General features: G+C 55.4%; 3 protein-coding genes, 1 non-coding gene and 1 pseudogene across 9 annotated transcripts; 1 reads left to right on the top strand and 4 right to left on the bottom strand.

Moving 5' to 3' along the window:
- The first annotated feature begins 1,037 nt into the window (after positions 1 to 1,037).
- Positions 1,038 to 2,104, top strand: LOC112614589 (annotated as a pseudogene). Its single transcript, XR_003117099.1, has 2 exons — positions 1,038 to 1,165; positions 1,480 to 2,104. The product of XR_003117099.1 is annotated as a 60S ribosomal protein L10-like (transcript).
- A 10,664-nt stretch (positions 2,105 to 12,768) lies between these two features.
- On the bottom strand, positions 12,769 to 31,798 carry CPNE7 (copine 7). 2 transcript variants are annotated; one of them, XM_025371266.1, is made up of 15 exons: positions 31,500 to 31,798; positions 29,840 to 30,022; positions 24,391 to 24,465; positions 24,080 to 24,154; positions 23,419 to 23,502; positions 22,779 to 22,868; positions 22,544 to 22,642; positions 21,754 to 21,840; positions 21,423 to 21,482; positions 19,900 to 20,033; positions 18,810 to 18,864; positions 17,837 to 17,888; positions 17,636 to 17,769; positions 14,531 to 14,767; positions 12,769 to 13,486 (listed from the first exon to the last, which is right to left on the bottom strand). In XM_025371266.1, the coding sequence occupies exons 1-15, from the start codon at positions 31,671 to 31,673 to the stop codon at positions 13,349 to 13,351; spliced, it is 1,677 nt and encodes a 558-aa protein (XP_025227051.1). In that variant the 5' UTR covers positions 31,674 to 31,798; the 3' UTR covers positions 12,769 to 13,348. The 2 variants fall into 2 exon arrangements, with proteins under 2 accessions (XP_025227051.1, XP_025227050.1); XM_025371265.1 differs by having other exon boundaries at positions 21,754 to 21,834; positions 22,517 to 22,642; positions 31,500 to 31,793.
- Positions 31,799 to 44,704: 12,906 nt separating this feature from the next.
- Positions 44,705 to 48,373, bottom strand: RPL13 (ribosomal protein L13). 4 transcript variants are annotated; one of them, XM_025371272.1, is made up of 7 exons: positions 48,306 to 48,373; positions 47,957 to 48,080; positions 47,653 to 47,794; positions 47,425 to 47,445; positions 47,272 to 47,283; positions 46,598 to 46,654; positions 44,705 to 46,145 (listed from the first exon to the last, which is right to left on the bottom strand). In XM_025371272.1, exons 2-7 carry the CDS (start codon positions 48,058 to 48,060, stop codon positions 45,987 to 45,989), a joined length of 495 nt encoding a protein of 164 aa, XP_025227057.1. In that variant the 5' UTR covers positions 48,061 to 48,080; positions 48,306 to 48,373; the 3' UTR covers positions 44,705 to 45,986. The 4 variants fall into 4 exon arrangements, with proteins under 4 accessions (XP_025227057.1, XP_025227055.1, XP_025227054.1 ...); XM_025371270.1 differs by having other exon boundaries at positions 45,740 to 46,145; positions 47,272 to 47,445; positions 47,957 to 48,074; positions 48,306 to 48,335; XM_025371268.1 differs by having other exon boundaries at positions 45,762 to 46,145; positions 47,272 to 47,445.
- On the bottom strand, positions 47,506 to 47,588 carry LOC112614868. The gene has a single exon (XR_003117174.1). It is a non-coding gene; the product is annotated as a small nucleolar RNA MBII-202 (small nucleolar RNA).
- A 2,757-nt stretch (positions 48,374 to 51,130) lies between the features above and the next one.
- SPG7 (SPG7, paraplegin matrix AAA peptidase subunit) lies at positions 51,131 to 101,723 on the bottom strand. The gene is made up of 17 exons (XM_025370341.1): positions 101,520 to 101,723; positions 99,201 to 99,303; positions 96,471 to 96,560; positions 83,530 to 83,771; positions 80,669 to 80,808; positions 78,317 to 78,419; positions 74,610 to 74,735; positions 73,408 to 73,570; positions 72,837 to 73,010; positions 65,449 to 65,573; positions 63,767 to 63,869; positions 62,475 to 62,585; positions 58,486 to 58,601; positions 55,911 to 56,067; positions 55,104 to 55,270; positions 54,522 to 54,599; positions 51,131 to 51,995 (listed from the first exon to the last, which is right to left on the bottom strand). The coding sequence occupies exons 1-17, from the start codon at positions 101,697 to 101,699 to the stop codon at positions 51,789 to 51,791; spliced, it is 2,385 nt and encodes a 794-aa protein (XP_025226126.1). The 5' UTR covers positions 101,700 to 101,723; the 3' UTR covers positions 51,131 to 51,788.
- Between the last annotated feature and the right edge of the window lie 10,814 nt (positions 101,724 to 112,537).

Here is a 112,537-nt window from a genome sequence, read left to right as displayed (position 1 = left end):
TTTTTTTTTTTTTTTTTTTTTTTTTTGGGGGCTTTTTTTTTTTTTTTTTTCTCTTTTTTTTTTTTTTTTTTTTTGAGATGGAGTCTTCCTCCATCATCCAGGCTGGAGTGCAGTGGTGCAATCTCGGCTCACTGCAACCTCCGCCTCCCGGCTTCAAGCACTTCTCTACCTCGGCCTCCCAAGCAGCTGGGATTACAGGCGCCGGCCACCATGCCTGGCTAATTTTTGTATTTTTGGTAGAGATGGGGTTTTACCATCTTGGTCAGGCTGGTCTTGAACTCCCGACCTCAGGTGATCCACCTGCCTTTGCCTCCCAAAGTGCTGAGATTCCAGGCGTGAGCCACTGTGCCCAGCCCCGTCTCTGATTTTCTTTGCGGTTCCATGAGACTAGAGCTGTTCGTGTTGGGTGCTGAGCTACAGTCCATGGTCCGGACATTCTTGTGCTGTCTGGTCTCTGATGCTGGACCTTCGGGTGAGCGAGGGTGACCACAGCCACATCACCCGTCCCAGCCGTGCACCTGTAGGGAACCTTGACACGCCTCCATGGGGGAGAGAGTCTGTGTCCCTCTGTGTGGGTTTGCGACTTGCCTGTAGCCTGTAGGATGTGGAAGGATTGACTCCCAGTATCAAGGCAGAGCCTGTGCTATGGATGGAATGCTCGTGCTTCTCCAAAATCCATGCATGGACGCTCAGGTCCTCAGCTTTATGGCGTCTGGAGATGAGGCCTTCGGGAGGTGATCAGGTTATGAGGGTGGAGTCTCACACTAGAATTAATATCCTTATATCCTGAGGTCAGGAGTTCAAGACCAGCCTGGCCAACATGGTGAAACCCAGTGTCTATTCAAAATACAAAAAATTAGCCGGGCGTGGTGACAGATGCCTCTAATCCCAGCTACTCAGGAGGCTGAGGCAGGAGAATCGCTTGAACCTGGAAGGTGGAGGTTGCAGTGAGCCGAGATTGCGCCACTGCACTCCAGCCTGTGCGACAAGAGCAAAACTCCATCCCCCCCTCCCCAAAAAAATAAAAAATAGCTCTTTCCCTTCGGCGCAGTGACCACTGAAGATCCTGGTGTCGCCATGGGCCGCCGCCCCGCCCGTTGTTACCGGTATTGTAAGAACAAGCCGTACCCAAAGTCTCGCTTCTGCCGAGGTGTCCCTGATGCCAAGATTCGCATCTTTTTTTTTTTTTTTTTTTGAGACGGAGTCTTGCTCTGTCGCCCAGGCTGGGGTGCAGTGGCCGGATCTCAGCTCACTGCAAGCTCCACCTCCCAGGTTTACGCCATTCTCCTGCCTCAGCCTCCCGAGTAGCTGGGACTACAGGCGCCTGCCAACCCGCCCGGCTAGTTTTTTTGCATTTTTTAGTAGAGACGGGGTTTCACCGTGTTAGCCAGGATGGTCTCGATCTCCTGACCTTGTGATCCGTCCGTCTCGGCCTCCCAAAGTGCTGGGATTACAGGCTTGAGCCACCGCGCCCGGCCTAGATTCGCATCTTTGACCTGGGGCGGAAGAAGGCAAAAGTGGATGAGTTTCCGCTCTGTGGCCACATGGTGTCAGATGAATATGAGCAGCTGTCCTCTGAAGCCCTGGAGGCTGCCCGAATTTGTGCCAATAAGTACATGGTAAAAAGTTGTGGCAAGGATGGCTTCCATATCCGGGTGCGGCTCCACCCCTTCCACGTCATCCGCATCAACAAGATGTTGTCCTGTGCTGGGGCTGACAGGCTCCAAACAGGCATGGAGGTGCTTTTGGAGAGCCCCAGGGCACTGTGGCCAGGGTTCACATTGGCCAAGTTATCATGTCCATCCGCACCAGGCTGCAGAACAAGGAGCATGTGATTGAGGCCCTGCGCAGGGCCAAGTTCAAGTTTCCTGGCCGCCAGAAGATCCACATCTGAAAGAAGTGGGGCTTCACCAAGTTCAGTGCTGATGAATTTGAAGACATGGTGGCTGAAAAGCGGCTCATCCCAGATGGCTGTGGGGTCAAGTACATCCCCAATCGTGGTCCTCTGGACAAATGGCGGGCCCTGCACTCATGAGGGCTTCCAATATGCTGCCCCCACTTAATACTCACCAATAAATTCTACTTCCTGTCCAAAAAAAATAAATAAATAAAAAATAAAAAATAAATGATGGTTTAGGGGTATTCTGGCCAGTAGCCCTGCTCCGCAAGGAGCAGTATTAAAAAACAAAAAAATAAAAAAGAGGCTGGGTGCAGTGGCTCACGCCTGTAATGCCAGCACTTTGGGAGGCCGAGGTGAGCAGATCACTTGAAGTCAGGAATTTGAAACCAGCCTGGGCAACATGGTGAAACCCCATCTCTACTAAAAATGCAAAATTTAGCCAGATGTGGTGACAGACACCTGTAGTCCCATCTACTCAGGAAGCTGAGGCAGGAGAATTGTTTGAACCCAGGAAGTGTAGGTTGCAGTGAGCTGAAATCGTGCCACTGTACTCCAGCCTGGGCAACAGAGTAAGTCTCTGTCTCAAAATAAACAAATACATAAAAATAAAAAAAAGAAATTATGGGCCAGGTGTGGTGACTCACGCTTGTAATCCCAGCACTTTGAGAGGCCAAGGCAGGTGGATCACCTAAGGTCAGGAGTTCAAGACCAGCCTGGCTAGCACAGTGAAACCCCATATCTACTAAAAATACAAAAATTAGCATGGTGGCGGGCACCTGTAGTCCCAGCTACTCGGGAGCCTGAGGCAGGAGAATGGCGTAAACCCAGGAGGCGGAGCTTGCAGTGAGCTGAGATCCGGCCACTGCACTCCAGCCTGGGTGACAGAGCGAGACTCCGTCTCAAAAAAAAAAAAAAACAAAACAAGCAAACCTGAAAATAATGAAAGATCTGATGAGAGTTCATTATAAAAACAACACACAACAAATTCTGGTGGTTTTTGTGACATACGATGTTTTAAATAACAACTGAAATCACGAACAGTAACATAGAACAGATCAGATAACAAGGGCATTGACAAATGTTTAGGAAATTTATATAATTTCTGAAAGAGCAACATTTTAACTATATAAATACAATATAGGGAAGGTGAAGTGGTTCTTCTTTCACAATGTTCTACCAAATAAACCGAATTAGTTTAACATCTCTCTTTTAACAAGGTGGTAAAACAAATCCTTTGAAATGGTCAAAGATTTGAGGTTTGAGATTTTCCAGGGACCCTCTAGAAAACTTCAAAGTCAGTTTGAGGCCAGAAGATTTAATTTAGAATTTGATTTTGATTTTGGGAAGTGGTCAAAGATATCAAAAGATGTGAAAACTCAATAGGATCATATGTCATTGTGAAACAATATTTCGTTATCTGTTTAACCAAAGTGACAATAAAGATTTCAAAGGCAAATAAAGGAGATAACATAAAAAAGATAATAAACTAACACATGTATAAGAGGAAAAGAGTGTGAACCACCAAGGTCCATCTGGAGGATAATTGCTAAAAAAAAAAAAAACCCCATGGGTTGGATCCACTGGCTCACGTTTCTAAGCCCTGCCCCCACCTTTCTTTTTTTTTTTTTTTGAAACAGAGTCTCACTCTGTCACCCAGGTTGGACTGCGGTGGCGTGATCTCGGCTCACTGAAACCTCCACCTCCCGGGTTCAAGCAATTCTCCTGCCTCCACCTCCCAAGTAGCTGGAAAAACAGGCATGAGCCACCAAACCTGGCTAGTTTTTGTATTTTTAGTAGACATGGGGTTTCACCATATTGGCCAGGCTGGTTTTATTTATTTATTTATTTATTTATTTATTTTTATTTTTATTTTTTTTGAGACGGAGTCTCACTGTGTCTCCCAGGCTGGAGTGCAGTGGCGTGATCTCGGCTCACTGCAAGCTCCGCCTCCCGGGTTCACGCCATTCTCCCGCCTCAGCCTCCCAAGTAGCTGGGACTACAGGCGCCCGCCACCGTGCCCGGCTAATTTTTTGTATTTTTAGTAGAGACGGGGTTTCACCATGTTAGCCAGGATAGTCTCGATCTCCTGACCTCGTGATCCACCCGCCTCGGCCTCCCAAAGTGCTGGGATTACAGGCTTGAGCCACCGCGCCCGGCCTTATTTATTTATTTATTTATTTATGAGACGGAGTCTCGCTCTGTCGCCCAGGCTGGAGTGCGGTGGCTCGATCTTGGCTCACTGCAAGCTCCGCCTCCCGGGTTCACGCCATTCTCCTGCCTCAGCCTCCCGAGTAGCTGGGACTATAGGTACTTGCCACCATGCCCGGCTAATTTTTTTTTTTTTTTTTTTTTGTATTTTTAGTAGAGACGGGGTTTCACCATGTTAGCCAGGATGGTCTCGAACTCCTGACCTCGTGATCTGCCCGTCTCGGCCTCCCAGAGTGCTGGGATTACAGGCATGAGTCACTGCGCTCGGCCGCATCTCTGTTTTAAATAAATGTATAAATTAATAATAAAATAAACGTGACCAGGCACGGTAGCTCACGCTTGTAATCCCAGCACTTTGGGAGGCCGAGGCGGGTGGATCACGTGAGGTCAGGAGTTTGAGACCACCCTGGCCAACGTGGAGAAACCCCGTCTCTACTAAAAACATAAAAACTAGCCGGGCGAGGTGGCGGTGCCTGTAGTCCCAGCTACTCAGGAGGCTGAGGCAGGAGAATGGCGTGAACCCGGGAGGCGGAGCTTGCAGTGAACTGAGATCGAGCCACTGCACTCCAGCCTGGGCGGCAGAGCGAGACTCTGTTCCCCTAGCAAGAAAACAACAACGAGGCCACTCCCGGTACCCTGACGGGCAAGTCTTCAGGACGCTGACTGCAGGCAGCACCGTGCGGAATACGGAGCTTCGTGTCCGCAGTGTCGCCTAACAAGGCATGGCTGGGAACACACACAAGGCACGACCCGGGTGTTAGTGAGGGACGGACCGAGAAGACCGGTGTGCCCCGTGCTCCAACCTTCACGTCGCTGTACCCCACGTGAGGCTCTTAGTGGAATCACCACTTGGAACACATACATTTAAAAATTACATAAAAATCATGGTTCTAGGATGGCAGAGGCAAACCTGCGTCTGTCCTGAGGACACCGAGGAGGTGGACCCACCTCTGACGCCCACGCCACCCTGAGTCAGCAGCATTTTCCTAACAGGAAACCAGTGTTATCTTTTAGAAATCAAAGACACTCAAGCGTTGCTAACACAACACCTGCACTTTGGCCTGGCTCTGGGTGTCCCGGGCTCTGGGTTGCTCTGCTTAATTGTCCTAGGAGGGGTCACATTGTGTTAATGAGTAAACTGAGGCACAATAACTTTTTTTTTTTTGAGATGGAGTCTCGCTGTGTTGCCCAGGCTGGAGTGCAGTGGTGCGATCTCGGCTCACTGCAAGCTCCGTCTCCCGGGTTCACGTCATTCTCCCGCCTCAGCCTCCTGAGTAGCTGGGACTATAGGCGCCACCACCTCGCCCGGCTAGTTTTTTGTATTGTTAGTAGAGACGGGGTTTCACCGTGTTAGCCAGGATGGTCTCGATCTCCTGACCTTGTGATCCACCCGCCTCGGCCTCCCAAAGTGCTGGGATTACAGGCGTGAGCCACCGCGCCCGGCTTTTTTTTTTTTTTTAGAGACAGGGTTTCACCATGTTGGCCAGGCTGGTCTCAAACTCCTGATCTCAGGTGATCCGTCCGCCTCGGCCTCCCAAAGTGCTGGGATTACAGGCATGAGCCACTGCACCCGGCCCACAATAATTTTTAAAGTGTTTGTTTAGCAAACAGCAATTAATGACCCAGGCAGCTCCAAACCAGCAGTGGTCCCGGATGTCACTGAGCGACTGCAGAGGGAGCCAGGATGGACAGGGCAGAGCTAAGACAACACTTGGCTGGCAAAGGTGGCAGTGGCTGCGTTGCTTGGTTCCCTTGGAGGCCACGCGGTTCCAATTGACCCTCTGAGTTTGAGGGTTCCCCATGTGTGGAGTCAACCAACAGATTGAAACTTTTGGGAAAAAATTCCAGAAAGTGTCAAAAAGCAAAATTTGAATTTGCTGCATATCCGTCCGAAAGTGCCGTGCGGGTGTCCCGCTGGCCATGAGCACCTCCGATCTGAAGATGACGGGACACACAGAGACAGTTACGTGCAAAAATGGCACAGTTTCTGTCAGGGACTTGAGCAGCCACGGATTGTATGATCCACTGGGGTCCTGGAACCCGTCCCCACAAACACCAAGGGCCCCCTGTGCCGAGACCAGCTCTGTCGCGGAGACCCTAACCCAGCGGCACTAGAGGAATTAAGACAAAGACACAGGAATATCGTATAAAGTGGGGATCAGGGGGCCAGCAGCCTTCAGAGCTGAGAGCCCTGAACAGAGCTTGACCCACACATTTACTGACAGAAAGCCACTGATAAACATTGCTTCTATAGATTATAGATTAGCTAAAAGCATTCCTTATGGGACACAAAGCATTCTCAGCGAGGAACAGAGAAACAGGCTCTGGCCGATTATCTGCAGCAAAAACATGTTGTTAAGCCCAGGCCACGCCTGCTGTCGTTTGTGGTTTGAGCAGTTTTCTGCTCCGGGTGAGGCCCGGTGTTCCTTGACCTGCTCAAGTAAACCAACAACTTTCATCAGTGTGCATGACCGTCACCACGAGCATGTCACATTGCTGCAGAAATCCTGTTTATGGCCATGTCTTTAAGGCCTGTTTATGATAGGCTTAGGGTCTCTGTTCCCAACACCACTGTATACACATACTGGCTGCTTCTGATGCGTTAAGCCTAAGTCCTATTCTTCTAGCTCAAGTAAAGTTTCAATTATGTTTACAAATCAAACAACATTGAGGTTACTTATGAGGCCTAATTGGTTCTCTCGGTGCAGGATTCTTCAGGCCTGGTGTCCCTTGTGATTTAATAATTTTCACCTTCGGCCGGGTGGCGTGGCTCCCGCCTGTAATCCCAGCACTTTGGGAGGCCAAGGCGGGTGGATCACCTGAGGTCAGGAGTTCGAGACCAGCCTGGACAACACGGTGAAACCCCGTCTCTACTGAAAATGCAAAAAAATTAGCCGGGTGTGGTGGTGTGTGCCCATAATCCCAGCTACTTTTTTTTTTTTTTTTTGAGACAGAGTCCCACTCTTGTCACCCAGGCTGGAGTGCAGTGGTGCGATCTCAGCTCACAGTTCAAGGATTGTCCTGCCTCAGCCTCCCAAGTAGCTGGGATTACAGGCGCCCACCACCACGCCCAGCTAATTTTTGTATTTTTAGTAGAGACGGGGTTTCACCATGTTGGCCAGGATGCTGTCAAACTCCTGACCTTGTGATGCACCCACCTCGGCCTCCTAAAGTGCTGGGATTACAGGCGTGAGCCACCGTGTCCAGCCAATCCCAGCTGCTTTGGCTGAGACAAGAGAATCGTTTAAGCCCAGGAGGTGGACGTTGACATGAGCCGAGTTCACGCCACTGCACTGCAGCCTGTGTGACAGAGTGAGACTCTGTCTCTAAATAAATAAATAATAAATAATTCTTACCTCATCCTGGCAGGCGGGTCTGTTTTTTGCCCCTCCTGGAGCAGAGCTGACACCCAGGGCTAGGGGATCGGCCCCGGAGGCATCACAGATCCTCCCCCCGCGCCCCGCCACCGAGCCTTCTGACCCAGGTCAGCCCAATCCCATCCCTCCCCACTCTGGCCCTGCCCCTGCCTCGGCCACCACCTGCTCTAGGGCTTTGTGGCACAGACGGTTCCAGAGACGAGCTTTCTTGGCACAGCTGGTGGAGGTGACCTGGTGGTGAGTGTGGGGACCCGACCTCAGGCACCCGGGCTGTTTTGCTCTCCTCCCTGGAGGCAGGGGAAGGGGAAGGCAAAACAGGATGAGGCCTGATGGTAGGGGCTGCCTGGGGCTCCAGATCCACCACTGGCTGCAGGACCCCCTCACGCCAGCCCAGGCCGGGCAGCGGCTACGCGAAGATGGAATGGAGCTTTCTGCCTGGGAGGTGAGGACTGTGGTAGAATGTACGACGGCCGCCCCACCGCGGCTTTGAGGTTTCTGGGAGGGAGACAGGCACTCCCAAGGGCCCTTCCCACAGCAGGCCCACACATCCCAGCCACTCCCATTGGCCACTGAAGAGCAGCCTACAGGGGCCGTGGGTGGTGCCAGCAGCGGAATCCCACAGCCCTGGGGCCTAGCAGGCACTCGCCCAGAGCACCGTCTCTCCTGCTGAGGTGAGGTCTGCCCTGGCCAAGGTGGCAGGCAAGGCTGACGAGGGCCTGAGGCTGGTCCTGGGAGGGCACCTGAATGTGGGCCTCTGCCTGTATTTAACGGTGGCGATGGCGGAGCTGGTGTCCACCTGCTAGAACCTGCCTGGGCCTCTGGTAGGGCGGGTGTGGATAACAGACCCCCCACAGAGCCCTCCGGCTGCACTCCCAGCCTGTACCGCCCAGCAGGAACCGACCCCCGGCAGAGGATGCAGCAGACAGGGACGTGGTCCAGGCCCTCACCCACACCTGCTTGCCAGAGAACGTGCGCACCCAGGAGTCCTGGGAGGACGCACGTAACTTCTGATCCAGCACACCAACATCCACCTGCTGACATTGCTCAAGTCGGGTGAGGCGCAGCGGCTGGGGTGGGGCCTGGGCAGGACGGCTCACACTACTCCACCATCCACACCGCCCCAGCAGGCCTCAGTCCCCCCAGACACTGGGGAGTGAACCCCACCACCCAAACCCCCTCATAGGCGTCTGTGCAGCCAACGGGAGCCCAAGGGCTGCCTCTCCAGCCTTATAACAGAAGGGCGTTCTACGTAAGGCAGGACGTCTGCCGTGGTCAATGTCAGGCACCGGTCAGCACCCAGGGCCTCCAGAGCCTTCGTGGTCTCCCTGGCAGCACGTCCCCACCAACCTGGCCGCCGAGGCCCGACTCTACGGCCGCAATATCCTCACCCCGGGCCACCAGCAGCCCCTGCTCCCCACCCGACCCGCTCCTGTGTGTCTGTTGGCCCATAAGTCTGTCTGGACTTTTGCGTGGACATGGACGTGTATCTGTGTGTCTGCAGGAAGGACGTGAACTGGGTGTGTGCCCAGAATCGGGGGTCCCAGCGGGCATGGGGTTCCACCTGTGGCTGTGAAATGGAAACTTTTTGGGCTGTGGCTGTCCGAGGAAGGCTCTGTGTGCCCAACCTGAGGCCCTGGCTTTCACCCACGGGATGAGAGAACAGTCCCTTCCAGCCTTGGCCTCCAGCCCCCAGGGCTTCCCTCCCACCCCCAGTGCTTCCCAGCATCCCCCAGGGCTTCCCAGCATCCCCCAGGGCTTCCCTCCCACCCCCAGTGCCCCCCAGAATCCCCCAGGGCTTCCCAGCATCCCCCAGGGCTTCCCTCCCACCCCCAGTGCTTCCCAGAATCCCCCAGGGCTTCCCTCCCGCCCCCACTGCTTCCTAGAATCCCCCAGGGCTTCCCTGCACAGTGGGATGGTAACATACTGTCCCCGTGCAGTAAGGGAGCACCCAGACCTTGCACGTCACATGCTCTATGTGGGGTCTGGATGCTGACTGCCTGGGATGGGGAGGGCTGGCAGTGCAGCCAAGTCCCAGTGCAGCGGGGGCTCCTAAAGAGGTTTCAGTAAAGCAGTGAGGACAAAAACCCCCACTCCAGCCTCTCCCACATGCACAGAGCAGCACATCTACACCTGTGCACACGTATGCACCATACACCCATGCACATGCATGCACACACACACCTATATGCACACACAGAGCAACATGTGTACACCTGTGCACACGTATGCACCATACACCCATGCACATGCATGCACACACACACGCACACGCCTATGCACACACAGAGCAACACATGTACACCTGTGCGCACGTATGCACCCATGCATCCAGGCACACATACATGCCTATGCACACACACACACGTCTAACAAACACACGTACATGTGCTCAGCCAGGACCTGGGGGCTCCAGGCTGAGTCCTGGGAACCCAGGGACCAGGCCCAGCTCGCCACCCTGCCCTGCCTCCCCACAGTGCACCTAGGGTTTCTCTGAGGTCGGCTGTCCCTTCAGAGAGATGCAGTCACCAGTCAGCCAGGTGGGGCTGTTGTGGGAACTTAGCTCAGTGAGTACTGGAATACTCAGTACTCCTGGGCTGTGGTGGGTCTTGGTGGGGTGGGGGCAGGGAGGCACCTGCTGGACAGGGGTCCTGGGTGGGCTCCGATGGGGGTGGGGCCCCAGTGCAGGGACAGGTGAGGCGTGAGGTGGCAAGGAAGACAGCTTTCGCCCACGGCCCTGCTGTGCCAGGGGCTGGCGGTGCTCCTGTCTGACAGCCCTGCCACAGCCCCCGCACCAATTACAAGCACTTAGTCACAACTTCCTGCCTGTGCTCGCCTTGGCAGCGGGAGAAAGAACAGCCTAGACGAAGAGCTGCTGCTCTTCCCACTCCCTCCAGCTGCCCCCCCCCCCAGTCAGAGCCCCGGTCCCACTCTGCAAATGGGTGGGCAGGGATTGGCCCTGAGTCCTCAGCCTGTGAGGCCCGGGCAGCCGGTGTCCAGCAGGACAGGGTGGGGGAGTTCAGCATAAAAGGATGCAGCTGTGACTGGCAGTCCCTGAGAATGAGGAGACGTCGACTCTGCTTGTGAAATTGACACCTATCTGTCAAGCCGGGCTCTGCATCCCTCATTCAGTCCTTACAGGATCCCTGGGAAAGAAGATGTGTCTGTTACTCCTGCTCTACGCCTCAGCACCCCCAAACTGAGTGGCTTCAGACAGCAACCACGGGTTAGCCCGGGCCACGACCTGGGCCAGGAATCCGCACGAGGACTTGCTGTGTGGCTCGGGCTTTGGCTCAGGCCTCTCATGAGGGTGCAGGAAGGGCTGCGGCCCCCAGAAGGCAGGAGCTGCTCGAGGTGGTGCACGCACATGGTGGCCCTGGCACTGGCTGCCAGCCGGGAGCTCAGCTGGGGTGGGGGGTGCTTGGACTTGCCGGCAGCACAGTGAGGTTCCCGGGAGCCCCGTCTCCTGAGCATGGGAGCAGCGCCCAGCATCCTTACCGCAGAGCGTCAGAATCCACGTTGGGGCCGGGCGCAGGGGCTCACGCCTGTAATCCCAGCACTTTGGCAGGCCGAGGAGAGTGGATTGCTTGAGGTCAGGACCCGCCTGGCCAATACAGTGAAACCCTGTCTCTACTAAAAATACAAAGGTTAGCCAGGTGTGGTGGGCGCCTATAATCCCAACTGCTTGGGAGGCTGAGGCAGGAGAATCACTTGAACCCGGGAGGCGGAGGTTGCAGTGAGCTGAGATCCCACCACTGCACTCCAGCCAGGGTGACAGAGCAAGACTCTGTCTCAAAAAAAAAAAAAAAAAAAAGAATGCTGGGCGCGGGTGGCTCATGCCTGTAATCCCAACACTTTGGGAGGCCGAGGCAGGTGGATCACCTGAGGTCAGGAGTGCGACACCAGCCTGGCCAACATTGTGAAACCCCGTCTCTACTAAAAATGCAAAAATTAGCTGGGCATGGTGGTGTGTGCCTGTAATTCCAGCTACTTGGGAGGCAGAGACAGGAGAATTGCTTGAAACCGGGAGGCGGAGGTTGCAGTGAGCCAAGATCACACCACTGCACTTCAGCTTGGGCAACAGAGCTGGCAGATGCCATCCTGTCCCTGCTGCCCCTCGATAGTCTCACACACACCCCAGACACCCAGCAGCACGGAGACCAGGGCGGCCCAGCCTGCCCACTGGCCTGACCCCAGGGCTGCTGCCTTCCACCGTGGGAGGACGGCAGGAGAAGAGAGGGTGGGAGGCGGGCTGGGCGTGCCCACATCCCTGTAAGGCAACGGCTCCGGGACAGGACGCTCCCTTCAGGGCGCCAGCTCACCAAGTGACCTGCCCATCCCTGTCCAAGGGCAGCTCCCTGGGGCCCCACTGGGGCTGCCCCAACCCTGTTCTGAGGTAACTCCTCGGCACCACCTGCTTCCTGCTAGGATCTCAACTGACCAACACCCCTCGGCTTTGAGTCAGCCCAGAAACTGTCTGACACTTTCTGGCACAAAAACCACACGCAGGTGGCACAGGGCACCAACACTCACCCTCTGCCCAGCCCCTGAGACCCCCCGACCCGCTCAGGGCCCGAAGCCTTCAGATGTGGATGGAGGGGTGACCTCTGGGCCTCTCCATCCCCAAAGAGACCAACATTGATCCTTCCGAAATTCAGACTGGCCAGGTTACCATGGTGATATCCATGCTGAACCAAGAGCTAAAAATAGGCCCCAGAGAGGATGGACGGAGGGATGGAGGGATGGACGGAGGGATGGACGGATGGGTGGACAGATGGATGGAGGGATGGACGGATGGGTGGGTGGATGGATACATAGGGGGATGGGTGGGCCTGGATTCAGGATTGGGACAATTTGTTTTTCTCTGACAAGATAATTCAGGGGAAATCTCAAATTCAGGGCGAGGAGGTTTCAGCAGGTGGGAGATGTCCTGGCTTCATAAGCATCTCACAGAGGCCTCACTCAGTGCCCCCAGCCCAGGTCCCTGCGGCGCAGGCCATGTGGGAGGCTCCTGGCACCCCTGCATCATGTCCACAGTCCTCACCGAGTGGGTTTCAGGCCTGGGGAGTCCCAGGAAGCCGAGCGGAACTCCTTCAGGGGTGGAGGCAGCCATGGTGTGGTCCCCGCTCCCTGCCCCTGGCAGCCTGTGCGTCCCTCCTCCCTCCCTGGACCCATTCAGTCCTGGTGGGCTGGGTCTGGGAGAGCCCCTGCCTCAGACGTGGGCACTCCGGGGGCCGGGCCCAGCCCTCTGGGGGGTTGGGGGAGGGACTGAAGGCACAAGAGAACTACAAGGGTAGGGTGACACTTTATTACTCCTGACGCCCCCCCCGGCAGAACCCACAGGCCAGCCAGACCCCACAGACCCCACGGACCTGGGTGCAGAGGCTGGACGGCAAAAAACACAAGGTGGGTGGGGGTGGGGGCACGAGCAGGGACAGAAGGAGGCTAACTGTGGGGACAGGGTGTCTGGGCACCCTGGACTTTCTCGGGGGCTGGGGTGCTGCCTTGCTGGCCCTCCCCCACAAAGATTAGATGCAAAGCAGAGCCCCCAGTCCGTGCCCCTTCTCGTCGGGGCAGGGTCTCCCCTGGATGAGCTCCCAGGCCCCTCCAAGTCCTTCACAATCTCCCTCCAGCCACCTGGCTCAGGCAGGGCCAGGCATGGAGGCCTGTATTTTATCACCCTTCGGCCTCGGGGGCCCCAGACCCGGGCCCAAGCCAGCAGGATCCCAGGAGGACTGGGAGTGGGGCCTGGCGGGGACTGGAGGCTTCTGGGAGGTCGGAGGGAGCTTAAGAGACCCCAAAGGTGCTGGAGACCGAGGCTCCATGGACCCACTGCTCACTGCCCCTCCCCATGCCCTCCACGTCTTCACGGGGTGCAGCCTGGGCTGGCCTCTCCGGCAGGGACGTCCAGGCCTCTTGGGGCCAGGCCTCTGTGGCTGTAGTACTCCACCACCTGCTTCGGGACCTCGGCCAGCACGCACTTGGCCAGCGCTGCAGGGGATGCCTGGAGGCAGGACAGCTCGGTTACATCTGGGACCTTCGAGATGGAGATCGTCCGTCTCCGCACTTGGGTTACATCCTCCAGAACCAGGTGGTGACACCCCCACCAGAGGCTCACCTGGGGCCAGGCAAGCCTTGCTGAGGATGCTGGCCACACGAGGCTGCACGTGGGTCATTCCAGCCCCCCAAGCACGGACACAAAAAGTGCTGACGTGGCAGGCGAGGCCACCTCCGGCCCAGGCCCTACCCACACTTCCCCAGCAAAGCCCAAGCGTGTCTGTGCGACGTGACTCACCGCAGAGCTTCACGTGTCTGTAACATGCATGTTTCACTGCGTAGAATGTCATGTGTGTCTGTCTTCACGCAAGTCTGATGTCTTGCTGTGTAGAACTTCACATCTGTGTTGTGTGCATGTCTTGCTGTAGGGCACCACGTGTGTGACATACGTGTCTCACCGGGCAGAACCTCGCGTGTGTGCTGTGTGTGTCTCACCGGGGAGAACCTCGCGTGTGTGCTGTGTGTCTCTTGCCAGGTAGAACCTCGCGTGTGCACTGTGCGTGTCTCACCAGGCACAACCTCGCGTGTGTGCTGTGTGTGTCTCACCAGGGAGAACCTCCCGTGTGTGCTGTGTGTGTCTTGCCGGGTAGAACCTCGTGTGACATACACGTCTCACCAGGCACAACCTCGCGCGTGTGCTGTGCGTGTCTCGCCGGGGAGAACCTCACGTGTGCTCTGTGCGTCTCACTGGGTCGCAGAGGTTGGCAGCGATGGGGGAAACTGCATGGCGGACCCCAGGAGCCCCTTGTGCTGTTCTCTGCTTGTGTGTAGATCTGACGTTTCATAATGGGGGCCGGGGGGTGGTTCAGGTGCTCAAAGTCCCGGCTTCAGATACTGCTGTCGATTTCGGGGACAACAGCCCGGGACCCCCCAGACCGAAGACGGGACCTGCCACGTCCTCTGGCATGAGCCCGGCCTGGGGGGGTCTTGGGCAGTGGCATGAACAGGGACCCCCAAGTCGGCCTTGACTGAGCCCCTCCAGGACACTCACGTTTTTCAGCTCCCGGAAGGGCACAAACTGGACGATGTCCCGGAGCGCGGGCTCACCCCGTGGGGAGCGCAGGACGCCGTCATCGCCGTCCAGGACCTGCATGTCGGTGAAGTCGGCGTTGCCCACGCCCACGATGATGATGGACATGGGCAGGCGTGAGGCGCGCACAATGGCCTCCCGCGTGTCGGCCATGTCGGTCACCACGCCATCCGTCAGGATCAGCAGGATGTAGTATTGCTGGGGGCACAGGGAAGGCGTCAGCAGCACCACCCCTGCCGTGACCCACGCGCGCCCCGCAGCCCACGGGCCCCCAGACAGCCCAGAGCGCCTCCAGGCGTCAGTTTCCTAGAACCGCCTTCGGAGCGCGGTGCCTGCGTCACAAACATCACGAACAACAGTGGGTCAGAAGCCCCTCCGTGGTGGGCACTCTGTTCTGGGCCTTCTGTGCCCCAGCTCAGGAAATCTCCGTGAGTCTCAGGGACGGCTCTGGAGCGGGTCTACGAAGTCCACATTTTACTGATGAGGTCACAGTGCCCGGCTTGGAGGTCTGAGGCCAGAGGAGAAAACTGCAATCCCAGGAGCCAGACCTGGAGCCTGTACACCCTGCTCCAGTCTCTCCAGGGTGTCCACTGTGCCGCACGAGACAGAGTAGAGGCCGGGCGTGGCGGCTCACGCCTGTAATCCCAGCACTTTGGGAGGCTGAGGTGGGCGGATCACCTGAGGTCAGGAGTTTGAGACCAGCCTGGCCAACATGGCGAAACCCCATCTCTACTAAAAATACAAAAATTAACCAGGCGTGGTGGTGAGCGCCTGTAATCCCAGCTACTTGGGAGGCTGAGGCAGGAGAATTGCTCGAACCTGGGAGGCGGAGGTTGCAGTGAATCGAGACTGCACCACCGTACCCCAGCCTGGTGACAGAGTGAGACTGTCTCAAAAAAAAAAAAAAAAAAAAAGAATGAAACTCAAATAAAATCCATTTCCATTGTTTAAAAAAAAAAACCCACTCAATAATCTTGCCCAAACTGTGGACAGTGGGAAACAAAGAGAAGGAGGGCTGGCCTGAGCAGCTGCCCCAGGGGGCTGGAACGGCCCTGTCCCCAGGAGAGTGGGAGCCCACAGCAGCCTCCCCAGGGCTGGCCCTGACTGAGCCCGTCCCACTGAGGGCAGATGTGTCCTGGAAACGAACAGGGGCCCCAGGACCCTGCTCAGAGTCACTTTCTCTGAGAGGCTCTCCTTTTGTGCCCTCCCCATCTCCCCTCTGAGCCCCACACCTGTGGGAAGAATTACCTGTTTGCAAGGCGGTCTCCAGTCCAGGCCCACAAGCACCCATGGCTGTGCCCAGCCTGGCTCTCAGCCTTCAGATAAACAGCCCATCCTCAGAAAGCCCGCCACCCCCTCCCAACCCCAGATGACGCCCCCACCCCCGCTGCCAACTGTGTGAGCACCAGGCCCCAAAACCCACTGAGGGGCCCTGCGAGGCCCAGGGCTTCGTGTCCAGGAGAGGGACCGAGGGCTCAGCCGATCATGTTTGGGTCCTGGTTTCAACCCAGTTCTAACCACAGAAAACCATGTCACGGAAACATAAACACCACAGGGACGTGCAACGCCAGGGGTGGCGGTTTAGGCGCGGTCAGGTGTCGTGGCAGCTTAAAAAGAGGCCTTATCTTTATTAGCGGCTGACACTGATATTTACAGATGAAACCGTCTGAGACTCGCTTCCAGACAACACAGGAACATGACGACTGAACACAATCCCGACTCCAGGCTGGGTCCCGTGCCAGGAATAATACTGCTTTGAAAGTTACGATTGTGCCAATTAATGAAATTGGAATATAGTCTACGTATTAGATAAAAGTATTGTATCTAAATTCAATTTCCTGAAATCTGTATTTGTGCTATGGTTATATAAAAGAGTATCTTTGATCTTAGGAAATATACATTGAAATATTAAGAGGTAGGCCGGGCGCGGTGGCTCACGCCTGTAATCCCAGCACTTTGGGAGGCCGAGGCACGCAGATCACGAGGTCAGGAGATCGAGACCATCCTGGTTAACACGGTGAAACCCCGTCTCTACTAACAATACAAAAACAAAATTAGCCAGGCTCGGGAGGCCGAGGCAGGAGAATGGTGTGAACCTGGGAGGCGGAGCTTGCAGTGAGCCGCACTCCACCTGGGCGACACAGCGAGACTCCGTCAAAAATAAAAAAATAAAAAAAATTGAAAAATTGAAAAAGAAAACATACAACAACTACACAGACACGAAGCAGAAGTGCAACATGTGAGCCGTTGGTGGTCTCACGGGCTGCAGGACCTCCGCGCTCTTGTAACTTTTTGGTGAGTTTAAAATTATTTCAGGCCGGGTGCGGTGGCTCACGCCTGTAATCCCAGCACTTTGGGAGGCTGAGGCCGGTGGATCACTCGGGGGTCAGGAGTTTGAGACCAGTCTGGGCAACACGGCGAAACCCCGTCTCTACTAAAAATACAAAAATTAGCTGGGCGAGATGGCGGGCAGCTGTAATCCCAGCTACTCGAGAGGCTGAGGCAGGAGAATCGGGGAGGCGGAGGTGCAGTGAACTGAGATCGCACCATTGCACTCCAGCCTGGGTGACAGAGCGAGACTCTGTCTCAAAAAAAAAGAAGAAAAAAAGAAAAAGAAAAAAAGCAACAGGCTGGTTGTGGCCCCAGCAACACATACAGGGCCACAGAACACGGTGGCAGAGTAGAGCCCAGCACAGTTCTCGGCACCCTATCATTCATGCAAAGTAAAGACACACGTAAACAAAATGACAATGCACGTACAGCCAAACAGTAGACACGTGTGCGGCCCTGCGGTGCCCAGAGGAAGAGGAGGGGGCAGCCTCGCTGGACCTGTGGCTGTGACCCTGTGAGGCGATGGACAGCCCTGTGCCCGAGACACCTGCAGCTTTGATGCAGACGCAGTCAACCAGCTGGGCCCCCGCCCTCCTGAGTTGTCCTGCCTCGGGGCCTCTGTGCTGGCTGTTCCCTCTGCCTGGCTGCCTCCCTAATGTCCAGGCGTTGGTGCACACATAGCCGACCCCACACCACGCATGCACCACGCATGCACCACGCCCCCCGGGCACCTACAGAGGCTTCCCCAGTGCGTTCCTCGGCCGCCGCCACGCGTGCCACCTTGGAGATGATGGGCGCCACGTTGGTGGGGCCGTAGAGCTGGACCCTGGGCAGACAGTTCTGGTAGGCCTCCACCACGCCCTGGATGCCTGTAGGGGGCAGGGGGTGAGCCCGGCCCCCTTGCACCCCCTCCCCAGGCCTGCCTCGAGCTCCTACCTTCACACTCATCATCCTCAGGGTTGAAATTGATGGCAAAGTCATGGGACACCTGGGTGGGAGCAACAGGGCTCGGTCATCTGCTCGTTGCAACCCCTCCCTACCGGCCCCACGTCTCTCGGTCAGCTGCTCCCCCCCAGCCCCCATGTCCCCCACCTACTGAAGAGGGCTCCGTCGGCTGCTCCCCCACCCGGCCCCCATGTCCCTAAGTCGAGAGGTAGGCTTCGACTTTCTAGGGGAAGCCAGACCTGTGGGTGGCCATGTTCTGCAGAGTCATGAGACAGAGGGGGAGGCAGACCCCCTGGCTTCAGCAGTGCCTGATGCTTACATTAGCCAATAAATCCCCACACTCCATGTTTTCTGTTGAAGCCAGTTGAATTTTTTTGTTTTGTTTCTTTCTTTTTTTTTTTGAGCAGAGTCTTGCTCTATAGGCCAGGCTGGAGTGCAGTGGCGCAATCTCGGCTCACCGCAACCTCTGCCTCCTGGCCTCAAGCAGTTCTCTTGCCTCAGCCTCCCAAGTAGCTGGGATTACAAGCGTGTGCCACCACACCCAGCTCATTTTTGTATTTTTAGTAGAGATGGGGTTTCACCATGTTGGCCAGGCTGGTCTGGAACTCCTGGCCTCAGGTGATCTGCCCGTCTTGGCCTCCCAAAGTGCTGGGATTACGGGTGTGAGCCACCATGCCTGGCCAGCTAAATTATGTGCATTAGAGGATTCCAGACTAATGTCCTTCCCCGTCTCCTGAAAGAACACGGAGCTGGCCTCCAGACACCCCTCAAGCTAACAAGTCCTAGGAGGTTAAAGGTCAGCCTCTCTGGCTGGAAGCCTGGAGTTCCCGCTTCGCACCCCAATCCCATCCTACAGTCGCCAGTTCCCAGCAGGCAGCCAGGGCTCCCCGGGCCAGGCCGCCCTCTGCCTGGGAGGGCATGGGAAGGGCACAGCTCGGAGGTCCCGGGCTCTGGGTTCTCCTACCTCATACTTGGGCGGGATCCGGGCTCCAAACCCCAACGCGGAAAACCTCTTGTCGCTGTAAGAGAGGCAGGCGGTCACCGGGGCCCGACCGCTCCTGGCTGCAGCAGGGGCCGCTTCTGAGGAAGCACGACTAGCGCCCAAAAGACTAGGGTGGGCCCAGGCCTGGGACCGTGGCAGTAAGCACCTGCCACAGGCGGGGAACTGAGGCCCGGGGCGGCAGAGGCACAGGCCAGTGTGCAGGGCGGGCACGGTCCTGCTGCCGGTGAAGCTGCCTCCCAACTCCATGCCTGTGCACACGCCATCTCCCTGCAGACGCCTCCTCAGGGGGCTCCCAGACCCCGGGAGGGGTCCTGTGGGGCCAAGGCACCCACTATGGCCCTCATCAATCCAGAAGGGTCTGTGGGGCAGGGAGCTCAGGGCATCCTCTCAAGCCCCAGGCCAGGGGTCTGTGTTGTGGTGAGAAGCTCAGAGCACAGCGTTTTGTGCCAGGCCCTCCCTGGTAGAGCATCCACGGGTGAGCCCCATGCCCCTGTGACCTCAGTTTGCTTCTCTGGCAAAGCAGGACACAGACGTCCCCCCAGGACCACGTGCAGTCTGTGTGGCAGCCTCCAGTAGGGCTACCCAGCCCTTCCTCACAGAATCTTTTCTTTCTTTTTTTTTTGAGACAGAGTCTCGCTCTGTCACCCAGGCTGGAGTGCAAAGGCATGATCTCAGCTCACTGCAACCTCTGCCTCCCGGGTTCCAGCGATTCTCCTGCCTCAGCCTCTTGAGTAGCTGGGATTACAGGCACCTGCCACCACGCCCGGCTAATTTTTGTATTTTCAGTACAGACAGGGTTTCACCATGTTAGCCAGGCTGGTCTCAAACTCCTGACCTCAGGTGATTGACCCGCCTCCGCCTCCTAAAGTGCTGGGATTACAGGCGTGAACCACCGTGCCCGGCCCCTCGCAGTCTGACAAAGTCACAGTGCCCACCTCATGGGGCCCCCAGGCCTGACCTGGAGCCCAGGGGGATGAGGGGAAGGCAGCGGGGCACACCTGCCATAGCTGACCTGGAGCCCAGGGGGTGAGGGGAAGCCGGCCACACGCACCTGTCATAGTCCTGGCAGATCTCGCCCACGGACACCAGCGCCTTCAGGTACTCATTGGGCTGGTAAGGGTTGATGTAATGCAGGGAACAGCTGTTCCGCGGGTCTCCGTTGGAGGCAGTGAAGTCAATGGCCACCTGCAGCGGGCCGGGAGCCAGGAGCTGTGCTGGGCCGGGGCTCCCCGAACCCGCTCCTGACAGGTAGAGAAACCGCACCCAGAGCGGCCAGGACTCAGGGTCAGGGGCGGCGTGCGTGGGTGGGGCTGGGGGGCTGCTGCTGGGGCTACCTCACCCGCTACACAGGCCAGGAGGGGTCTCCTCGAAACCTGCCAACCCCTAGGCTCCCTGGATCCCTGGGAGGACGCGCCACCGGGATCACCCTGGCCTTGTGGGGTCCCCGCCCATCCTTCTTTTTTTTTTTTTTTTTTTTTGAGACAGAGTCTCGCTCTGCTGCCCAGGCTGGAGTGCAGTGGCGTGATCTTGGCTCACTGCAAGCTCCGCCTCCCGGGTTCACGCCATTCTCCTGCCTCAGCCTCCTGAGTAGCTGGGACTACAGGCGCCGCCATCTCGCCCGGCTAGTTTTTTGTATTTTTTAGTAGAGACGGGGTTTCACCGTGTCAGCCAGGATGGTCTCGATCTCCTGACCTCGTGATCCGCCCATCTCGGCCTCCCAAAGTGCTGGGATTACAGGCTTGAGCCACCACGCCCGGCCCCCGCCCATCCTTCTTAGCGGCCACCCAACCCCTCTACCACCCTCCCCGGCAGGGCCTGAGAGGACCAAGCCTGGGTTGGGTCTCCTCCACATTTCCCACTTGCTGGCTTCTCCCAAAGCCATTCTGGAGCTCATTCAACAAAAACATGAACCAGCGCATCTGCAAATGACACAAGGGTGACACGGGGTGACACAGGGGTGACACGGGGGCCATGTATCTGTGGGTGACACGGGGGTGACATGGGGGTGACACGGGGGGCCGTGTATCTGTGGGTGACACGGGGGTGACCCGGGGGGCCGTGTATCTGTGGGTGACATGGGGGTGACCCGGGGGGCCGTGTATCTGTGGGTGACAGGGGGGTGACCCGGGGGGCCGTGTATCTGTGGGTGACATGGGGGTGACCCGGGGTTGTGCCGGGCTCCTTGGATGACACGTAGCACCTGTGGCTGGTTCACACCCAAACGCTCACTCCGACTTCTCCTCCTCCACGTTTTGTCTGTTGTTAAATGTGTTTGTGGAAGGTAAGCCCCGGTGATGTCACCTCCCAAGGGGGATTGGGGCTGCTTCCTGAACCCCAAGCCTGTTTCCTCGCCTGCACAAAAGGGGGGACCCCCAGGAGCCGCACATGGAGACACCGGCTCACGAGAACCGCCAGTGCCCTTTCACCCCCAGGCTGGGGACCCTCAGGAGCTGGGGGACTCCAGGTATCTGGCCTGGTTCCTTCTCAGGGTGGTCGGCGGGGGTGGGGGTGGGGGTGGGGAGGGCGGGGGCGGGGGCGGGGACGGGCGGGGGACAGGCGGGGCCGTGGACTCACGGTGAAGTGGATCTGGCAGCCGCCCATGATGTAGTCCAGGAAGGAGTACACCCTGTGGAACTTCCGGCCAGCAGTGTCGGCGGCCACCCCGGCCAGGGACACCGAGGCCAGCGGTGTTGGCACCACCCCCACCAAAGATGCAGCCTCCCTCCCCCAGGCAGCCCAGTCCCTCTCCCTCCTCTCCTCTCCCGCATTCTCTCTCCCCAACCTGCCCCTCCCCAGACGTGCTGGGGCCCACCAGGCCTCTGGTTGAGGGTCCATCCAACAATCAGAGGGGGCAGTGGAAGCTCCTCCTGCGGGTTGGGAGGCTTCGGGCACGGCCGCCTCTCACCTTCAGGTCAGCCAGGACGACGGCCCCCGAGTTCTTGTAACTGCGTCTCTTCTGCTTGTATTTGGGATTCACACAGTCCCACTGGGCCTGGGGCAGGAACAAGCAGAGGCCCCCCAGAGTGGTAGCTCTGAACACCCACCAGGGAGATCTCACCCAAGACCGTCCTCCGTAGCGATGGCGAACCCCTGTGTGGGGAAGGGCAGGGCTGCTGCAGGGCAGCCGAAAGGGGCAGTGTGGGTCAGACACGAATGAAGAGGGACAGGAGTTGGACCCCCCACCCGGCATGGCCCCGTCATTAAGCCCAAGGACGCTGAGGCCCAGGGAGGGGGGCAGGAAGCAGGGCCCGGGGTGGCCTCCCCACTGCACCCTCATCCGGCTGCTGCGGGCTGGGCAGGCAGACACAGGGGAGGGCACCCCTTGACCCCACCTCCCACCACCCCCGTGCCCAGCTCCGCCGCTAGACGGTTTCACAGACACAAGCCCCACGAGGGCCGGCCCAGCCCTGGATGGTGCCTGAAAATTTCCAGCTGAACCTGATGGCGGCCACCCCTGCTATGACCCCTCGGGAACCAGCATCAAAGTCCACCATCCCAGCCTTCTCTGGTTATAACAAGTCATTGTCACCGCTCCCCACAACCCCGTCAGGACAGTGGGACAGGGTTTCACAGCCTCTGTGGTGGGGCCAACACAGGCGCAGCCCAGATGTGACCCCGCTCACCTGCCCCTCCCCAGAAGCCCCTCCCCAGAGGCCCCTCCCCTCCACCTGCCCCTCCCTGAAGGGCCCCCTCACCTGCCCCTCCCTGAAGACCTTCTGCATCTCCTCGAAGGTGGTAGTAAATTCTCCGATGAAGTCGTGTTTTCCTCGAGAGTCGTAATCCCAGACCAGGCACTGGGGAGCCCAGTCCCCCTCAGCACTGCCCCTTGGGGGCCCCAGGACCCTCCCACCCCTGAGCCCGGGTGTCTCCATCCCTGGCCCACATCCAGGCCACCCACTCATTGCCCCCGTGGTCTGTCCCGTCCCCCACCTTCAGAGGCCTTGTCTCCTCGCAGCTGCAGAGGGAGCTCAGCGAGACTTTGAAGGGCTCCCATACGGGGTTCAGGTTGTTCTTCACCACCTGTGGGCCGGGAGGGGCTGGCTCAGGGGAGGCCCAGGGCCCTGGGATCCTTGGGGCGGACAGAGACCTGGGTGGAAGAGCAGTGTGAGGCGGGCACCGCTGGCCCTGCCCCTGCGTCACCCCAGACGGCGCCGGGGCCCTGAGCTGGGGCTGGCACCCCCTCCCCGCACGAAGCCGTGTGGGGACCCGGGAGCCGCATTTCCGAGCCCCGTGCCTCCGCCTTCGTAACTTCTGCCACCTCTGAGCCACCTGCACTGCTCTCCTCCTTAAACAGATTCATTTCCACTCAAGTTAATTTCTCTCAAAACAAAGCGCTCTCTCACTGCAGTCGCTGAAATCCCGTTTCACCTGCAGAAGTGGAAGGGAGGCCTAAAGATAATCACAGCCACAACTACACAAGCCTGTTGCATTCTGGCTACAGCCACGGCCACCAAGGGCCTGCGCCGGCGGCTCCCTGTTGGAGGCTGGGAGCTCCTCCCGCGTGGCCAGAGATGCGGGAGGGCTGGGGACAGCCCCTTCCCCTCCCTGGTTGCCATCCCCGGCCGCTCACCTCCGTCCTGTACACCAGCTGCAAGCCCTGGTCGTCGTTGACCCGGAAGAGCTCCAGGAAGGGGTCGGACTTGCTGAAGAGGTCCTGGGGAGAGGCACAAGGGCTGCTGGGCCAGGCACTGTGAGCTCGGGCTTTGGATGGGAGCTGGCTTTGTCATTTCCCAGGGCTCACTTCACGCCACCAGCTGCTAATTCCTCAGGCACCAAACGAGGCAGCAAGTCTGCGCGGACAGCATCTCCTCCCTCCCTCCCACCCCCGGGGATCTGACCACAGCGCGCGACTCCCCTCCAGGGAGACACCCTACACAGCAGGGTGGGACCCTGTTCCGAGCTGCTCCAGCTCCTCCCCTTTCAGGACGGTGGCCTGGGGGTGCTGGGCCTCTTTCCCCATCACTGAGCAGGGTCATGAGTGGTCGCCACAGTGGGGAGCTGCCCTGGTCCCATCCTGGCTGCCAGGAGGGGAGGGAGAGTTAATGGCGGTGACAGTGACGATGGTGACCATGACGGCAGCACGCCCAGCCCCTGCCACGCACACTCCGCACGCTGCACACACATCTCATACGGGACACGGCCACGCGAGGTCAGCGCTGGGCAGGGACCGGGTTTTTGAACTGGTTCCCAGATCTCAGCCTGAGCCAGGCATGCCCGGCGCCCGCACTCACCTTGTCATCCAGCTTCCTGGCCCGGAAGGAGAGCTCCACGTAGCCGTTGTTCCCCGAGATGTCCTCAGCGATCACCTGGCAGGGGTACGCCAGGGCTCCAGGCTTGGCCAGGCGGGGCCTGACCCCACCGTGGGGGACCCGAGGCCCCAGGCCAGCCGACCCCACCCAGCCGGGCCTGAGAGGAGGCGTCTGGGTGCCCCCAGGGCTGTGCAGCTGCCGGCTCCTGCAGACCCTCCCTGGACCGCACGCTGCCCATCTTCCACTCGGAACAGCAGGGCCTGCAGGCTGCGGCGGGTGCACCCGGGCCTCACCGTGATGGTGGACTTGCCGGCGTTCCTGCCAAACTTGAGCAGCAGCGGGCGGGTCACTTTCTTCTGGGCCACAATCTGTAAGTCAGAAGCATCAGGCAGGGAGGGACAAGCAGGGACGGCTCCTGACCCTGGGGACCCCACCGCGCCCTCACCCGGACTCTCAGGCCTGTCCTGTCTCCCCACCCCCCACCATGGGCTTCCCTGCCCAGGGCCCGGCGCCCCCTTTGCTGCTGCTCTCAAGCACCTGCCATCCCTGTGTGTGGCCACCCCTGCACGGCCACCACCTCACGGGGCCAGCAGTCGCCCAGGGGAGGCAGAGGTCATCCCACCTATTTACCAGGGAGAAAACAGGCCCAGGTGGAAGCCAGGTAGCAGCTCACAGCCAGCCGGCGTGCACCTCACAGGTGTGGTGGGAGCCCTCCACAGGTAAGCACGTCTGCCCTGACCCTCTCCAGGCCCAGGTGAGAACCCGCAGAGGCAGAGGCAAGGCAGGTCAAATGGCCCCGGACCCTCAGCCCAGCATGGCCAAGTGGGCCCAGGTGGCAGAAAGGGTGAGTGAGGTGCCTGCCCGGGACCCCCCCGCCCACTCCTCTGAGAAGGTGCTGAGGAGCAGAGTCGATTGTCCGAGGTGGACTGGAGCTTAGACCCTGGGGCCTCCTCACGCAGCCGGGACCTCCTCCTCCTCACCAGGCCCTGCTGGCCGTCCGCCCCATCGGCTCTGAGCCCCTAACTGGGGTGGGTGGCGGACGACAGGCCCAGGCCCCTGCAGCCACGTCACCTCCTCAGTGGGGAGCAGGGCGGGGGGGGGGCACATGGCCCTCCCAGGCTCCGTGTCCTAAAGGAGGCAGTGATGACCCCGGCAAGCGGGCACCGCCATCTCCCCACACGGCAGTGTTCTCACAACCACCGAGTCACCCACTGGGTAGCAGGTGTGCGCTTCCCACCTGCCCCTCACACCTGCTACTGCCTGGCGGATGCTGGGGGTCCCAGTGAGGTGCGTGGAATACAAAGCAGAGGGGGGCAGTCCCTCCACCCCCACCAGGGCCGGCCCGACCAGCAGCTTCAGAGCCCGCGGCACTTTCCACACAGAAGAGAAAACAGATCCCAGGTCAGGGGTGGGGAAGTCAAATCAGGCTAAGGGGTGGGAAGGCTCTCTTAGGGGTGCAAAGAAGGGGTCCTGGGTGCTGGGAGGGGGAGCCTCGGGCCAGGCCCCCCAAGATTCCCCGATTCACAGGTTTCCTTCTGGGGTTCCAGAGCCAGGGCCTCTGCCTCACACCTGGGACTCGCCTGCGGCCTGGTTTGCTTCCAGGGAGTGCGCAGAAAAGAAGGAGCGGCCGCCCCGCTTCCGACAGAGCAGGTCCTCAGAAGAGAAACGGGCTTCGGCTAACATAACAGACTCCCCTGCCAGGAAGCGTGAGATCACTGGTTTGTGCTAACAGCGTTTAATAAGCGCCTCCCGTGCGCCTGGCTCTGGGCTGAGTTACTGTTTACTGCGATCACGTGAGAAACAGCTGAGGCAGAAGCCAGGCGTCAGAGGTCGGGTCAGGCTCAAGCCACAGCACAGGACTGGGTGCCAGGAGCTTCTCCCTTGACCATGGTGCCCTGCAGGTCAGCAGAAGCCCACCAGGGGCCCTCCTCATTGCTTGAAGTTGGCACAGATACACAGCACACATGCTCATACACACATTCATGTCTGCACGCAGGTGTCCACACAGGCCCCGTGCGTGTGCTTATGTGGACAGGCGTAGGATGTCCTGTATGGATTATGATATACGAGTGCACCTGTGGGTACATAAAAAGGTGTCCAGGCCAGACACAGTGGCTCATGCCTATAATCCCAACATTTTGGGAGCCCAGGGTGGGTGGATCGGTGAGCCCCAGAGTTCAAGACTAGCTGGGGCAACATGGTGAGACCCCTGTCTCTTTAAAAAATGCAAAACTTGGCCAGGTCTGGTGGCGTACACCTGTAGTCCTAGCTACTCAGGAGGCTGAGGTGAGAGGATTGCTTGAGCCCAGCATGTTGAGGCTGCAGTGAGCCGTGACTGTGCCACTGCACTCCAGCCTGGGCGACACAGTGAGACCCCGACTCAAAAAAAAGCATGTCCATATTTCTGTGTCCATGCCATCCTCTTCTGTCTGTGCCCTCCCTAACTCCCGGTTTCCTTATCTAAAAAACGGGGAGGACAACAGGATCGATGGCAGGCCAGCTCCGACCGAGGCTGCAGTGGGATGAGTCACGCAGACATTATGTTGGGTAAAAGAATCCCACAGCAGGGAGAACACGCACTGTGATTCATGGACGTGGAATTCCAGAACAGACGAACCAGGTGGGGAGCTGGCGGCAAAGGGGTGGAGGGAGCTGGGGGTGATGGGATGTTCCGTGTGACAGGTGAGATGTTCCATGTGACAGATGACGGGATGTTGTGGGTGACGGGTGACGGGATTTCCATGTGAACAGGTGACAGGATGTTCCGTGTGACAGGTGATGCGATGTTCCGTGTGATGGGTGTTCCGTGTGATGGGATGTTCCGTGTGATGGGTGTTCCGTGTGATGGGGTGTTCCGTGTGATGGGGTGTTCCGTGTGATGGGTGATGGGATGTTCTGTGTGATGGGTGTTCTGTGTGATGGGTGATGGGGTGTTCCGTGTGATGGGTGTTCCGTGTGATGGGTGATCCGTGTGATGGGTGTTCCGTGTGATGGGGGTTCCGTGTGATGGGTGATCCGGGTGATGGGATGTTCTGTGTGATGGGTGTTCTGTGTGATGGGTGATGGGGTGTTCCGTGTGATGGGTGTTCCGTGTGATGGGTGATCCGTGTGATGGGTGTTCCGTGTGATGGGTGTTCCGTGTGATGGGTGATCCGTGTGATGGGATGTTCTGTGTGATGGGTGTTCTGTGTGATGGGTGATGGGGTGTTCCGTGTGATGGGTGATCCGTGTGATGGGTGTTCCGTGTGATGGGGTGTTCCGTGTGATGGGGTGTTCCGTGTGATGGGTGATGGGATGTTCTGTGTGATGGGTGTTCTGTGTGATGGGTGATGGGGTGTTCCATGTGATGGGTGTTCCATGTGATGGGTGATGGGGTGTTCCGTGTGATGGGTGACGGGATGTTCCGTGTGATGGGATATTCCGTGTGATGGGATGTTCCGTGTGATGGGTGATGGGGTGTTCCATGTGATGAGTGATGGGATGTTCCATGTGACGAGTGATGGGATGTTCCGTGTGACGGGTGATGGGATGTTCCGTGTGACGGGTGAAATGTTCCGTGTGACGGGATGTTCCGTGTGACGGGTGCGATGTTCCATGTGACAGATGACGGGATGTTGTGGGTGACGGGTGACGGGATTTCCATGTGAACAGGTGACAGGATGTTCCGTGTGATGGGTGATGGGATGTTCTGTGTGACGGGATGTTCTGTGTGATGGGATATTCCGTGTGACAGGTGATGGGATGTTCCGTGTGATGGGTGTTCCGTGTGATGGGTGATGGGATGTTCTGTGTGATGGGTGTTCTGTGTGATGGGTGATGGGGTGTTCCGTGTGATGGGTGTTCCGTGTGATGGGTGTTCTGTGTGATGGGTGATGGGGTGTTCCATGTGATGGGTGTTCCGTGTGATGGGTGACGGGATGTTCCGTGTGATGGGATATTCCGTGTGATGGGATGTTCCGTGTGATGGGTGATGGGGTGTTCCATGTGAGCAGGTGATAAGGATGTTCCATGTGATGGGATGTTCCATGTGATGGGATGTTCCGTGTGATGGGATGTTCCGTGTGATGGGTGACAGGATGTTCCGTGTGAGCAGGTGACAGAATATTCCGTGTGACGAGTGATGGTCAGGTGTGTACAGTCACCTAAACTTGTCAGTCTCAACCCTTAAGATTTATGCATTTTGTCGTAAATTTTTTTTTTTTTTTTGAGACAAAGTCTCACACTGTTGCCTGGGCTGTTGTGCAGTGGTGCGATCTCGCTCCCTGCAACCTCTGCCTCCCGGGTTCAAGCAATTGTCCTGCCTCAACCTCCCAAGTAGCTGGGGCTACAGGCACGCACCACCACACCTGGCTAATTTCTTTTGTGTTTTTAGTAAAGATGGGGTTTCGCCATGTCGGCCAGGTTGGTCTTGAACTCCTGACCTCGTGATCTCCTCGCCTCGGCCTCCCAAAGTGCTGGGATTACAGGCGTGAGCCACACCAGTCTCGGCAAGGTGTGAGGATTCAACGTGCAGCACGGGACGTGTTTAGCGCAGTATCCGGCAATGCCCTGCACATCAGCAGATACTCTGGTCATGACTTGCAGAAGCCACTTTTGGGCTGGCTGTGGAGGCCGTAACCCAGAGGGCATCACCAAGGGCAGTGGCCACCATAGGACCTGCTGCTCACAAGGAGGCTTTTTTTTTCTTTTCTTTTCTTTTTTTTTTTTTTTTTGAGACAGAGTCTCAATCTGTCACTCAGGCTGGAGTGCAGTGGTGAGATCTCCACTCACTGCAACCTCTGCCTCCCGGGTTCAACTGATTCTCCTGCCTCAGCCTCCAGAGTAGCTGGGATTACAGGTGTGCGCCACCACACCCGGCTAATTATTGTACTTTTTGTAGAGATGAGATTTCAGCATGTTGGCCAGGCTGATCTCGAACTCCTGACCTCAGGTGATCTGCCTGCCTCGGTCTCCCACAGTGCTGGGATCACAGGTGTGAACCACCACGGCCAGCCACCAGGAGACTTTGAGGTGCTGCTATGGAGCGACTGCTGCATGTCATGGAAGTGAAAACACAAGATGCAGAACAGGGAACATAATTTGTGTTTTTTTGAAAAAAGAGGAAAAGTAGGCCGGGCGCCGTGGCTCACGCCAGTAATCCCAGCACTTTGGGAGGACAAGGCGGGCGGATCACGAGGTCAGGATTTCAAGACCAGCCTGACCCACATGGTGAAACCCCATCTCTACTAAAAATACAAAAATTAGCCAGGCATGATGGCGGGCGCCTGTAATTCCAGCTACTCGGGAGGCTGAGGCAGGAGAATTGCATGAACCCAGGAGGTGGAGCTTGCAGTGAGCCGAGATCGTGCCACTGCACTCCAGCCTGGGCAACAGAGCTAGACTCTATCTCAAAACAAAAACAAAGAAAAGGAAGAAAAAAGAGGATAAGTGATAGGCTTGTTTGCTTCTGTGAGAATCTCTCTCTGGACAGTGTCCAAGGACCTGACAGCAGCTGGACGGGGCAGGAGGGAGGCACTCCACAGCCTTTTATACCTTCAGGCTTTGAAACATACGAATGCATTGCCCAGTTCAAAATTACATGTATATTTTAATCTAATAAGGACTGTTCAGGAGAAGCTGTGGAGGGGCAGAGCCAGGCTGGCCACCCCAGCAGGGTCCCTGCGGTGCTGGTACATCAGCCTTGAATCGGCTGTGGCCCCCACACCAACCGCCCTCCTCCCTCCGAGGGGACGGGGCACCCACCTGCCCCAGGGTGCATTCCATGCCCCCCAGGAAGTCGTCCTCCTGACAGCTGAAGCCGCTGGGCCCATGCGTGTCGTATACCTCAAAGCGCAGCCTCTGCACCTCCTCGAAATAGTAGTCCACGGTGAAGACTTTGGAGAACACGGGATGCAGGCTGCTCCGGACCACCTCAGTTCTGCCCACCTGCAGGTGCACCCTGTGAGCTGACCCCACTCTAGGGGCTTCCACCCCAGGCTCCAGCCCTGTCTTCCCTCTGCCGCTTACCCACACCCACACACCCCAGGAGGACTCACACCCTGGGACGACCTCCTCCTGCCTGCTCTCTGTCCATGGAACTGTACTCCCGAGGGCCACCCTGGGGGTCACCCCTGGCCAGCTGTGGGCTGCAGCTTCTCAGCTCACACCCACCACTGTCTGCTCCACCCTCAGATCACAGATGGGGAAACTGAGGCTCAGAGAGGATGAGAAGGTCATGCTGAGTTGGGGGCGAGATCAGATTCACACCCTGGGCTGGGCAACCCTAAAGTGCAGGACGCTGCCCAGCACCAGCTGAGTGGGGAGGGGGCGTAGGGTACAGGGGAGCCCTCCCTCCTGGCTGGGGTACCATGGGCTCACCAGCCTCTCCCATCCGGCGCAGTTCCCTGGTCAAAATGCTCCCTAACGACAAGACCCAGCTGGGCCCGTGGGCTACTCATCTCAGAATCCCGAAAAATCCTGCACCTCAAACCAAGGGCAAGCATGGGCCACCCGTACAGCTCAGGCTCTGAGGGGCGGGCACGGGGCCTCCTGGGGGAGCCGGAGCCGGAGCCGCGGGGACAGGCGGTGGGGGCGGGGCAGGCCCTTCGCCCTCAAGGCCGATGACCGGAGACGCCACCGGGTGACAGCGACCCAGGCCCTCGCGACGCGTCCCCTCCACCGCCGGAGCAGCCGCTGGGGTCCCCCGGCCCACCCCGCCCGGGCCCGCGCTCTGGAGTCCGGAGAGACCCCTGCGCCGGGGAAAAGCGCTGGCGCGCCGCGTGGACTGGGGTTCGAGCTCCAGCTCCTCCACCCGCCGCGGCTTCGCGCCCCGCGTTTCTCACCCTTTCGAGGTGAAGCCACGCGTTTCACGCGAGATGGTGACCGAGGAAGCGCCCATGTGGCGCCGGTCCCGTGCCCCTTCCGACCCCAACCGCGGACACACCGGGGTCGCCTGAGACCCACGTTGGAGCGGGAGCCCCGGAGGCCCGGAGGTCGGCCCCGCAGCGCGCGCTCCCTCGGGCCTGCTCCCGCCCCGTGGTGAGGACCCGACCCCAGCCCGGCCTCCCCGCCTCGTCGGCCGGCGCCCCTCACCCCTCAATCTCCTCTGCGCCTCTCGGTCCAGCCCCCTGCCCGCGCCTCACGCCTGGACGCTTCACTCTGGCCCAGGGCCCCCTCCCCAAACCCTGGGCCGCACCCCTCGCCGCGGGGCACCCCCCTCTCTCCTCCGAACCCCGCTGGCCGCCGCCTCCTCCAGCCCAACCCCTCCCCTCCGCTCTGGACACCCCCCCAGACCTAGCAACCCCCAACCCTGACCCCGATCGGAGCCCCAGCTCCGGGGGGCCCCCGCCTTGCGCCCACTGGCCTCAGCGCGCCCGCTCCGGTCTCCGCATCCCCAGCTCGGCCTCCCGCGCCCCGGCCCTACCTGCACCCACTGGCCCTGCGCCTGCTGCAGCAACGCCACGCTGGGGTCGGACTTGGTGAGCGGGTCGCGGTCCAGCAGGTGCCGGCAGCTGAGCCGCAGTTCCACCTTCGAGGCGCAGGGCGCGGGCAACCCCCCGGGGGCCGCCGCCGCCCCGCGCTCCGAGCCCGCGCTCATGCTCCCGGCGTTCGGGGGCCAGGCTGGGCGCACGGAGGGGCCGCTGCCCGCGAGTCGGCGCCGCAGCGGCGCCCGGGAAATGGTGGCCGGCCCAGGCGTGGCCGCGCTTCCCTGAACGCCTGCCGGGCGCGGGCGCACGTGGCTTGGGCGGCCGCCGCGCGGGGACTGCAGGGGGTGGGGCGCGGCCGGGGGGCGGGGCCGGGGAGGGGCGCGGCGGGAAAGCGGGGCAGGGGGCAGAGGCAGGGGTGCCCCTTGGAGATCCCCGGGAGGAGACAGCTTCTAATTCCCCGGGGACCCCCCACCAACTGATAGCTTTGGGGTCAGGTCGGGCGCGCCCTCCCCGGCTGTGCGCATCCCCGGCCCAGGGACCCGCTCCAGGCTGGAGGCTCCGAGCTGCGCGGGGCCTGAGCCCGGGTTCGGACCCAGGCAGACCCTGGGAGGCGAGGGGGGGACCCCAGCTTGGCACCAGAGCCCCACACCCTTCCCGGATCTCTCGGATCCCATCTCCAGGTTCCGTTGGTTTCTGGTACTCGCCACCTCCAGCAACAAGCATTTAGTGGGCGCCTATTGTGTGCAGGCGCCGCGCACGTCTGGGGCTGGAAGGACCGTCCCGGGGGGCCGAGGGCTGAATCGGGGTCTGACTCGGAGGGGTCCGCGGGGCACGGTCCACACCAGTTCCCCGAGGCCGGGGCGGGGCAAGCCTGGGCTCCGTGGGGGGGCCCGCCCCGCCCTGAACTTCATCCCAACCCCACCTTCCCCATCACCGGCCCCGGTGGAGGGAGCTGCAGAAGAGGAGGCGCTGGCGAACGGAAACCACCTCCCAGCCCACTCCTTTTGCTAATTTCTGCCTAAAAATAGGGCACGGACCTCGCCAAAAGCACGGGGGTGGGGGGCGAGGGTAGTGAAGGGGCGGGAAGACCCGGCGCTCCGGCTCAGCCTCAGCAATCAGGACTCGAGAAGGAGACCCTGGGGTCAGAGGGGGCCGCCGCCGACAGGGCGAGGAGGCTCCGGGCCTGGGAGGAGGAACGCGGTCGGATGGCGGGATTGCACCGGGCGCGACTGCAAGGCAGGGAGGCCCGCACGGGGCTGGCAGGGCCGGGAGAGGCCATGGAGCCCAGCTCCTGCCTTCCTGGGAGGTCGGCTAAAGAGGCGAGGAACGGGTCAGGGCGCGGCGAGGCTTGCAGGGCCCCTGCTTCTGTCTCCCCGGCCTCTGGGCCTCCTCCCTAAAGCCGGGCAGTGGGCAGAGGCCAGTCCCGCTCTCTAGAGACCAGCCTGGGCCTTCCCGGACCTGTGTCCTCCTCAGCCCAGCCTCCCAGGCTGCCGCGAAGCCGCATCCTCAGTCCCCAACCACTTCCATGGGAAAAGGAGAAATTCAGGCAAAGGGTGTAGGCGCCCAGGCAGCTCCGGCAGGCACGTCCCCGCTGGGTTCCAGCAGCCCTGGGACAGCTTTCCCCAGACCAAGCTCAGCTTCCTGCTTTGACCTCACCCGAAAGCTCCTCACCACCGCCGTGAGGTTTGCTTGTCTGCAGTGTGGAGTGAGGCCTGAGGTCACCCAGGCTTTCTGGGGGGGGGGGTACAGGGCTTAAACCTGGAACACCCCAGTTCAGCCCTTGGCCGTCACATAGCGGCACCCTGGCAAAATAACAGATGGCTTCCGAGCAAAGGATGCAGGGAGCCAAGAAAGATCACAGTTTGGGAATTTGAGTCTCTGAAGCCCAGGGAGATTTTAATAGACCCACTGGGGTCTCCAGCCACAGCCCTGGGCCAGCTTGGTGTCTCCTGGCTGACAGCTGACCACAGCCTGCTCTAATGGAGAGAAACCCCAGAAGAAAAAGCCAATTTCCCTGTAGCACTGGTGTCTGCACGCTGCCTGCCCCTGCTCAGGGACCAGCCCGCAGTAGCCCCGGGAACAATGGAACACACCGCCCCCCCCCCCCGCACCCCTGCAGTGTGGAGCCGTCTTTCTGAGGCTCCCCCTCCCAGCTTTTCCTGCAGGGCCAGACGCAGGAAATGAGATCCCCCCATATACATTCAGCAATAATCACCGTGTTCCTTGTTGAAATATTAGGCAATGCAGATAGGGAGTAAAAACAAGCTTCCAGACCCCAATGCAGCACCATCACCTCCCCATAACTATCCCTCCAGCTTTTCTTTTTTAATGTGCAAATTTCTTTTTATTGTCAAAAAAAAGGTGCATAACTCTCAGAGCCCTTCCCACTCTTGAGAGGACTCTTCAGTGTCTGCACGCCAGGCTCGTCACGCGGGCCAGTCCCAGGACCCCATGCCAGGCTCGNGTGTCTGCACGCCAGGCTCGTCACGCGGGCCAGTCCCAGGACCCCATGCCAGGCTCGTCACGCGGGCCAGTCCCAGGACCCCATGCCAGGCTCGTCACGCGGGCCAGACCCAGGACCCCATGCCAGGCTCGTCACGCGGGCCAGACCCAGGACCCCACACCCGGGACCCCACACCTGGGACCCCACACCCGGGACCCTGCCTGGCACGGTCAGGGCACTGTAGATGTTGGAGCAGGTGGTTTGTGTTCTGTAACCTGATTTTTTCTTTCGTATTGACAATATTGCATTCAATGGGTAGCCTGGATCCCCTCATCACAGGGTCACCCACGAAACCCTCTGATTAGCGCCGACCCCCACGGCTATCCAGAGGCTTACACATGGTCAAAGCAGCAATGACACATTCATGCCCAAGTGCTCTGCCCGGCTCACCTGGCATCCGGGACTCAGATACTTTGCTTTTCAGGCTCAAGTGCCTCTGCCTCCTCCAGCCTCTCTCACCACCCGACTCCTACCTATCCTGCAAAGCCCGGCCCAGTCTGAACCACCACCGGACTCCTACCTATCCTGCAAAGCCCGGCCCAGTCAGAACCACCACCCGACTCCTACCTATCCTGCAATGCCCGGCTCAGTCTGAACCACCACCCGACATCCCTCCCTGGGCTCCTGGCCCACACATCCACAACATCAGTTCCACTGTCCAGGGCTGTGCTGCCCATGACCTTGTCCACCCTGGACCAGGAATCCACTGAGGCCTGAGTTAACACCAGGACAGGTCCCAACACAGAGTCTAAGACAACAAACTCCAGGTGGATCAGCGAATGAAACGCAGCTCTGACGGCTGCTCCCTGGTCCTGGATCCGCCTCGAGGGTGTCATCTCCATCTGGTCAGAGTCCCCATCTCCCATTTCAGTCACACTGACCTCGAGGCCAACTGGGAGCAGGGAACCCTGTCCAGGGCCTCCAGAGGTTCCTGGCAGACCCCAGCCCCACGGCCACTGCCTTGAGGGGCATCCCCTGGAGCCAGTGCTCTCCTCCATACTCGGATAGCCCCTTGTCCCTGAGCCAGGTCCAGAGCCCATGGCCTCCTCCCTGGCCGTCCTGAGCACACAGCTGGTGCAGCCCATGGCCAGGGCTCGGTCCCCACCCCTGAATGCAGGGTCCTCGAACCTGCCCTTCATATGGAGAGATTGTCCCGGAAACTGCCTCAAAACGAGAAATGCAGAGGGTGGGGGTTACTAACAGGATTGTTTAACAGGAAACAGCTCTGCACATGTCCGGATGGGTGCTGCTTTTTTTAACCTGGTTGCAAACCTACCCTCTTCTTTTCTTTCCTCCTAAAGAAAGGTTATTTTATCTTAGAACATCTGCAACCTGTCTGGATCAGACCGTCTTCCTGCAGGATCTGACGTTGATCTTATTTGAGAAATCGACTATGCCCAGAGGCGGCCACGCCGGCTGTTGGCTGAGACAACACACCTGGCCAGTCTCGGATCCCTGGTGACCTTGTTACAGCCTCAGAGACCTGGGGGCTGATGAGGGGTCCTTCCTCCTCCACCACACTCAGCACATGCAGGCAGGCATGAGTACACGCCACACACATGTGTGCCAAATACCGCAGACACGTGCACACACTCACGGAGAGACAGCCCACACGCAGACACGCCAGGCACCCAAGACACACAAGCGCAGGCACAGGCCACGTCCCCTTCCTCCACTTCCTTCTCCCAACACCATCTTCTGGGTGTGGACAAGACCCCCTTCTTCTCCATGCACGTTCTCACGTGCAGCCCCGGGCCGCCATCCCTCCTGCCCCTTGTCTGCACGAAGCCAGGAGCGGACCATCCTAGCCCCTAGCATCTCTGCCCAGCTGGAGACACCACGGCTGGCGGGAGACACGGCTCAGAGAGGGCATTCTGGTGCCTGAGGCCACACAGCAGGGGTGGAGCTGGAACGTAGAACCCAGCTCAGAACCCAGCGCTCACACCTTCCTCGGCCTGTCCAGGTCCCGGGGTGCCTCGATGGCTTTGCTGTCCCTGCCCAGAATGTTTCCAGAGATCCCGAGGAGAACTTTCTATGGAGGGGCCCAGTCCTCACAGCCGCTGTGCAGTGAGACCCAGGGGTCAGGGCCCCTGCCCAGGACTGCACGCTGGGGACACCATCCGGGACTGGTTCTTCCTCACCCACGTGGGCCCTCCTGAGCCAGGACCCCTTTGTCCTGCTCAGACCCAGGCACCAGCCATCCCAGAGTTCCCCAGGACTCGGGCTCCTGGTCCCACTGTCCCCACTCCTGGGTCCTCTCTTCTTCCCAACTACCAAGCCTGCTGACCAGCAGTGGCCCTGGGCCCCCCGACCACCTGTGCCCGCTCACCTCCCCCCGTGCCCACTCACGTCCCCCTGTGCCCACTCACCTCCCCCCGTGCCCGCTCACCTCCTCCCATCCCCGTTTATCGCTCATCTTCCGTCCCCGTTTACCTACTCCCGTCCCCACTCACCTCCCATGCCCTACTCACCTCCTTCCATCCCCGCTTACCTCCTCCTGTCCCCAGGGACCACCTCTCCAGCCTGTGGACCACCTGTGCCCACTTGCCTCCTCCATGCTGCCCTTTTGCAGACTTGCCCGGCCTCCCCACCACGCTAACCCTCTGGACCTCACTTCGTTCCAGTGTCCTGTTGACTCCCCAGAACCAACCCCTATAATCCCGAGGTGCTGCCGGGAGGCCTTCTGACACTGGGCGGCTGCTGTCCACGAGGTCTGTGCACTCAGATGAGCAGCTCAAGCCCGAGTTGAGCAGGGCCTCGGAAACCACCGGGCCTGTGAGTGCCAGCTGCTCATGACAAGCAGGCTCTGGCCTGGGAGAAGGCCCGGCCAGTGGTGCCACTGCTGCTGGGGGCTCTGTACCTGGCCTGGGCCAGCCCGTCAGACAGCAGCTGTGTGGCCGTGGCCATACTCTGAGGCTCTTCTGAGACCAACACTCTCTACCCCAGGGCAGCCCCTCTCACAGCGCTGGTGCCTCTGTGGCCACATGCCTTCCTGTTGCCCACCCGTCCCCTCGGCCAGCGTGCTCCAAGGTCAAAGGAGGCTTCCGGGAGAGCACAGTGTTGGGTCCGGCCCACGCTTGAGGGAGGGGCTCGCACAAGGGTAAGCGTCAGAAGGTGGGCACCAGAGGGGTGGCTGCTGACCACGGGGCCAGGGCAGGAGCAGAGAGGCCCGGAGGAGACTCTGGTCCTGTGGGAGGTGATGGCAGGCAAGAGCCGCGTCCCCGGGGCTGGTGTCCTCAGCCCCATTCCAACTGATGGACGTCCTGGTTTTAGTCTTGCTTGAGTCATTGGAGGCTTTTGATGCTATTCTTGGTAAAAAGCCGGCCTGGAATGTGCTGCTCGGACACTTCCTTCTGCTCTCCAGTCCCTTTCATCAATAGCCTAGTTCTTCCCCCGCCTCCCCAGGAGGCACCACCCTTTCTGGGGAGTTACTCAGAAGGGCAGGTGCTGCCAGGGACTGTGCCACATCGGAATTGTCCCCCAGCACCACAGCCTTGGCGGTGCCGCTGCAGACGTGAAGCCTGAGGGTAAGACAATGGGGAGGCTGGACAATGACCGGACCGGGTCTGATCCGCCCTCCACTGCCCTGCCCCTCTCGCCTGTGCAGGAGGCCCCTGAGACGGACTGTGACGTCCAGCCCCCAGGAAGGGGGTCTGGAGAAGGCTGTGGAATGTCAGCCCCTTTTCTTTGTGGGCCACCTGCAGAGAAAGCCCCCAGGCCCTCCACCACCACAGCCCTCCCCCTGCCCACTCTGAGGCTGTGGGAAAGGGAGGAGCTCCCGGGACCCCTTCTGGCACCAGGCTCTGCCAGTGTCCGGTCTTCCCCACGGATTCCCTAGCCGCAGCCCATGAGGCACCTGCCCAGGTACAGGTAAGGGAAGAGGCCAGACCGTGTTAGGAATGAAAACTCGGGGAAGGTCAACGGAAGAGATGCTTGATTATTTTTAGACAGAGTCTCGCTGTGTCACCCAGGCTGGAGTGTAATGGTGCAATCTCGGCTCACTACAACCTCCACCTCCCAGGTTCAAGCGATTCTCCTGCCTCAGCCTCCTGAGTAGCTGGGACTACAGGTGCCTACCACCACACCCGGCTAATTTTTGTATTTTTGTATTATTTTTATTTTTTGGAGACAGTCTCCCTCTGTTGCCCAGCCTAGAGTGCAATGGTACAATCTCAGCTCACTGCAACCTTCGCCTCCGGGTTCAAGCGATTCTCCTGTCTCAGCCTCCCGATTAGCTGGGGTTACAGGCGTGTGCCACCATGCCCAGCTAACTTTTGTATTTTTAGTAGAGATGGGTTTCACCGTATTGGCCAGGCTGGTTTCGATCTCTTGACCTTGTGATCCACCCGCCTTGGCTTCCCAAAGTGCTGGGATTACAGGCATGAGCCACTGCACCCAGCCAATTTTTAAAATTTTTGTAGAGACAGGGTTTCACTATGTTGCCCAGGCTGGTCTTGAATTCCTGGGCTCAAGTGATCCACCCACCACGGCCTCCCAAAGTCTGGGATTACAGGCGTGAGCCACCGCGCCCGGCTGGCTGAGATGAAGCTGAAAATTCGCAGAGACGCACTAAGGGGCAGGGGAGTAGTTTGGCACACTGTGGTCCCAGCCTAGGGCCGTGCCTGGGAGGCAGCAGGTGCCCTTAACTCGTAAACTTGCGGGCAGCAAGTCACCCAGGTGCCAAGGCAAGAGACCGAGGGCACGAGCTGTTGCAGTATAATAAAATATATAAAATAAGAATAGTCATACTAGATACAGATAATAGATATGATTATATATGAATATCATTAATCATTGGTTTGTAGCAATTACTCTTTACTCCAATATTATAATAGTCCTCACTCTTGGGAGGCCCAGGCAGGCGGATCACAAGGTCAGGAGATCGAGACCATCCTGGCCAACATGGTGAAACCCCGTCTCTGCTAAAAATACAAAAAAAATTAGCCGGGTATAGTGGCGGGCGCCTGTAGTCCCAGCTACTCGGGAGGCTGAGGCAGGAGAATGGCGTGAACCCGGGAGGCAGAGCTTGCAGTGAGCAGAGATCGCGCCACTGCACTCCAGCCCGGGCGACTGAGCTCAAAATAAATAAATAAATAAATAAATAATCCTCACTCTACAATCATAACCTAGGAGAAACCGGGCCATACAGAGTTAGGAGCTGAAGGGACATAGTGGGAAGTGACCAGAAGACAGGAGCGTGAGCCTCTGTGATGCCCGGGCAGGGCCACCAGAGGGCGCCTTGGTCTAGTGTCTGGGAAGATGCCCGTTGCCAAGTGGACCGTGGTCTAGCGGTAGCGTCAGTGTCAAGAAAAAGCACCCGCTGCTTAGCAGGCCGGGAAAGGGAGTCTCCCTCTCCCCAGGGGAGTTTAGAGAAGACTCTACTCCTCCACCTTTTGTGGGGGGCCTGACATCGGTCATCCGGAGCCTAACCTGACATCGGTCATCCGGAGCCTAACCTGACATCGGTCATCCGGAGCCTAACCTGACATCCGTCATCCGGAGCCTAACCTGACATCCGTCATCCGGAGCCTAACCTGACATCGGTCATCCGGAGCCTAACCATCTCCCTGTGGTGCTGTGCTTCAGTGGTCAGGCTCCTGGTCCACTTTCGTGTTCCACCCTGTACACCAGGCTCTGCCTTCTAGATAGCAGTAGCAAATTAGTGAAAGTACTAAAAGTCTCTGATACGCAGAAACAACAGCATAAGCTGTCTCTCTCTCTCTCTTCTCTTTCTCTCTGCCTCAGCTGCCAGGCAGGGAAGGGCCCCCTGTCCGGTGGACACGTGCCCCACATGACTTTACCTATCATTGGAGATGGCTGTCACTCCCTGCCCCTTTGTCTTGTATCCAATAAATATCAGCACAGCCTGGCATTTGGGGCCACTACTGGTCTCCACGTCTTGGTGGTAGTGGTCCCCGGGCCCAGCTGTCTTTTATCTCTTTGTCTTGTGTCTTTATTCCTACAATCTCTCGTCTCCGCACGCGGGGAGAAAAATCCACTGACCCTGTGGGGCTGGACCCGACATAAACTGCTCTTAAGTTGTCCTCCCTTCATCTCCCTGCCTTTAGGTGGCCCCTCTGCCTCCCCTGCGGCCGCCTGTCTGCCCAGCACCTGCTCTACATCAGCCCCTGCCTCTTTCCTTGTAGCCCAGTGCTCTCACGGCGCCTGGTGTGGTGGGCAGTGCGATACCTGCTGAGTGAGCCACACAGGGGCCCAGAGCCGGGGCTGGTCATGCCCTCAGCATCGGCAGGGGCTTCGAAGCAACTGAAAACTCTTCCAGCCGACGGAGGAAGAGAAAAGGCTACCAGGAAATTCCTCGAACTGCAGGGCGGTGCCCTGAAGCCCAGGGTGAGGACAGCGAGGGCGCCCGCCCCGTCTGGACTCCGTGCCCACCTGGGACACGTGATGTGACCTTTCTGCCCACAGACCTATGGCTTCACAGCCATCAACCAAGTGTGGGGCCAGCAGGGCCTGGGCTCAGCTCACCGCAAGGAGCCTGGGCAGTGCAGCAGCTTCTGCAGAGGGGCAGAGCCGGGGGCTCTGCCTCCCATTCCCCAAAAGTGGGTTCTGATGTTGGAAAGTCAAAAAGAATGACCGACATCCACTATCGATGCTGAGTTTGCGGTCCATCCCACCACACCATCTCCTGAAAGAACGCCTCATTTGCTCTCCGAGTCAAAAGGAAAAGAGCAAGCAGGAAAGAAATGTTGTCAACAGGTGATAGAAGGCAAAAGCTCCTTAACACATAAAGACCAGCTGCAGTTCAAGAAAATGATGAACATGGCAATGAAACACGAGAGGAAGCAGGTCACGGGGCCCCAGAGAGACAAGAAGGTCCAGTAACTGGAGATGCCCAACTCTGTGAGCAAATGAAGACAGCAGCCCTCCCGTTCTCCTGCCTGCAGGACCGCACAGACATAACGCTGTCTGCCCTTCACAGGCACAGAGAGAAGCCAGGTCCGTCTAGGTGCCTGGCACAACACAGGGCACACAGTGTGGCATCAGCTGGTTTCATAAGAAACAGAAGTGGCCGGGCATGGTGGCTCACGCCTGTAATCCCAGCACTTTGGGAGGCCGAGGCGGGTGGATCACGAGGTCAGGAGATCTAGACCATCCTGGCTAACACGGTGAAACCCCGTTTCTACTAAAAAATACAAAAAATTAGCCGGGCGTGGTGGCGGCGCCTGTGGTCCCAGCTACTCAGGAGGCTGAGGCAGGAGGATGGTGGGAACCTGGGAGGCGGAGCTTGTAGTGAGCCGAGATCGCGCCACTCACTCCAGCCTGGGGGACTGAGCGAGACTCGTCTCAAAAAAGAAAAGAAAAGAAAAGAAAAGAAAAAACAGAAGCCCAGATTCTTGCGCTGGAATATGCTCACACACCGTCTCTGGACAGACCCGGGCGCAGCTGGACGTGAAGCGGCTGTTTGCTTCATTCTCTTCACTTCTGTGTAGCGGGACTTTTTTTTTTTTGCCAATAGCATATATTTCTTCTATAACTTAAAAAAAAAATTTAAGATACAGAAACCATAAAAAATAAATGTGACTAATTATAAAGAAAAAACTAATACAGGGAGACACAGGAAAACAGAGAAGAGAATGCAGATACCCACTCTTCTCTGGCTTAAATGAAATGAAGAAAACGCCAAATAATCTAAAATGACTGTAATTTCCCTCTAAATTACAACAGTTCTAATTAGTATTATTTCTTCCTTTTTTTTTTTTTTTTTTTTTTTGAGACAGGGTCTCTCACTCTGTCACCCAAGACGGAGAGGGCAGTGGCACAGTCTCAGCTCACTGCAGCCTCGACCTCCCGGGCTCAAGCAATCCTCCCGCCTCAGCCTCCTGAGTAGCTGGGACTATAGGCGCGTGCCACCACGCCGGCTAGTATTTTTATTTTTTTGGTAGACATGGGTCTTTGCCATGTTGCCTGGGCTGGTCTCAAACTCCGGGGTTCAAAAGTGCCTGCCCCGGCCTCCTAAAGTGCTGGGATTACAGGCAGGAGCCACTGTACCTGGCCTGTTTTTTGCTTTTTAAATGATTGCAATTACATATATTTTTAACTAAGCAACTACAGGATAACCAGATTCCAAATAAAACTATGCCTGGATGGGAGAGGAACACATGTTAAAATTCAAAGATGCACACTACTCTTCCAGGGTTGAAACTACTGCATAATATATATTTTTTTGAGACAGGGTCTCGCTCTTCATCCAGGCTGGAGGGCAGTGGAGCGATCTCGGCTCACTGCAGCCTTAAACTCCTGGGCTCATGCCATCCTCCTACCTCAGCCTCCCAAAGTTTTCAGACTAGATAGGCGTGAGCGACCTCACCCAGCCCTGCATGATAATTTTAAAATAGAAAAGGAAAAATACAACCTGGGAAAACTGAAATTCCTAATGTCCAGCCAAAAGAAGCAGCAAAATAAACAACACATGGAGAAAAATTGTGTGCAGCTCCCGTCAGCACTAGTCTTCCCCTTTAGCTGGGGCCAGAGCAGCCGGCGTGAGAAACGGCGCATCACCAGGGCATTACCAGGGCATGCGATTAGCCCCTCCCGAGACTATCCCTGAGCAGTTCTGCAGGAGCTGGAGCGCACCTGGCCCCATGATCCCCATGGGCATTGCTGGCAAAGCCCCGCCCACCGTGGGAGATGCACCTGCCATAAAACCAACGCTTCTACAAGGCCAAGGGCGCCACAGAGCCAGTCCGTGCTCCCCGGGGGCGACAGGCTGAATGGGAAGTGCCTGCACACCGATGGAATCCTGCAAAACGGAATGAGGAACCTGGGTGCACTTCCTCCCCTGGGCAGCAGACCACAAGCTCGTGGCACACGGGTCCGTGTCTGAGTCTTCACAGCTTGGCTGCACTCCCTGGGAGGGCTCACATGGCTGAAATCAAGGTGTTCCCCAAAGCCGTTTTGCCTGAGGCTGGGTCGGGGCCCTTCCTCTCAGCTCCCAGTGACTCACGCCACGGCAGCTGCCCCTCAGGGCCGGCGGCACCTGTCTGCGGCCTGGCACAGAGGGCTGGTTCCAGCCCAGGTTCCACAGCGCCCCCTAGGTCAGGCCCACACATCACAACTGAGAGGCCCCGTCGTCAGCACGCCCACACTCAGGCACGTGTCCCCACCAGCCACGTGTCCCCACCAGCGGGGGAACCTGGGCCGCCAGGTGCTGAATCGGACGGTGCCCAGGGACTAAGTTAAACAAAGGGCCCCTTTGCATGTGGTGGCAGAGTCTTTTTTTTTTTTTGAAACGGAGTCTTGCTCTGTCGCCCAGGCTGGAGTGCAGTGGCTTGATCTCAGCTCACTGCAAGCTCCACCTCCCGGGTTTACGCCATTCTCCTGCCTCAGCCTCCCGAGTAGCTGGGACTACAGGCGCCCGCCACCTCGCCCGGCTAGTTTTTTTTTTTGTATTTTTTTTAGTAGAGACGGGGTTTCACCATGTTAGCCAGGATGGTCTCGATCTCCTGACCTCGTGATCCACCCGTCTCGGCCTCCCAAAGTGCTGGGATTACAGGCTTGAGCCACCGCGCCCGGCCCGCAGAGTCTGTCTTGGAGCAGACAGGCCCGTACCCGGATCAGGAGAGATCTTGCTCCAGCTACAAGGTCTGGGTGTCAGCAGGGAGCTGCCTCACCCACCTGCCCAGTCCCCAGCTATCCTGCAGGGAGCCTTCCGCAGTCCCAGGAAGGGCACAGCCGCACCTGCTGCATCTCAGGTAGTGGAGCAGCAGGCAGTAGGCAGCCTGGCCCAACCCACAGCCATGTCCGGCACCAGACTCACATTGTCCCAACGTAACCTAGAAAAATGACCTATTGCTAACGGTGCTGGCCAACAGCAGGGTCCGAGACACCAGAGAGAAAATCCACCCTCTCCCGTTAGGGGTCTTAATGGATTAAGCAAATGGAGAGAACATAAGGTTAGGAACATGGCCCTGGGGGTTTTCGTTCAGTGAAATGGGGAGGACACTCTGGCAGGTTCAGTGCAGGCTGCCCTGCCCCAGGTGCACGGACGATACCTGAACCCCCCGATTTCCCTGTGAAGTCAGCTGGTAGGAGAGCCCCCGGAACAAGCAGATCACAGTGCTTTGTGAAAGCAGCAAGGGGTGTGATGGGGTGCAGACCTCTACTCCACTTACCACATCACACTGCACACCTATTCCAGGTGCTCCCTGCAGACAGCAGGAAAGGCCCGTTCCCTAGTGTGGTGTGGTAGGGAGGAAGCAGGCTGGAGTGCCCAGTGCCAGTGACCCCCCAACCCCCCGCGACCAGCGTTCAGCCAGGTTGGAGTCCACCAGAGACCTTCATGCCCTTTCATGTGAGAAGGATTTGAGCCTAGGTTTAAGCTTCCAACCATCCACCTTGCACCACCTTTTTTTTTTTTTCTTTTGAGACGGAGTCTCGCGCTGTCACCCAGGCTGGAGTGCAGTGGCACATCTCGGCTCACTGCAATCTCTGACTTGCGAGTAGCTGGGATTACGTGTGTGCGCCACCACTCAGCTAATTACTGTATTTTTAGTAGAGATGAGGTTTCAGCATATTGGCCGGGCTGGTCTCGGTGATCCACCCACCTTGGCCTCCCAAAGTGTTAGGATTACAGGCATGAGCCGCTGCGCCTGGCCCACCTTAACTTTAGAGGACAAGATTCCCAAACATACAAACTGATCAAACTCAGCACGTACACCGTAGACATTAAACGGTAGCCAACAGCCTCCAAATCATCTACTAGATGGCTTAGGATCTGTTTCCAAACAAGCAAGGTGTCATCAGGTACCAAGTGTGACTGAGTGCAGCAGCAGAGGTACCAGCATCACCCATTTCACGCCAGTAACAGCCCACCGGGTGCCTCAATGCCTGCACCTGGCAAAGGCATGCAGAGAAAACAGAATCTGACTGGGTCCCTGAAGCTGCTTCTCTGGGGCTGTCATGGCCATAGCTGCCAAGGAGAGCAGGTGCTGTGTGAGCTGGTAGGATCAAGGCAGGCTGTGTCTGGTGTCTGAGCACTGCACAAGGAACCATGCTGCCCTCGGACACAGAAGACATGGGGATGCCCAGCTCAGACCACGGCACCATGGCACGCTCTCTGGCTGCCTCTCGTCCATGAAGCAAGAACAATGGCTTCAGAATGTTTTAACGGGAGAGGCCGACACTTGGCAGGGCCATCTAATACCTTGGTGTCGGGGTGAAGACGCCCAGCGAAGGGAAGGGTCAGTACCATGGTCACCAGGCACAACAGGCTCAAGAATGATGCCCCAAAGTCCAACATGCTACATTAACTAGAAAATACTTTGCTTAAAAAAGGCAACTCTAGGTTGGGTGCAGGGTCTCGTGCTTCTAAACCCCTCTACTAGAAAAGCTGAGGGAGGACTGCTTGAGGCCACGAGTTCAAGGCTGCAGTGAGCCATGACTGTGGCACTGTACTCCACCCGTGTGCCAAAGACCTTGTCTATTTTTTCAGACAGTCTCACTGTTGCCCAGGCTAGAATGCAGTGGTATGATCTGGGCTCGCTGCACCCTCTGCCACCTGGGTTCAAGTGATCCCCTCACCTCAGCCTCCCAGTAGCTGTGACTACGAGTGCATGGCACCATGCACAGCTGATTTTTTTTAGTAGAGACGGGATTTTGCCATGTTGGCCAGGCTGGTGTTGAACTCCTGAGCCAATCCCAAAGTGCTGGGATGACAGTGTGAGCACCAGCCCAACCTTATCTCTTTAAGAAGAAAAAAAAGTCCACTCTGCCGAAGTCAGCCTCTGTAACCTCTCCACAAGAAAACCATTTTACATCAGTCACTAACCAAACCACCCTGGGCTTTAACACAGAAAGGAAGGCATAATCCAGGGCTTGGACTGTCTTTCAAGAAAGCCCCAAATCCCCTGTAAGGAAGTCACAGCAGCGAAACCCCATCCCAGGCCCAGCGGCTCCCATGAAATACACCACGTGGAGACCCAGCGTGACTGCTGACTGATTACAAGTCCCCAGGAGGGCTTTATTTTTTCTTTTCAACATCCTGTTCTGCGGCTTCCTTGGCTCTTTTTGCCCGTATGCCGAAGAGTCGGGCGTTGGCACGGGCCATGCGGAGACTAGCGAAGGCTTTGAAATTCTTCTCCTCCTCAGTAATGACCCGAGCTTTCTCCTTCTTATAGACCTACAAGAGAAAGACGAGTTGTCGAACCCAGTGTGTCAATGGGCAAGGGCACAACCAGGCAACAGTAGAACCCAGAGGACCCCGGGGGGGGGCGGAAGGGCAGGTGTGCTGCCCAAGCACCGCGGAAAAGCGACCCTTGAGTCAGTCACCTTCCCTGGGATTGAAAAAAAAAACCCTCTTGCTTGAGCTCGACAGGGCGGCTCAGGTCTGTAAATCTCGAAATTCAAAACCAGTGTAAGCAACGTAGAAAAATTCTCTTTCCAAAAAAACTTCCCAATTTATGGCTTCGTGGTTGCAAGAAGTAAAAACTAAGAAATGTTCTTTTCCACAAACCTCCACACGCACCACAACTGCCACTGTTAACTTTCTTAGGCCTGATCCCCATCTCAGATATCCACGTGTTCACCCACTGATCTCGTCTACAGCCTGGATTTGAACAAGTGTTAACTTACATTCCGGATGGGCATGACCGGTCCCGTCAGCTGGGTGGCCAGTTTCAGTTCTTCAGCCTGTTGATGAATGAGAAGCGCCTTTAGCTGCGCTGCCCCAAGGACTCCACCCCCGCCTGGCCCCAAACTTCCGCCTGGGGATCCCGAGTTCAGCACCAGTGTCTGAGCCTTTCCTCCAACATACTTTGTGTCCCCAGTGTTGAGGACAGTCATTACTAGTTAGGTGACTACCTTAGTGAGTTGACACAACACGCATGAGACAGTTATATCTACCTGTGAACCAGGGACGGGGCAGAGAAAATCGTTCCCCAATTCAACTATCCGGAAACGTAGACAATGGACTCTTATCAACCTTATCCTACAAGGTTTTTCTAGAATATTTTGGAACACGAAACATTTTAGGGAGACAATGATTTCAACAGAAAAAGCTGGCTCCAAGTCACACAGCCTTTGCCATGACCATTAAGGTCATCCCTGCTGAAACCCACAGGTGAACCTCAGTAGTCCCGATTAGCTCATCATCCGCTCCTGCAAGACAGGCGTATCCTGCGGATCAGAACGGCCACGATGTTTTGGTTCTTCTCACCCCAGCAGGGCCCAGGGACGGGTGTCACCGATCAAGGAACCCAGCCTCACTTTCCCCGCGCGCCAGGACGGCCAGAGAGCCCTGTACTCACAGAACTGTCTCCCTTCTTGGGGGCCGAGGGCTTCCTGGGGAAGAGGATGAGTTTGGAGCGGTACTCCTTCAGCCGCTGCACGTTGGCCTGCAGGGACTCCGTGGACTTGTTCCGCCTCCTCGGATCCACAGAAATGCCGATGGTCCGGGCCACCTTCTTGTGAATGCCGGCCACCTGCCCCAGAAGCGGAGAGAGATGGAGGCGGGCCCGGGCTTTCTCCGCCCCGAGGCCCGCACGGAGAGGCTCAGCGATCAGATGGAAAAGGGTTCAAACGTGCTTTCATCAAGGCCGTCCAGCGATTCCGGAGACTGTCATCACGCGACTGAGGCCAGCACAGGGGACTCAGGGCCCTCCTGACACCGCGGCGCTGCCACTACTCACCCTGAGCTCCTCCAGGCTGAAGCCGCGGCCAGCGCGCACCTTCGTGTGGTACCGAACCGTGGGGCAGCGCACGATGGGCCGGATGGGCCCCGACGCGGGGCGCGGGGCGATGCGGCGCGCCTTGGCTTGCCGGGCCTTGCGTCTGGTGGAGAGAAGCCCAGCGGCGGTCACCCTCGCCTAAGGCCGCCAGGCAAGTGCTCCGCGGCGGCCGCAGACAGCGCCCCCCGCCCCGGCACCGGCCACCCCCAAACCAAGGCGCAGCCGCGGGCGCGAGCCCCAGGGGCGCCCCGAGCGCAGGGCTCACCTGCGGATCTTCCGGGCCGGCTGGTTGAACCACGTGGCCACGCGCCGCTGCCAGTCCTTGTGGAAGTGGGGCTTCAAGATCATGCCATTCCGGCTGGGCGCCATGGCTGCCTACGGCCCTGCGGCTGCGAACGCGAGGGAGCGAGTGAGAGGCCGCGCCCCGGGCGCGCGCACCCCCCGGGCCTCCGCCCTGAACCCTCCAGCCTGGGCCGTCCGGCCGCGCCTAGAGCCCGGGCCCCGGCCCAACGCTGTCTGCGAAAAAGAAGGGACCCATCCATGCCCGCGCTGGCAGCAACGCCAGGCCGATGGCGCCGGATGAAGCCCAAAGGCCGGGACCGAGTCTCGCTCACCTCCTGCGCAGGAAGACAACCGAGCGGAAAAGAAACGGCGCCGCAATGCACCCTGGGATGATAGCAGGGCCGGCCAACCAGAAGCGCCGGGCGCTCTGACCAATCAGAGCCCGGAAAGGAGGAATGACGTCACCGCGCTCTCTTAGGGCCGCCCTCGCAGACATGGCGTCGCTCAGAGTGCGGCGGCGCGGCCGTGATGCCCGGGCCCTGTGGATCCCGCGGCCGGACTTGCTTGACGTCCGCCGTTACTGCCCCGGCGCTTCAGCCGCTGCGCGGGCCGCGGTGGGCTCAGGCCGAGTCCCGCCTTGCGGACTAACGCGCGCGGGGCCAGCATCTGGGCGGACGGCGAACGGGCGACGCCCCGGCCATTCTAAGTTTGTTCGCGTTTGTGGGACACGTTCGTAGCGCAAAGGCAGGAAAACTGCAGTGAGATCCGAGTCTGCGCAACCTAAGGCCGTCGTCCTCCTTGTTCCAGCGTTTATTCTCCTCCCATCCATTTAGAACTTTTTTTATTTTGAGACAAGAGCCTCACTCCGTCGCCCAGGCTGGAGTGCAATGGCGTGATCTCGGCTCACTGCAAACTCTGCCTCCCGAGTAGCTGGGATTACAGGCGCCCGCCACCACACCAGGTTAATTTTTTGTATTTTAGTTTAGTAGTAGAGACGGGTTTTCACCGTGTTGCCCAAGCTGGTTTCGAACTCCTGAGCTCAGGCAATCTGCCCGCCTCGGCCTCCCAAAGTGTTGGGATTACAGGCGTGAGCCACCGCGCCTGGCCTATGCTGGTTTTTTAAAAGATAAAATTAACATTTCTTGAGTGTTTTTGTAAGCAGGGAGTTCAGTTCCGGATGTGCATTTTCACATCGAATCCACACAACCCCGTAAGGAGCAGTTACTGTTGGCCTCTGTCCCCGCTTTCCCTTGGCCCAGGATTAGGTGACTTCTCTAAGGTCAGGGGTACCTGACTGAAAATGTCACATTCTGACCTGCTGTGCCTACTGCCTCCCTTCACAAAGAAAAGCATCAACAAAAAGCCAGCTCTTACTCTCTAGTGCAAGTCTGTGAAGGCACCATCCATCTTACTGCTACCTGGAAACCTTTAACTCCTAATAACCCTCTTTCTTCCCTACCCTCACCCAATCACCACCCTTCCTCCTGGTAAAACTTAGTCCACATTTTAAGAATTTCACAGTCCCGGCCGGGCGCCATGGCTCACACCTGTAATCCCAGCAGTTTGGGAGGCCGAGGCGGGCGGATCACGAGGTCGGGAGATCGAGACCATCCTGGCAAACACGGTGAAACCCCGTCTCTACTAAAAATACAAAAAATGAGCTGGGCGTGGTGGCGGCGCCTGTAGTCCCAGCTACTCGGGAGGCTGAGGCAGGAGAATGGTGTGAACCGGGGAGGCAGAGCTTGCAGTGAGCCAAAATCGCGCCACTGTACTCTAGCCTGGGAAACAGAGCAAGACTCTGTCAAAAAAAAAAAAAAAAAAAAAATTTCACAGGCCAGGCATGGTGGCTCACGCCTGTAATTCCAGCACTTTGGGAGGCCAAGACGAGTGGATCACCTGAGATCAGGAGTTGGAGACCAGCCTAGCCAACATGGCGAAATCCTGTCTCTACTAAAAATACAAAAATTAGCTGTGCGTGGTAGTGTACGCGTGTAAACCTAGCTACTCTAGAGACTCAGACGGGAGAATCATTTGAACCCAGGAGGCGGAGGTTAGAGTCAAGACTGTGCCACTGCACTCCAGCCAGGGTGACAGAGTTAAGCCTCCGTCTCAAAAACAAAAAATTTAGGGCTGGGCGTGGTGGCTCACACCTGTAATCCCAGCACTTCGGGAGGCCGAAGCAGGCAGATCACGAGGTCAGGAGATGAGGACCATCTCTACTAAAAATAAAAAAAATTAGCTGGGCATGGTGGCACGCACCTGTGGCCCCAGCTACTTGGGAGGTTGAGGCAGGAGAATCGCTTGAACCCGGGAGGTGGAGGTTGCAGAGAGCCAAGATAGCGCCACTGGGCTACAGAGCATGATTCCATCTCCCCCCGCCAAAAAAAATTTAAAAATAGTAAAATAACTTCACAAAAGGCTCGGTACAATGGCTCACACCTGTAATCCCAACACAGTGGGAGGGCAAGGCAGGAGGATCACTTGAACTCAGAAATTCCAGTCTAGCCCTGTCTCTACAAAAAAATACAAAAATTAGGCATAGTGGTGCATACCTGTGGTCCCAGCTACTTGGGAGGCTGAGTCAGGAGAATCGCTTGAACCCAGGAGATCGAGGCTGCAGTGAGCCGAGATGGCGCCACTGCACTCTAGCCTGGGCGACAAAGCAAGACTGTCAAAAACCCACACAACAGGAAAAAAATGATTACCGAGGACACGACCCTTGGCTACACCAGCTAAAACCTTCCCAACTACGTGCTGCTCTTTGGATTTGGAGAACTTGGGCAGAGGTCAAGGCATCTCTCAGAGATGCCCCCACTTGGGTGTGTGACCGCACCTGTGGCTGCCTCCTTACTGCTCTGCCGGCATTTCTCAGGGCACTCAGTGTTGCAGCAACAACAGGACAATCCACTCACGTCACTGCACCACAGGGAGGGCAGATGCAAGGAGGCCAGAGTGGGAGCCGCATGCCCCGGAACACAGGGCCAGGGCGTCCTGGGTCATCCTCTATCCCTACAGGGTCCAGGCCCCCGATTCCTACAGGAGTTTTCCACTTAGTCCCTGCATTACTCAAATGACAAACTGAAACCACAAGACCTTGTGATCCAAGGTAAGCCCGCCAGCTCCCCTGCATTAGAGCTGGCCAGACAATGCAAATGTAATTTTCCAACCACAGAGTTTATTAGTAAAGTGTCTCAACAGTTCTCAGGGCAGAAAAAACCAAGGCATCCCCCAACACTGCATGTGTGACTAGACCAGCAAGAAGTCCTCAACTTGCACCGTCCACATGGCAGCAGGGGGCAGTGTTGAGTCCCCTGGAGCCCAGTGCCTGGGCCGGACTGTGTGGCCCCATTGACGAGTGAGCTGGAGGACGGGGCTGCTGGCTCAGAGGGTCCTTTCATGTCCGATCCCGTTAGCATTCTGAGGGAGCCACAGGAACTGGGAGGCCGTGCAAGCGTTGGCATGAACAGCGGTCTGTTCGGAGTCTGAATGCTCTGCTGCCTCTGGGTGGCCTCAGCCACGCTGGGAACGACTGTCTAGAACCTTGGGAACTCAGGTGTTCCATGCTCGCTCGGGAACGCACTGAGAACCTTCCCCACAGGGGAGACGACACACACACAAAAGGCTTGGCCAGTTGTTTCTGCAGAGAAACTTACAATCATGAAAAGGGTAATCAACAAACAGATCTCAGAAGTCGCTGCACAGGGACTACTGAGGGCCGCAAGAGGAAGTGCAAACCTCAGCTGAACAGCAACGCAGGGTGGCTGAGTGAGCCCTCAGTTCTCGGGTCACCCGCACGTGCGGTCAACACGTCCCAGCTACTTGGGCCAAGTCGGCTCTTCGCCTCCAAGTGGGGGCTGCTGGGTCTCTTCGGCCTCCTCCTCTCCCGAGTCCTGTTTCTCCCTCAGGGCGTCGACCCACCTCTGCGGTGCCATCATTTTCTTCGGCCCGTGGGGCGGCGGGCCAATGAGAGCCTCGATGTCCTCATAGTTTATCACTTCCTTTTCCAGAAGGGCGTTTGCCAGCTGGAAAGAACAGGCACAGCAGTGTGTGAGTCCCCAGGACAGACACAGAGCATCTCTGTCCCAGGGAGGTGACAAGAGGCATGCGGGCCTGTCTGTGTGCGGGACACCCGGGACAGGCCACTTTCCCAGGGAAGCGGAGGCGCGGAGGCAGCTCCCAAAGAAGAATCACCCCCATCTCAACCTCATAAATGATTTTCCAGTGGCCAGCCTCATTAATTTTCCTACTTCCCTTCAAAATCTTGGCTTATTTTTGGCAACTGCAATTTCTTTCACCAGACAAGATGTGCGTGTCTACAGGGAAGGAGACGGTAAAACGCTGCACCCTCCTGATTGACACAACACCGGGAGAAGGACTCTGAGAAGTTGTGTGAGCTGGGACCTCTCAATCTGGGGAAGGGAATTTCAGCCACTCTAGGTGGGGTCTTGGAAAACACTCGAGATGCCGACTGTCCAGTGCCGGTGGCCCTGCCTCTGGGGCGGCCTGGCCCGACCACAGAAAACACTGCCACAGCCACATTTCACTGGTTTCCGTGAAGGAGGAACTCTTCCGGATTTTCTTTCTCTCTTTTTTTTTTTTTTTGTTAACTGCCTGCTCCTTTCCTCACTCCTCCAGATTTTCTAAAGAAAATGGTAACCCCTAAAGCTAGGGTGATTTACCTGTGGCTTTATTGCAAGAGACAAACATTTCCTCTCTAGGGCTGGTCTGAGATTTTATTAAGTTCTGCAATCCACTGACACACAGGGCAGACACGCCACTCCACAGCCAGTGAGAAGCCTCGCCTGCAGCTTTGTCCCTGCCGGCTCTGGCTCCCACTGTAGTGAGCCCAAGTTCTGCAGAGCTGCTTTGTCAACCGTGATGAGCACATGTCCACAGGCAGGTGCTGCTTCAGCCAGGGACAGCACTACCCACACCTGCCCTGAGACTGCTGCTGCTGCTGGTTGGGGATGACACTCTAAGGGCCCTAAACACTATCCCCATGTGACACACAGTGCTCGCCTGAAAGACACGAGGGGAGGCCGAAGAAACAACTACCCATCCACTGCCTACCCATCTGTTCACAACATGGACACAGAGCCCTTCGCCTCTCCTGAGTTCTAAGCAGCAGCTACCAGAACCCAGGGACACGAAAGTTAACTCCAGCTCTGCCCACTTTGAGAAACACATCAGACAATCCCTACTGAGGAACGTAACACGAGGAACAAAACACGAGGCCAGTCCTCGAAGCTGCCAAACGAGGTCTGAGGAACTGTCACCCCAGAGGAGCCTCAGGAGACGGGCGATCAAACGCCACGTGGACTCCCAGAGCGGAAAGGACACTGGGAGACGGAGCACATCTGCATCACGTGTGCACCCATCACTGCGGGTCGGCGGGGGCGCCTCAGGTGGGAGGACTGCCCCGGGGGGGCCTCCACGGGGAGTGAGGCAGCGGGGCAGGGAGCTCTCTGCACTGCGCCTGCAACTTTTCTACATCTAACACTACGGTAGGCCCGGGGCTGTGGCTCACGCCTGTAATCCCAACACTTTGGGAGGCCGAGGCAGGCAGATCACCTGAGGTCAGGAGTTCAAGACCAGCTTGGCCAATATGGTGAAAGACTCTCTACTAAAAATACAAAAATTAGCCAGGCGTGGTGGTGGCGCCCGTAGTCCCAGCTACTCGGGAGGCTGAGGCAGGAGGATCGCTGGAACCCGGGAAGTGGAGGTTGCAGTAAGCCAAAATGGCGCCATTGCACTCCAGCCTGGGTGACAGAGTAAGACTTCGTCTCAAAAAAAACAAACAAACAAAAAAAAACAACAAAAAAACACACAAAAAAACAGAGAAAATCAAAATCCTCTCTAAAATTAAAACTTTATTTTAATAAAAATTTCAGCCGGGCACAGTGGCTCAAGCCTGTAATCCCAGCACTTTGGGAGGCCGAGACGGGTGGATCACAAGGTCAGCAGATCGAGACCATCCTGGCTAACATGGTGAAACCCCGTCTCTACTAAAAAATACAAAAAAAAAACTAGTCGGGCGAGGTGGCGGCGCCTGTAGTCCCACCTACTCGGGAGGCTGAGGCAGGAGAATGGCGTAAACCCGGGAGGTGGAGCTTGCAGTGAGCTGAGATCCGGCCACTGCACTCCAGCCCCTGCGACAGAGCGAGACTCTGTCTCAAAAAAAAAAATAAAATAAATAAAAATAAAAATAAAAAATAAAAAATTCAAGAAAAAAGTTTAAGAGTTGGAAAAAGATTAAACAAAGGTGACAAAACACCGGTAACTGCTAACGGCAGGAACAGGCACAGGAGACTCTGTGGCAGCTTCTTTCTACCTTGGGGGAACACACTGGGTGAATTCATGACGAAAAGTGTGGGACATGTAAGTTTCAGGTGAGGTGGAATTCACATTGGCCAGAGTGTTCTCTGTACTGTGTGCCTTGGAAATACTTCACAAGAGGGGTGGGGACCGTGGGTGCTGCGTGGGTGCTGCGTGGGTGCTGTGTGGGTGCTGTGTGATGCTGCAGTCTCCTCGCCTGGCCAGGGCCTCACCGCCTGCAGCTTGTCCAGGTTGTCCTGCAGCACCTTCTCGGTGTGTCTGTAGGCCTTGGCCACCAGCAGTCTTGCTTCCTGCGAATGGAGGGAACTGTGTCAGGGCAAGGCTGGCCGCCTGGCTCCGGCACCAAAGCACAGAAAAGAAGTGCCAGGCTGGGAACACGGCCTTTCCCCTCCCAGGAGGAATAGGACTCCTCAGCCAGCGGGCGGTCTCCTGCCCCTGTGACCACTGCCGGGGGAGCAGAGCTCCACATGCCGCCCGCCCACCCACAGCTGCCTCACAGGCCTTTCCTGGCCCAGTCTGAAGGCTATGTGGGCCCTGCGTCTATTGCTCAGTGAATTTATTTGATATTCTTCCCAGATTCACATCTATAATTTCATTAGGAGCATCTATGTCCTCATCTGAGAAAAAAAATACTCCACAGGTAGGAACTACAGCAGAGCCCAGAAGGAAGAAGCCCACGTGGGGCCTGCAGCTGAGCTCAGCTGTGGCGGCCGTGGCCGGCCCTTGTGTGGCAGACCCAGGGACTCCCTTCCCGGGGAGCACGGAGTGCAGCGGTGCGGCCAGAGCCGACTCACATGGTCCATTATCTGCTGCAGGCCTTGGCTGAAGGGGCGCCGCCCGATGCCCACGAGTCCCTCCTGTGCCTCAGGGAAGGAGATGGGGCCGATGCCAGGTGCCATCCCAAACTGCTTCACCATGGAGTAGGCAATGCGGGTGACCTTCCTCAGGTCATCCTGTGCCCCTGGAGGGTGGGGTCAAGACAGAGGGATCCTCAGCACTGCAGGTGCACAGCAGGCGTCCCGGTCAGCGTCCTGGGGCAGCACCGTGCCTCCGCATCCCCTTCCTCCCGAGGAGTCCCACCGTGAAGCTGGACAGTGAGGACGTTGGCACCTCGCCACTGTTCCTTAAGAGAGTCTTAAAACTTTCAGAAATGCTCTTTTATTTGGAAATCTAGAACCTGGGGGGCATACAGGAGCTCACTGCACGGCAGTTCTCAAGCACAAGCCCAGGCCTATGCGTGGCACACCCACGGACCTGGAGCCCTGGAACCCTCCTTCAGTCTCTGGATCTCCCAGTGAAGTGACAGCTTCAGAACAGTGAAGCTGCTTCCATTTCATTCCGTTTCCTGTAGCCATTACCAAGAATTAACCAATTAAATGCGTTTAGAGTTGGCATATAGGTTAAGTTTTTTGTCCAGTTAAATTATCTAAAAAGTCTTGCTTAGCTCCAAATCTCCTATGACCACAACTTATCCTTTAAAAAACACTTAAACTCAAAACTACGTCTACACCAGATTCACCCCATGGCATTCACTGGAACAGAAGGAATAATGCACGGAAAAGCACTCTGAAACCTCCGGGGCCCACGTAGCCGCTCCTCACCGGAAGTGACCTTGTTGAAGGACAGTGCTTCCGAGGCCCGGCCCCCCAGGGCCATGCACATCCGCTCAAACAGCTGCTCCTTGGTGAAGAGGTGCTGGTCTCTGGGAAGCATCTGAGCAAAGCCCAGGGCGGCGTTCGTCCGAGGGGCTATGGAGACCTGCACAGGGTCAAGATGGCCCACGTCAGTAGGCAGGATGTGGGCTTTGAGGAGGAAGGTGTGGGACTAAGAGGTCTCCATCATTAAAGCGTCTCAAAGCAGGAAAGCAAATCAGCATCTTTTACAAGAGAGGACCCTAACACCACAGACGGCCAGCCCAGAGACAGCAGGGTTCCCACCACAGACGGACGGCCAGCCCAGACAGCAGGGTTCCCACCACAGGTTGCTGTTCATACACTGTTGGGGAGTGTCTTCTCATACATGACTAGGGAGTCAAGAAGACAAGGTCCGTAGAAGACAGCTGAGAGGCGAAGGACAAGTTACACCCCCAGTGGCCGCTGAGCTGACCCCTGGCACTAGCGACTGCCACAGAGGGTTCAGAGCAATGGGAACCCCAGGATGCTGAGGGAACATGGACTGCCCTCACCTCTGCTGCTCCCCCACACCCCCACATCAGGTGTGCAAGGAGGGGGCACGGGGCAACATCCTAACCCAACAACATGGAACCGCGGAGTGGGAGACGGAGGGAGGCAGGGCAGGGGCAGGTCCTCTGCTGGCCCAGCTGCTGCTTCTGAGAACTGTGGCAGCAAGATGGCCACAACCAGGTGCTCTGAGAATCCTGAGAGGACGCTGAATTTAGAACCTAAAACTAGGCCAGGCGCGGTGGCTCCCATCTGTGATCTCAGCACTTTCGGAGTTAGAGGCGGACAGATTGCTTGAGCCCAGGAGTTCAAGACTAGCCAAGACCCCTTCTCTACAAAAAATACAAAAATTGCCCGAGCCAGCGGTGGTGTACGCCTGTAGTCTCAGCTACACAGGAGGCTGAGGTAGGAGGATCTTGTGAGCCTGGAAGGTCAAGGCTGCAGTGAGCTAGCTGTGACTGCGCCACTGGACTCCGGTCTGGGCGACAGAGAGACAGACCCTGTCTCAAAACCAAAAAAAGGCTCTAAATGACGGCTGCAGTGATGATTGGATTAATGACCAAAACCACAACAGTCAGTTCACAACCTTTCCCTGGCAGGACACCGAGCGTTGGGAAGGAGACTTACTTTTTCATTGTGACTATCTGACTTTTGCCTATCAAATAAAGTAAAAATTCTTTTTTTTCCCTTTGACAGTCTTGCTCTGTCACCCAGGCTGGAGTGCAATGGCACAGTCTTGGCTCACTGCAGACTCTGCCTCCCGGGTTCAAGGGATTCTTCTGCCTCTGCCTCTCAAGTAGCTGGGATTACAGGTGTGCACCACCACGCCCAGCTAATTTTTTGTATTTTTGGAAGACACGGGGTTTCACCATGTTGGCCAGGCTGGTCTCAAACTCCTGACCTCAGGTGATCTGCCCGCCTCGGCCTCCCAAAGCCCCTGCATTAATTTTGATTTGTTGACATACTGAGTTAAAACGTTGTGTTCATTGCTCAGTTTCTCAGTATCCCTTAAATGGGACCCCGAGCTCAGTGTCCACTCGCCCCACACTGGGCCGGCTCTGGTCCCATGACCGCGATGCACATCACCAAGGAGCAGCATGTACCTGGTCCCCAGACGCTGGCCTCAGCCCTGCTGGAAGCCTGGGATGGGCAGGATGCTCTCTGATTAACACCCAACTTTGCTACAGCTCACGCCTGAGAAACAGCAGCGGAGACCATGCTGGCAAGCCAAGCGGGCAACTGCTGCACTGTGTGCATTTTTTGCAGCGAACCCTGAGGTAGGAACACAGCACTGCTGCCGTCTCCAGTGAGCCTCAAACCGGCACTAGTTCCTGGGGCTCCACTGTAAAGATGGCACCTGCGTTCTGAATAGAGACCTCCTCTTGACAGCACTCGGGCTCCCAGTGGTGGAGCCACATGTCTGAGAGAAGCTGTAACATCACCATTTGGTAAGAATCAACTTCCATCGAGTTCACAGCTGCCTACAAGAGTAGTTTTTTGTTTGTTTGAAGGAGAGACGGTTTTGCCATGTTGGCCAGGCTGGCCTCGAACTCCTGACCTCAGGTGATCCACCGCGCCCGGCCTACAGTAGCATTTTTTAAATGTATGCTCAACTCATTTCTTTCCAATGTTCTTTCATTTGGGGTGGACAGGCTGAGAACAGGCACAGGCAGTGAAACCCCACTGCATGGTGTGACCTTCCAGGAGTCACCCCAGTAGCAGCACCCGGCTCCGATGTGACACAGTCCACTCCTGCCTCCCATGCCCGAGCTTCTGCCCATCATCCTGGGACAGTCGCCTCCCACCTTACTCCTTGGATCATGACACTGGCAGGCTTTCCTCTCACATGACCTACAGACACAGGCGGGACCCCCCGGTCAGCTACAGACACAGGCGGGACCCCCCGGTCAGCTACAGACACAGGCGGGACCCCCCGGTCAGCTACAGACACAGGCGGGACTTCCCAGTCAGCTTTGGCCAAAGCCTGTGGACCCACCTTCATCACAGCCTCCGTGTGCTCCAGCATCCAGCCCACCAAGGCGTGGCCCGACTCGTGAAATGCAACCACTTTCTGTTCTTCCTTGGACAGGATCTTGCTCTTTTTGGCAGTCCCTGAAAGAATGCCAGGGTGTGAGCCAGGCACGGTGCTCACGCCTGTAATCCCAGCACTTTGGGGGGCCGAGGCGGGCGGGTCACCTGAGGTCTGGAGTTTGAGACCAGCCTGACCAATATGATGAAACCCCATCTCTACTAAAAATACAAAAATTAGCCAGGCATGGTGGCAGGTGCCTGTAATCCCACCTACTCGGGAGGCTGAGGCAGGAGAATCACTTGAATCTGGGAGGCGGAGGTTACAGTGAGCCAAGATCGCACCACTGCACTCCAGCTGGGTGACGCAGCGAGACTCCGCTCAAAACACAAACCAACTGGCCGGGCGCGGTGGCTCAAGCCTGTAACCTCAGAACTTTGGGAGGCCGAGACGGGTGGATCACGAGGTCAGGAGATCGAGACCATCTTGGCCAACACGGTGAAACCCCGTCTCTACTAAAAAAATACAAAAAATTAGCCAGGCTTGGTGGCGGCGCCTGTAGTCCCAGCTACTTGGGAGGCTGAGGCAGGAGAATGGTGTGAACCCGGGAGGCAGAGCTTGCAGTGAGCCGATATCGCGCCACTGCAGTCCAGCTTGATCGACACAGCGAGACTCCGTCTCAAAAAAAAAAAAAAAAAAAACCAACAAAAAAGAATGCCACGGGGTGTGAGCTAGGCCCCGGGCTCTCCCTGGCTGGGCCCTCCTCCTGCCCCGTGTAGTCAAAGCAAGGCTCTCTCTGCACATCTGCCTCTAGCAGCTCTGTAGCCATGGCTCCGGACACCCAACTCAAAACTCTTCAGGTCAAAGAGCTGTTGAAGGAGATCGTGATTTCTTCTTTTATAAATGTTGCAAGTATCAAAATAGCTCCTGCTGCTTTTAGGAACAAGTACAACCCTCTGAGGAGTCTCTCCTCCTGCCCCAGGGTTGGGCGAGGTCCACAGGGTGGGGGCAGGGGTCACAGAACAGCAGCTTCTGACTTTCTGGCAGGATGGGCAGAGGCCTCCTCTGAGTATGGGCCTCCTGCTTACTCTCCCACTCCCCTCAGACCTGGCGGGGCAGCTCCCATCCCCATCACTTTCTGGATCCTCATGGCTTCCACTCATCCCTTCAGAGGCCTTTTGCCTCAGGGACAAGGCTTTTTTTGGTAAGAGACAGGGCCTCACTCTGTCGCCCAGGCTGGAGGGCAGTGGTGCCATCATGGCTCACTGTTGCTTCAACCTCCCGGGTTCTAGCAATCCTCCTACCCCAACCGCCTGAGTAGCTGGGACCAGAGGTGTGCTCTACCACCATGCCTGGCTAATACTCTTTCCTTTCTTTTTTTGGTTTTAAAACAGATGGGGTCTTGCTGTGTTGCCCAGGCTGGTCTCAAACTCCTGGCCTCAAGCAATCCTCCTGCCTCAGCCCCCAAAGTGCTAGTATTACAGGCATGAGCTACAGTGCCCAGCCAGGGACAAATGTTTGCATTAAATTTCCCCTGTTCAGCTTACTGGTGAGGCTTCATTTCCTGTCTCACATTTTCCACACATCTGTAAGTCTCCATTTTGTACAACTTGAATCAGCTCGTGGTCCTGAGCACTCAAGTACATCGTGCTACTGGAACCTTCCACCACCACTTTACTGCAAGGCTTTAAGTCCTAAGACACACTGGCTGTGGCCGATGAATTACTCTAACCAGAGCCGGCTACAGGACTATGTACAAAGGCACGAGACCACAAGGCGTACAAGACAGGCTTACCTGAAAACAAACGAGTGTGTTTCTAGTACGGACAAGTGCAGGCAGGCTGTCGACACCAGGAGTGACAAGCTCAGTTCAACAGGGATGGCACGGCCAAGCCTGCAGCCTGGGCACCAGGAGGACACCACGCTCAACCACCCATGCCAGTGGCCAGAGATGGGCACTTAGGGGCGTCTCTCCCACCCAGAAGCCTGAGCTCCCTGCACTCCCTTTAATCAGACCATTCAGGCATTTGACCGTGAACTGTACTGACCACTCCCCATTCCCTGTGCATACGGCTCGTTACCACACGCTCTCTCTTCTTTCTGCCTGAACCTTCACTTCTGCCTCATGGGATCTGGGGGTGGAGGATGGCCCTCCCCACTCCCAGCGCCCTCCCTGCCCAGGATCTGTGAGTAGTAAGTCTTTGAACGTGTTTCCTATCGTGGTGGGGACTTAATTTGCACCTTCCACAAGGAAGAACCAGGGGCTGCCCAGGCTGGGTTTTCTCAGGCATGTGGGGGACACAGGGCAGGCCCCAGCACCAGAGTGATGGTCAGGCAGGCATAACCTGGACGTGAATCAGACAGGAGCCATGGGACGTCTGCCAGTGTAAGCAAGTTTCCTGGAGGGACTCCTGGACTTCGGATGGACATTAAGCTGTCCACTGGGTCAAAGATGCATCCCTTGAAGGGTGCAGGATAACCTTCATCTCCCCTGAGTACAGGACTACCGGCCGCCAGGCACTGGACCCGTTTAGCTGGGGGCTCTCAAGACTCAGGCTGTCCACACTGAAGATGAACACAGAGGACCCACTCTGCATCACACACAGGAAATGGCGTCCTGTTAGTATTTTCCTTTCTTCTCCTGGAGTCAGGGGTCTCGCTCCGTTGTCCAGGCTGAACTGCAGTGGTGTGATCACAGCTTACTGTAGCCTCAACCTCCTGGGCTTAGGCCATCCTCCCGCCTTGGTCTCCCGGAGAGCTGGGCTTACAGGCATGAGCCACCACACCCTGCCCAGGCTGTATTTTCTTTCAAGTGGCCTGTAGTTCCCACTCAGTCCTTCCTGCTTTGCTACTATGATCAAAAGCTTATCAATTTCCACATAAAAGTAAACGGTTACCAAAAATACATTTTGGTGAGACACAGGCAGCGCCAGTCCTCTGGACCCGCGGGGCGGGCGGGGGGTAAGCCAGGCGTGTTTCACAGTGTCTGGCACAGCGGCTGGCCCCACTCCTCTGCAGGGATCCACCGCCTTCCCACGCTGAAGCCCCGGGGACCTGCCAGAGGCATGTCTGCTAGGAATTCACTCAGACTGAGGGTGAGGGAACTCGGTTCTCGCAGGGACAGCTCGCAAGGGAGGCTCGTGCTCCTCAAACACCTGGGGCAAGAACCACTTCCCTTTGCAAACGTTCCCTGTGTCTCAGACTGACACTGGGGGTCTGAACTCCATTTCATGAGATGACTGATCACGTCTGGTTGTTGCCATCATAGCTACGGAAACCTCCAGCAGCTCCGATTCCCGGTTTAGTCCTGCTCTCCTCACAGACGTCGCAGACCCCACACTGAACAGCCACAGAACGGCAGTCAGAGGCGGCCAGCCCACCCGTCACCAAAACTCATCTCCTGTTCCTACTGAGCGTCGGAGCCATGGGTTTCGCCAGAGGTCGCGCAGCAGATCCACACCTGTCCGCAGAGCCCCTCCTGCGCTGAAGGCACAGCTCTCCCTCCATGCCCGCGGGCGGCAGCAGCCCTCCGGCCCACAGTCAGCGGTTGGAGCTCAGCCCCCGTAGGGCCAGGCCTAGGCTGAGCCCACCACACCCAGGCCGGTAAGGCATGTTTAGTTTTTATTTCATTATTTCTATTTTTGGGGGGGAATTTTTTATTTTTTTTTTCATTTTCTTTGGCAAGGCATTTTTATATTTCTGTTGGACGAGTGTCTACTCTTAGGTCTAAGTCTGTGATACTTTAAGGAAAAGTACCTGACATCATAAAGACATGAGTTACACAGAACTGAAATGCAACGTGTGTTCCTTCCCGTGTGATGGCTCCCGGCCACTCAATCACAGGACACCCAGGCCTGGATCTGGCTCCATCCACCTCATCTCTAAATACCTGCCTGGATATTTCTGGGGTTCAAGCCCTGCTAAGAACGGCCTTCACCAGGGCGCGCCCCCTGTACCTGCAAGGACGCGCTCCACGGCGTACTCGAAGTTGAGCGTGTGCACCGAAGTGTGTCCCTCCCGCGCTGCGTGCAGGGCAGCCTCGTTGCAGATGTTGGCGATGTCAGCCCCTGCCAACACAAACGACAGCCAGGGCACGGTGGGGTGGGGTTCTGCTCTCTATCAGGGCTTAAGAGGAGGAAGGGGCCCTCAAGGAAAAACAAAGATGGCCGGGCACGGTGGCTCACGCCTGTAGTACCAGCACTTTGGGAGGCTGAGGCAGGCAGATCACCTGAGGTCAGGAGTTGGAGACCAGCCTGGCCAACACGGTGAAACCCCGTCTCTACTAAAAATACAAAAATTAGCCAGGTGTGGTGTCGGCGCCTGTAATCCCAGCTACTCCGGAGGTTGAGGCAGGAGAAATGGTTGAACCCAGGAGGCAGAGGATGCAGTGAGCCAAGATCATGCCACCGCACTCCAGTCTGGGCGACAGAGCAGGACTCTGTCTCAAAATAATTAATTAATTAAAAGGAAGAACAAAGAGAGAAAAGAGACCAAGAACCAAGAGTGCTGGTGAGAGCGTGTGGGAGAGAGGCAAGGGGAGCTGGCACCAGCAGTAGAGGTGGGGAGTGGCAGGCACTGTGACCATGTTCCACTGAGGCCATTTCACAGACGAGACACAGAACCGCCAAGCTCCGTCCGCCCTGACACCCGTCTCTCTCCTCCCAAGGGCAGTTCCACACCCCATCTTGTGACATTCCACCTAACAGCTCGTGGGCATTGATGGCAAAGAAATTAAAGGCTCTCAGTATCCACAAAATTCTAGTGAAAGATCTTAACAAACAATCAAAGGGGAAGTTGATCTCAATAAAAGGGAGTTTTGTTTACATTGTTTTAAAATGTAAGCCACGCAGAAAAAAGCGTCTTGATGTACGATTTCTATTTCTACAGCTTGACAGAGACTCTGAGGGTCAGAGGGAGGCGGCTTTGCCGGCACTGCGTCGTCTGACCCCGGGTCTGACGGGAAACGCCGGGATGACTGGTCACACTGTGTGGAGGCAAACGTACCGCCACTATCTCGAGTCAAGCACAGTCTGCTTTTCCACCCCTGGGGCAGAGGAAGGAGTGCGGGTGCCATCTTGACCTCCTGCCATCCCACATGCACATCAGCTCCCACCCAGGCCTGTACTGAGCAGGGGCCCACAGAGAAGGCAGCGCCCACCCTACACAGGAGGCCTCGATGTTGTGTGCACAGGTGAGACCACCGGCCCTCAGGATGTGACGCTGCTCAGGCTGCAGGTTGAGAACATACCGCTGAATCCTGGTGTCAGCTCTGCCAGACGTTGGGAGTAAAAGGTGCTGGACTGGGTCAGCTTCAGGCTCTTCAAGTGCTGCTCAAAAATCTCCCGCCTCTCCTGCCAGAACCAGGGGAGGAGGACAGACCGCTGCGTTCACGCCCAGTGACTGCCGCAGGCGCTGCATGTTTGTCTGTGGCGGGAGAGGGGGGTCCCCGACGCGCCTGCCCTGAGGACAAGCCTCAGCTTCCCAAGGAGCTGGGATTACAGGTGCGCCATCACGCCTGACTGAGTTTTGTATTTTTAGTAGAGACGGGGTTTTGCAAACTTGCCCAGGCTGATCTGGAACTCCTGGCTTCAAGTGATCCACCTGCCTCGGCCTCCCAATGTGCTGGGATTACAGGCGTGAGCCACCACGCCTGGCCATGAGCAGCATTTTAAACATGAACAGAACGCTCTTGGATGGCCGGGTCCGGTGGCTCACACCTGTAATCCCAGCACGTTAGGAGGCTGAAGCAGGCAGCCTGGCCAACATGGTGAAATCCTGTCCCTACTAAAATAGAAAATTAGCCAGGTGTGGTGGTGCATGCCTGTAATCCCAGCTACTCGGGAGGCTGAGGCTGGACAATCACTTAAAGCTAGGAGACAGAGGTGGCAGCGAGCCGAGACTGCGCCGCTGCACTCCAGCCTGGGGGATAGAGTGAGACTCTGTCTAAAAAAAAAAAAAAAAAAAAGAACATTCTTGGAAGCCGAGGTGGGGATCACTTGAGGCCGGGGTTTGACACCAGACTTGCCAACACAGTGAGACCCCGTTAAAAATTAGCCGCCACGGTGGTGCCTGCCCGTCGCAGTCCCAGCTCCTCAGCTTGAGCTCTGAAGGTGGAGGCTGCAGTAAGTGGCGATCGCAGCACTGCACTCCAGCCCGGGTGACAGCGCAACACCCTTTCTCTAAAAATTAAAAGAAAAAAATCAAAAAGAAAAAAGAGAGCCGCCCTCCCCTGGAGAAGCAGCCGCAGGAAGGGCTTCCGCTCTGCCCTTCACTCTCCATCTCAACAGAGGCCGAGCACCGGCTGAGGCATCAGGGCAGCTGCCTGTGTGAGCCCAGCCCTGCTCCCCAGGCTGCACTGACACACCACGAACCTACCAGCAAACCCCGAGGCCCTCTCTCCAAACCCTCCCCTCCATGAGCTGAACTCCTGCTCCCTCAGGGCGGCAACCAAGGCCCTTTGGCCAGGAGGTGTAATGTCTAACCAGAGCCCTGTGACAGAGGAGGGAATCAGGCAAGAGGCCTCAGAACTTCTACTCCCACCCCGATTTCAGGGCAGCTGCACAGTCCACATCTCCAGAACCCACGCTCTGGATGGAAGGAAATGATGCCGCACAAGAATAAAGTTTCCCATGATTTTTCCTCCTGGATTTTGTTTCAAAGGATTTGCTATAAAAACCAGACTGATACCCAGGATAAAAGGAAAACTAATAGCGGGTGAAAAGAACTGCAAAGCCCCCAGCAGTGAGTGCAGCAGGTGGCAGGTCTGCTGGGGGCCTGCGGCCCACATGGGGGCTGCGCTGGACAGTGCCAGCACCTGCGGGGCAGCGACAGGCTTCACACCAACAAGTGTCTTAGAGGAGAGGCCAGACCACCCAGGACGAGTGAGGGCGGCCCAGGTGGACTGGGAGAAGCTGGGGTCCTGGCACTGACCTGCAGTGTGGGCAGATCAATGAAGACGTGCCGGTCCAGTCGGCCTGGCCTCATCAGAGCACCGTCCAAAATGTCAGCTCGGTTCGTGGATGCCAGGACGATGACATGGTCTGTGGTGCCCATTCCTGAGGGGACAGACAGTGGCCCTGAGGGTGGGGGTCCTGACACAACAGATTTCCCCTGCAGGTTCCCCTTCAGGATACAGGAGGGAGAGGGACCCTCCCCGCCCCAAGGCCCAGAGAGAAAGGAACACCTGGTTCTTCCGTACTAGGGGCTGTGATCCTTCCCTCATCGCTCCCAGCCAACATCACCAGGAGCAGCAGGAATTTCCCTATTTTGACAAGTGGTAACAGCACACCATCCTGGGGCTGGCTTCTGAGGCAGAACTGTCCAAGGCCCTCCTGGAGCTCCCACGGCATCCTGGAACGTCCCCGTCTCATGGTGCCGCCTGGGAACCGTCCTCACAGCCGCTCCCCAACCCCATCATTATTAGTGTTACTTTGTTACATTTTAGCTAACACTCGGCTTTAAGCTGTGTCTTTGAAACATTTTATCTTCAACGCCTGGCCTTAAGCCCTGGGTTTCAGGCTTGAGGTTTGTCATCGGAGAATTTAAAAGTGAGCCCAGAAAGGATCACTCATTCCCAGTGTCTGTGAACCTTGACTGGCCCCTGATGTGAATAAATCAACTGCGAGATGATTATGAAGCTGCTGGGAACACCTGACTGGATGCTTGTAAGAACGTTCAGGTGTTATGATGCTGTGATATTTCTCTGAATTTAAACAAATGTACTCAGAGCATGTAAGATTCAAAACTTTGGGTCTGCTTTCAAAGAATCCACTTGCCTGGGCGCGGTGGCTGATACCTGTAATCCCAGCACTTTGGGAGGCTGAGGCGGGTGGATCACGAGGCCAGGAGTCCGATACCAGCCTGGCCAAGATGGTGAAACCCTATCTCTACTAAAGATACAAAAAATTAGCTGGCCGTGGTGGTGGGCGCCTGTAATCCCAGCTACTCGGGAGGCTAAGGCAGGAGAATCGCCTAAACCTGGAAGGCGGAGGTTGCAGTGAGCTGAGATGGCACCACTGCAATTACACTCCAGCCTGGGCTAGAGGGCAAGACTCCGCCTAAAAAAAAAAAAAAAAGAATCCACTGGTGGCCAGGCACGCACAGTGGCTCACGCCTGTAATCCCAGCACTTTGGGAGGTTTACACGGGTGGATCACCTGAGGTCAGGAGTTTCGAGACCATCCTGGCCAACATGGTGAAACCTCGTCTCTACTAAAAATACGAAAATTAGCTGGGTGTGGTGCACGCCTGTAATCCCAGCTACTCGGGAGTTTGAGGCAGGAGAATCACTTGAACCAGGAGGCGGAGGTTACAGTGAACCGAGATTGTGTCACTGCACTCCAGCCTGGGCGACAGGGCAAGACTCTCAAAAAAAAAAAAAAAAAAAAAAAAAAGGAAAAGGTCCACAATAAACAGTGTTGAAAGTAAAGATTCGACGAGACCTCCCGTGACTAATGTAAGAAACCCTAAATAGGCCGGGCGCGGTGGCTCAAGCCTGTAATCCCAGCACTTTGGGAGGCTGAGACGGGCGATCACGAGGTCAGGAGATCGAGACCATCCTGGCTAACACGGTGAAACCCCGTCTCTACTAAAAAATACAAAAAACTAGCCGGGCGAGGTGGCGGGCGCCTGTAGTCCCAGCTACTCGGGAGACTGAGGCAGGAGAATGGCATAAACCCGGGAGGCGGAGCTTGCAGTGAGCTGAGATCTGGCCACTGCACTCCAGCCTGGGCAACAGAGCGAGACTCCGTCTCAAAAAAAAAAAAAAAAAAGAAACCCTAAATATCCCAGCACGTTGGGAGGCCAAGGTGGGAGGCCAAGGTGGGAGGACTGTGAACCCAGGAGGTGGAGGCTGCAGTGAGCTATGATCATGCCCCTGAACTCCAGTCTGGGCAATGGAGTGAGACTCTGTCTCCAACAACCCTGTGTTCTTAGGACAGGACCCTGAACGCTCTGAGGGGGCTGAGGGGAGGGGCCTAACCAGCTTATCCAGGGCCACTGTCCTGAGTTTCACTAAGCAGTAGCCGCCAGGACAGCACAGCGGCTCAGTCCAAGCCACACCCCACTCCCAAGCAAATTAAATCACTCCTGAATTTCAAAGGAACTCTGAAAGACACAACCATTCTCCCTGGTTCCCCAAGTCAGAATGTGATAAGCTGGGACGCTGGGTCCCAGTTCCATTTCTAGAAGGGAGATGACAGAAGAGAACCACCTCGCCAAGGCAAAGGCGGTGCCTTAAAAAGACGATGACTCGGCCGGGCGTGGTGGCTCACGCCTGTAATCCCAGCACTTTGGGAGGCCGAGGCGGGCGGATCATGAGGTTAGGAGATCAAGACCAAAACCCCGTCTCTACTAAAAAATACAAAAAATTAGCCTGGCGTGCTGGCGGGCGCCTGTAGTCCCAGCTACTTGGGACGCTGAGGCAGGAGAATGGCGTGAACCCGAGAGGCGGAGCTTGCAGTGAGCTGAGATCGCGCCACTGCACTGCAGCCTGGGTGACAGAGCGAGACCCTGTCTCTGCAGAAAATAAAGTCGAAGCATAAAATGTTTACAGTAGCCTTTCCCGTGTGTGGCTGCATGTGAGGGGCCGTCACCTCAGCTTCCGCCACCAGGGGACGACTATGTCGAAGGGAGGCCTCTGTGAACTGCTAGGCGTCCGCGGCTCCCGCGTGTGGTCAGTGCTGACGCTCCCATCACTGCTTTCTAGCACAGGAGCCGGGACCTGGATGTCCACAGCCGGTGGAGCCTCCAGTGCTCTCTGACTTACGCCCTTCCCAGGGGGGTCTGGGGTCCACAGGACACCGCCATGGACCGGCTGACATAACCAACAAGGCTGGGGCTTTTCTCTTCCCCAGCGAGATTTTCCCACGACCGGCTCAGCATCTGCCCCATCCTGCGCACTGCCACGAACAGAAGCACCAAAGCCTGGCCGGGGGCCTCGGGGGGGCTGAGCGCACAGCTGTGGCTCTGCATAAAGAGACTTGTTCAGAGCTGGCACAACTCAACAAGAGGCCTTCAGTCAGCGGATGCCCGGCCTCAGCAAATCCGGGGCGGAAGCAGCTCTTCTCATGACAGCACAGAGAGGTTATGTGGAAAAGGTCGTTTGATAGATGCTTGCCTTTGGGCTCAAGTCACTCAAAAAGGTGTCTCTGTCTTCAGTGCGAAAGGCAACCCCAGCAGAGCGGGCGACATTGCCCTCTGCCCTGTGGGCTCTGTGAGGCAGGAGCGGGCGGCACTGCCCTCGGTGGTCCTGCGGGCTCCATGAAGCAGGAGCGGACGACACTGCCCTCGGCCCTGCGGGTTCCGTGAGGCAGGAGCGGGCAGGGGTCTCTCCTCTGAGCCTCCTCATGGTCCCCTGGGAGGGCACCTGGTCAACGCGGAGAAGGCCACAGACTCACAGGACGAAGACCTCGGTGTCCACGCCGTGCCCGCACGGCACAGCCACCCGCCTCACCCAAACTGTAGAGAGTCCTAAGACTCTGTGGCCAGAACCCAAGGTGTCCTGCAGATTTCTTCAAAACCCAAACCACCCACCCGTCCTTGAGCAGCCCCCAGAAGCAATGGTCAGAGCCACATCAAAGGCCACACAGCACCAAAGAGGCCACATAAAGATGCTCCACAGAGAAGCAGTGCAGCGAGCCTGGAGGCTCCAGAGGCCTCTAAAATGCATGGCGATCTCCACTTGAGGTGCAGGGCCAGCTGCCCCAGCAGAGGCGGTGGGGTCTCTGGACCTCCCAAGGACCCATCTCTGAGGTGTCTCTCCTTAGTGACACTTCAGACATCACAGAATCTGAACTGCTCACCCCACATCTCTGAAGACATTCTGTTCTCTGAAAACTCGACTCCCATGACCACTTGCTGTGTGTGCAGAAGGCGGCCGTTCAGGTCTCGGTTGCTCACGCATTAGTTCCTGAACAAGCATGCTGAGAGACGACTGCAGACACGGGGGACAAGCAGCAGGAGAGGGTGAAGCATTCTCCGCAAATGCCGCAGCAACGCCGCTGAGTCCTGGACACTGTTGGGAATCTCACTTTCATCCTCTGCCCTCGGAGCTTTCAGAGCCTACAGAGCACTTCTGTGGGCATCAGTCCATCTGACTTCACAGCAGCCCAGAGGCAGACGGGAACGCGGGGCACCCAGGAGAGATGGGCGCCAGCCCAGGGCACTTGGGGCACCCAGAAGAAATGGGCACCAGCAAGGGGAATGCGGGCACCCAGGAGAAACACGTGCCAGCACAGGGAACACAGGGCACGCAGGAGAGACGGGCACCAGCACAGGGCACGCGGGGCACCCAGAAGAGACAGGCGCCAGCGTACGGAACGCAGAGCACCCAGAAGAGATGCACGCCAGCCCAGGGCCAAAGCCCTCAGCAGAATCCACTGCCAGCGACAGGTGCAGTGACACTGTAAACCGCAAGGCACACAGCACTGCTGCACTGATCGGGCCAAATGCACTGCTCGACCTGACCCTGAGGACATGTCACAGCTCCAGAGACTGACATTCCTGAACGTCACTGGCCTATACAGAGTGTCACAGTCACCAAAGACAAACACCAAGAAACAGTGGAGTCCGCCTGTAATCCCAGCTACTCGGGAGGCTGAGGCAGGAGGATCACTTGAGTCAAGGAGTTCAAGACCAACCTGGGCAACACAGCAAGGCCCTGCCTCAAAAAACAAGACCAAGAAATGACACAGGACGGGAAGAGACCGAGGAGACCGAACATCCACGTCGGGGAGCGGAAGCACCCGTGGATGGGTCTGGGGGGCAGTCACAGACGCCGTGGCCTGGGGCTCGCAAGTACCCGTGGATGGGTCTGGGGGGCAGTCATGGACACCGTGGCCTGGTCCAAACCTGCAGACAATGTACGTAATGGTCAGCCTTTGGGGAGCTCGCAGGAAGGCATCAAAGAACACTCCGATTGGCCGGGCGCGGTGGCTCACGCCTGTAATCCCAGCACTTTGGGAGGCCGAGGTGGGTGGATCACGAGGTCAGGAGATGGAGACCATCCTGGCTAACACGGTGAAACCCCGCTCTACTGAAAATACAAAAATTAGCCGGGCGTGGTGGTGGGCGCCTGTAGCCCAGCTACTCGGGAGGCTGAGGCAGGCGAATGGCGGGAACCCGGGGGGCGGAGCTTGCAGTGAGTGGAGATCGCATCACTGCACTCCAGCCTGGGCGACTGAGCGAGACTCTGTCTCAAAAAAAAAAAAAAAAAGAACACTCCGACCACCGTGGCAACGCTTCTGTAAGTCTAAAGGGATTTCGCAATGAGAGGTAAAGCAAGTTCCCCCTTAGCTGAGTGGTCAGAACTGGGCTGTGCAGGCGCTAAGACACACGACTCCAAGCAGCCACAGGCAACAAAGAAAACAGCAAGTCAACAGTTCTCTTGGAGCCAGATCACTTGGGGAAAAAAAGTCTCCCTCATCTACGATACCTAAAATGTAACTAGAATTCTGATTAAAAATAAACCTTACAAAGCAGAGACTTCAAAAAGATGCTTGTACTTATGTAAACACAGCCCAATTCACAACAGCCCACGTGTCCACCGACGGGCGAATAAACAAGAGGCAGCTTCTACACACCAGGCAGCATTGTTCAGCCTCAAGGAGGAAGGAAATCGTGACACGTGCCCAGCACTGACGGCCCCTGGAGATGTTATGTGCGTGAAAGAAGGCGGAGAGCAAAGGACAGACACCGCAGGACTCCAGTTCTATGAGGTCCCTACGACAGTCACTCAGAGACAGACAGCGGGACACAGGCTGCAAGGGGCTGAGGATGGAGAATGGGGAGGGCTCAATGGGGCCAGGTTTTTGATTTTAAGAGAAAGTTCTGGAGACACACGGTGGTGGTGGTTGCTCAACAGGCGAATGTACTTAATGCCGATGAACTTCAGAATGATTAAAATGGGAAATTTATGTGAATGTATTTTTTAAATTGTTTTGTAGAGACAGGGTCTCGCTGTGTTATCCAGGCTGCAATGCAGAGGCTGTTCACAGGCAAGACCATCGCACAGTACACCACCGAGCTCGGGCTCCAGCACTCCTTCTGCCTCTGCCTCCCAAATAGCCGGGAACACAGGCACGCACCGCCAAGCTTGGCTATCTGTATATTTTACCACAACAATATCCACATTAAAAAAAAATAATAATAATCTTGCAAAAGTAGCTCAGGAGAAAAATAGTTCCAGGTCACCTTTACTGGGTCAGCTCCATTTAAAAAAAAAAAATTGTCAAAGCCAGACCAGAAGTCATCTTCAAGGGGTCACAACATGTGGGGTGCCTCCCTCGCCGCAGTGCAGCGCGCTGATGCTCTGCTCGGCCCTCTAACCAGAGTCTCACCTTCTCCGGGGGCACAGGGAGGCGTGGCGGCACAATCACACAGACCCATTACAGACCTAAAGACAGGAGCGGCACCAGCTCCTCCAGAACCTGTCTAGCGGTCTTTCTGGGTTTTGCTGGAAAGCCCCTAAAAAACAGTAATAATGCAAAAAAAGGCTGGGTGCCGAGGCTCATGCCTGTAATCTCAGCACTTTGGGAAGCTGCGGCAGGCCGACCACCTCAGGTCAAGAGTTGAAGACCAGCCTGGCCAACATGGTGAAACCTCGTCTCCACTAAAAATACAAAAATTAGCCGGGTGTGGTGGCACGTGCCTGTAATCCCAGCTACTTGGGAGACTGAGGCAGGAGAATCGCTCGAACCTGGGAGGCGGAGGTTGCAGTGAGCCGAGATCGTGACATGTACTTCACCCTGGGCAACAAGAGTGAGACTCCATCTCAAAAAAATAAAAAGATTACATCTGACATACCGCTTCTATTCCTACTTATCTTTTTTACTATTGCCTTGACGTTTTTTAAATTAAAAGTTGTGCTTTTTTTTTTTTTTTTTTTTTTGAGATGGAGTCTCCCTCTCTCACCCAGGCTGGAGTGCAATGGTGAAATCTCGGCTCACTGCAACCTCCACCTTCCGGGTTCAAGTGATGCTCCAGAGCAGCGGGGATTACAGGCACCCGCCATCATGCCCGGCTGATTTTTGTATTTTTGTAGAAATGGGGTTTCAGCATGTTGGCCAGGCTGTTCATAAAATCCGGACCTCCGTGGTCTGCCTGTCTTGGCCTCCCAAAGTGCTGGGATTATAGGCGTGAGCCACTGTGCTGGGTCTAAAAGCTGTATTTCTTTTTTTTTTTTTCTTGAGACGGAGTCTCACTCTGTCACCTAGGCCGGAGTGCAGTGGTGCGATCTTGGCTCGCCACAACCTGTTCTGAAAGACATCGGAAAACCTTCTCTGATGGTGCAATGGGGGTGTGGGGCGCACGAGCACTGACCGTCCATTTCTACCAGAAGCTGGTTGAGCGTCTGCTCCTCCTCCGTGTTGGAGAAGCCAGACATGGTGGTGGAGCGCTTCTTGCCCACCGCGTCAATCTCATCGATGTAGACGATGCAGGGGGCCCGGGCTCGGGCTTCCTTGAAGAGGCTTCGCACGCGGGCAGCGCCGAGGCCTGAGGGGACACAGAGAGAACCAGAAAATGGGCAGATAATAAAAAACAAAGTCTCCTCCCGTACCTGGGCCAGACAAAGTTCTACACAAAGGACAACTAAAGCTACCAGCCCCATCCCCTGCAAACAGACACACGGCAGCTGCTCACGGGGGCCCCTGGCCACCCCTCAGGGTTCACACGCACCGTGCTGGCCCCCCCAGGCCACAAGTGACAGCGGCTTTGAAGCCAACACCACATGCTCCGCAGACAAAACCCCTCCTCTAACCCAGACCTCGCTTTCCTTCGCTGCTCCCCGGCCCACCTGCTTCCCTTTCAGACCAGCCACCAGAGGAAGGACATGGGAAAGGAGCCAAGTGGTCAGCCAAGTCCACCCACAGCCCCCAACCACAGCACCTACCTCCAATGACCTCCACGAACTCTGGGCCGGCCATCGCCAGGAAGGGCACCTGAGCCTCCGTGGCCACCGCCTTGGCCAGCAGCGTCTTCCCACAGCCAGGGGGACCGAGCAGCAGTGCGCCCTTTGGGACCTTGGCGCCAAGCTGGAGGAAGCGCTCTGGGCTCTGGACGGCAGCAGATGATGTGACACTAACCACGTGGGGTTTCATTGTTTTGTTTTGTTTTTTTTTGAGGTAAGGTCTCTCTGGGTCATGCAGGCTGGAATGCAGTGGGTGCCATGAGAGCTCACTGCAGCCCTGCAGCCTCAATGTCCTAGGTTCAAGCCATCCTCTCACCTCAGCCTCTCAAGTAGCTGGGACTACACAGGCATGTGGCACCATGTCCAGCTACTTTTAAAGATTTTTTGCAGGCCGGGCGCAGCAGCTCACACCTGTAATCCCAGCATTTTGGGAGGCCGAGGCGGGCAGATAGCCTGAGATCAGGAGTTCGAGACCAGGGTGGCCAAAATGGAGAAACCCCGTCTCTACTAAAAATACAAAAATTAGCCATGCACGGTGGTGGGTGCCTATGATCCCAGCTACTCGGGAGGCTGAGGCAGGAGAATCACTTGAACTGGGGGAGTTGGAGGTTGCAGCGAGCCACGATTGTGCCACTGCACTCCAGCCTGAGTGACAAAGTGAGACTCTGTCTCAAAAAAAAAATTAATTAAATAAAAAAATTTTTTGCAGAGACAGGGTCTCCCTGTTGCCCAGGCTGTCCTACTCCTGGGCTCAAGCACTTCCCCTGCCTCAGCCCCTCAAAGTGCTAGGACTACGGGTGTGACCCACTGCACCAGGCCTGCAGAGGGAATGTTTAAGTAATGCACGTGAAAGGCAGCTCATGCGCCGCCACCAACTGGCTACGGGGTTTATGGGGTTCTGGAAAAAGCGCAGAACTCTGCAAAGGATGAAGGGCCCAGGATGGCTAATGGCACAGTAGGCATGGGCCTTGGCAGTCTCCGCTTGGCTGAACCATGTGCAAGGGGCTTGTGCTGCTGGTTGAACAGGCACCAGCACCTGCCTGGCGTTCCCATGGGACACGTAGAGGTCACCACCAACCCATGACACATAATCAATGGAATTCCAGGTCCCACAGGAGCCCTTCTGGGAGAGAAGGAAGGTTGGTGTCTGCCCACTCCTCCTTCCTGGTCTGTGCTGCTCTCACCTTCAGATAATCCACAAACTCGCGGACCTCCTGTTTGGCTTCGTGCATTCCTGCCACGTCTTTGAAGCTGACTCCTTTCCCCGTCTTCCCATCCACAATCGTGAAACGAGCCATTTTAAGCTGATTCTGTGCAGAAAGAACAAAGTGCAAGGAGCTGTGCAAAGTGAGGAAATCAGCAGCACAACGCAAGAGCTCACCCACACACCTCAGCCACACCAGCCCCACGTCTCCATCCCAGGATCCCAAGGCTCCACTTGTGTCAGACTGACAAGGCTCACAGGTCGGTCTTCAGGCACAGAAAGGAAATGTTTCATGTCATTAATTAGTAAGAAAATTGTCTAGCAAGTTGCCTTAAAAAAATTATTCCTGGCCGGGCGTGGTGGTTCACGCCTGTGATCCCAGCACTTTGGAAGGCCGAGACGGGCGGATCATGAGGTCAGAAAATTGAGACCATCCTGGCTAAGACGGTGAAACCCCGTCTCCACTAAAAATAAAAAAAAAATTAGCCAGGCCTGGTGGCGGACGCCTGTAGTCCCAGCTACTCAGGAGGCTGAGGCAGGACAATAGTGTGAACCTGGGACGCGGAGTTTGCAGTGAGCTGAGATCACACCACTGCACTCCAGCCTGGGCGACTGAGCGAGACTCCGTCTCAAAAAAAAAAAAAAAAAAAAAAATTATTCCTGGTCAGGTGCGGTGACTCACACCTGTAATCCCAGCACTTTGGGAGGCCGAGGCAGGTGGATCACCTGACGTCAGCAGTTGGAGACCATCCTGGCCGACATGGTGAAACCCTGTCTCTACTAAAAATATAAAAATTAGCTGGGTGCAGTGGTGGGAGCCTGTAATCCTAGCTACTAGGGAGGCTGAGGCAGGAGAATCGCTTGAACCCACAAGGCAGAGGTTGCAGTGAGCTGAGATTACGCCACTGCACTCCAGCCTGGGGGACAAAAGCAAAACTCCATCTCAAAAAATAGAAAATCAAATTATCCCCAAATTAGCCGGGTGTAGGGGTGCGCGCCTGTAATCCCAGCTACTCAGGAAGCTGAGGTAGGAGAATCACCTGAGCCTGGAAAGTTGACTCTCAAGTGAGCCAAGATCACACCACTGCACTCCAGCCTGGTGACAGTGAGACCATCTCAAAAAAACAGAAAAACAAAAAGAACAACCTTCCACACAAACTAATTTAACATCTTTTGCATAAACCGCCTTTTTTTTTCTTTTTGAGATAAGGTCTCCCTCTGTCACCCAAACTGGAGCACTGTGGCAGGATCTCAGCTCACTGCAACCTCGACCTCCTGGGTTCAAACGATCCTCCCACCTCAGCCTCCTGAGTGCCCGGGACCACAGGCGCCACCACCAGGCCTAAGTGGAAACACGGTGGGACAGTGTGGGCCCTGCCTCCTCCCGGCTGGTAACTCCCCAGGCCCAAAGCCGAAGGGAGGGGGTGCCACACAAGAAGCGTGCACTCCATGATAAACGCCGCAAGATAAGGTTTCTCAAGTGTATTAAGGTTGTTTTTTTTTTTTTTGAGACAGAGGCTTGCTCTGTCTCCCAGGCTGGAGGGCAGTGGTGTGATCTCGGCTCACTGCAAGCTCCGCCTCCCAGGTTCACGCCATTCTCCTGCCTCAACCTCCCCAGCAGCTGGGACTACAGGCGCCCGCCACTACTCCCGGCTAATTTTTATATTTTGTATTTTTAGTAGGGATGGGGTTTCACGATGTTGGCCAGGCTGGTGTCGAACTCCTGACCTCAGGTGATCCACCCGCCTTGGCCTCCCAAAGTGTTGGGATTACAGGCGTGAGCCACCCGTGCCCAGCATTCTTTTTTTTTTTTTTGAGATGGAGTCTCGCTCTGTTGCCCAGGCTGGAGTGCAGTGACGTGATCTCAGCTCACCACAACCTCCACCTCCCAGGTTCAAGAGATTCTCCTGCCTCAGCCTCCCGAGTAGCTGGGATTATAGGAGCCTGCCACCACACCCGGCTAATTTTTGGGTTTTTTTTAAGGAGAGACAGGGTTTCTTCATGTTGGTCAGGCTGGTCTCGAACACCTGACGTCAGGTGATCCACCCACTTTTGCCTCCCAAAGTGCTGAGATTTCAGGTGTGACCCACTGTACCTGGCCTAAGGTTGTTCTTTTAAAGACAACCTGGCCATGTGAGGTGGCTCAAGCCTATAATCCCAGCACTTTGGGAGGCCAAGGCAGGCAGATCACGAGGTCTGGAGATCGAGACCATCCTGGCTACGGTGAAATCCCGTCTCTACTAAAAATACAAAATATTAGCTGGGTGTGATGGTGGGCGCCTGTAGTCCCAGCTACTGGGGAGGCTGAGGCAGAAGAATGGCGAGAACCTGGGAGGCGGAGCTTGCAGTGAGCCGAGATCGCGCCACTACACTCCAGCCTGAAAGACAGAGCAAGACTGTCTCAAAATAAATAAATAAATTGGCCAGGTGTGACGGCTCACGCCTGTAATCCCAGCACTCTGGGAGGCCGAGGCGGGCGGATCATGAGGTCAGGAGATCGAGACCATCCTGGCTAACATGGTGAAACCCCATCTCTACTAAAAATACAAAAAATTAGCAGGGCGTAGTGGCAGGCGCCTGTAGTCCCAGCTACTCGGGAGGCTGAGGCAGGAGAATGGTGTGAACCCGGGAGGCGGAGCTTGCAGTGAGCCAAGATCGTGCCACTGCACTCCAGCCTGGGTGACAGAGCGAGACTCAGTCTCAGGAAAAATAAATAAATAAATAAATAAATAAATAAAAAATAAAGACAACCTTTAAAATTCCTCAGATTCTTCGCTAGTTGGAAATAAAGGGGAAAACAGTCTTTGGTGATCGTAAAAAAAAATGCCGATTTGGCCGGGTTGGTGGCTCCAGCACGTTGGGAGGCCGAGGCAGGCAGATCACCCAAGCTCAGTAGTTCAAGACCGGCCTGGCCAACATGGTGAAACCCTATCTCTATAAAAATACAAAAATTAGCCAGGCATGGTGGCCCACACCTGCAGTCCCAGCTACTCAGGAGGCTGAGTTAGGAGGATTGCATGAACCCAGGGGGTGGAGGTTTCAGTGAGCAGAGATCATGCCACTGCACTCCAGCCTAGGCAACAGAGCGAGACTCTGTCAAAAAAAAAAAAAAAAAGAAAGAAAGGAAGGCCGGGTGCAGTGGCTCACGCCTATAAACCCAGCACTTTGGGAGGCCGAGGTGCATCACCTGAGGTCGGGAGTTCGAGACCAGCCTGACCAACATGCTGAAACTCCGTCTCTACTAAAAATACAAAATTAGCCGGGCGTGGTGGCACATGCCTGTAATCCCAGCAACTCGGGAGGCTGAGGCAGGAGAACTGCCTGAACCCGGGAGGCAAAGGTTGTGGTGAGCTGAGATCACGCCAATGCACTCCAGCCTGGACAACAAAGGCGAAGCTCCGTCTCAAAAAAAAAAAAAGAAAAGAAAAATGCAGATTCAATTGCCCTGTCATCTCACATGGCTCAGGCACCCCAGAGTTAGGGTGAGAGGCCCTCAGGCAACACTGGTTACTACACGCCTTACAGCCAGCCTGTGGGAAGGGAAGGGGAGCTGCTGCCTGGCTGTGGCTTCAGGCTGCCCTCTGCCACGGGTGTTCCCTGCGTGTTTATCGTGCAGCTCACAGGAGACGTATTCAGCAAACACAAAGCAGAAAAAGAGTTCAGAGGGCTCTGACTGACAGAACTTACAAAAGCACTGAATCCACCTTCCCTGCCAGTCATTCCGGCCAGACGGAAAACACACCACAGGATGGCCAGGCCCACCGCTGTCATCCCCACGGAGTACAGGGCGCTGCCGGAAGAAAGAGAGGCAGGCACAGGCTCAGAGAGTGTCACGTGACACACACGTTTCCAAGTCAGAACCACCGCTGGCAACGCTTCCAAGATGAGACGAGGAGTCCCTACCTGTGGGACCGATGCACAGATTAAAACAGTTGTGGAAATGGGTTCTCTCGTCTCGTTCTCGCTGACTGTGCTCTGACATGAAAGTTTCCCAAATGGTCCGATTGAGTGTGCAAATGCTGGAGATACCCAGTGATCTAGCCAGCCCTGTGACAATAACAACATTCTGGTTTTTCTATTTTCAGTATATTTTGTTTTCAAAAGTAAGTGATCAGTTTCAATCAGGCAGGCAAGATCAGCCTAGCAGTATAAAGCAAATCTCAGGCCAGGCACGGTGGCTCACGCCTGTAATCCCAGCACTTTGGGAGGCTGCGGCGAGTGGATCACAAGGTCAGAAATTCGAGACCACTCTGGCCAACATGGTGAAACCCCATCTCTACTAAAAAAATACAAAAATTAGCCAGGCGTGGTGGCGTGCGCCTGTAATCCCAGCTACTCGGATGGCGAAGGCAGGAGAATCACCTGAACCCAGGAGGTGGAGGTTGCACTGAGTCAAGATCGTGCCACTGCACTCCAGCCTGGGCTACAGAGCAAGACTTCATCTCAAAAAGAAAAAAATAACAAACACACACTGTCTCGACTAAAAATACAGAAAAACTTAGCTGGATGTGGTGGCGTGCATCTGTAGTCCCAGCTACTCAGGAGGCTGAGGTGGGAGAATCACCTGACTGTGGGAGGTCAAGGCTGCAATGAGCTGAGACTGTGCCACTGCACTCCAGCCTCGGCAACAGAGATCCTGTCTCAAAAGGAAAAAAAAAAAAAAAGCAAATCCCAGGACTTTCGCCCTCATACTGAAGGAGGGGCTGCCCCGGGCCTGCCCCAACCCTCCATCTTCTGTACATCATCAGCCTACGAAGACGTGAGCAGCACAGCCTCAGAGCAGTGATCTTCCAGGAGTTGCTGAGTTACAGAATTAGAGGTGCATCTTTTTTCTTTTTTTTTCCCTGTAGAGATGGGGTTCTCCATGCTGCCCAGGCTGGTCTCAAACTCGTGGGCTCAAGAGATCCTCCCTGCCTCAGCCTTCCAAAGTGCTGGGATTACAGGCAGAGCCACCGCACCCGGCTAGAGGTGCATTTTGATCAAGGGAGTACTTGCCAGTCACTAGCATTCTACATCTTCAGAGATTACAAGTCAACAATAAACCTCTCTGGTTTCAGCACCCATTGGCCCCTCATTTGCTCCTATTACGGAACCTGTCGGGGTCCATGGTCCTTAACTGCCCATAGCTCCCGCCTGGTCTATTTCCCTCTCAACACTGAAATGAGAGTTTCATATTCCCGTGTCTACACCTTTCCCGTTCCATTTTCCTATATGGAGAAGACAGCAACCCCAAGACATTATCAAGGTACTCCTTGACTCTCTTTTTTATCGCGAGGCTGATCTTGCCTTGCTAACTGAAACTGATCGCTTACTTCTGAAAACAAAATGTACCGAAAACAGAAAAACCTGAGCACTGCTATTGTCACGAGGCTGGCTTGTCACCAGGCATCTCCGGCACCTGCACACTCCATCTGACCACTTGGGAAGCCTCCATCAAAGAGCACAGTCAGTGAACATTAAACAAGAATGTGAATTCAGAAGCGCCAGACAACTGAAGAAAGTGACTAAACAAACTCCAACAGACTTGCACACAGTTGGCCTCCACAGCCACGGGTTCCACCTCTATAGGATCAACCAAGCACAGAATGAAAATACGTGGGGAAAACGTGCATCTGTACTGAACATGTACAGACACATTTTTGTCATCATTGCCTGAACAATAAAGTGTAACAATGATTGAAATGGAATTTACAGGGCATTGGGTATTATTAGCAACCTACAGATGATTTGAAGTCCATCAGAGGATGTTCTCAGGCTACACGCAAGGACTCCGGCGTTTCACGTCAGGGGCTCAGGCATCCTGTGGTGTTGGTATCCTTGGGAGGTCCTAGAACCAGCCCCCATGGATACCCAGGGACGACTACATCTCCAAATTTCCTGGCAGTGCATCATTCACTTCTATATTTATTTAACCCTCCCACAAAAAAAGTCTAGTTAACTGTAGGCAAAGACAGTTGAGATTTTTGTTTGCAATCTGTTTCTCACACTACAAAGCCAAGTGAGGTTTAGTTCAAGCGTCAACAAACACGTCCCACATACTTTCCAAAGAATCCTGTTCGCCTGTAGGAAACCGGGATCCTGTCCTTGGCCTCGATATTCAGCTCATCTTCAGCTGCTCGAAGCTTTTCTTCAAACTTGTCAATATTTGCAACTTGCATTCGGTACATCAAGGCTAGTCGCTGGGGGGTAGAAAAGAGACCGGACCATGAGAGACCCGCAGGGACAGACGGGCAGCAACCCCACGGTTCACAGAGAGCCTGCCTGGAACTCACGCTAACGACAGGCAACCCCACGGTTCACAGAGAGTCTGCCTGGAACTCACGCTAACGACAAGCAACCCCACGGTTCACAGAGAGCCTGCCTGGAACTCACGCTAATGACAGGGAGCCTGCCTGGAACTCACGCTAAAGACAGGGAGCCTGCCTGGAACTCACGCTAACGACAGGGAGCCTGCCTGGAACTCACGCTAACGACAGGGAGCCTGCCTGGAACTCACGCTAAGGACAGGGAGCCTGCCTGGAACTCACGCTAAGGACAGGGAGGCTGCCTGGAACTCACGCTAACGACAGCCTCAGCACATTGTGAAGAGGACGCCATTCAGAAACTAGAGGTGATTCCTAACGTACGATGGTTCCACTTACGGTCTTTCCACTTCACAACGACGTGAAAGCAATAGGCAGACTAAGCTCCTTGACCTACGATGGGGCCACCTCCCAGTGAGCCCCTGGGAAGCTGAAAATATCCTAATTCAAGGAGCATCTGTACTTCCAAGTCTGAAAAATTTTAGTTTCCTCAATCACAATTTGAGAAATAAAATTTCAACAGATAGACTTTCTATTTTCCACTCATAGGAAAACTGAGAAATGGAGGGGTGTCCGCATGTTAGTTCACGGCCCCACGTCTGATGTGTGCCTCGGACTCAGCTATGCCTGTAGACACGACAGGAGCCTCCCTCAGAGGCCGGCGAGGCTGCAGCACGGGACTGAGGACGGCACAATCAAGACTGTGGCCAAAAACAGATGTTTGAGGAAACCGCGGCCACAGAGGGCTCCTGTTTAACCACAAACCCTGAGACTGTTCATCCCTCACACCAGGACACAGACAGGTCTGTCTCCTCAGCACGTGATTCTCCAAACGCAGTGTTTTCCTAAGTAAACTCCGCACGTTTAGCTCAGGTTTCAGCACGACTGGACGGCAACAGCCCAAAGGGAGGACAAGGACGGACGTGCAGGACTCTCCTGGAGGTTAACTGGGGACTCCAGCAGAGGACAGGGATCGGGGTGGAGGTGGCACCTGCTGCTCCCTCACTCACACCTCAAACTGCTAAGACAGAATTCTGAGCATTTTCTCTGGAAGGCAGCTGTTTTATCAGGTGACTCGTCCAGAACCGAGCATAGTGCTGTAGATTAAAATAACCTCCCAGGCTGAAACAATCAGGCCTCCATCAGAGGATTTACCTGAATGAGCACCACCCTCTGCACTTAGCCATGGTGTGTTTAAAACCAGGTTTCCTGTTCTTAAAACTAGCAAGACAGGGCCGGGCGTGGTGGCTGACGCCTGTCATCAGGCACTTTGGAAGGTCAAGGTGTGAGGATCACTTGAGGCCAGGAGTTCAAGACCAGCCCGGGCAATATAGGAAGACCTCATCTCTCCAAAAACCCCAAAAATTTAAAAATTAGCCAGGTGTGGTAGTGCACGCCTGCAATTCCAGCTACAGGGTAGGCTGAGGTGGGAGGATCAGCCAAGCCCAGGAGGTCAAGGCTGCAGTGAGCCAACATCACACACTACTGCATCTCAGCCTGGGCAACAGAGGGAGACTGTCTCAAAAGAAAAAAAAAAAAAAAAGAGAGAAGGAAAAAGCGTCCTGAATCCTGCGTAACCCAGCAAAGGGGCAGAAGCTTTGGTGGAGGCCACGGTCATTTCCAGACCCTGGGCTGGGACACACCAACCCCAGACCACTTTCCTAATCACTGGTCCACACACTGTCCAGGGTTAAAATGCTCCAAGCACAGGTTCTAACGCACTCTTGGAATCTAAAGTTACCAGATCTGGCTGGGAATGAAGGCTCACGACGGTAATCCCAGCACTTTGGGAGGTCAAGGTGGGCAGATCACCTGAGGTCAGGAGTTCGAGACCAGCCTGGCCCTACATGGAGAAACCCCATCTCTACTAAAAGTACAAAAATTAGCCAGGTGTGGTGGTGCACGCCTGTAATCCCAGCTCCCCGAGAGGCTGAGGCAGGGAAATCACTTGAACTCGGGAGGCAGATGTTGCAGTGAGTAGAGATCACATCACTGCACTTCAGCCTGGGCAACAGAGTGAGATTGTCCCAAACAAACAAACAAAAAAACTAAAACGAAAAAAAAAACCAAAGACAACCAAATAAATGCAAATCAGTGGGCTGAGGGCCCAGCATGAGAAAGAAGCATGCCCTCAACTACAGGTATCCAAAAGAATGGCAACGGCCTGTGCCCACACCCTCACTCAAAGGCACCCACATCCTCACTCACAGGCACCCACACCCTCGCTCACAGGCACCCACACCCTCACTCGCAGGCGCCCACACCCTCACTCACAGGCGCCCACACCCTCACAGGCGCCCACACCCTCACTCACAGGCGCCCACACCCTCACTCACAGGCGCCTACACCCTCACAGGCCGCCCACATCCTCACTCACAGGCGCCCACACCCTCACAGGCGCCCACACCCTCACTGACAGGCGCCTACACCCTCACAGGCCACCCACATCCTCACTCACAGGCACCCACACCCTCACTCACAGGCGCCTACACCCTCACAGGCCGCCCACATCCTCACTCACAGGCACCGACACCCTTACTCACAGGCGCCCACATCCTCACTCACAGGCTGCCAGGATGCACCCACACCCTCACTCACAGGCCGCCCAAACACCACGGCTCCAGGGTGCAGGTAGACTTCCACCATGTCGCTCTCAGGCACCACCTGGACACGCTGCACCTCACCCTTGGCCAGCATCTCGTGGACAAAGTCGTTCCAGGAAATGCTGCCTCCACCGGTGCTGAGAGCATTCAGGAGGCTCATGACAACTGCAATGACCAGCAAGGTGCGCAGCCGCTCTCGGTACATCTGGTCGTCCCTCTCACGGCGTCTCCTATCCTCTGAGCCGGCAGAGAAGCAAAGGGGAGAAACACACATGTGAGCGTCAGACAGGGGCGACATCCAGAGCTGCTTCGGGAAAGCTCAACTGGACTGGGAGGGTCAGCATCCTGCACTTTCGCCGATTTTTCCCTGAAGTTATCAGAGACAAAGACTAATGGTGCGCTGTTCGAGGTCACCAACACTTCATTTGCTGAGGTCACTTCAGCGATGCCGGAGTGGTTCCCGCCTGAGACAAGAGGAAACCATTTCTAAATCCAAACACTCAGAGCCGGGCCCAACGGTGCACGCCTGTGGTCCCAGCTACTCGGGAGGCTGAGGCGGGAGGTCGAAGTTGCAGTGAGCCATGATTGCGCCACCGCACTCCAGCCTGGGTGACAGAGCAAGACCCTGTCTCAAAAAACAAGCGACCACGCCAGGCCATCGGAGCCGCCACAGACACAGCGAGCTCTCCCGCTGCCAAGTGCACGCTCACAATGGCCATGAATCCAGTCGCTTGGAGTCTGACCAAATACTAAATGTGAAAACATAAACATAAATTATTAAAAACAATTAAAACAAATATCTTTTACCACAACCTGCCTCAAGAACTAATATTTTCCCAATCCCACTGAAGACCCCTGGAAAGGATCTTGGAAGACTCCCTACCAACAACCATTCTGAACTTTTCACTCATCAGAATGAATAACATTTAACAGAAAGCTGTAGGTTATTTATCACAACATCTGAAAATAGAACTTTGTTTTTGTTTGTTTGTGTTTTGAGACGGACTTTCACTCTTGTCACACATTCTCCTGCCTCAGCCTCCCGAGTAGCTGGGATGACAGGCACCCGCCATCACGCCTGGCTAATTTCTGTATTTTTAGTAGAGACCGGGTTTCATCATGTTGGCCAGGCTGGTCTCACACTCCTGACCTCAGACGATCCGCCCACCTCGGCCTCGCAAAGAGCTGGGACTACAGGTGTGAGCCACCACACCCAGACTGAACATAGAACTTAAAAATATCATCAGATACACTGTTCAGTCTAAAGGCATATACTCCAGACCACTTGGCTCTAGAATTTTCCCAAAGACCAACTCTTTATAAGAAGTATCAGGTAAATTCTTCCACATCACCTTCCTCAGTTATTAACACCCTACTGAAGACAAGGCGGCAGCACACTCAGCTCTCAAGAGGATAGAAAAGACCCTTGGTCCCTGTTTTCAAGACACTGGGATACCTCGAGGGGAGGTGGACAGGTGCACCCCGCAGGCAGCAGGAGACCGACTCAAGTCCAGCCTGGGGCCAGCGCAGAGGAGATCTGGAGCAGCAGGCGCTCACTCACCCTTCATGGGGGCCTGCAAGGAGGCGTGGCAAACAGAGCCAGGCAGGGAAGCCAGAGAGATGCCACTGAGGAGGGCATGGTGGGGAAAAGGACAGCCAGGATGGCCACTGGGCAACGTGCCTGCAGGGGTCACTTCCCACAGCCCAGGGCCCAGGTGGGAAGCAGTCCCGCAGCCAGGCGGGCTCCCAGCAGTGACCACCCCAGGCCAAGCCAGTCTTCCTTCAACCCCCCAGGCAGGTAAGTCTCTCCTCCAGCTCTGGGGAGGGTGTGGGTGACGCGTTTTGTCTACGGTGCTTTCCTACAGGATCTCACTCATCCACGGACCCAGGTCTCTACAGCCTGCGGCACCTCTGCTTTACACCAGGAGCAGGAGCGCTGCCTGGCGAGGCCAGCGACAGACCTGTGCCGTCACCCGTGCACAGCCAGTGTCTACGGCAAACCTCTCCATGGGGAGCTCCCCCCAAGACGGGTCCAAATCTCTCAAACCAAAGCTTCAACTGGTTACCAGTACTCCTAGCTGTCTGTGCACAAGGAACTCGACCTCATTACATGCACCTGCTCAGAGCAAGAGCCGAGACCCAGACACAGGCAGGGCTGGGACAAGGACACAAAGGCGAGTCTGAGGGCCAAACCCTCAGATGGGAAGCCCACTCGGTCTCATCATCTCCAAAACACCTGCACCTGTGGACACAGCGCCACGGACCCAGCAGCGGGGATGACACCATCTCCAAAATACCTGCACCTGTGGACACAGCGCCACGGACCCAGCAGCGGGGACAAGAGGTTCACATGTGCTTGAGATTCACAGTTCTGTTCCTCCTGCACTGTCTGGGGACTCCATGCTGGCATCAAAGCCAGGCCTGGGCACGTCCCATGTACCACCTTTCTTTTCAACCATCATTGCAGATGAATTCAAACAATTTTTCAATCAGCTTAAAAACACAAAATGCAACCTACTGAAAAGGTTTGGCAAAATAATTGCTTTGAAAATATGAAGGTATATTTTAGATATCACTGTGTCTTGTTACAATCGATTCTAATTGTGCATCTAACACCTCAAGCTCCTACTCACAAAGGCAATTACATAAAGCCCACTGCTTATTTCAGAGAGCAAATTTTGTATTTTATTTCTCTCTCTCTATATATATTTTTGAGACAGTCTCTCTCTTTAGCCCAGGCTGGAGTGCAGTGGCACGATCCTGACCTTGGCTCACTGCAAGCTCCGCCTCCCAGGTTCACGCCATTCTCCTGCCTCAGCCTCCTGAGTAGCTGGGACTACAGGCGCCCACCACCTTGCCCAGCTAATTTTTGTATTTTTAGTAGAGATGGGGTTTCACCGTGGTCTCGATCTCCTGACGTCGTGATACACCCGCCTCGGCCTCCCAAAGTGCTGGGATTAGAAGCATGAGCCACCGTGCCCGGCCTGTATTTTATTTCTATTATTATTATTATTATTATTTTTGAGACAGAGTCTTGCTCTGTCGCCCAGGCTGGAGTGCAGTGGTGTGATTTCAGCTCACTGCAAGCTCCGCCTCCCGGGTTCACGCCATTCTCCTGCCTCAGCCTCCCGAGTAGCTGGGACTACAGGCGCCCGCCACCACGACTGGTTAATTTTTTTGTATTATTTTAGTAGAGATGGGGTTTCACCGTGTTAGCCAGGATGGTCTGGAACTCCTGACCTTGTGATCCACTCGCCTCGTCCTCCCAAAGTGCTGGGATTACAGGCATGAGCCACCATGCCCGGCCTATTATTATTATTATTATTATTATTTTTTTTTTTTTTGAGACGGAGTCTCGCGCTGTCGCCCAGGCTGGAGTGCAGTGGCCGGATCTCAGCTCACTGCAAGCTCCGCCTCCCGGGTTCACGCCATTCTCCTGCCTCAGCCTCCCGAGTAGCTGGGACTATAGGCGCCCGCCACCTCGCCCAGCTAGTTTTTTGTATTTTTTTAGTAGAGACGGGGTTTCACCGTGTTAGCCAGGATGGTCTCGATCTCCTGACCTCGTGATCCGCCCATCTCGGCCTCCCAAAGTGCTGGGATTACAGGCTTGAGCCACCGCGCCCGGCCCCGGCCTATTATTATTATTGAGATGGAGTCTCGCTCTCGCCCAGGCTGGAGTGCAGTAGTGTGATCTCAGCTCACTGCAAGCTCTGCCTCCCGGGTTCATGTCATTCTCCTGCCTCAGCCTCCACCATGCCTGGCTAATTTTTTGTACTTTTAGTAGAGACGGGATTTCACTGTGTTAGCCAGGATGGTCCCAATCTCCTGACCTCGTGATTCACCTGCCTCGGCCTCCCAAAGTGCTGGGATTACAGGTGTGAGCCCCCGCGCCCGGCCTCAGAGAGCAAATTTATGTTCTCAGAGTGTCTAATTATTAGAAACTATCTACTTCCAATACTTAATTACCAATTGTGTTTTCTACTAGAAACACGGGGCGCCCTGGGAAACTGTGAGAAACACTTCCCAGCAGCTCCTCTAGCTGCCCCGGAAGGATGATCCGGAATCACGACCAGCCACGCTCCTTCAGAAGCTCTATGATCATGTCAACAGTGTCCCATTTTCTTCTCTTTTTTATTTTTGAGATGGGGTCTGTCACCCAGGCTGGACAGCGGTGGTACACTGCAGGAGAAACCCACAGGGCTCCATGAGCATACCTGGGCTCACTGCAGCCTCGACCTCCTGGGCTCAAGTGATCCTCCGACCTCAGCCTCCCGAGTAGCTGGGACTACAGATGCCCACCACCGCGCCTGGCTAATTTTTAAAATTTTAGTAGAAGATGAGGTCTCACACTGTTGCCCAAGCTGGTCTCAAACGACTGAGCTCAGGTGATCCTCCCACCTCGGCCTCCCAAACTGCTGGGATTATAGGTGTGAGCCACCGCACCCGGCCAGAGAATTTCCAATAAAAGTAAAATGACAGCTTGGATTTGGTCGACAGTGAACACTTCTGCTTTCATCACAAACATGTAGCCCTTCTCCAGCGAGGGTCAGCCAGGCGTATGTTAATCCACAGGTGTGTGACACAGGCTGGCTCTTAGTCCCGCTGCAGCAGGGAGCAGGATCTGCTCAACAAGACTCTGAGGCCACACAGCCCTCAGGAGAGCCTAGCCCCATCATGACACCTTTTTCTGAAGCTCCTTAGGTTCCAATCGTTTCGCTGTTCAGCGAGTCCTCTCTGGCCTCCGTGGACTCCTCAGTGGCAGGAAGGAGGCCAACCGAGCACCCAGAACACAGGAGCACAGAGAACCCTCTTCCAGCCACAAGCGAAGGCAACGCAGGGAAAATCCACATGCTCCATGAGCACACACAGGCGGATGCCTCGAGAGCCAGGCCAAGGAAGGTCTGCAGACAGGCCTTGCTCACGTTCTGCGGTGGTGTAAACCAGCACAACCCTGACTGGTAACTGCCTGGCAGGATGTACCAAGTGCCGTACATAGTATTCAGTTTAATTCAAAAATCCTACTTCTGAAACTTTAAGGAAATGACCCTTAAGAAATTTGGGCCAGGCGTGGTGGCTCACGCCTGTCATCCCAGCACTGTGGGAGTCGAGACAGGTGGATCCCTTGGCACAGCGGCTCATGCCTGTCATCCCAGCACTGTGGGAGTCGACACCGGTGGATCACTTGAGTCCAGGAGTTAGAAACCAGCAGGGCAACATGGCGAAAACCCATCTCTACAGGGAAACAAACAAACAAACAAACAAAAGAAAACAACTTAGCTGGGGCTGTCACCCCAGCACTTTGGGAGGCTGAGGTGGGTGGATCACCTGAGGTCAGGAGTTCAACACCAGCCTGGCCAACATGGTGAAACCCCATCTCTACTAAAACTACAAAAATTAGCCAGGCGTGGTGGCACACGACCGCAAGCCCAGCTACTAGGGAGGCTGAGGCAGGAGAAGTGCTTAAACCTGGCGGGCGGAGGCTGCAGTGAGCTGAGATTGTGCCACTTCACTCCAGCCTGGGCAACAAAGAGTGAAACTCCATCTCGAAACAAACAAACAAAAGCACTCTAGGCATAAAGGCCCTTCCTCTGCCTGGAAGGCCCCTGCCTCCTTCCCATGAAGTCCTCAACTTCTGTCCAGCCCAAACCTCCAGCACGTCCCTTCCACTGAGCTGCCTGACGCACCTCTTCCTGCCACGCCGCCAGTGTTGTGGCCATTTGTGCCTGCGCAGCCAGCACTGCAGGCACCTTCCTCCTGCGTGCTTCCCGGACGGTTATTCAGGACGCTCAGATGAGCTGCCAGCTCACAGAGAACGGGGGGTGTGACCTCAGCACCTGCTGCCTATGTTCCTGAGACAGTGCCGCCGCCAAGGCGCTCAAGAAACGCACATGCCTCCTGAGCCTCATGCACACCTCCTGGACGGCGGCCTTCAGGACGACTGGCAAGTTTTGTTGCCAAAATCCCTCTTCGAGGAAAAAAAAGTCAATTGTTGACAATTAGATATTATGATCACATGACTCATCTCAATCAGTCATCTAAAAACAAACAGCTGATAGCCGGGCGCGGTGGCTCACACCTGTAATCCCAGCACTTTGGGAGGCTGAGACGGGCAGAGCATGAGGTCAGCAGATCGAGACCATCCTGGCTAACACGGTGAAACCCCGTCTCTACTAAAAATACAAAAAAAATTAGCCGGGCGTGGTGGTGGGCATCTGTGGTCCCAGCTCTCAGGAGGCTGAGGCAGGAGAATGGCATGAACCTGAGAGGCGGAGCTTGGAGTGAGCCCAGATCGCGCCACTGCACTCCAGCCTGGGCGACAGAGCAAGACTCTACATCCAAAAAAAAAAAAAAAAAAAAAGGCCGGGCGCGGTGGCTCAAGCCTGTAATCCCAGCACTTTGGGAGGCCGAGATGGGCGGATCACGAGGTCAGGAGATCGAGACCATCCTGGCTAACACAGTGAAACCCCGTCTCTACTAAGAAATACAAAAAATAGCCGGGCGAGGTGGCGGCGCCTGTAGTCCCAGCTACTCCGGAGGCTGAGGCCGGAGAATGGCGTGAACCCGGGAGGCGGAGCTTGCAGTGAGCTGAGATCCGGCCACTGCACTCCACNTCAACAGAATCACGAATATAAACAAGGCCACCATCGTGAGGGAATATGAGTACAGATGCTCCTGACACCATGGTTCCACCCCCAAAAACCCACCGTAAATCAAAAATCAATCTGGCTGGGCATGGTGGCTCACTCCTGTAATCCCAGTGCTTTGGGAAGCCGAGGCAGGTGGATTACATGAGCTCAGGAGTTCCAGACAGTTTAGGCAATATAGTGAAACCCTGTCTAAAAGATTAGCTGGGTATGGTGGTACATGCCTATAGTCCCAGCTCCTCAGGTGGCTAAGGTGGGAGGACTGCTTAAGCCTGGGAGGTCAAGGCTACAGTGAGCCATGATCGTGCCACTGCACTCCAGCCTGGGCAACAGAGTGATTCTGTCTCTTTTTATTTTATTTTATTTTTTTGAGACGGAGTCTCGCTCTGTCGCCCAGGCTGGAGTGCAGTGGCCGGATCTCAGCTCACTGCAAGCTCCGCCTCCCAGGTCTACGCCATTCTCCTGCCTCAGCCTCCTGAGTAGCTGGGACTACAGGCGCCCGCCACCTCGCCCGGCTAGTTTTTTGTATTTTTTAGTAGAGACGGGGTTTCACCGTGTTAGCCAGGCTAGTCTCGATCTCCTGACCTCGTGATCTGCCCGCCTCGGCCTCCCAAAGTGCTGGGATTACAGGCCTGAGCCACCGCGCCCGGCCTTGTTTTGTTTTTCTAAGACGGAGTCTTGCTCTGTTCCCAGGTTGGAGGACCGTGGCATGATCATGGTTCATTGCAGTGTTACCCTCCTGGGCTCAAATAAGCCTCACATCCAGCTGGGTTTTTACTTTTGGTAGCGTTGAGGTCTTGCTATGTTGCCTGGGCACTTGCAGTGTTGCCCTCCTCGCCTCAAACAATCCTCCCACCTCAGCCTCCCAAAGTGATTCCTGCTTCTTAACATATGAAACATTACCTGTTAAATTTCCTGGAAATGTTATTAACAACATCTTCTGGCTGGGTGCAGTGGCTCATGCCTGTTAACCCAGCAATGTGGGAGGCAAAGGCAGGATTGCTTGAGCCCAGGAGTTCGAGACCAGCCTGGGCAACATGGTGAGACCCTGTCTCTACAAAAAAAAGAAAAAAAAATCGCTGGGGGTGGTGGCATGTAGATCTAGTCCCAGCTACTCCGGAGGCTGAGGTGGGAGGATTGCTTGAGCCTGGGAGGTCAAGGCTGTAGTGAGCCTTGATTTTGCCACTGTACCCCAGCCTAGGTGATAGAAACCCTGTTTCAAAAAACAAAAAACCAAAGAAACAATTTTTCCAGACAAAGGTATCTGTGAGTTTTACACATTTTAAAAGGGAACTTGTCATATGAGACTCATGGCTCACGCCTGTAATCCCAGCACTTTGGGAGGCTAAGGCAGGTGGATCACCCAAGGTCAGGAGTTCAAGACCAACCTGGCCAACATGGTGAAACCTCATCTCTACTAAAAATAGGAAAATTAGCCCGGCGTGGTGGCACATGCCTGTAATCACAGCTACTCAGGAGGCTGAGGCAGGAGAATCAGTTGAACACGGGAAGTGGAGGTTGTAGAGAGCCGATATCGTGCCACTGCACTCCAGCCTTGGGTGACAGAGCGAGACTCTGTCTCAATAATAATAATAATAATGATAATCATCCCTTGCAAGCCGTCTCTAGCTGAGACATCCTAAAGTACTGTTGAGGATTTGAGGAATGTGTTATTAAACCTTTACTGAATTCAGCACTAGTAAGAAGTTTTGAATTGGCTATCCTGTAGTATAAGCATTGTATTATTCCCAGAACTGGCCCAGCCAGGGGATGGCTGTCATGACGGCTTTAACCACATAACTCAGCTGAATTCCCAAGGGCTGATTTCCAGGGATGGACGGAGCCTCCATGGCCCATAAATCTTCGGCTGCTTCCCAAATCCAAGGAGCAGCTGGAAAGAGTATTGTGTCATGCACTGTGTACAACCACACACAGGAGTAGAGACTGGAGTCCTTGCTGGGATGACATTTGAGATGTGTTCGGTTTCCTCCCTGCTGTTGCGGCAGTGCTTGGCACCGTGTCTCCACCCAGCAGGCACTGGAACCTTTGCTGAATGAGTGCACGATTAATTTTCCCAACTAAGTCCCTGCTTTCTGCAGTCTGCAATTCATTACATAAAACACATCAGGCAGTGTTATGACAGCCTTACTAGGAAAAGTCCTGAGAAGTTTTCTTTTTTTTTTGAGATGGAGTCTTGCTCAGCAGTGGCGCGAGCTAGGCTCACTGCAACCACCGTCTCCTGGGTTTCTCCATGTTGACCAGGCTGCTTTTGAACTCCTGACCTCAGGTGATCCCCCCACCTCGGCCTCCCAAAGTGCTAAGATTACAGGCGTGAGCCACCGCACCCAGTGACTTTTTCTTTTTTTTTTTTTTGTACTCCCAACCTTCCCGGTTGGATTATAAGTATGTAATTTGTGATATAATGAGAAAAAAACATATCATATACTTAAGACTTTAAAATTTAGACACCAAAACGGATAGGGCCATAATTAGGCAATAAAAAGAAGTGAAAGGTACAGGCTGCACGTGGCAGCTTATGCCTGTGATCTTAATACTTTCGGAGGCTGAGGCGGGAGGGTTGAGTGAACCCAGGAGTTGGAGGGTTGAGTGAGCCCAGGAGTTTGAGGCTGCAGTGAGCTCCAGCCTGGGTGACAGAGCAAGACCCTGTCTCTAAAAAAGTAAAAATGAGGCCGGGCGCGGTGGCTCAAGCCTGTAATCCCAGCACTTTGGGAGGCCGAGACGGGTGGATCACGAGGTCAGGAGATCGAGACCATCCTGGCTAACACGGTGAAACCCCCTCTCTACTAAAAAATACAAAAAACTAGCCGGGCGAGGTGGCGAGCGCCTGTAGTCCCAGCTACTCGGGAGGCTGAGGCAGGAGAATGGCGTGAACCCGGGAGGCGGAGCTTGCAGTGAGCTGAGATCCGGCCACTGCACTCCAGCCTGGGCTACAGAGCGAGACTCCGTCTCAAAAAAAAAAAAAAAAAAAAGGCTGATACTACTGAGTCCCAAGTAAGCAGCCACAGGGGCCACACCAGGCTTATCCCACTCTGAAACCGCCCCTGAAGGCAGCAGCCCCAAGTGCCACACCTGACCTGATAGACGAGAGCCCTCCGGGGCCGGGGCTCCACCTTGAGGCATTCACACTGCACAGGAAAGGGGGCGTTTTCCACAAGCAGCTCTGTGAAAATGTTAGGAACTGCTGCCGGCACGGTGGCTCACGCCTGTAATCCCAGCACTTTGGGAGGCTACGGCGGTGGGTTACCTGAGGTCAGGAGTCTGAGACCAGCCTGACCAACATGGAGAAACCCCATCTTTACTAAAAATACAAAAAAAATCAGCCAGGTGTGGTGACGCATGCCTGTAATTACTCGGGAGGCTGACGCAGGAGAATCGCTTGAACCCAGAAAGCAGACGTTGTGGTGAGCCAAGATCACGCCATTGCACTCCAGGCTGGGCAACAAGAGCAAAACTCCGTCTCAAAAAAAGAAAACAAAAAAATGTTAGCAACCACTTTTTTTCTAGTTAAATTTCTGACCGTGAAGTAATTGTAGTTTCACATGAAGTTGTAAGAAATGGCACAGAGCAGGCTGGGCACGGTGGCTCACGCCTGTAATCCCAGCACTTTGGGAGGGCCAAGGCGGGCAGATCACAAGGTCAGGAGTTCGAGAGCAGCCTGGCCAACATGGTGAAACCCCATCTCTACTAAAAGCAAACAAAATTAGCTGAGTGTGGTGGTGCGTACCTGTAATCCCAGCTCTTCAGGAGGCTGAGGCAGAAGAATTGCTTGAACCCAGGAGGTGGAGGTTGCAGTGAGCAGAGATCGAGCCACTGCACTCCAGCCTGGGTGACAGGGAGACCCCGTCTCAAAAAAAAAAAAGAAAGAAAGAAATAAGAAAGAAATGACACAGAGCAGTACCTTGTCCACCTGCTCCCAGTGGTTCCATCTTGCAAAACTATGAACAGCATCACAGCTGGGCTCTCCCACCACGACAGTCCGCCAAGCTCCCTGGGGTCGTCCCGTGACACACGCGCAGTGTGCATGCTTATGTGCTCACCACAGCCCAGGCAGGCAACAGTCCAACCACAGGCTCCCTTGGGCTGTCTCCCTCCCCATCCTTAGCTCCTAGCAACCACGAATCTATGTTCCATCTCTTTAATTTTTGTCTTTAGAGAATGCTCTATAAAAAAACTGAAAACCATATGGAATGTGATCTTTCGGGTCTGCCTTTTTTCACTCAGCATAATTCCTTCCAGATTCACCCGCATTATCAGTGAGTGGTATTCCAAGCAACTACTTTTCTACTTTTTGGGTAACCACTACTTACAATCATTCTGCACAGCTGGCAAAGCTGTTTCTAAGCCACATTCAGTATGGTTCTTTCATTTAAGGAGGTGGCAAAAGAATCTTCACGTGAACAGACGCGATGCAGTTCAGCATCCGACCATGATGAAGGCCTGTCCAAAGGCCGGAACTGTGCATGTCTGATGTGCTGTGCGTGTCTGATGTAGTCAACAGTCCCGAAAACCCACACAAACCAACTACCCCCGCAACCACAGCAGAAGGCCCAGGGGAAACCCAGAATAGGTTCTCACAAGAAAGATTATTTGGCTCAGTAAACAATTATCCTCTAATGCAAATTTAACAGACATTATTTTCTCAAAGCAAACCACAGTTCAACCCAAAATAGAATAAACGTAAGACAATCACTTGGCCAGGCAAGGTGGCTCACACCCGTCATCCTAGCACTTTGGGAGGCCGAGGCAGGCAGATCACGAGGTCAGGGAGATCGAGACCATCCTGGCTAACACGGTGAAACCCTGTCTCTACTAAAAATACAAAAAATTAGCCGCGCATGGTTGCGGGCGCCTGTAGTCCCAGTTACTTGGGAGGCTGAGGCAGGAGAATTGCTTGAACCCGGGAGGCAGAGGCTGCATTCAGCCAAGATCGTACCATTGCACTCTAGCCTGGGCAACAGAGTGAGACTCTGGCAAAAAAAAAAAAAAAAAAAAAGGTCAAAGGACACACTTTATTGAAATGCTGAAGAATACAGGGGAAGAGCCCTGAAATCAATTCAAAACAATTTCGTATGAAGATTCAGAAGTCTTTTAAAAGATAGTTCTGAGTGGCTGTAGGCACTGACACTTACTGTAAAACCAACAGTATGCTGAAGATGAGCCTAAAGCCAGAAACACCTAAACTGAATCCACCTGAGAACACTGGTGTCCCTTCCCGCAGTTATGACCTCCCCTCGAGAGACCAGCAGGGAGAGTCAGAGCTCCTCTCGCACAGAGTAAAGCTGTCCCTGGCCTTGGCAAATGCAGCGTCTCACCCAAAATCAACTAACCAGGACATCACTCCTGAAACAAACTCCTGCTAAACTCGAATTCACAATAATCATCCCATCATCCAGTAGCCGAACCATCATTTCCACATCCTGAAAGCTTTCCTGAAAATCAACATGGGAAAATAAAAGTCTGTATGACAGTTCCTCACTCTCTTCAAAGGTCAGGTGTCTTTCTAGAAAGATGAGCTCTGCTGCGCAGGGCGTCCATCTGCCAACGCTGATTTCCAGCGAGAGGCCTCAAGGATCCAAAAGCAAAGCATTCCTGAAGCTGACTTCCACCCTGACGCCCCTTGGAGCTGTGAATCTGAAGCTGGGCCTCCAACTCCTGGGCTCAAGTGATCCTCCTACCTCCTGAGTAGCTACGACTACAAGTGCACACACCACCATGCCTGGCCAATTATTTTTTTTTCCTTTTTGTGTAGATAGGGTCTTTTTAAATTTAAATTTTTTTTTTTTTTTTGAAACGGAGTTTTGCTCTTGTTGCTCAGGCTGGAGTGCAGTGGTGTGATCTCGGCTCACAGCAACCTCCACCTCCTGGGTTCAAGCAATTCTCCTGCCTCAGCTTCCCGAGTAGCTGGGATTACAGGCGTGTGGTATCATGCCCGGCTAATTTTGTATTTTTAGTAGAAATGGGGTTTCGCCATGTTGGCCACGCTGCAGGTGATCCGCCCGCCTCAGCCTCCCAAAGTGCTGGGATTACAGGTATGAGTCACCGCACCCGACCTTTTATTTTAATTTTTAGTGAGATAGGGTCTCGCTATGTGGCATAGGACTCAAGTGATCCTTCCACCTGGGCCTCCCAAAGCGTTTCGATTACAGGTGTGAGCCGCTGTACCCGGCCCATCTCCCCACTTTCCAGACTGGTTTCACCTTGCTCAGAGAAGAACAGAGACGTGAAGACGGCCAGAGGGAGTCACTGACTGAAGAATATTAGATGAATGTACCTTCGTCCTCTTCAGGAGCCTTTCCCTTCGACTTATCCTTCTCCTTATTCTTCTGCTTCATCCTTGAGGTGTTAAAATAGAAAGTACCACCTATAAGAAACAGAGAAAGGATTTAACAATTGAGGTTTGCAACCACAGGGGAGGCATACAGGAGAACAGTGTACTCCTAAATAAACAAAGCAAACCAGAAACCATCTGAAAAACCTACTTATATCCATAAGATTTATAAATTTGAAATAAAGTATTTCCCATATCACTTAGTCCAGTATTTAATAATTACAGAATAATAAACTATTTTAACTTATGAAGTTGAATATCTTTGCTATTTAAATTGCTAATGGGAGGGAACAAAAAGTAGTTATGAACACAAATTTGTGAAAATATCACAAATCCCTTTAATAGATGAAGTTGCTTTAAAATAACTTAAAACAGGTCAGGCGCAGGACCTCACGCCTGTCATCCCAGCACTCTGGGAGGCCGAGGCAGGTGGATCACGAGGTCAGGAGTTCAAGACCAGCCTTGCCAAGAGGGTGAAACTCTGTCTCTACTAAAAATACAAAAATTAGCCGGACATGCTGGCAGGCGCCTGTAATCCCAGCTATTCTGGAGGCTGAGGCAGAATTGCTTAAACCTGGGAGGCGGAGGTTGCAGTGAGCTGAGATCGCACCACTGCACTCCAGCCTGGGTTACAGAGCAAGACTCTCACTCACAAGTGGCTTCCAGAGAGGTGGCAACAGCAACAGCCCAGCCACCACCAAGAGGGGTTGGTACGACACTCCTCACCCAAAATCTGAACAATCAGCGTTTACAAATGGAGGAGGCCAGGCGCAGTGGCTCACGCCTGTAATCCCAGCACTTTGGGAGGCCAATGGAGGAGGATGGCTTGAGCCCAGGAATTCAAGACCAACCAGGGCAACATGGGCAAAATCTCATCTCTTAAAAATCAACGATAACAAATGTAGCTGTACATAGTGACATATGCCTGACCTCCCAGCTACTCAGGAGGTTGAGGTGGGAGGAGCACCTTCGCCCAGGAGGTTGAGGCTGCAGTGAGTAGAGACTGTGCCTGGGCAACAGGGCAAGACCCTGTCTCAAAGAATAACAAAAATAGGGAGAGTTTCACAACCATGACCTGAAACGTAACTTTCTTCACAAAGACATGAACGGGTTCACCAATGAAACGACCCTGGTTGCCACTTGCACGTAACCTCAGGTGTTGAGAGGGCTGAAGCGTGTGCTTCCTGTTTACAGCCACGGGCACCCATGGGCTGACATTAAACACTGACAGCAGATGGGCAGGTTGCTGACGCACAGCCAGTCAATGGGCACAGCACTCTCCCTACCCATGTGTTGGCACAAGGCTGTTTAATGTCAGGAGTAGAAATATTTTACTTTTTCCCTGCTCCAACCCCATCAAGGGGAGCGAGAAATAAAGGTGAGAGGCGTCGATCCTTCAGGTTCTTTAACCTAAACTCAAGGGAGACCAAAGAATGTCACGAGGTTTCATTAAAGATTTGTTGAAGAGCAAATTATTTGCAGGGTACTTTTAGTGACTGTGTGGATATAAAACGTCTGAAGCCACTTTGTAAATCCTTAGTAAACATTCTTGCAGCTGACTAGATAACATGAAAAACCTTTCCCACGCAGCCCAGTTACTGGAATACAGCAGAATTTTCTTAAAACAAGGACAACTTGGCCAGGTACCGTGGCTCACGCCTGTAATCGCAACACTTTGGGAGGCCAAGGAAGGCTGACCGCTTGAGTCCAGGAGTTCAAGACCAGCCTGGGAAACGTGGCAAACTCCCATCTCTACAAAAAAAATACCCCCCAAAAATTAGCTGGGCGCTGTGGTGTGTGCCTGGAGTCCTAGCTCTAGGGAAGGCTGAGGTGGGGGGATCACTCGAACCCTAGAGGTCAAGGCTCTACAACTGCGGGTTAAGGAAGTAAAGAGGCCCCTTTGGGCCTGCACAACAGAGTGAGACCTCATCTCTACAAAAGATAATTAGCCGAGTGCGACGGTACACGCCTGTAGTGCTAGCTACTGCAGAAGCAAAGCGGGAAAGATCATTCGCGCCCAGGAGTTCTAGGCTGTAGTGAGCTCTGATCACACCACTGCACTCCAACCTGTGCAACAAGGTGAGATTCCGTCTCTAAAATAAAATAATTAAAAAAAAGAAAACAGGCCGGGCGCGGTGGCTCAAGCCTGTAATCCCAGCACTTTGGGAGGCCGAGACAGGTGGATCACGAGGTCAGGAGATCGAGACAATCCTGGCTAACACGGTGAAACCCCGTCTCTACTAAAAAAATACAAAAAACTAGCCGGGCGAGGTGGCGGGTGCCTGTAGTCCCAGCTACTCGGGAGGCTGAGGCAGGAGAATGGCGTGAACCTGGGAGGCGGAGCTTGCAGTGAGCTGAGATCCGGCCACTGCACTCCAGCCCGGGCGACAGAGCCAGACTCCCTCTCAAAAAAAAAAAAAAAAAAAAGAAAACAATCTCTGCTTGTCGCTTCTGTATTTTTTTGTTTAGAAACAGAGTCTCACTCCGTCACCCAGGCTGGAGTGCAGTGGCACGATCTCGGTTCATCTCACTCCGTCACCCAGGCTGGAGTGCAGCGGCAGCCTCAGCCTTGAACTCCTGGGCTCAAGCGAAACTCTGGCCTCAGCCTCCCAAGCAGCTGAGGCTATAGGCATGCACTGTCATGCTCAGCTGCTTCTTTCAACAGATACTTACATAAAAGTTGCCAGAGTCTGACTGGATTCTGAACTAAATGTTGTTTCAACAACAATCCGTTGATCCCTTCAAAGGTAGAGGTGAGCAGTCTCAACTGTAAGCTCTGGAAAAAACCCAACACTGGACGTCACACTAACATTAGAGATTAGCAAAGCAATGCAGACTAAACATCGGTTTTAAAAGTTCAAATAGATATTTGTAGTATCTACATTGCCCTGAAATATGAAATAATAGTCTGAGCAATATTTCAAAACTTTAAGTAACATCAAAATGTCAAAAGCAAGTAAAGAGGTTAAAACACAGTAATTGGCCAGGCGTGGTGGCTCACGTCTGTAATCCCAGCACTGTGAAAGGCCCAGGTAGGTGGATCACCTGAGGTCAGGAGTTCGAGACCAGCCTGGCCAACATAGTGAATCCCCATCTCTAGTAAACACACAAAAATTAGCCGGGCGTGGTGGTGCACGCCTGTAATCTCAGCTACTTGGGAAGCTGAGGCAGGAGAATCACTTGAGCCCGGGAGGTGGAGGCTGCAGTGACCCGAGATAGCGCACTTCAGCCTGGGCGACAAAGGGAGACTCTGTCTCAAAATACAAACAAATGAACAAACAAAAAATCACGATAGTGGCCAGGCTCGGTGGCTCATGTCTGTAATCCCAGCACTTTGGGAGGCTGAGGTGGGAGGATCACTTGGGCCCAGGAGGCAGAGGCTTCAGTGAGCCATGACCAGGCCACTGCACTCCAGCCTGGGTGACACAGCGAGACTCTGTCTTCAAAAACAAACAAACAAACAAACAAACAAACAAAAAAACAAAAACACGGAAGAAAGAAAACGAAACACACAAGTGCACTGGCTGCTATCCCACGGCCTGAAGCTTCTGCAGGGGAAAGGGAGCAGCACAGCTCTCCAAAGGCCCACAGTGGCTGCCCAGACCCGGGGCTCCTGCTGTCACCAGAAAGTGGCTCTTTGTAGGACATTTCCAGGTACTAAACCAGTTAACAAGTATATACTTTCAGCGTTCTCCTTTCAAAATAAACATTTTCGCATTTAGATGTGTTTTATGGCCGGGCACAGTGGCTCACGCCCTGTAATCTCAGCACTTTGTGAGGCCGAGGCGGGCGGATCACAAGGTCAAGAGATCGAGACCATCCTGGTCAACATGGTGAAACCCCGTCTCTACTAAAAATACAAAAATTAGCTGGGTGTGGTGGAGCGCACCTGTAATCCCAGCTACTCGGACGGCTAAGGCAGGAGAACTGCTTGAATGCAGGAGGCGGAGGCTGCAGTGAGTCAAGATCGCACCACTGCACTCCAGCCTGGAGACAGATGGAGATCTCTGTCTCAAAAATAACCTAATAAACAACAACCTAAAAGGTATGGGCTAAGTTCCTAGGTGAGGGCTAAGAGAAGAAAACATCGACCCAAAAGCTCAAGGACACAGGGTCTGGTTTTCGGGAGGAGATCCTATCCTCAGCAGAACCTGAAACAAGACCTCTCCACAGGCGGTGCTCAATGACTTTCTATCAATAACGTGCCAAGCTACATTACAACAGCAACACGCAGCCACAGGGCATTTTGCGCACACAGAAACGTTCTGGGCCCCCAACTCGGCAGTGACCACCCTAACTGGAAGGCGCTGGAATTCCTGGTGATGGAATCGATCCACAGGCGCGGACTGTAAATTATCGCTCCGCTCCGCCGGAAACCGTTACAGGATTCCACTTTAAAACGCCACAGGGGGCCGGGCACGGTGGCTCAAACCTGTCATCCCAGCACTTTGGGAGGCCGAGACGGGTGGATCCCGAGGTCAGGAGATCGAGACCATCCTGGCTGACACAGTGAAAACCCGTCTCTACCAAAAATACAAAAAACTAGCCGGGCGAGGTGGCGGCGCCTGTAGTCCCAGCTACTCGGGAGGCTGAGGCAGGAGAATGGCGTGAACCCGGGAGGCGGAGCTTGCAGTGAGCTGAGATCCGGCCACTGCACTCCAGCCTGGGCGACAGAGCGAGACTCCGTCTGAAAAAAAAAACCCGCCACAGGGAGACAGGTAGAGAACATCCACACATAACGAAAGGGTTAGGAAACCGCACGCCGAGGACTGCGCGGATCCCAGACCCGCCTCTTCCCGGCCCGCCCAGCGCCCACGCTCCCGGGCCCCAACAGTCGCTCCGCGCCGAGGTCCGCAGCTGGAGGATCCGCGGGCCCACAGGCGTAGGCTCCCACACCGCAGGGGCCAGGCGGCCTCCGACCCGCCCCGCCGGGCGCGGCCGTACAGAGCAGAGCGGGGCGGGAGGTGGGGCCCGGACGCCGCGGGGATTTACCTGCAGGGCTCGGCCTCCAGCCTCGGCGAGGTCCCCCGGAGGCCTGCTGGCCAAGTACGGCCGCCCCCTCCAGGACCCGGCGGGGAACCCTGGACTCCAGCCCGCGCCTGGGCCCCACAGCCGCCCAGGACCCGGGCCTGCACCCCGGCGGAGGGCGCGGAGCAGCAGCAGCACGGCCATGTTGGCCTGAAAGCCACGCCTGCGCGGTCCGCGGGGCGCCACGGGGCGCCTGCGCGGCGGGGGTGGGCGGGGCCTGACTAGGCGCCTGCGCGGTCCTCACGGTTCCGCCCCGCCGCACCCCCGGGCCCGAGCCCGCCTCCCTTGCGGCTGCCTGAGGCCCCGGTACGGGGGCGCGCGTCTGCGAGGAGGCCGCGGGTCCCCTGGCTTTTTTTTTTGGACGCCGGCCTTGTATTTCCGGGACCCTGCGGGTGAATAACCGGCCGGGTCGTGGCTGCGTGGTCGCGCTCCGCCCGCGCCGAGGGGCCTCCCGCCCGGGCAGCCTCCGTCACCCGCAGGGCTCGGTTACAGGCGAGGGCGGACGGCGCGGGCCGGAATCCCGCCTGCGAGGAGAGGCCCGCGCTGAGGAGGGCGGCGCGGGAGGCCTCGGGTCGGGAGGGCCCCTGCGGGGCTGAGGAGCACAGGAAGGGGGCGGTTTTCCTGCGTCTTGAGCCTCCCGAGGACGAGGACTGGAGTTGCAGCCGCCGCAGGAAGGGCAGCCCCGGAGGAGGAAGGTCGGGAGGCGGGGAGCGCGCGGCGCGGCCTGGCAGGCGTCTGCAGAGCTCTGACTTCGCAGCGCGCCGTCCCGTCCCCTCGGACTGACTCACCGCGGAGGCGCTTCGGGCCTCGGTCCTGCCCCGGGCCTCGGTCCTGCCCCGGGCGCTGCGCGAGCCCATCGTGGGAAGCCGGGAAGAGGCGCTGTTCTCCTCGGGGTCTGCACTCCGGGCCCGGGCAGGGTCCCTCGTGGGCTCCTCCACCACCCCCACCCCTTCCTCCGTCCGCCTTAGGTTTAGAGCTGACGCCAAGAACTGGAAAGCTCGTTGAGTAGGAAAAGCAAAGACTAGACGGTCTGTCACAGAGGTAGCGTGAGGGTGACCGATTTATTTTTATGCTTTTCTATGTTCCCCAAATTCATAACAATGAATGCTGAGAACGACAGCCGGCATCACCGAGTGCCTAGCTCCGTGCCGAACACCCATGTCATACAACCCTATGCAGCAAATACCTCTATTTTACACGGAAGGAAACGGATTCAGAGGCATTCGAAGTAACCTGCCCAGGATCACAGCTCTGAAGTTAAGGCAGAATTTCGGGGCCGGTCTGGTTGGTTTCTGGACCTGCCCTCACTCCACCGCTACAGACGAGACTGCAAAGCCTGTAGGCTGCGTGTAATCCTCCCTCTTCCGCAGCCCCGAAACGCTCAGGAAAGTGTTTTCAGTATCGTGGTTATCCGCCCTCAGCCCTCCAGTGGGCCGGCTGCCTCTGCAGAGGTGCTCGTGGCTGGGGAGGGCCTCCCCCCAAACCCAGGGCTAACACTGATTTTCACAACTGAACCGCTTTTCCTTTTGCTTCTTATTGTACAGTCTGCCTTCGCAATGAATCCAACCTTGCCATTTCCTCTTCCACTATTTTTTTCTTTCCCCGATTTAAAGACACCAGGTGGGCCGGGCGCGGTTCCAGACTCCGTCTCAAAAAAAAAAAAAAAGGACATCAGGTGGACTTGGTCAGAGGGCTATAACATCGTCCTGCTGTCACCCTCTCTCCAGCCTTGTCCCATGACCAACCTAACCAAACTTCCAAAAGAGTTTTTTGTGTCCAAGAAGTGACCGAGCTCCACAACCCCTTATGCCTGTGCGTTCAGAGGATTTGTGACTTCTTTTTTGAGGTGGAGTCTCGCTCTGTCGCCCAGGCTGGAGTGCAGTGGCGCGATCTCAGCTCACTGCAAGCTCCGCCTCCTGGGTTCGCACCATTCTCCTGCCTCAGCCTCTTGAGTAGCTGGGTCTACAGGCGCCCGCCACCACGCCCGGCTAATTTTTTCTATTTTTAGTACAAACGGGGTTTCACAGTGTTAACCAGGATGGTCTCGATCTCCTGACCCCGTGATCCGCCCGCCTCGGCCTCCGAAAGTGCTGGGATGACAGGTGTGAGCCACTGCGCCCAGCCAAGGATTTGTGACTCAAAGTCCACACATTTGGATGTGTTTGGGAAGAGTTTTAAGATGTAGTCCTATTAATATTGTCTGAGATAATTTAAAATTGTTTCCTGGCAATTCATCAGAAGCAGTGTGGGGTGTTGGCAAGAGGCCTCCTCTGGGAAAAGAACACTGGGTTCTGTCCTTCTCGGCCTATGACCTTAAGCAAGTTGTTAACTTCCCCAAGCCTCAATCTTCTCAGCAGTAAAATGGGGATGATAATTATTTGCAAAGCAAGGCTAATATCAGCCTTGGGTTTCCCACAGGGTGGTTATAAAGATAAAATGCAATAAATGTATGTGAGGGCAATTGATGAGCCAGGAAGCCTTGGCATCCAGAGTTATGACTAGGATGTCATGGGAAATGAGGGTATGGGAACAGAGTATTGATGCATTTATTCAAACTCATCTGTTTAACAACCGTGCTTTGAAGGCTGGCTGCGTCCCAGGCCCTCCAGGTGAACCGTGACTCTCACTTTCAGCCCCGGCTGTAGTGGCAGGCAGCAGAGGCTCATGTGGCCTCAAGCAATAGGGGTTTTGTTTAAGGATCCGGGTGCCCCATGGTTTGGGGGTTTTGTTTTTGTTTGGGTCCATGATTTGGATTCAAGAAGAAGGATCTGTAGGAGAGCGGCCTCCCGGGTCTGCTTTTGCCCTCAGAGCCTGCAGCAGAGCAGGACGTTCGCCTTCCCTTCTCCACCCTGTGTGTTCTTTCTGTGCTTCCTAACTGCTGCTTGCTCATTTGTACCTCCGCGTCACCCCTCCTCAGCCCTCTGAACTCTGCTCTCTAGAGAGGCAGTCTCTTGGTGACTCCTGGTTTGGGTCAGGGCACGCCTTAGGTCTCTGGATGGCTACCAACCCCAGGTTCCCTGAGCTCTAGCCCCATCAGAGAGGAGGCCTCAGGAGCGCCTAGGGCAGCCCTGGGCTGTGGGAAGGGCAGGTGGGCAGCGAAGAGGCCCCATTCCTTTGTTCCCTGTTAATGCAGCAGCGTCCTGTGCTCTGTCCCTTATTCCTGCTGTCGGCTGAAGGACTTCAGGCAAGCTGCTCTACAAACTTCAGTTGCTTCACCTATCAAATAGTATTTTTTTTTTTTTTTTTTGAGACGGAGTCTTGCACTGTCGCCCAGGCTGGAGTGCAGTGGCGCGATCTCGGCTCACTGCAAGCTCCGCCTCCTGGGTTCACGCCATTCTCCTGCCTCAGCCTCCTGAGTAGCTGGGACTACAGGCACCCGCCACCGCGCCCGGCTAATTTTTTGTATTTTTTTGTATTTTTAGTAGAGATGGGGTTTCACCGTGGTCTCGATTTCCTGACCTCGTGATCCGCCCGCCTTGGCCTCCCAAAGTGCTGGGATTACAGGCGTGAGCCACCGCGCCCAGCCTCAAATAGTAATATTTAACATTCTGGAGACAGAAGTTGATCTTTGGGACTTTTTTTTGGTTTTAAGATCTAGGCTGGCTGGGGCAGTGGCTCACGCCTGTAATCCCAGCACTTTCAGGGGCCAAGGCGGGCGGATCATGAGGTCAAGAGATTGAGGCCATCCTGGCTAACATGGTGGAACCCCGTCTCTACTAAAAATAGAAAAAATTAGCTGGGCGTGGTGGCGGCGCCTGTAGTCCCAGCTACTCGGGAGGCTGAGGCAGGAGAATCACTTGAACCTGAGAGGCAGAGACTCCATCTCAAAAAAAAAAAAAAAAAAATCTAGGCTTCTGGCTGGGTGCTAAGGCCCATGCCTGTAATCCCAGCACTTTGGGAGGGCACGGCAGGCGGATCACTTGAGGTCAGGAGTTCAAGACCAGGCTGGCCAACATGGTGAAACTGTCTCTACTAAAAATACAAAAAGATTAGCCAAGCGTGGTAGCAACCCACCTGTAGTCCCAGCTACTCGGGAGGCTGAGGCATGAGAATCGCTTGAACCTGGGAGGTGGAGGCTGCAGTGAGTTAAGATCGTGCCACTGTACTCCAGTCTAAGTGATGAGTGAGACCCTGTTCTTTTTTTTTTTTTTGAGACAAGGTCTCACTCTGTAGCCCAGGCTGGAGTACAGTGGCACGATCTCAGCTCACTGCAGCTTTGCCTCCCAGGTTCAAACGATTCTCCTGCTTCAGCCTCTCGAGTAGCTGGGATGACAGGCATGAGCCATTGCACCAGACCGACTTGTCTCAAAAAAAAAAAAAAAAAAGGATCTAGGCTTCCTTATTACTATCTGAAGAAATAATTACATGTTTGCTTCTTTCCAAATTTGGCAGTAACTAAACTTAAAAATCTTTTTTTTTTTTTGAGACGGAGTCTTGCTCTGTCGCCCAGGCTGGAGTGCAGTGGCCGGATCTCACCTCACTGCAAGCTCCGCTTCCCGGGTTCCCGCCATTCGCCTGCCACAGCCTCCTGAGTAGCTGGGACTACAGGCGCCGGCCACCTCACCCGGTAATTTTTTGTATTTTTTAGTAGAGACAGGGTTTCACTGTGTTAGCCAGGATGGTCTTGATCTCCTAACCTCATGATCCGCCCGTCTCGGCCTCCCAGAGTGCTGGGATTACAGCAATGAGCCACCGCACCCGGCCAACAAAAATCTTTTGAAGCACATTTGCTTTTGCAGTTAGCCTGTTGGTCTCCAGAGTTCCTGTACTGCTGCGCCCATGATGGCTGCCAAAGCTGCACCCATGGTGACTCTTCCTGCTGAAGCAAAGCCCCCAGGACAATAAGGTATGTGTTGAGTATGAGGATGTCTTACATAAAACATGTTACCTTGTGGAATGCTTGAAAACAAACAAGTTCATCTCTGTAAATTTTAGTAAATTTTCTTCCTGAAGCTCTTTCTTGGGGAAAATTACTTCTCATATCACTTGTTAACTGGGCTTTACTCACCCCATGTACAACCAGATTTTATTTTTCTTTAAAGGATGGGGCCGGGCGTGGTGGCTCATGCCTGTAATCCCAACATTTTGGGAGGCCAACGTGGGTGGATCACCTGAGGTCAGGAGTTGGAGACCAGCCTGGCCAACATAGTGAAACCTCGTCTCTACTAAAAATACGAAAATTAGCTGGGTGTGGTGGCAGGCGCCTGTAATCCCAGCTACTTGGGAAGCTGAGGCAGGAGAATTGCTTGACCCTGGGAGGCAGAGCTTGCAGTGAGCCAAGATCGCACCACTGCACTCCAGCCTGGGCGACAGAGTGAGATTCCATTTCAAAAAAACAAAACAAAACAAAACAAAAAATGCTGGGCGCGGTGGCTCACGCCTGTAATCCCAGCACTTTGGGAGGCTGGGGCGGGTGGATCACCTCAGGTCAGGAGTTCGAGACCACCCTGACCAACACGGAGAAGCCCCGTCTCTTCTGAAAATACAAAATTAGCCGGGTGCGGTGGCACGCACCTCTATAATCTCAGCTACTCAGAGCTGAGGCAGGAGAATGGCTTGAACCCGGGAGGTGGAGGTGGTGAGCCGAGATCGCGCCATTGCTCTCCAGCCCGGGCAACGAGCGAAACTCTCTCAAAAAAAAGAAAAAAAAAATGAACTTTCCATTTTTTTTCTTTTTCTTTGAGATGGAGTTTCGCTCGTTGCCCGGGCTGGAGTGCAATGGCGCGATCTCGGCTCACCACCACCTCTGCCTCCTGGGTTCAAGCCATTCTCCTGCCTCAGCCCCAAGTAGCTGAGATTATAGGCGCGTGCCACCACACCCGGCTAATTTTGTATTTTCAGTAGAGACGGGGTTTCTCCATGTTGGTCAGGCTGGTCTTGAACTCCGGACCTCAGGTGATCCGCCTGCCTCGGCCTCCCAGAGTGCTGGGATTACAGGCATGAGCCACCACACCCGGCGGAAAGTCCATTTCTGCTAGCAAGAAACCTGTACAGGAATTTGAGTGTGACTAAATAATCATATATTCCTCAGTGTTTCTTTAGACTGTTGGGTGTTGGACTTTGGACAGGTGTTCAAGGACCTGGAAGGGACAGCCTATGTCCTCTCCACGTGACGGGAATCCCCACAGCCCTGGGCAGTGCATTCCAAGTTCGCCAACGTGGCAACTTAAAACAACAAATACTTATCTCACTCTGTTTCTGAGGGTCAGAAATCTGGGAGCGGCTCGACTGGACCGTTTAGTCTCTTGGACTGGACGAGCTTGCAGTCCAGCTGATTGATGGCCAGAGCTGTGGTCGTCTGAAGCTTGACTGGTGCTGGAGGACCTGCATCGCGTCCAGGGTGGAGAACTCATGCAGCTGCTGCCAGGAGGCCTCAGCTCCTCGTCACGTGGGCCCTTCCCCAGAGCCAGTGACCAGAGGGCAGGAGCCACAGCCTTTTCTATCCTCAACTCAGAATTGACCGTCACCTCTGCCAAATTGGTCGCCAAAACCCACCCTTGGACAATGTGGGAGGGACTGGCTGGGGTGTGAGTATCCGGTGACAGGGTCATGGAGGGCCAGCTGGGCTGCTGAGCATGTTGATGATTGTATTGAGATCTGCTCAGCAAGACGTATCCAGGCAGCTCCTCATGGCTCCTGACTATGTGGACCAGGCCCAGGCCCAGCCTTCACAGCCACACTGATCAACTCAGGAACAGAAAGTCAAACCTGTTAAGTCCGTCCTCTCGATTTGTATTTGGAGAAGAGACTTTGCCTTTCGGGTCCCAGAGCTAGAAGGGTGAACTGTGAAGAGAGCTGTTAGCATCTTTCCACCTGGCGAGGAAGCCAGCCATGGCTGAAGAGGACCAGGCCCACAGAGTGGAAAAGAAGGCAGGAGATGAGCGTCCCAGAGCCAGGCCTGTGTCCCTAGATCCAGTCCCTCGAAGGGGCTCCCTTTCATTTCCTCGTCATGAGCCAATCCCCTTTTTACTATGTTGCCTGTCTAAGTCCATTAGCTACTGGGCTGCTCACACTGGCCAGAGGCCTGGGGACCTTCCTGAACATCCCTGGCAAGGCTTCAGAAGCCTCATATGGGTTCAGCCACTAGGAAAGAAGGATCATCTCTGGGCATCAATTTATAGCCTATTCCTAAAAGTAACTAGTTTGAGGTGTCTCTGGTCCCAGGGAGAATTCCTTAGGGGAATGATATGCTATTTGAAGCGAGAAAAGGTTTGCTAGGCCGGGCGCGGTGGCTCAAGCCTGTAATCCCAGCACTTTGGGAGGCCGAGACGGGCGGATCACGAGTTCAGGAGATCGAGACCATCCTGGCTAACACGGTGAAACCCCGTCTCTACTAAAATAAAAAAAAAATTAGCCAGGTGAGGTGGTGGGCGCCTGTACTCCCAGCTACTCAGGAGGCTGAGGCAGGAGAATGGCGTGAACCCGGGAGGCGGGGCTTGCAGTGAGCTGAGATCCGGCCACTGCACTCCAGCCTGGGCAACAGAGCCAGACTCTGTCTAAAAAAAAAAAAAAAAAAAAAGAAAAGGTTTCCTAGTCTGTGGCTGGTCTCCCAGTTTTATTTTTATTTATTTATTTTTTGAGACAGAGTTTCACTCGTTGCCCAGGCTGGAGTGCAATGGTGCGTTCTTGGCTCATCACTGCAACCTCCATCTCTGGGGTTCAAGTGATTCTCCTGCCTAGTCTCCCAAGTAGCTGGGATTACTGGCGCCTGCCACCAAGACTGGGTAATTTTTATAGTTTTTAGTAGAGATGGGGTTTCACCATGTTGGCCAGGCTGGTCTCGAACCCCTGACCTCAGGTGATCTGCCTGCCTCGGCCTCCCAAAGTGCTGGGATTGTAGATGCGAGCCACTGCACCTGGCCTGGTCTCCCAGTTTTGAATGTGCCATGTAGCCAACAGGATGCTATGTTTGCTTGTCTCTGGGATACAGCCAGTCATCAGATGGTTGTGTCTTCACCGTTTCATTCCCAGCCAGCCACTGTCAGCTGAACTGCTCCCTGATGCCTGCTGGACAGAACCTGGAGTCTCCCTTGAGGATGGCGGTCTCATACCATCAGGCCTTATCATTAGGTGACAGGTTATCACTGGCTTGTGGCCGTTGGAGGTTCTCAGCACATCAGCGGTGGATCTGCTGCTCGGGAGTTTCCCATGAACCACATTGGAATTTTGACAGCCACAGCTAACAGGGAAGAGGCTTGGTGACCAGTGACACATCCCGGCCTTTTCTGCCAACACCTAAAAGAAACTACTTGGCTGGGTGCGGTGGCTCACGCCTGTAATCCCAGCACTTTGAGAGGCTGAGGGAGGTCGATCACTTGAGGTCAGGAGTTCGACACCAGCCTTGCCAACATGGTGAAACCCCTTTGCTACTAAAAAAATGCAAAAAAAAAAAAAAAAAAAATAGCCGGGAATGGTGGCACACACCTGAAATTCCAGCTACTCTGGAGGCTGAGGCAGGAGAATCGCTTGAACGTGGGAGACAGAGGTTGCGGTGAACCAAGACTGCACCACTGCACTCCAGCCTGGGCAACAGAGCCAGGATCTGTCGGGGTTTCTGGATGAGAAGTTTTGAGGGGATTGATGAGAAGCTGCCAGTGTGGTTGCAGAGGATGAAGGGACTGGAAACGAAGGATATTTTCTGTAGGATAACAGGGAGTGGCCTGTAACAGATACTTGCTGAGGGACCACACTGTGCTAGGCAGTGTCCTAGAAAACAACAATGCCTGTCCTCAGTGAGCTTCCATTCTATTGAGGGAGAGAACGAAAACAAGCCCAGCAAACAAGGCACATGGTGAGCAAGACAACGAGAAGCCTTGGAGACAGAGTCTGAGGTGCCACAGGCAGGGCAAACTTCATAGAAAAGAGGATTTGACCCAAACATTTAAAAATTTTTTGGAGCAATGTTGCCAAGGCTGGTCTCCAACTCCTGGGCTCAAGCGATCCTCCCACCTCCGCTTCCCAAAGTGCTGGGATCACAGGCGTGAGGCACTGCACCCGGCCAAATGACTAGTTTAGAAAGGGACTTTAAAGCCTTCACTGAGATGTGGTGCAGGAGCAAAGGGAAGCACATCATCCCAGGACAGAAGAGGCTGCCCAGACAGAGGCCTGGCCAGCCCCATCGGTGTGGCCAGTTGGGAGGGGGCAGGGAGTGCTGGAGAGTCTGAGGGCGAGTGTTGCTGAGGACGAATAGTCTGTGGTAAAAGCATTACTGGCTGCCGGGAGGAGAATGGACTCTAGAGAGGCCAGAGGTGGGAGTGTGAGGCCAGGGAGGAGGGCGGCGGCTTCTGCAGCAGTGCCAGAAGGGAGGGACCCTGGCAGGACTGAGGCACGGGGCTGGCTCTCCAAGAGGCTCCAGTAAAGCCTGGGGTGTCTTGGTGCCCACTCTGGGCTGCTTTCTCTGATCTGCAGCCCCAGGAAGAGAGAAGCCAGCAGAGGCCAGCATGTGGCTGCTGGTGGCCCAGCTGCTGAGGGGGATGAGGGTGAGTCCCCAGACCAGCCTCTGAAATGCCAGGACAGGGCCACAGATGCCAGGCTCAGTGTGGACGTGGAGCAGGAGGAGGGCTTTCTTTTCGCTGTAACTTAAAGGGCTGGTCTGACAAGGAACAGGTGATCATTTCCATATAGAATATCCACCCTGGCTGGCCCACTTCAGACCTCCTCACCTGGCGGACCTGTGGACAAACAGAACCACGAGTGAACTCAGGCTGCTGCTGGGATTTTCCTGGGGTGCTCTCAGCAGCCCTCCGGAGACCAGCATGCGTTTCTGGTTTCTGGAACGCTCTGCGAGCTCTGGCCGGGGAGCACAAGGGCTGATCAGGTGAAGTCTGAGATTATCCAGAGATGGAAGGGTACTTTGGCTTTACATACACCTTGAACCAAAGCATGCAGTTTGGGTTTTACCATCCCTGTCCCTTATGTGTGTTCTTTTATTTTTTTATTTTGAGACAGAGTCTCGCTCTGTTGCCCAGGCTGGAGTGCAGTGGCACGATCTTGGCTCACGGCAACCTCCGCCTTGCGGGTTCAAGTGATTCTCCAACCTCAGCCTCCCAAGTAGCTGGGACTATAGGCGCCCGCCACCACGCCCGGCTAATTTTCTGTATTTTTGGTAGAGATGGGTTTTCACTGTGTTAGTGAGAATGGTCTCGATCTCCTGACCTCATGATCCGCCCGCCTCAGCCTCCCAGAGTGCTGGAAGCCACCACGCCCGGCCTGTCCCTGCTGTTTTATGTTTTATTTAGCTTGACAGTTTACTCTGGCCTTAAGGCAGTCCTATATGAAGTTACAGATTCGTAAACAGAACAGACAAAATAGAACAAACTCCATAGACTATGTTTGCAACACTTTACCAGTAAACGGAAGAACCGAAGCACTTGTCCAGGAGGATCTGGGCTAAGACAACACCATTACTCCATGGGGCCCAGAGGAGCCGGCCTCCCTGCAGCGTGGAGACGGTGCACAGGACCACTGAAGAATGACTGACAGTAGTTTAAAACTAAAACTCTGGAACAGCCAGTAGCATTTCTACATTTAACTCATACAAAATATATTCTTTAATGTTTCTGAAAAAAATTTAAACTTGGCAGAGTAAAACCGGGTTTCAGTAATAAAATGTATTAATTTATATGACACTGAGCACCTATGCCCTCTCTGTGTGTTTTTTTTTTTTTGAGACGGAGTCTCGCTCTGTCGTCCGGGCTGGAGTGCAGTGGCGCGATCTCGGCTCACTGCAAGCTCCGCCTCCCGGGTTCACGCCATTCTCCTGCCTCAGCCTCCCGAGTAGCTGGGACTACAGGCAAAAGCCACCACGCCCGGCTAATTTTTTGTATTTTTAGTAGAGAGGGGGTTTCACCGTGTTAGCCAGGATGGTCTCGATCTCCTGACCTCGTGATCTGCCCGCCTTGGCCTCCCAAAGTGCTAGGATTACAGGCGTGAGCCACCGTGCCCAGCCTCTGTGTTTTTTTTTTTTTTTTTTTTTTTTTTTT

This window comes from Theropithecus gelada, chromosome 20 (assembly GCF_003255815.1).
Source record: "Theropithecus gelada isolate Dixy chromosome 20, Tgel_1.0, whole genome shotgun sequence".
Taxonomy (NCBI): Eukaryota; Metazoa; Chordata; class Mammalia; order Primates; family Cercopithecidae; genus Theropithecus; species Theropithecus gelada.
The sequence above is the reverse complement of the archived record's forward strand: the minus strand, read 5'-3'. Positions and strand labels throughout refer to the sequence as shown.

Excerpts from the sequence above, each read along its gene's own strand:
- CPNE7 (XM_025371265.1), bottom strand. The coding sequence starts at position 31,673 with ATGAGCGCGGGCTCGGAGCGCGGGGCGGCGGCGGCCCCCGGGGGGTTG. Across the intron at positions 23,503-24,079 it reads CCAGGAAGCTGGATGACAAG|GACCTCTTCAGCAAGTCCGA; the intron begins GTGAGTGCGGGC and ends GCCTCTCCCCAG. Across the intron at positions 14,768-17,635 it reads AACGCACTGGGGAAGCCTCT|CAATACTACATCCTGCTGAT; the intron begins GTAGGTGCCCGG and ends CTGTGCCCCCAG.
- RPL13 (XM_025371268.1), bottom strand. The coding sequence starts at position 48,060 with ATGGCGCCCAGCCGGAATGGCATGATCTTGAAGCCCCACTTCCACAAG. Across the intron at positions 47,446-47,652 it reads TCAGCCTGGAGGAGCTCAGG|GTGGCCGGCATTCACAAGAA; the intron begins GTGAGTAGTGGC and ends CTTCTGGGGCAG. Across the intron at positions 46,655-47,271 it reads CCAAGAAGGGAGACAGTTCT|GCTGAAGAACTGAAACTGGC; the intron begins GTGAGTACAGGG and ends ATTCATCAACAG.
- SPG7 (XM_025370341.1), bottom strand. The coding sequence starts at position 101,699 with ATGGCCGTGCTGCTGCTGCTCCGCGCCCTCCGCCGGGGTGCAGGCCCG. Across the intron at positions 83,772-96,470 it reads GGCTCCTGAAGAGGACGAAG|AGGATAGGAGACGCCGTGAG; the intron begins GTACATTCATCT and ends CTGCCGGCTCAG. Across the intron at positions 80,809-83,529 it reads CCGTGGTGTTTGGGCGGCCT|CGACTAGCCTTGATGTACCG; the intron begins GTGAGTGAGGGT and ends TCTACCCCCCAG.